Source organism: Peromyscus maniculatus, chromosome 3, assembly GCF_049852395.1.
Source record: "Peromyscus maniculatus bairdii isolate BWxNUB_F1_BW_parent chromosome 3, HU_Pman_BW_mat_3.1, whole genome shotgun sequence".
Lineage (NCBI taxonomy): Eukaryota > Metazoa > Chordata > Mammalia > Rodentia > Cricetidae > Peromyscus > Peromyscus maniculatus.
Genome location: NC_134854.1, coordinates 34,124,010 through 34,268,188, shown reverse-complemented (window position 1 = coordinate 34,268,188; position 144,179 = coordinate 34,124,010). Strand labels below are relative to the sequence as shown.

Sequence of the window (144,179 nt, the reverse complement as noted above, 5' to 3'; positions counted from 1 at the left end):
TGAGATTAAGCCCAATGAGAGGATATGAAATAATTTAAGAAAGAGTTATTGACAATAAACTAGAATATGAGTTTGTTGCATTCGTAATATATGTATTGGCCTTTTTGAGTGATGACTAATGAAATAAATATTAAGTGTAGCTGACAAAGGAAACTGTAAAAGGGAAGCCATAATTGGATATATTTTCAATGTGTTTCATTACAGGTATATACAATGCAACATACTGACATTAATACCCTTTTAACGAACAGCCAGGCCCCTGAGACTTCAGTCCCTCTGTCAGTGTGCTTTCCCCTACGTTAGCTTTGTGAGGATCCTCTTTCTTTGATACCCAGTTGCCCTTCCTATCTTGTCAAATCCTTCATCATTCGGACAGTGACTAAACACTTTAGCCCAAGTGCATCAAGAATCCTGTGTGGTTTGTTTAACGAAATTGCCCTTTCTCTTGATGTCTTCTCGTAGCAATTTCCATCCACTCAGCATCCCTCCCCTCGGCTATGAATTTCCACTGCCCATGCTATATTTGTACTTTTTCCCAATCTCTCTCCCCCACCACAAATCTAATTGCTGTAGTCTTCATATCTATTAGAATAGTCCTGAATAAAACTGTATTTTCTCTCTTTTGGTAATTTTTATTTAATATGTAACTACTAACAATCTGCATCACTATACACACTATTAGAAATATTAGAAAAGTATCTAATCACAGTAAGTGATTAAGACAGTTATAAAATAGAGGACTGCACAAGCATTATCTCTGTCTGGAATCCAGCCCGTCACTTCAGACATACCAATTGAACGGACTGGAGAAGAAGGGGTGGTAATACATTCTGCAGCGCCACCTGCTGCTCCATTGTGTTGTTGCATACTGCTTTTAGTAAATACTGAATTTAATAAAATGTTGATATTTCAAAACTTAATTTTGCTAAACACTTCATGCTAAGTTTAATAGAACTACAGTTAAATTAACACTGTCCAAAGAATATAAGTATTCTTTTTGTTTGTAAAAGCCCTTTTCAATCTCAAGCATTGTCGTCATTCTCCACATAACAACTCAAAGAAAGACAAGTCTAGTACTTAATTTTCAATATTCCTTTTGATAACAAATTTATTCAAAGCAAAAATCAGGTGAAATACCATTAAGTCAAAACTGGTTAAGCAAATTCTAGATTACCCTAGGAAGAGGCTTATAGCATCTAAGCAAGTGTGTGTCCCAACAAGGGAGAAACATGAGAGACCGCACATATCCGAGTATCTCGAGTTTCTTTGTCTTCAACTGGGGCATGTATATGCTGCACTATTGAAAGTGGGGTCTCTGAGATCTCTATGAGTGAACTGGGGGTGAAGGGTGGGCAATGGAGGGTAGGGGATGGGGTATGAGAACATAAGGGAATGGGATGGTCGAGCTGGAACAGGGATGGAGTGGGAGAGCAATGAAAGAGATACCGTGATAGAGGGAGACATCACAGGGATAGGGAGAAACTGAGTGCTAGGGAAGTTGCCAGGTATCCCCAAGGATGACCCCAGCTTGGACTACTAGAAATAGTGGAGAGAGTGCCTGAACTGGCTTACCCCAGTGACCAGACTGGTGAATACCCTAACTCATCACAGAGCTTTTCTCCAGTGACTGATGGAAGCAGATGCAGCCAAACACCGGGCAGAGCTCCAGGAGTCTAGTTGGAGAGAGAGAAGAGAGGTTCTATGAGCAAGGGCATCAGGATCATGATGGGGAAACATTCAGAGACACCAAACCAAATTAATGGGAACTCATGAAAGTTAGATCAGCGGCTGTGGAGCCCGCATGGAACTGGACTAGGCACTCTGCATGGGGAGACAGTTGTATAGCTTGATCTGCTTGGGGGGCCCCCTGGAGGTAGGATCAGAATCCATCCCTGGTGCATGAGCGGGCTTTGTGGAGCCCACGATGTATGATGTCTTTAGGCAGGGGAAAGGGCTTGGACTTGCCTCTACTGGATGTGCCTCCTCATGGGAAGCCCTTGCCTTCTTGTGGGCAAACCTGGGGGCATGGGAGGAGGGAAGAGGGGGTCTTTAATTGGTGTGTAAAATGAATGAAAAATTTTTCTTAATTAAAAAAAAAAGAAAGTGGGGTCTCTAGAAAGAGTGCACCTGGTTTCGTGGACTATTAATGGGATGAAAAATGAAGTTTAAGATCTGACTGAGTGCATCTGACAATGGTCCAAAGGGGAAAAGTGCAAGATGCTGTAAATTTAAGGATAGGATTGTTCCCGCATTTGGGATGTTTCCTGTGACAGTTGCCAAAATCACTTCACTTTCCCAAGCAGATTCTCACCTGTTCCTCCTTCTCCCCACCACAGACTTTACTTTTCACTGTGGTTTTTGTGGTGAATTTTGCCGTGTGTGTGAGGCACTGTGCGTGTGAGTGTGGCACCTCCCGCCTTCATGGTGTCTGAGCAGAAGAGTGAGGCTTACCAGGAATGAGCAGACCCGAATTTCAATCCTAGCTGAACACACATGGTCTGGATTTTCCTGAGCGTGAGTTCCTCGTGCGCAGAGGAGTTGTCATCCTCCCTCTGTACACGTCTGTCCCCTGACCCAGAGCCTCTGATCCGACCTGTCACCAAACGCTCCTGGGCCTCATCTTGGCCATGTTTTGTAACTAGTTTGTGCTCTGTATTCTGCATGGAAATTTCACTCCAAATTCCATAGCTTATCCTATGACAATCCTTTCTTCGTGCATACATTTTACTCTTACTTACATTCATGAATTTATGGTTAGAATGATGTTTGGTTGTCTTATAAGAGGTACAAATGTCATTTAAAATTCAAACTCTTTACCATAAAATGCTTTTCGTAATGCACAAATTTCACAGAGAACCTTCCTGTTACTTATTTTCCTTTTTTCTCTTTCTTACTTTTTTCCTTCCTTCCTTCCCTCTTTCCTTCCTTCCTTTTTTTGTTTTTGTTTGTTTGTTTGGTTGGTTGGTTGGTTGGTTTTGTTGTTGTTGATACTGGAGACTGAACTCCGAACCTCTTGCATGAGGCTAAGTAAGGCCTCTCTATCCCCAGTCCTGTTTTATTTCTAAATATGGTCTCTCTAAGTAGTCTAGGCTGTCTTGAACTCATTTTATAGCCCAGGTCATCTTGGAACTTAGGATTCTTTTGTTTCAACCACCAAAGGAGTTGGGATCACAGGCTTCTCCCCACAGGCCCAGACAACTCTCTGTGGTTTTTAGATCCTTCTCAAAATAGACACACATGTAGTCCCTCCTGCCTGCTTCATTTCTAACAAGTGAACCCATTTTACTTTAAATCTGGTCGCTAGTTACAGCCTTCCCTCCCACTCTCTAGCCATCCTTGACAAGCAGCAGACTCCTCTGGAGTTCCTCTTCTTAGGGGCACTTCCACTTCTGTTTACAAGTGTTACAGTCACTTCTTCGACATGGGCCAATGGCTTGGGTGTTCTAATAAGGAAGACGCCTTTCCATCTTTGACTTTCAAAATCTCCTAGCTTCTGTCTCTTCTCCTGTGATGTAGCTGATGTAGCTGGTCTTTCACATTCCTGTTTCTTATCCTATACTGCAAGTTTGAGAGATAAATTAAAATAATCATAATTGAATGTTTTACAAACTTCAGATATAAGAAATGCACAAATATTTTGACTGTTAAGCTTTTATTTTATGACTAGTTGTATTTTATTTTATTTTTTAATTTTATTTTATGACTAGTTTTAAAATTAATTCAATGAATTATTTTCTAGTAATTACCACATTTGAAGAATATTTAAACTCAAGAAATTTCCAAAAGAAACAAGTGTGGTTAAGATTCTTATTTTTAAAGTGATCTCAGACACTTGAAGAGATCTGCTTGGCTTCTGTATGAACCCTTTCTGCTGTAGACACCCAGCTAAGTACAAAAGGCTGTTCATATTTAAGCATGCCTTGCTGACACAGCACACCTAGAAAACTGGCCATCAGGTGCTGTAATGCCCTTCTTCTTTCTCTTCCCGACTGGTCAGAGCCATGTGTCTAACCTTCCAGGAAAGACAGTCTTGTCCTTTGGTGGCTGCCATTGTACTAGACGACAGTGTTCAATCCTCAGGACAAATTAATAAATAAATATAAATTCAGAAGCTAAAGGGAGGCCAATTTGCATACTATAGTGTTTCTTCTTCTTCTTCTTCTTCTTCTTCTTCTTCTTCTTCTTCTTCTTCTTCTTCTTCTTCTTCTTCTCCTTCTCCTTCTCCTTCTCCTTCTCCTTCTCCTTCTCCTTCTCCTTCTCCTTCTCCTTCTCCTTCTCCTTCTCCTTCTCCTTCTCCTTCTCCTTCTCCTTCTCCTTCTCCTTCTCCTCCTCCTCCTCCTCCTCCTCCTCCTCCTCCTCCTCCTCCTCCTTCTTCTTCTTTTTCTTCTTCTTCCTCTTCTTCTTCTTTGGTTTTTCAAGTTTTCAAGACAGGGTTTCTCTGTGTAGTTTTTATGACTGTCCTGGATCTCACTCTGTAAAACAGGCTGGCCTCAAACACACAGAGATACTTCTGGCTCTGCCTCCTGAGTGCTAGGATTAAAGGCATGCACCACTGCTGCCCAGCATATATGGTATTTCTTTTTATAGCAAAGGATTTTAGTTTTATGTGGTATGTGTTGTTTACCAAGCTTAGGAAGCAAATTAATTTAACTACTTAATTAAAATTATCTGTCATTTACTAATACATTATCACATTCTAATAAAATACACAATAATTTAACATTCTTTTAAAGGCCTCCAAAACCAACCATGGGATGTTTTGCTTCATTCTTGCAGAAGGCAGCTCACTCTGCTTTTGCCCACTTCACCCGTCTCTGCTTCTCTGGACTGTGAAATCTAACCCATGCTGACTCTCACCGATCTCAGCCCTGTCCCACTTCTGGCTAAGATGTCTCACCAGATGACATGGATTCCACCTCTCTGCAGTGTGACCCGGAGCACTAGACACAGACACTGGCAGTCAAAGGGCTGAACACCTGCCTCCATTTTTCAGGCATCACAATTCTGTGCTGCTCGTGAACCAAAGTGTCAGGCAGCAATTGTATTTTATCTCGTTCTGGTTTAATGTTTAAGACAGCTATAAAAAAAAAAAAAACAGTAGTCCTTACTACTCTTTTATGGACAGAAGTGAGTTGAGAATTAATTTCCCTATTGTTTGAAGTATGTAAGTCACTACTAATCATTTGAGAAATAACTTCACAATAGTTTGCATCTATGGAGGTACTAAAGTGAGCATGTACATCTTTCCACTTTGGAAATACTCAGGGGTTAAGCAATAGCAGATTGCAAAAAGGGTTGAGAAGAGAATGAAGTACATAAAATAAGATGCCAGATCCCAAGCTAGACATTATCATCACACATATAACTATTAACTGACTAAAACTATGAGTCAAAGACTGAGTTTGGTGGCACATGTCTGTCATCCCATCAGTAGTGAGAGTAAGAGATCAATGCCAGCCTAAGCTGCACATGACACACTGTCTCAAGAGTAATTAAGTGGAAGAAAATAGTAATAATTTGCTAGATTAGAAATTATGTTTTCATACAGTTGAAGGAAATTATTCAGGGCCTTGGAATGCTTCTGAGGCATGTCCTTAATCCAAGGAGTCAACGGTATCTCAAGAATAGGCCCTCTAGCCAGGCGGTGGTGGCACACACCTTTAATCCTAGCACTCTGGAGGCAGAACCAGGAGGATCTCTGTGAGTCTGAGGCCAGTCTAGTCCACAGAGCAAGATCCAGGACAGGGACCAAAACTACACAGAGAACCCCTGTCTCAAAAAAACCAAAAAAAAAAAAAAATAGGAAAAAAAAAAAGAATGGGCCCTATGAATCATTCAGTGCCTGCCACCTGAGGTCACCGACTAGGAACAGCCCATTGGGAACTGTGGACACTCTGCAGCAGACTTCAGAGTCCAGAGGCTGAGCCGTGGGTCCCTATGCTCTCAGGACAATGGAGATCTGTGAGCTGGTCCTCGAGGTTACAATGAAAAAGAATTAATTTAGAGATTGGGATAAAAGTAAAAGCAAAACTAGAAAAGCAGGCCTCTGGTTGAATCCAGTGGACTTCCAAAGCACTGACCATGTCAGGACCATGCTGCTCTTGCTCATGTCAGGAGGGGATGCTGCTCTTGCTCTGGAAGCCCGGCTGTGGTTTGTTATTCCCAAAATGAGCTTCGCATTGATTCAAGGCCTGCACTATTTGTGTTCTATGCAAACCGACTTCTTTCTATTTTCTCCCCAAATGTTTATTTCAGAAAAATAACCAGTGCAGACAGGCATGTAGACTTGCAGAACAGCAGGTTTTGATATTTAATTTTTAAGAGAAAATGATAATATTTAAATATTTTCAGATTTGTGCAATTTGACATTTCTTTATTTTTCTCTAGTATTATATAGGAAAAAACAATTGAAAAATAAGAATCACTTTAATCTTTATCTATTTTGTGCACAATAAAACTATACCATAAAAATCCCTAGGAAATACGTATATCATTCTTTTTTAAAACAGCAAAATATATTACCACAGGTAATTGAGCAGTCAACTGCCATTTTTTTCTGTAAAAAAAAAGTGAGTTTTGTTCCAAATAACATTTATAAAAAAATTAATTCTTTTACAGTGATTCTCCTAAACTATTACAGACTGGGCCACAGACATAGTATATATCCTGGGTGTAACATGTACTATAATTCACAACTATATATATGGCCAGCACTCAAGCCCAAGTAAAAGGGTAAAACCCCATCAAAACCTAAGAGAAAGGGCAAAGTCAGAGACACTTTCCATATATCACTGCAATATTAGATCCATCAGACACGAGTGCAGCCCACACTGCGTCCGAGTGGCATGCAGTCCAGCTCCCACCTCTAGGTTATCCGCATTTTCCTGGAAGCCCTGGGGTGTTCTGAACCAGGAAATGTCACTTCAGAGTTAGAGCAGTGTGTCTTTACTAAATCTGTGTTAGGATGTCATTAGTGACAGAGGCCCTGGCTTTTTCTTACTCTTGATCTTAGTAAACTCAGCATATAGAGTTGTCCTCCCCAAGTCAATGATCCGCACCTTTTCATTTAGAAGAAACATTTTGTCATCTTCGGGTTGCCAGAAGCAACACTTTTATGCCTCCGCATTGGGCATAGTATAATTTTCTTAAACAAAAGCACTATGATACCATGACAGACTGTTGCTGATAATGGAGAAATTGTAACTTACAGGCAGAAAGCATAAACTACAGGACCATGCTTGATGGAGAGATAGTTCCCATCAGGAACAAGACTACTGATCTCCCCAGAATACTCTGAATTGCACATGATTTGACTTATAGATTATTCCTAGAATACTATCCACCTACTGAGCTACTGGTCACACAGTTAAAACTGCAGAAAGTAAAGCCATGGATAAGAGAGAAAAGGCTACTATATGTTTAGAGATTCTTAGCTTCATTATGACAATGTAAATGAAACTAAAATAGTGAGACTCAATTTAAAGCTCATAATATAAAAAAGAATAGTACGTTAGACAGGAAAGATCTTATAAAAATACAATTTGTAGCTATAAAGTTTGGAAGTCTCTCTAGAGTATCATACTGAATGACTAAGTTAGTTCTATACTCCTTCCTACTGTAACACACTTCTGAAAAATGCATTCCCGAAAGAACTTGGTAGATATGTATTAAAGGAGATGTATAAAGATATTTGCTTCTGTGATTTTATATGTAAGCTATGGACAAGACAGCTGACTGCTCCCACAGGAATGCATGTGAAAGAATATCAAATAGCCATAACATCAGAAGTATTGATATGGATATGAGTAAAAAGTGGTTTCTGTGAGAATACCTTAGCAGCAGAGCAAGATTCATGGTATAATTTAATTTGTGGCAGTTAAAATATACATATAAAGCATCACAGTATATTTTTCTTTTTGTTTGATCGTTTCTTTTTAGCTTTTTATTGATTCTTTGTGGGTTTCACATCCTAATCCCATCCATCTCTCCATCCCTTCACATCTACACTCTGCTCCAGCAACCTCCTCCCCCAAATAAAACAAAACAAAACAAAATTTAAAAGAAAGAAAAAAAAGTACCATTGGGGAAGCCACAGTGTGACACAGTGAATTACACAGTATACCCTTTAGTCCATATATCTTCACTTACAAGTGTTCACTACAATGAGTCATTAGTCTGGTTCAACGCCTCTGGGTTTCTGCTGTGCTATTGATACTGGGTCCTCATTGGGACTCCTCTTGGATATCCTGTTTTTACACTGTGTCATGGAAATCCTGTAGCTTTGGCTCTGCAGGACTGGCCCCTTTACATGATTAGATCATAGATGGGGTGGGCCATAGCCCTGGTGGTTCTGAACCTGAGTGGTAGCTATGTTAGTCACCCCACCAGCTTTCCCCCATCTTTACCACCAGGGGAAGCTCTCCAGCACTGCCCAGCTAGCTCACCCTATGTAGCAAGCAGCAAGGACTGGGTCAGTTCTACTGTTCTCATATCCTTGGGCTGACTCAACCACAGGTACACCACCAGGACCAGCTCTACTATGTTGTCCAGAAAAGGTGCAGGAGCCATTTTCTCAAGTGCTGCAGCTGGCGAGGAGCAGAGCCAGCTCTCCACCTACCACAGGCAAGGGGCAAAGGAGGGGAGGACATCTTTCCCTCACCAATGCCACCTCCTGGCAAATGAAGAAGGATGAGTTCAGCTTTTCCACTCTCATGCCCTCAGGACCAGCTTATCTACATCCCCACCAGTAGGGTCAGTTCTACTGTGCTTTCCAGGCAAAGTGCAGTCCCTGGCCAGTGAGGGGCAGGGCCAGTTCTCCCCTTCTCATGACTTCAGGGCCAGCTTTCCTGCCTGCCACAAGTGGCAAGGGGTGAGGAGAAAATGGGGGGCATCACTTCCTTGACCATGTCACCATATGGCAGATGATGGGTGGAGCCAGGTCTCCCCCCTCATGTCCTTGGGCCAACTCACCTGGGCCTCCATCAACAGGGTCAGCTCTACTGTGCTCCCCTGTTGAGGTGAAGTGCTCACTCTCCAGAGTGCTGCAGTTGGTGGGGGGTGGGGGCAGCTCTCCCACTTGCTGTAGGTGGTGAGGGGCTGTTGTTTTTTATCTAAATCTCAATTGTTTGATTTTACAAATAAAGACTTGGGAACCAGATGCTGGGGTGAATGAAAACCTCCTATCTCAGTGAGGCAGATGATGTCCCAGAAAGAGATTATCTTTTACACAGTCTTAAACAATACTCAAATGGAATGTCCCTCCCTTCTACTTCCTGTGAGACTCTTTATCCATCCTCCTGACTCTCTCTTAATCACTATTTTTCCCTGCCAACTGGTTGCTTGCTCTGCCTCTTAACCTATGGTTGACTTTATTTAATCCTGTTTATAATTTTTAAGCAGAAAGCTCTTAGATTAAAGGTGTGTGCTTTGGCTGAGACACATCACAACCAGAAACAGGTTTTTCCAGTAAATAATGCAATCTCAAGGTTCACAGTGTGGTCAAATGTCCTGCAACAAGGGGCAAGGGGTCATTACATACTTTTCAATATAGAAAGCTATACCAAAGGCATTTCAGTAGGTCCCCATTGCAGGGAAAAGCATCATAGAAGGACACAGAAATGGGAAGAGGGCATCATATTATAAAACGAGAAAGTGGTCTAGTACAGAAGAATAATTATTGGCTTTTACATACTAAAGAGTGAGCTTAACTTGCAACTCTCCTCTTAGTTGAGAGACATCAAAATTTTCAATTCCCTCTAAAATCCCTGAGCATCCCATGCCTGCTGCAAGTTAATGGCTTCATCGTGTGAAACTCTGAAGTGCACATGCACAACACAGTGGAGGTGTGCTGGTGCACGCCTTTAATCCCAGCACTGGGAGGCAGAGGCTGGCAGATCTGTGAGTTTGAGGCCAGCCTGGTCTAGAGATCCACTTTCATGCCTGCCACCGAAAGACAGGAAGCTTGTGAAGATGTAATTGAATTGGCGGGGGGGGGGGGGGGGGGGGCATATTCTAACCCCAGTAAGCGGCAGAACTTGGCAGCTTCGGCCACATAGTTCTGGCTTTAGATTTAAGCATAGAAGAAAGGAGCTATGGAATTTGCCTCTGTGCCTAAAGAAAGCTGCTGAGGCCAGGCCTGTGTCAGGTGTCTCTGAGTGGAGGCCTAATAGAGAAGCCATTGTATGAAGCTGTGAAGTTGAAGCCTGGATTGCCTTGATGTTGGAGATGCTAGAGTTATGGGATATCTGCTGAGGAGAGCTGCTAACAGGAAGTGGCACCAGCCCAAGAGAGAGAAGTGTGCTGCAGTCAACAAACCAGTATTTCCTCCCTATGCCCCCTTCCCTGTGCTTTAATGGTAGTGTATATCCTGGGCCACTATTTGTTAGTTATGTGATCTGCTTTTTTATTTTGATTTTCACGGGTGATTACAACTAAGAGATTGCATGATCCTCAGAACAAACTCTGAACTTTGGACTTTAAAACATTGTTGAGACTGTGATAGACTATGGGGACATTTGAAGTTTGACTAAATAAATTTTGCATTGTGATATTGTTACAATTTGGGTGCTCAGGGAGTGGAATGTGGTAATTTGAATGTAATTGGTCCCCATAATCTCATAGTGAGTCACACTATTAGGAGGTATGACTTTGTTGGATTGGGTACGGCCTTCTTTGAGGAAGTGTGTTGCCGTGGAGATGGGCTTTGAGGTTTCCTATGCCCAGGAAAGGTTTAGGGCTCTCAGCTACTCCCCCATCACCACGTCTACATGCTGCCATGTTGCCTGCCATGATGATAGTAGACTGAACCTCTGAACTGTAAGTGAGCCACCTCAGTTAAATGTTCCATTCTTAAGAGCTGCTGTGGTGTCAGTTCACAACAATAAAAACGTTAACTATTACAACTATAACACACATGCAGAGGGCCTAGGTGAGTCCCATGCAGGCTCCCTAGTTGTCAGCTCAGTCTCTGTGAGCTCCTACGAGCCCAGATTCGTGGATTCTGTGGGTTTTCTTGTGATGTCCTTGACCCCTCTCTCTCTCTGACAATCCTTTCTCCTTCTCTTCTGCAGGATTCCCTGAGCTTGACCTGCCATTTGACTCTGCAGCTGTTCCCGCCAGTTGTTGCATGAAGCCCTTCTGATGATTGATTATTGGGCTGCGCACCAATCTGAGTATTACAGAATATCATTAAGCATCACTAAATTGGCATTTTTTTTTATTCAATAGTGTTTGTACCAGTGGCCATGTCAGGAGCAGCAGATGGCCATTGACTTCAGGGGATTAGCTGACCAGCATGCAAAGCACTGATGGGTGAATCTCTGATAGGCAAGGCCCTGAGGGCTTCGGCCCCAGTGTGTTCCTTACTGCTGTGCCTTCCCACGCAGGCCTCTACCATCCTTCTCTGGTGTCTGGCATGGTGTGAATCGGTGTAGGGAGATCCCCACTGCCTGTAACTTAGTGTGCTTATTTCATGGAAATATCCTGTCCTGCTGGGCATTCTTACCCGTGGATTATTATGAACATGATTTCCTTCTAAGTTGTACAATTTAACTGAAGCAACAATTTTATATAATAATAATGGTTGTTTAAATAGGATTTTGGTGATTGAGGGTTTTTAATCAATATAGTAAGGTATAATGATAGACCTTAGCTTAGTGGGAAAACTAATATAGGAAAAGCAAGATACTGTGTTGCCTCCACTCCTGGTAAAACAGGGGCTGCAGAGGACAGAAAATAAGAACAAGGAAATGTCACACAGCTGGTTTCTCCTGAGGAGCCGTCAAGACTGTGGCTTAGGTTAATGATTAAGAAAGACAATTGTGTTCCAGAAGTGAAGTTAGCTCAAGTTCTTTTAATATTAATGTTGAGAGATGTGTTCACAGGTTTTGGTGTGCATCATACCTGAGACAAAGCTTTAAAAATGAGTTAAGGTTAGATTAAGATGTTTTTGTTAATAGCTTTGAGGTGAAAAACTCACAGAAACAATCCACAGTTTAAGAAGGCACATAGTTGAGTGAGGGACTCATTGAGGTCAGGGAACAAGAACAAAGCAGCCTAGTTATGATTAGCCTAGCTGACATGCCTTTCTTGTTAGGACAGGTTGGTGATCAAAGATGATGATTAATTCCTTGTACCCATTTCTGCCCTCAGCTTCCTGATATATAAAAAAAACTGTTGATGAGGGGATATATACCCTGGGGACTTAAAGTAGAGAGGATTAATTGTTTTTCATATATAAAAGTTTAGATTTCTGATTCTTTTAAGACTTCTTATAAGATTATCTTTTGAGATAAATAATAAATAGTTGGTCATTTCTTTGTAACCACTGGCTGAGAAAAACACCTTGCTTGCTCACACTTTGTTAATCTATAACAAGTTGCTTGGACATGAATGTATGTGCATTCTTGGGTATAATTTGTTTTTCACCTGTAATACATAAAGTGTTTAGTTTAATCATGTAAGGAATATAAGGAACATTTTTTACTTGTATTCATTGTAATCATTCTCTTAAAAATAGAATGTAACCACATAGTAATTTTTGTGCTGCTTGAGAGATTTTTTTTTCTGGGGTATATAAGCTATAAAGGAAAAAAATAAAGACATGAGAGAAGGAAAAGACCAGGAAGGATGTAGAAGGAAAGATGTAGAAGGAAGACGTTGGTGAATAGTTAGAATGAAGTCATCAAGGGAGAGACAAAAGGGATACATCAGGATAGAGGTAAGAAAATAAGTAAAGAACAGAGAAAAGATGATAGAGAGGTCCTAAAAGAATGTGTGCGTGTGTTTCCCTTTTTTTTTCCCCAGAACCAGAAAATTAAGTCTTACTCCTTCAGAGAGAAAAGTCAAGTTGAGTGATTAGTTCACTGACTCCATGGCTCTCCTTCAATCCCTGAGCTGCTAGAGGCTGGTCCATATGGCATCAATATGTTTGGTTCTATCCTAGGTCTCTGGGCTATCCAGCCTCTGGTTCTTTTTGCTCCAAGCATTGTCAAAGGTGGGTCATTCTTGTGGCATGGGTCTCAGGCTGGACCCATCAATGGTTGGCCACTCCTAAAATCTCTATGTTACCCTTACCCCAGAACATCCCATAGGCCAGATAGACTCTAGGTCAAAGGTAATGGGGCTGGGTTGGTGTCCTAATCCCTCTACTGGTAGTCTTGCCTGGAAAGAAACTAGACATCAAAAAACCAAATAATCCAATTTTAAAAATAGGGTACAGATCTAAACAGAGAATTATCAACAGAAGAATCTCCAATGGCTGAGAAACACTTAAAGAAACATTCAACATCCTATGCCAACAGGGAAATACAACCCAAAACTCCATCTTATACCTGTCAGAATGACAAAGATCAAAAATACAAGTGACAGCTCATGCTGGAGAGGATGTGGAGCAAAGGAATACTCCTCCACTGCTGGTTGGAGTGCAAACTTGTGCACCCACTTTGGAAGTCAATTGGGCAGTTTCTCTAAAAATTTGGAATGGATCTACCTCAAGACCCAGTTATACTACTCTTCAGTATATACTCAAAGAATGCTCTGCCATACCACAAGGACACTTGTTCAGCTATGTTCATAGCTTCATTCATATTAGCCAGAACCTGGAAACAACCTAGATGTCCCTCAACTGAAGAATGTATAAAGAAAATGTAGTACATTTACACAATGGAATATTACTCATCCATTAAAAACAATGACACCAAAAAAAAATCAAAGGCAAATGGATGGAACTAGTAAAAAACATCCTGAGTGAGGTAACCCAGACCCAGAAATACAAACATGGTATGTATTCACTTATAAGTGGATAGTAACTGTAAAGTAAAGGATAACCATGCAACATTCCACAGATAAAGAGAGGCCAGGTAACAAGGAGGGCCCAAGGGGGACACTTGGATCTCCCTGGGAAGGGGAAATAGAAGAGATTTCATGGGTGCACTGGGGGGTGGATGGGAACATGAGAGATCAGGTGGGGGTAAGTTGGGGGAAGATTACTGAAAGAGATGACTGGAAAGAGGGTCATTTCAGGGACAGGTAGAAACCTGGTGCAACGGAAATTCCCAGGAACCTGCAAGGATGAGTCTAGCTACGACACCTAGCAAAAGGGGATATGGAACCTGAACTGGTATTATTAGTTTTTTAACCTTTGAACTGTCTCATGAAAACAGACTCTGTCATGGCTATATCCTAATCTTGAGCTTAATAGAAATTCTTTGTGTCTATCTTTTCAATTATTTTTATGCTAATGTGATAATTAGCTTCATTCACAGAACTTACAATAATTAAATTCTATTGTTGGAAGAAGATAATAGTGAATATCCTGTGAGTGGGATAGAAGTCACTGTAAATCAAATTCATTTCTGAAGGTTTGCTTGCCTGAAAAGAGACTCTTGAGAAATTCAAATACCAAAGGTGGGTTTATGAATAACAGCGGAGTTCCTCTAAAGGTGAATCTAAAATTAGGGAGAATATATTCTTTGGCTTTTACAGAAGTTGCCACTGTTCCAGATGAAATATTCTTTATCTATTTGTTTCTTGTTTCCATTTTTGTAAAATTCCTTCTTTGCTTGTATATCAAAAGAAAAACCCCAAAGTGGTGATCACTTTTGAATTAAAAAGGAAAATACTATAAAACATTAGTTTGAGCCCCTTGAAGATTCCTTTCAATGAAAAATTTTACCCTACAAAAAATCTATTTCAAAAGCTCTAAACAAATAATATATATCTTCTGCACAAAATTGAGAAAATAAAAACATATAAGCAAAAATATTTAGTCATTTTATTTTGATTATGATCTAGGGATGTATTTGATATTTACATTGACATTTTCATTTTACAGACATTAAATTATATTGTCAATGATATAACTCCGTATAATATTTATGTTCCATAAAATGTGGAGATTTTCACTGCCTTTAGATGGCAAGGAAGCATTCCCCGGACAAGTGTTATGCTACATGCTTAGGTTGTTTCCAATATTTTTACCATTATTCGTCAGTGATACTTTCATAGTTCGCTTTTGCAAATACTGAAAAATTCTACTCTATGGTTATTTGGATTCTTTAGCAAGCTGCTTTTCAGAAATAATATTTTATTACAACATGGAATATTGCTTATAATTTTGGTAAGAATGATTATATTGGCATAATTTTTAGTATGGGTGAACTAAAATATGCTTGTGTTTACTGAAATTTTAGAACATTTATGGTTTTGGTTATGGTTTTTAAACATCAAAATGACAAAACAGGACATGTATCTGTTTCTTGTGTTTAATGTTTTAAGTTATATTAGCTATGTATGATAAAAATGACTCATGTCATCCAAATCTGAAGAGGTGTTCTATGGTGTTTCATTAATGCTATCGTTTGTACATCCTGTTTGAGGTACAGAGAAGTGCTCTTCTACTTTGCTCCAGATGTAGAGTTCTCTGGTGCTGTTGTTTCAGCCTGCTACCGTAGGCAAGCATCACTTAAGTGTGCACTTCCTGCAGGCATAGCCAGACTGTGACTAGCTCCTGAGTCAGGGACTATAAAGGGTAACAGATCTCCAACTAGTTAAAGTGAATATTAAAAAATAAGATACTTTTTAAAAAGAATAACATACTTCTCACTATCAATTTATAAGTATCTCATCATTTCTTTAGTAACAGTTTTTAGTACTGTCTGGAAGAAGCAAAACCCAATTAGAAATAACTTTTCCCTCTGGCTTTACTTGAAAAGTGATTGTAAGATGTCTAAAGAAGACAAAACTATGGGGATTTAATTTGGAATATCCCCGTACCCTATGGATGGGAAATATAAAAAAAAAAATCACAAGAATAAACTAGTAATATGCATACTACAGGGGAGAATGTACAATCAGAACTTTATAAATCACCACATCTATTGGTATTGTCCTTGCTCAGCTCATGCTTAGGTAGTCATCTTGTAAGGTTTTATAGGTGTAGCTACTGACATTCTTAGGAGACACAGTCTCACAGTGAACTTCTTGAGCCCCTGGCTCTCATAATCCTTCACACCTGTGGGAGCCCGTTTTGGGGTTCCTTGTGGCTTTACCCAGCAGGTCCACATAGAGGATGATTAGGACCACAGGCTTGAATGCAGGTGTCTGAGATGGTCTGCACTTGGCTGTGCTGGGGGAGGAAGTCTTTTGCTGCACCCCTTGGCATCTCTATAAATATCCTGGGGCAGAGTCAATCGGGGCCCATTGGAAAAGGTTCCAGGCCCTCTCAAGGCTATCCTTTATTTTCTATCTGTTTATCCCTGCAATATTCTCTGCAATAAATCCTTCTATCTAATATTTCCTGCTGCTCACACTCAAGAAAACTCTGGGGAGCTGTGGGGTTGGTGGGTAAACGCCCCACAGTATGGCACCATGAACAGGGACTAAAGAAAAAAGAAAAAAGGGGGACTAAAGAAAAAAGGGGGGGACTAAAGACAAAGGAAAATAATAGTTTTATTACAGAGTTCTTGACGAAAGTGTTGGTCAGCCCTGCCAGTGGAAAGGCATGCCAGTGTTATGGAAAAACATATATATATTGAGGGGCAGGGTTTTATCCTCAAGAGAAAAGGAAATTGGACTGGAAGGATGTCCCATGCTGCAGGGCAAAATTCTCTTCTGTCAAAATTTTCTGTCTTCTATCTCTTTCTCAATTTCTATCTGTGAAAAATAAGTATAAGGTATAGGAGAATAATATAGTGTAGGAAAAACTTAGAAGTATAAGATCGTGTAGGAAAAAATAAGTAAGACAACTAGACAGAAAAACTCTTCAATTTTCTAACTGGGGGCTATGAATGCAAATTGGGGGGGGATCTTTCTTTGGGCTTTACAGGTAGTAAAAAAGCTCTTCTCTGAGCTTATGGGGAAGAAAAAGTTTGTTATGGAAGCTTTTGTCCTGGGGACAGCTGAAATGCTAAGTCCAAGCCACAGGAGAAGGTGTTTTCTCCCTGAGGCAAAAATGGGGGTGTAAGAAGCCAAAAAGTTTAAAGTTCAAACGTTTTGGGAAAAGTTGGTCTTTCTCTCGTAGGAAAAAAAAATCTTTCTCTTAAACTAAAAAGCTTTTCTTGGAAAATTGGGGGGGGGGGGAATTTCTTTAAAAAAACCTTAATCTTTCTCTCTTAAAAAACTTAAAAACTAAAGCCTCTAACTTTCTCTCTCAGAAGGATGAGATTAGAATCACCTGGAGATATTAGTGTGAGAATTACCTGTGAGTCACTTTAAGAAAAAACAAAGACCTCTTGATCAAAATGGGGCAGGAAAATAGTAAGCAAATCTTCGAAGAGTCACTTGTAGAAAGACTAAAAACCAAAGGCGTTAAGGTGGAACTACAACAAGTACAGAGGTTCTTACAGTTTGTAGAGGAACTGTGTCCCTGGTTTCCTGATTATGGGAAGCTGAATGAGAATTCCTGGGAGAGAATTGGAGTTGAAATACAAAAATACTATGAAAAACACAGGCCAGAAACTATTCCCGTTGAAGCCCTTGGCCTGTGGGCATTAATCTGGAATAATTTAGATCCTAACCCTGAAAAGCAGGAGGGATCGTTCCCTAAGGCAGATGAGGCAGAGATAAAACCCTCTGCTCCACCAGCAGAACCTGAAAACCCTGTACAGCACCACTTAAACAGGGTCCGGTTTCTCTTGGCCATGACGCTAAGTTTAAGGAACAAAAAATCTTGGAATAAGACAAGGGAAGAACTGAAAAACCTGAAAAGCCTAGTAACTTCTCTCACTCAAAAAATAGAAACTCTCCAAGTCTCTCCTCTTCCCTCTGTAGGGGTGGAACTAGGCTCACCTGGGGAGGCGTCTTTTAGAATGGAAAAGCCACCTGTAATTGCCATAGCACAGAGATCCTCTGAGGCAATGCACCCTCTCTGTCAAAGCTACATCTCCTCTTCAAGCCAGCCTCGGGGAAGCTGCTAGTAAGGGGGAAGAAATTCAAGACTTTCAAATGTTCCCTGTCCTGGAAGAGCGGGACCGCCAGGGTAATATCATAAGAGTGCATGTCCCCATTCCTTTCAAACAGCTTAAGGAGTTAAAAACACCATGTAGTCAATATGGCCCGACTGCTCCTTTCACAACAGCATTGTTAGAAAGCCTGGCTTTAGAAGTTTTGCCCCCGGGCAATTGGAAACAAATGGCTCGAGCATGTCTATCTGGAGGTGACTATCTGCTGTGGAAAAGTGAGTTCATGGAACAGTGTCAGGCCACAGCTGAAATAAATCGGGCACAACAGATTCCTATCACCTTTGATATGCTCACTGGGGAAGGCCCTTATAGAGAGACAGGTCAACAGTTAAACTTTGATATAGCGGTGTATGCTCAGGTTCAGGCTGCTGCCAAAAGGGCTTGGAATACACTTCCATCATCAGGAAGACAAACTGAGGATCTGTCTAAGATAAGGCAAGGGCCTGATGAGTTATTTCAAGATTTTGTTTCCAGATTAATGCAAAGGGCTAGCAGATTAATTAACAATTCAGAAGCTGGACTTTTACTTGTAAAACAACTTGCATATGAAAATGCCAATGCAGCATGTCAGGCCATGAGATGCCCTTTTAGAAAAAAGGGCAACATTTCTGACTATATCTGACTTTGTTCTGATATAGGACCATGATACAATCAAGGGATAGTCATGGCCACAGCATTACAAGGAAAAATGGTTAGGGATGTTCTGTACCAGCAAAGACACCCTAATTCCAGACAAGGGAAAGATATTGAACCTCCTGGAAGTTGTCTTGGGTGTGGACAGATGGGACATTATATTAGAAGTTGCCCTAGCAAGAGAAGGGGCTTCGGATCAAATAGAGAGCCTGGGTTATGCCCAAGATGTAAGAGAGGGAAACACCAGGCTAGTGAATGCACATCAAGGGCAAATACCCAAAAGAGTCCGTTTCAGGGAAACAGACAGAGGAGCCTGCCCCAGGGCCCGACAAAATAGACCTTTGGGGGTAATTCAACAGTCAATCCTCCGGCAAAGAAATATATTCAAGACCTCTATAGAGCAACACCAGGTAATGCTGGATTAGACCTCAATTCTTCCATCTATACAGTTTTGACCCCTAAAATGGGAATGCAAGCCCTCCCTACAGGTGTTTATGGACCTTTGCCACAGGGCTCTGTGGGGTTATTGTTGGGCAGAAGTAGTACTACCATGCAAGGAATTTTAGTTGCCCCTGGAGTGATTGATGCTGACTATATGGGAGAAATAAAGGTGATGACTCATTCACCCATGAGAATTTCAGTAATAAAGATCAGTCAGAGACTTGCACAGTTAATCTTACTTCCTCAAATACAAACAAAAAATCTAATCAAAAGAGATAAGAGAGGAGAGGCTGGATTCGGTTCGTCAGATGCCTATTGGCTACAAGCCATAGGACCACAACGTCCAGAACTTACATTAGTCATAAATGGGAAAAGTTTCTTGGGTCTTTTAGATACAGGCACAGATTTCTCTGTTATATCTGCTAGTCAATGGCCTGCTATGTGGCCAAAAATGGAGACTATTACACAGCTGCAAGGGATTGGTCAAACTCAGTGTCCCGAGCAGAGCAGCACTGAGCTCTCCTGGAGAGATGAGGAGGGTCATGAAGGGACTTTTCGGCCATACATTTTCCCTCACTTGCCGGTAAATTTGTGGGGTTGAGATGTTATGAGCTGTATGGGAGTATACTTATATAGTCCCAATACAACTGTCGATGAACAAGAAGTTCCTGACCAAAAGTTAATGGAAATGTCATCTTTAACTCATAGAAAAAACTAATAAGGACGTTATGGAGCATTTTTAGGAAGGGTCATTGAGCAGCCTATACTCCATGCAGATCCTATAACCTGGAAATCCGATCAGCCTGTGTGGATAGATCAATGGTCCCTAACAGAAGAAAAAATACAGGCTGTCCAGCAGTTAGTACAGGAGCAGCTGAATAGTGGTCATATTGAACCTTCTAATTCTCCCTGGAATTCTCCTATTTTCCTCATCAAAAAGAAGTTAGGGAAATGGAGATTATTACAGGATTTGAGAAGGATTAATGAAACCATACAACCTATGGGAGCTTTGCAGTCTGGATTGCCTATCCCTACTGCTATACCAGAAAACACGCATAAAATTATTTTGGATTTGAAGGATTGTTTTTATACCATTCCTTTAGCTCCCCAAAACTTTCAAAGATTTGCATTTAGTATTCCCTCAGTCAACTTTAAAGAACCCATGAAAAGATTCCCCTGGAAGGTTTTGCCCCAAGGAATGGTCAAGAGCCCAACACTGTCAGAAATTCATAGCTCAAGCTATCCAAAGAGTTAGCAAGTTCAACAAGCTTATATTATTCATTACATGGATGATATTTGCTTGCGCATAAAGATGAAGAAATTTTGCTTGACATTTTTGGATGGCTTCAGCACTGTCTTACCCATGCAGGTAATTATTATTATTAATTATCGCTCCAGAGAAAGTGTAAAGACACTCACCTTTTCAGTATTATGCATTATGCCCTAAGGTGATAAAGCCTCAAAAATTGGAAATAAGAAAGGATGAGTTAAAAACTTTAAATGATTTTCAAAAATTATTGGTGGAGATTCAATGGTTGCACCCTTATTTAAAAGTATTTACTGGTGATTTGAAACCTTTAAGTGATATTTTAAAAGGAGATAGTGACCCTAATTCACCCAGAGAGTTAACTGAAAAAGGTAGACAAGTTCTTCTGCAAGATTGAAAGGCTATTCAAAACCAGCAAGTACATTACATTAATTACGCCCTACCTTGGTATGCACGTTTTGCCCACTAGACATACTCCTATAGCAGTATTATGGCAAAACAAGCCTCTCTTATGGCCCGTTGGAAAAGGTTCCAGGCCCTCCCGAGGCTATCCTTTATTTTCTATCTGTTTATCTCCACAAGATTCTCCGCAATAAATCCTTCTATCTAATATTTCCTGCTGCTCACACTCAAGAAAACTCTGGGGAGCTGTGGGATTGGTGGGTAAACGCCCCCTTGACACCCTCTTCTTCAACGATCCCTGAGGCTCAGTTGCAGTGTTTTGTAGGTGTATCCATTGTGACTGACACTTTGTAGCTGGTTAGCTGTGGTTATCTGTAATAGTCTCTGTTGCAGTGAGAAGAGCTCTTTATTCCAGGTGAGGACTACACTTACATGTGGATATAATGACAAATATTTAGAATACAGTTAGGGTTTTATGCATGTTGGGGAAACATAAGGGGAGCCCAGGAGGCCTTAATGCAAAAAAGAAAACACACACACACACACACACACACACACACACACACACACACACACGCACACACGCACACCTACAGGCAGGTAAGGAGTGCTGAGAGAAGTAAAAATGCTCTGTCCTAAGGAAGAGCACACCAATTTGTTATCAATTACCAAATGGTCAGCCTTGAAACCTATGTACAAGTAACATACAGACTAAGCATGTTGTAATTATGTATTCAGGATGTATGTGTATGTGTACCATACTAGAACTGATGATAAAAGATGAATATTAAAAAGAGAAAGGGGAGCCGGGCGGTGGTGGCGCACGCCTTTAATCCCAGCACTCGGGAGGCAGAGCCAGGCGGATCTCTGTGAGTTCGAGGCCAGCCTGGGCTACCAAGTGAGCTCCAGGAAAGGCGCAAAGCTACACAGAGAAACCCTGTCTCGAAAAACCAAAAAAAAAAAAGAGAAAGGGGTATATGAGAGGCTTTGGATGAAAGAAAGGGAAGGAGAAAGTTATGTAGTCATAACCTCAGAAAATAAAAGAAATATATTTAAGTTTATACATGAAACATTGTCTGATGCCACTAGATGGCAGACATGCTCTGAGAATCTGATATTGAACAATGTTCTTGATTCATTCCATCTCAAAAATCACAAAATATTACTAATTAAAATAATGCACACAAATATATGTATAAATTCAAAACAAATATTTTCAAAAGAGAAAAAAATAAAATGGTAAAATCATTAATACCTGATCCTATCTACAACATTTTTTCTGGCATGTTCAGTGACTTCCCAGCATAGTGCTCAATAAACACACAGTAATAAATAAAAGATATACTGTTTCTCCAACATATCAAATGTGTTCCCTCAATAGCTTACATTTCTTCCTAATCGTTTCGTTGTTTTAAATATTAACAAAATTTAAATATTTTCTCAAAGATGGCAGATTAAGCTAAAATTATTTTTAAAGTGAAATAAAATAAAATAGTAATAATATAGATTATTTCTATATTGAGTTAAAATAATTAGGGTTCATTTCATTCATAAGTAATTTTCCATCCTCTCTTCTAATTTGGGCACATTTTAGGTATTTTTCTTATCTTATTTCTCTGGATAGCAATTCTAGTACTACATTAGGTAGAAGCAGTAAAAGCCAGTGACCTTGTTTTGCTCCAAATCTTAGAATAAAAGCTTTTGGATTTTAACCTTCAAATACACTACCTACACTCTTTATTATGCTGAGGTCAATTCCTTCTACATCTAGTTGTAAAGAACATTTTTTCAAGCAATAGATTACCATCTTTCTCTGCATGTTTTCAGATGAGTCTGCAATTTTCATCCTCAATTTTGTTGGTGTAATTCATTTTGTTAATTGATTTACAGATGTTGAACATTGCTTGAATCATGCTAAACTCCATTTTATTTTAATGTCCTTTTTATGTGTAGCTTATTTCTGTTTCCTATTATTTTTATTAAGGTTCTTAAAGATTTATTAAGTGTGTGTGTGTGTGTGTGTGTGTGTGTGTGTGTGTGTGTGTGTGTGTGTGTGTAAGTGGCACATGCATAATATATACAGGTGTTTGGATTTGGGGGGCAGAAGGGGCATTTGGTAGCCTCTTTTATCAGTCTCCCTCTACTCCTTTGAGCCTCCCTAAACATGGGGCTCAGATTTACTAGGTTAAACTGGAAACCAGTAAGCCCCAGCTATATTCCCTGTCTCTGTCTCCCTTAGAACTGGGGTTCCATGTGTATGAGGGATGCCAGGCTTGTTTGATGGGTGCTGGAATCTGAGCTCCAGTCCTCACGATTACACAGTAAGTGTTCCTAACCATTGGAACATGATTCTTGTCCCTACTGAGGATTTTTGCATGAAAGTTTTCATGGATCAGCCTGGGGTTTTCACAGCTCACAGTATCTTTGAGTGGCTTCAGAGTCAATGCAATGCTGCTCCCAGAACTCTGAAGAGGTTTACCTCATCAGTGTTTTGGGGGAGTCTGAAAGGGAATGGCATTAAATGTTTGGTAGAATTCAGCAGTAAGCCATTTGATCCTTGGCTCTTCTTTGATATGAAGTTGTTTTGTTTTGTTTTGTTTTGTTTTGTTTTGTTTTGTTTTGTTTTGTTTTTCCTCCGATCCCGTCTTTTACTTGATACTGAACAGCATAGGTTTTCTCTTTATGACTAAAATTCTTAGTAGATTTTATGTTTCTGGGAACTTACCCATTTCTTCTAAGTTACATAATTTGTGGTAACTGTTCATAGTTTCTTACGATGCTTTTGACTTTTATCAGTGATAATGTCTTCTCTTTCATTTTTGAGTTTACATGAACTTTCCAGTTTTCTTTATCAGACTAAAGTTTTGTCAATTTTGTTTATCCTTCAGAAAGACAAATGTTGGTTTTGTTTATTTATGTACTGATTTCAAATGACATGATCATTAAGAACAAGTCCTAAAGATAACAAGACTCCACAAAACTGTTGTTAAAAATAAATTCATTTAATAAAATTTTAGGGTAGAAAATTAACATAAAAAATCAGTTGCATTTCTGTACACACACAACTACCAAATAAGGAAATAAAGACACATTGCAACTAATGACAGCAATAGGAAGGATGAAAGCCTTCATTTACCATCTTTCCTTCTGATCTGATTACTATACTTTTTTCTTTATTACAGTATTTTTCAGGATAGGATTCTAGTTCAGTTACAGTAAAGAATGGAGTCTACCTCTAGGTGGAGACATGTCCTTGCTAGGCCTCAGATTAAGATGGTCTGACTGGTCAAGGACCTGGCTAAGATGCTATAACACAGGAAGGTGGGGCTACCCTTAGGAAGGTTAGTTCATCCTAGAGATAATGTACTTTTTCTCCTGAAGGTTCCTGCCCCTCCATGAGTGCTCCTGAGAGCGATCCTGAGAGTCAGCTGTGTCTGTCTACCTTCCTGAGTCCTGACTCATGAAGGTGTACCTAGTCTTCCTTTTCCTCTCCTTTCAGATGGCAGCTGAAGCCTGAGTATGTGTTCCCTAGTCTTTGGACTTTCTTGCTGAAACGTTTTTGCACTCTGATAAGTCTCTGCTGATGCATCAATCCAAATCAGATCAAATCAGACCGAATTAGAAAAGACCCGGTTTAATGGGTAAAGCATTCCAGGGTGATTCTCTGGCTCCTCAAAGAGGAGAAGGGGCGAGAGACAGAAAACCATGTGACTGGTTTCTGGGATGCAGCTTAAATACCCTGTGGGAGTGGTCTTGAGCATCTCTGGGGGAGGACTCTCTCAATAAGGAATACTAGCACTAATTCCTGTAGCAAGGAGGTGGTCTCATCCCCACTGAGAGCAAGAAGAAAGACAAAAGGAAGTAAGCCAGGGGCATGCATTTCTATGAGACTTGAGCTCTGGTCTCTAGCCTCTAAAAGCCAAGAAAAAAAAAAAACTGGCTCAGGATATGACTCTATGGGGTGTGGGGTTCCAGTAAAACTTCATTTCTCAGCTTTGACAAATTTCTTCTACTAAGGTCAAGACCTTACTTGGAAAGAAGTGAAACTTGGAATCAAGACATGTAGAAGAAGGCATTCAGCTTGAACATGGTCTTTTCTAAACTCCTTTGGCCCTATGGAAGTGGTCCATCTCACCCTACAACTGACTAGCCTTCTCCATTAACTGGAAGGCAGTGCTTTGAAACTTATTTTGCAGAAAAGTCACAACTGACTTTCACTTTCTGTCCTGGCTACCAAACTATTAACTAAGGTCAAGTCAACATATATCCTCAGGGGGTAAAGTTGATTTTGCCATGGAAGAAGAACTGTATTTCAGTTAAGTTGCAAAATGGATCGAGCACAGACTAGCAGGAGCTTCAAGGGGACACATGAGGTTAATTCCTGAGGATGCTGAGGATGTTTGACAGATACAGAGTCCTGTTACATAAAACTGATGAGAGAATTCATCAGTATGATAGTACAAATCACAAAGGACAACACATTATTAATAAATTTCCCTTTAAGGTAGAAAAATGAAAGGGCTACATGAAATAAAATAAAAATATTTTTTAAACAGAAAACAGTCAAAAAGAACACAATTATTCTTTAAAAAGTGATTATAAATAAGCAAAGTAAAAAAGACAAGTTACCTGCTGCCCATGTCCTGCAAGGGAGCCCCAAAATACTGCATTATTCAGTCAATCAGTAAGGGACTTCCTAATGAACAGTGTCCCCACTGAGAATCCCAGTGGGAGCTGTCTTCTTCAAGCCAAGGCTGGTAGCAGAAATTTGGCACAAGCATCACAGTTGGTATGAGAGCATACCAACAAGAAAGGAAGCATCCACTTAGAGAGTAAAGATCCAGAAACACCATGTGAGCAGGATGCAGACACTGACAGCTGAAGAGACTGTCCCAACACAGGATGAGCATTCTTACTAGGATAGGACACACTGTTCTACACAGAAGTTTGCGACTTAACCAGCTGGATATTTCTACAATGAAATAAATGTAAGACCTCTCAACTTGAAGTTTAAGGCAGATACTCCAGTAAGAAGTCATGCACTCAAGCCGAGGACCCAGGACTGAGGTAATTTGCTGAATTCATCAACTAGAAGAGCAGCTCAGATCTTATTATAAGGAAACATACTTCACTAATACCTTCCCATAGGCCTTTCTCCAGTGGAAAATCAGGTCAGTTTTTTCCCTAGATGTGATGATTTTAAATGAGGAATATCAGTCAGTCTAACTATCACTGGACACAGGGTTTAAGTTGACTTTAGTTCATAGAGTCTGTGGCATCACCCTACTTTAGAAATCTGATCCTGGAGGTCAGGTCAAATAAACAATCTCTGGCCAAGTCCAGCTTAGTTAAATCTAAGTCATTGGTGAGTTTCCCGGTTTATATTCTACTTGCTAAACATTTCTAGTGCTCAGACACATAATCACATATAATGTGAGGTAGCATAATACTGAACACAAAACAGTGTTAGTTTCTTAGCTTGCAACAAAGGCCAAATGCATGGCTTTGAAGTTACCTTCTCCATGGCAAAAACAGTATATTAAAGACATCACAATTTGGGGATAGATGAAGTTTGACCTTGGTTAGTTCTACTCAACATACATAAAGGGTAGTGTGGTTCCCATCATAAGACTTTCCACTCTGAGCAGCTCTGCCTTAGCTGCATATTATGAGAATGATGATTTCAACAGTGTTCTTTGTATCCGTCTGAGAAAAGGTTCTTGCTCAAAAATAGACAATGGTTGGGATCAGGACCTATCCCTTGTGCTCGAACTGGCTTTGGGGAACATATTTCCCTTGCTAGATTACTTTGCCCAGTCTTGATGCAGTGGGGAGGAGCTTGATCCTGCCTCAACTTAATGAGCCTTTTGTTGACTCCTACAGGAGGCCTGCCCCTTCCTGAACAGAGACTGGAGGAGGAGTGAATGGGGGTAGATGGAAGGCAGGGGGAGGGTACAGGAGGAGAGGAGGAAGGGGAAACTGTGGTCAGTATGTGAAATAAATGAAAACATTTAATTAATAAAAAAAAATTTTAAAGAAAAAACAGACAATAGTAAATGTTTGTGGTCTTATTTGGGTTTAATTAATCCTTACACTTCTGTCATAGTAAGTCCAAAGGAACCATGACTGTTGGGACATAGAGTCACATTGTTCTATTGTATCTGCAGTGTCACGCTGATCATGCAGATGTACAAGGTAAGGAAGTTACAGGGTTTGATAAGGTACATGCATAAAAGCTCGGGTGGAGTAAAACCCCCACACTTCTGAGAACAATTACCTTGGGTGCTTTCGGTTTGGTTCCCTTGCATTTTGGTATATTGTGATGCTACCTTGAAATGGCCAAGGAAAACTATTCTACTGTGTATTCCCTATTTACGAAGAAAATTAAAAAAAAAAAAAAAACAGCATCTTTAAACACTAGACTGACCTGTTTTCTAGATGCATGCATGGGGCTGAATTGCAAATCCAAGATGTCTTCAGCAGAGAGTTCTACAACATTAAAAGACAGAAAACAAAACAAAAATGCTATTACTAAAGGGCCAATAATAAAGTATCTGGATATGGAATTTATTAAGTGGTTATGTGGCCATATCATGTTGGTTCTAATAGATCAACCAAAGCAAAAACTGGGTGAGGCTAACAATAATGCAAGGCAAACCAAAAGTATAACTATGTCAAGATCAGCCATGTTAGTGTCAGAGGACCCAAGTTAGCTACACGCTTTGGTGACCCAGGCCTGTACACTACACACTAATATCTGTCTTCAGTTCCATGAGGCATCCCAGGTATAAGAAGAGAGAAAAGCTTAAGTCTGTTTATCAGCTGATCTTTCTTGGTATGTGGATGCCAGCAGAAAATTGACCATTGCTGGAGCAACTCATTGGAGAGCCAACTAGGTATTTCTCTTTCTTGCTATCCATTTTACATTATTTTTTCTGTGGCAGAGAAGTTCTGTTGCAACTTTTTGAAGTTCTATTCCCATCCCACAATTTTATCACTGTTTTCAATATTTATCCTCCAAGTACCAGTCAGTAAACAGCTGAATGTATGCTAAAGAATTGCAATTTCCCATCTACTGCAAGAGGAAGCATCTCTGATGATGGCTGAGCAAGGCACTGATCTGAGTATAGCAGAATGTTCTTGGGGGTCATTTTATTGCTACATCCCTTTTGAAGAATAATGGTATTTTATTTTCTCCTAGGCCTATGGGCTGTCCAGTCTAAGGTTCATGACACTTGAGCAATGTCAGGCATGGATTCCTATAAGTAGAATATATGTATGTGTGTTTGTTTGGTTTCTTGCTTCTTTTCTTAAAAATTCTGATTTGTTGATTTGTTTGCCTATTGCTTACGAGAAAGAAAGAGAGAAAAAATTGGGTGGATTGGGAGGTAGGAAAGATCTGGAAAGAATTATGTGTAGGGAAACCATAATCAGAAAATAATATTTGATTTTTTATTTTTAAATAAGGAAAATATAAAAGAAATTACATTTTCAGAGAATTTGACCTAGAATAATCCTATTTGACTTAAGTTGTACCTATTTACACAAAACCCAAGTAAGTGGAAATTGCTTTTTCTCTGCATTGCAACTGATAAAAAAAAAGGCACAAACTTTCAGAACTCCAAAGATTTGAAGTTTGCTAGCATGCAGGATTAACTAGGCCCCATGGACGAGTTCTGAAATAGGGGCTGAGAAGATGGCTGAACAGTTGAGGGTGCTTGCTGACCTTGTGGAGGACTCAGACTTCCTTCTCAGCACACAAATCAGGTGGCTTGCACCTGCCTATGTGCACACACAGACAAGTAGACAACACCCACACACATACATAAAAACAAATCAATCAGAAAAGAGCATTGTTGACAGGATACGAAATTATCACACATGTTTGACCTTGTCTTTCAAAAGTATAAATGTTTCTTAGTGGCCTAATGAAGAATTTAGTTTTATAACATTTATTTTATTTTCTAAATTACTTCACTTTTAAATACATTTAAAAGATATTGAGATGTAATCACAACCTGAGCACAATTTCAATCTATTTTTGACTGGTGATTTGGATGTCACAGTAGATTTCTTAACTGTACACAAGAAGGTCTTTATGGCATATAAACCTACATGCAGCAATAAAATCCAGGCCCATCAAAGCATGTGACAGCTTACACAAAAGCACCGGGCTACATTGAAAAGCCTGATGCTGTGAAAAAGCTGTGTTTTCAAAGACCTTTTCAAATAAAGCAAGTGACATGAAGATATAGTGACCTTTCTTCTGGTTAAAGTCAAAACATCTTCCATTAAAATCAGTTTCTTTTCTTAATAGTTCAACATCTTGACATCTCTGGCTGGCTGTTGAATAGATATTGCATTTCTGTCACTGATGAAAAGAAAAACGCCCGATTAAAAATCTCAGTAAAAATTTGATTAATATTAAATATTAAAATATAGCTTTATTAATAAAAATAATACCAATGAAATATTATACAATGTTAAGATTTTTATTATTGCTTCTATTGCCACACATGGTCCAAAACTTACTGATTTTAGTGAAAATAATAGTGCACCCCATTATATCAGGTTCACCAATAATTAACCAAATATTCTCAAGTGTATGTTCACTGGATTATGTATAATATATGCAGAAAGAATGAAGATGAGGGATTTAGATTAAGTTGAATTGCCTTACACCATCATAACGAGGCTATATTTGTTTCTTCTCACCCTGGCATCCTGCCAATGAAATCCTCCACTCTCTAGAAGCTGCATGCAGCCACTTGTGATCCTGAGGAAACCTTCCTCCACTGTCACTAACGTGTTGCTGACTCCATTTTTCTAGGCCCCAGGGAGTATTCTCATTGAGAGATTAACAATGAGAATTAACAACACAACATTCTGAAAATCTCTTGTACAGTCTAAGAGAACACAACCATTGCTAGAGCTCACAGCCGGACTTAATAATATACCTTGAAGTCACTTAAGATTTAAGACTGCCAGCCTACTGGGTACTCAAACTGTTTGCTTAACCTGCCTTTGAGAGAACATTGCAACAGCCAACTTTACTTGCTTTGAACAGCCCGTGTAATCAACTTTTAAAACCTAATCTAAGGTATAGCCCCAATCTTTAGTCATATAGTCTTCCATGCCCCAGAACCAGAGCACTACATGTTTATCATTTACTGAAAGCAGCAAATACAGAAGTTTTAAGCAACTTCCCAAAATCTACCATAAAAGTTGAGAGCAACCGTTTATTGCTGTTGGTTGATAAACAATGATATTTGTTATCTGGGTCAGTTGGGATCAGTTGGAGTGAGTAATTTAATCATTTGTAAGAAGCTGTTAAAGATTTCTGTAAAGTGTCCCATTCCTTATGCCATATGATGTTTCCTTTGCTGTTCAATAAATACAGAGTGAAGCTCTTTGTCAGGGATAGATAATCATGCCACTCACAGATAGACAGCACACACACACACACACACACTCACACAGCCTATACAACAGACAGACACACATAGAGATAGCCATACACAGACATAGGGACAAACAGATTTACATGACAGCCTTCAGCCAGACAGACTCAGACTCGGGTAACAGATAGACAGAGGACAAAAGACTCAGGGAGCATGAAAAAGAAGTAGGGCCAGGTGGTGGTGGCACACGCCTTTAATCCCAGCACTCGGGAGGCAGAAGCAGGAGGGTCTCTGTGAGTTCGAGGCCAGCCTGTTCTACAGAGGGAGTTCCAGGACAGCCAAGGCTACACAGAGAAAACCTGTCTCGAAACACCAAAAAAAAAAAAAAAAAAAAAAATAGGGAATTCAAATCTGACTTGACTCCAGGGGAATGTGCTTTATTTTTTTTTCCTTAATGTGACACAGCTGCATTATTGCCAACTTGGAGTTAATCATTAATGTATTATAAAAACCCACACAGAGAAGAAATCCTTAAGATAATGTCCACTGTACACATGGTAGGTACACACATATGCAAACCCAAATGGTATAAATCATTTAAAATAGTCTAACCCCAAGCCACTCATTAAACCAAAACACCCTGTTGAATATAGTTTGTGCAGGGTTTGAAGGTGGAAATGCAGATTCTGAAGCCAAACTACTCAGCTGTGAATCCTATTTCCATATTTGCCAGCTATGAATTTTATATAAGATTTTTAAGTGACTTTATTTATTATTTATTTTATGTGCATTGGTTTTGTCTGCATGTACATCTGTATGAGGGTGTCAGATTCCCTGGAGCTGGAGTTATAGACAGTTGTGAGCTGCCATGTGGATGCTGGGAATTGAATCCAGGTCCTCTGGAAGAGCAGCAGTGCTCTTAACCACTGAGCCATCTCTCCAGGCCCCTGTCTAAGTTTCTTGACTTTTCTCTGTATCAGAACTTCAAAGTAGAACAGGTAAAGCAGTACTCAGCTCCCAGGATGGCTATGAACCTTTAATGAGTTTATGCATGTGCGCCTTTTATAAAGGTTACTGAAAACTCTGGGGACTTTTATCACTCCTGACAGAAGGGTGGGAAGTTTTCCCTTATTGTCCTCTCTAATGATGAATTTAGGATATAGTATGGGAGATGCAGTTCTAGAATCAAAGATATTTATGTAGTTATCAAATAGGCACTCTATGAGGTTTGGGTTGAGGTGGCTCAGTTGACATGTGAAATGTTCTTTGGAATTGTACCTGAATGGTACATTTTGGTAGGAGACTCATTTGCCTAATGTTATTTCACTTCATCTCATCTTGTTCTCAAGATAAACATCATAATCATTTACAAAATCATGAAGCAATGGAAGGGAGACCTTGGTGAATAAATATGTATAAGTGAGCTATTTTCTACCCATGGAAAAGACAGTGTGTAGAACTGACCCTGACTAGTTCAGAACATTCAATACTGATTATAAAACAAACAAACAAAAACAAACTCGATGTAAACTTTGCAGTCATGCTTGCATGTGGAAACACATATGCATCACATTGACCTTTGATGGAGCAGTGGCACTCCACGTGGAATGCTTGGTGAAGAAGGCATTCTTGCAACACTTGTCCCAAGTTGCACAGAATGATAAGGAAGAGCTTTTGAAGGAAAATCTTTGATGGAAGAGGAAAGTAATGGCATGGAACTTGGATTCCATATAACAAACAATTTGAAACAAAATTAACCTGAGACATTTGCAAAACTGTATTATCTTTTAGTCAGCAGTGGGATCAGGGTCTATCCCTGGTACATGAGCTGGCTTTTTGGAGCCCATTACCTATGGTGGGACACCTTGCACAGACTTGATGCAGGGGGAAGGGCTTGGACCTGCCTCAACTGAATGTACCAGGCTTTGCTGACTCCCCAGGGAGGCCTTACCTTTTTGGAAGAGGGGATGGGAGAGGATTGGGGGGGAGGAGCAGGAGGAATGAGAGGGGGATCTATGGTTGGCATGTAATATAAATAAAAAATTTCTTAATAAAGAAAAAGAGGAAATTAACTTAAAAATTACTCTATTTCAGATAAGAAGCATATCAAATCATTCCTTAAATATAAAAACAAATAAAAAGCACAAAACAAATAATTTGATGTTGATAATAGCCATGTGCTGTGAGATATCTTTCTGTATGCTGTGAATATATGTTGCTCTGATTGGTTGATTAAATAAAACCATTTGGCCTATGGTGGGGCAGCTTAGAGACAGGCATGAAATCCAAACAGAGAAACAGGAAGAAGGCAGAGAGAGACACCAGCCTGCTGCCCAATGAACAGCATGCCAGCAGACCAGTAAGCTGTAGTGGTAACACCACAGAACATGTGGCAAAACATAGGTTAATAGAAATGGGTTAATTTAAGTTATAAGAGCTAGTTAGCAAGAAGCTTGCCCTACACCATGTAGTTTGAAATAATATAAGCCTCTGTGTGTTTATTTGGGACCAAGCGGTTGTGGGACACAGGTGGGAGAGATTCTCCAACAGGACCCAGGAAAACTTTGACTACATTTGGTGCTCACCATTTGGCATTAATCCATATAGACCTAAAAAAAAGCATGAAGATTCTGAACTCACAGAAACAGAGCCACACTAGGCTTCCTAGTCTCACAGTCTCATGCCAGTAGCAGCGGAGAGACTCATCTTCCAGCAGTTGCCTGTAACATGGAACTGGCTGCCAGTCACCATAAGCTAAGCAGCGTGGCAGATTCCTGCCACAGTACACAGTGGCATCTCTAAGCCACACATTGTACTGTGTGCTAGATTTAGCTTTTGCTAGTACATGGGGGAAAAAAAGCGGTTTATGGGATATGCACTGCTACATGGAAGCATGGACCCACTGGCTCTCAGAGAGAGCAGAGAGCATGGCTCCCAGAGCTGGTGAATTACCTCTGCCATGTTGAAAAGCTGAGGTGGGCAGAGTCAGCAGCCAAGGCAGCTGGTCCTAGCCATGCAGTTTAGCAGTTTAAAATCCTTTCTGGTCAGAGAAGGATTATAGATTCACAATAAGTCAGATTCAGATTGAATAAGCCTCTAAATGGTTTACAGTGTGTGTAAAAATGTACGTAATCTTGGAAGAGAGAGGAAAAGGAGGGTAGACATTTATATAGAGAAATAGTTTTAAAAAATAAAGTATTCTAAAGAGACAGTAAAAGTAATATAAAAAAGCCATGTAAAAATGGAAATCACACACAAAGTCTGGATTATATTGTCTTTGGAATTTTTAGCTGCAGAAATACATTTGATTACAAAGACTGTTGAGTTAAGCCAATATACATATTTTAAAGGTATCTTGACTTCAAAATTTGTGACTAAGGATTCATTGCTTTGGAAAAGAGGTTCTGCTTTTGTTTTCACATAAGGTGAGAACCTGTGGATTGCTTCTAGGCTCCTATGGTTTGATCAGCCAAGACTCCCTGAAAGGTCTCTGATAACACTATGGCCCAGATGATCCAATATCCAAAATCAGCTTCAAGGCGACTGGCTCAGACAATGCAGCCTCACAGACTATTACAGTCAGGACTTGACCATAATACTTAATTTTCTCAGGATCCCCATAAGATTGCCAGCACCACCATCCAGCAGAAAGTAGTATGAGAAGCTATACCCAAATTCCCAAAATATTGTTTATAAATGTTTATTTTTATTTAAAAGGGTTTGATTATAAATGCAATCTCTTTCTAAAAAAGAAAAGGGAATATTATAGACATGATAGGATAAAAGGGTAGATTTATAACTTTATTTGAAATGTTTTACATTGCTATGGATTTTAGTTTAGTGATACAAATGTAAAGTTAATTTTGTTATACTCTGTATATTTCTACTCTCATTTAAGGTATTATGCTTGTGCAGTTCATTTGAAATTGTAATGTATAATTAAGACATACAGATTAATAATTAACCATCTATGACAATCACACTCCATACTCATGTTAGTTAAGTTTTCTAGGTATACAAAGATATATTTCAATTAGGTAGGTAATCTTAAAACACTTAAAAGACCTACATAATATGGCATTTGAAATGTTTTAAGAATTTAGACTTTTCTGGACAGTGAGACACATCTGCTCCTGGCAGCACCAATTACTTCAAGGAAAATGATGTGCATTGAAGGAACTCATTATGGAATTTGCTTTCCTTATGGCAAAAGTTAGCCATTTGGGCAAGAAACTGTTCTTGCCTGGACTGCTTAACAAAATGTTGTATCAACTGTACATATAGGACCTATAGGAAGGTGACCACTGAACTTTGCAAGATGAGATAGTTCTTCGGGTTCCTGCTTTGCAGAGGAGACTGTCAGACATTCTACAGGACACAGAGAAGCAACCGAGAGACTATAGTACACATTTGAGTCATTTGAGGTGTAAACTATTTGCTGAAGATGGATGCCTCAACATTGCAGAGGAACTTTGGTTGGCCGTCCAGGCAGGCAGCTGTCTCTGTCATTTCCAGAATTTTGGAAGTTGCTTAAAATGCATTTCCTGTTTAATTAGGTAATGTTATATCCTTCTGAGGTCTTTGATGTAGTTGAAGACTAAATAGTTATAATTATGGTTTTCCTTGGTTATTATAAAAGATAAATTAGATATGAAACTTTAAACTCACAAATACAAGATAGATGATAGAATATTTTCTTTAATTTTGCAAAATACAAATAGACTAGATATTGTAACTGTAATTCTTGCTTGATAACTATTCTATTATATGTAATTCTACTATGTTAAAGTTAAAATCTTCCATTTTGATTAGACAGAAAAGGGGAAGTGCTGTGGGATGTCTTTCTGTATGCTGTGAATATGTGTTGCTGTGTTTGTTTACTAAAGCAAGTCAGGTTACAGCCAGGCAGGAAATCCAGGAGAGAGTCAGAAAGAGGAAGGACAGAGTCAGGAGTCACCAGCCAGACACAGAGGAAACAAGACAGAACTGAGAAAAGGTACCATGCCATGTGGCTAAACATAGGTAAGAATTATGGGTTAATTTAAGTGTAAGAGCTAGTCAGTAATAAGCCTGAGCTAATGGCCAAGCAGTTATAACTAATATAAGCTTGAGTGATTATTTTGTAAGTGGCTGAGTGGCTGTAGGCCTGGGTGGGACACAGGCAAACTTCCAGCTACAACCATGTACTCCTTCCTGGGGTCTCTCACCCTGTATCTGTAGAATAGTGGCTTCCAAAGATGCATGCACTTGATAATTCAATAGTCATAGGAAATTTGTTAGGATTATTTTTAACAATTTTAAAGTTTATATCTCATCTTATACTTTGATGTATAAGTTAAAATGGCATAGTAGTTCACACATAAAGACTCATGTACTGCAAACAGACATCAAATTTCTTCCTGTATATATTTCATAACAAAATGGGAAATGTGTGGAACATAACAAGAAAACAAATAAAATGCCGTGCTTGGATATCATTTATCCCTTTAGCAAAGTGTATTCATATGATATGCTTCATATCTTAGTTCTGGAAGTCTGACTGAGGTGATGTGGGAGTAAAGAAATGCCAGACCCACAGGCACACATACAGAAAAGCTGGGACCAGGTAGGCTGTGTGAGCTCTGTTGGAGTGACACCAACTATACATCAACCTGATACTCCAGCACATTTATTATGTACAGCACAGAGGAAAGGAGTTAGCTAGTCTCCATAGGGGCACAGTCTCAGGTTTCAGTCAACCGGCAGAAGGAAGCTGTGTGCTAGGTTTGGTACACACTGGCCATTGGCAAACCCTTGTATTTTGACCAAGGAAAGGCTTTGGAAGTCCTCAAACTTGACCCTATAAAGGCTTCGCAAATTCCCTTTGGTGTATAACACTGAGGTCCTTGTCAATAATATGCATTCACTTAAGACTTCATCTGTCCTTACATATTTATTCAGGGCTTCTTTCACTCATCACATATTTATCTAACCATAACAATGTATTATGATGGTAATTTATTAACTTGCAGGATAAAATCATGGTTGCTTCTGGAGACAGAGAGTAAAGATTATAATACACATTTGAGTCCTTTGAGGTGTAAACTGGTTGTTCCTGTATCATCCTTGTCAACCCAAACTTTTGTTTTGGGCACAAGTGTCAGTAACTCTTGACAATAATGACAGTTACAGAGTATGGATGAAGGAACAGACCAGGAATATGGAAATTATATATGGAATTTATGGAAATTAGGCAATGAAATTATGATTCCAAAATATTCCCTAACTCCAGTCTCTCTATACCTTCCACATCAAAATCAAACAATATGTATTGTTTACCTCACTATTTTACTATTTCAGTAAAATATCTCCATAGCTTATCACAGCACATATGAGACAGAGATACAAAGACACACAGAGATAGAGTCCAGATGCAAAGCCTTATACTATCTTAGACGAAGATAAGTTATCATGTGAAGTCCTCTCTGTTGTGTGACTGTCCTCTCTCCTCAATTCTGCTATTTAAAAAAAAGATGGAAAAATAGGTTATACCTGATTGCACATATTACTGTGATTAATCCCTTGAACTGTGATATTTACCTTCTTAAAGGTTCCGAATAATACCTTAAATAGAAAACTCCCTTTAATCAAACACAGTTTGAATGTCTAGTATTTATTTAGCATGAGGGATAATAGTTTAACTAGAATCCCATACTGTCTTCAAAGACATTTATAATAAGGTTAGGAGAGATCAGTGTTATTATATATGCTGGTAATTATTTTCTAAGCACAATAGAGATATGTACCCTCAGCAGAGTTTATCCAGAGGATGTGAATTCTACCCTCCTTGCAAATAGGGATGAGCAAGTTGAGAAAGAGTTAAATGGGTCAGAAGTGACCTACATATTGAAAACTACATAACCAGCATATATTTAAAAATGTCCTTTACCAAAGAACAAAGACCTGACACTTTGTGACAGAATTACGAACTGCAAAGGGCACTACAGTATCAGGAGGAATGGAATGTATCTTGGGCTCTCCATGTTTAAGTGAATATATTCTTATCTTTGTCATCTAGTGATTGGAAGTTTTGACAATATGATCTTTGCCTCAAAGCTTTATGTCCTGTAGGAAAAAACTGGAATACAATTATTTCTATCCTTATAAACTGACGGGGAATGAACATTAGAATGTTTTTTGCTCATGTAGGCTTGGACTTGGAACAGGTTCCTCCAGTGTTATTCAGAAGTGGCTGGGGTCATTATTCAATAGCAATGGATACAGTATTCGAACTGTTAAAAAATACAGAAAAGAAAAAGTAAGGCAAATTAGGGGTTAATTTCCTGGCCTGAAAAAATAATTAAGACTGTCAGGTAAAAATGGAGATTAAGGGGAGATAATAGAACAACTTGAAACTACTTAAATCAAGAATGAGGTCTGTGAATTTTTGGGATATGCATTTCAAGAAAGAATACCCCCAAAGTGTATGAATCATTGTGATCACAAAAAGGAAACAATGGCTATTTTAAGGGTATAATAACTTTTAATGTACATAGATATTTCAGCATAAATGAGCATCACAATTCCATTAGTCAGTATCTTTAACATAAGGAAAACTTAACAGTGTAGTATTAGTCACCCATAATGCTTCTCTTCAGTGTTATGTAGCTTTCCACGTTATAAAATCGGGAGCATTGATATGCTTCTTACCAGGATCCATTGTGTGTCCATCTTAAACTACTGATGGCTGGAAAAAATAAATTTACAATTATTTTATTCCAAATTTTTATCACTATATGCAGTTGTTGACATTATTAATTGCCTTATTAATATTAGTAAGAAAAATACTTTATAAATATGTTCTATTGTCCCAGAGTCCTTTATACTGGCAAGAGTACTTATCTTGTTTAATATTAGTAACCATTATAGAGTATTTATTATTACATTGATAAGGCTTCCTTACAGTTTCAAAGCAATTTACTGGTGATATTAAAACATCACTTAAGCCACCACTCACTATTACACAGTATCTTCAGGATTCCTAGAAGGAGCTTGTAGTGTTGCCTTCCTGTTGGATTTATAACAATAGGTTTAGGGAAATCAAAATTAGGCCAATTCTCTGCTAATTTGTGTGTCATAAGAACCTGGGTAAGGGGACTATAAATAGAATAGTAATTATATGAAGACCCCTTTTTGAGTTGAATAGATATTTAGAGGTTAGCTGTTGTATACAGCCAGTCAATCTCCTTACTAAAAGCTGGATGGTTTTTAAAAGGGTGAATGGAGTTGGGAGAAGTATCTTGAAAGAATAATAGTGAGAATTTGAGAAAAGCAAAGTAATAGTAACTTACAACCTCAGGCAATGCAATTTTAGTCAATAGAAACAGAGCAAAGAAATGTTTTCGATGAAAAGATCAGAGAGGGGCGTACTTAGCATAACAGGAACTGATGAACAGAGATATAGGATCAGGGACATGTCAGCACCTAGCAGATAGAATTGAAAGTTTCTGTGGTGGCTTTTTAAGAGCCCAGGAGAGCTTTTAAAAGATCCATTTGTTTATATTGCATGTGTGTGAATGCATGCATGCAAGTGTGTGCATGTGTATGCAGGTGTCCATAAAGACCAAGGCATCTGATTCTCTAGAGCCAGAGTTACAGGCAATTGTAAGCCAATAGTTGTAGGTATTGGGAACCAAACTTGGATCCTCTTCAAGAGCAGCAAATGCTGTAAACTACTGAGGCATCTCTCTAAGAACATCTGAGAGAGTTTTAAATCTAATCTTGTTTTTTCTTTGTAAAATGTGCAGAGTTATCACAGTTCAAAGTGAGAAGACAGAGATGTGTTAGAAATTAGGGAGAAATGGAAGACCTGTGAAGTATCATTATTCAAAGTGGGAAAGTTAATTTATTATGAATCTATAGTTAGTATGGATATGTTGAGCTGACATTTGAAAGCATTGTCATAATCTGTAGTGAGTCCAGAAGACAGAACTATGTTATTTTCCTAGGAAACACATTACAGCTTAATATTGCCATCCAATAGTTGGTATGCAGGTTGCATCAGGATTGGAGAGTTCCCCAAAATAAGTTTAAACAAGATGGTGAGAGGAAAAAGTGAAATGTTTGTGATGCTGTGATGTTAGACAGTGATTCCAAGAGAGATAGGAGCAGAGTGCAGTGTTAGGTGAGAAAGGAAGAAAGGAAGAAAGGAAGAAAGGAAGAAAGGAAGGAAGGAAGGAAGGAAGGAAGGAAGAAAGGAAGAAAGGAAGAAAGGAAGAAAGGAAGAAAGGAAGAAAGGAAGAAAGAAGGAAGAAAGGAAGAAAGGAAGAAAGGAAGAAAGGAAGAAAGAAAGAAAGAAAGAAAGAAGAAAGAAAGAAAGAAAGAAAGAAAGAAAGAAAGAAAGAAAGAAAGAAAGAAAGAAAGAAAGAAAGAAAGAGGGAGGGAGGGAGGGAGGGAGGGAGGGAGGGAGGGAGGGAGGAAGGAAGGAAGGAAGGAAGGAAGGAAGGAAGGAAGGAAGGAAGGAAGGGAAGGAAGGAAGAAAATGCACGAGGTTCTGGAGATGGCTCCATGGGTAAGGGCCTACTGTACACTTGTGAGGACCCACATTTGCGTCTCTAGTACCCACTAGTACCCAGTAAAATGCTGGTCATGGTCAAGCATGTCTATAATCCTCATCATGGGATTGGGAACATATAGCTCAAAAGAATCCCAGAGTTCATTAGCCAGCCAGTCTAGTCAATGAGTGAGTGCCAGTCTCCAAAAACAAGAAAAACTGTGACTCAGAAGATATCTAATGATGACCTCTGTCTTTCATATGCTTAGATGCACACACACACACACACACACACACACACACAAATACACAGGGGTGGAGTAGGGGAGAGGTAGACAGAGCGGAGGGAAGAGAGAAATGCACTGCATACAACAAAAGAAATTAAAAAGAAGCCTGATAATCAACATGAAGGAGATGGTATAAATTGATAAATAGCTGAATATTTTTAATCAAATTGGAAAATAACCAGGGGGACATATTTTCAATCTATAGTTTTGAAAGTGATAAAATCTTCATGACATCAAGAGGGTAGCCTTGGAAACCGTGTCTAGAATGAGGAGGACTGAAGACGGGGACAGGGGAGTTAAGGGACTGACTGGTCATGATACATGTTGGCCATTTTCAAGAAAGTTTAGTATTGCATGAAAGATGCCAGAAGACACACTGGGAAAGACCCCTTGGGTCAGAGAGCAAAGCGTCCAATTAGTTCAGTGGTAACTTGAACATGGACAGTGTTTGTAAAACATATCGTGGTACCTATGTCAAAATATAATAACTTGAAGGAGGAAAGAATGTGCACAGGAAGAGGAAAAAGGATTAAAAAGTAAGTTACTTATTGCCTCCACAATCTTTAAGATATTAGGAAGTGTGTGCAAATATAACTTCAGTGGTAGTGTTCCTCAAGTGAAAACAAACAACAACAAAAAAAAAAAAAACCTTGCATCAGTGAAGAAGGTAAAAGAAATCATGTTCTGGTAGATGCACATATGCCCATGCACACTACATGACAGAGCAGGGGTGAGGCATCTGTAGACTTCTGTGCATGTGTTTAACTTAGACTAGGAGGGAGAGTGAGAGACAGTGGCACCATAGCACTGTGAATATATCAGCAGAGTCGTAGATGGTGAGAAAGGCAAAAGAGAGGAATGCTGGTCCAAGTGGAAGGAAAGGTTGTGAAACATCTCAGAGTTTGTAAACCATGGTCAGTGCCAAGATAAACATGTATGATGTCTCTCCATTTCCCATCGATAAAACAATACAACTACTTTGTGTGACCATCCATGTTCATTCCTTTGCAGTTTTCCTAAGTATTCTACAGGAGCTTTGTAGATCTCTGAAATCCTCTGGAGCTTACTACATGAACTGCACATTTTGAGAATTTATCAAGTACCAGTACTATTCCTTGTAATATTTTACTTGTATTTCTCCAAGCTGAAATATGGCTTTATGAATAGTGAAATCCATGTTCAATACCTCCTTAAATACTTTCAAATACTACAAAATGGCCTTTATAGTTAGATATTGAATAACTATCAATTGAACTAACATTATTGATTAAACTTATATAAGTTCTAATTGCCTTGGTGTTGACTCAAAAATATTTTACTTGTTAAAGACACTGAGCCATGTGTAGTTTTAGACAAAATCTGTTTCTGTAGCATCATGATTTGAAATTACTGTTTTAATTGCACTCTGTATTGTAACTTCTCTTCCCAAGGAGAAGAGGGGTGGAAAGAGCCAGTGGATGACTACTACTAGACAGCGTTTATAGGACACAGCAGAACAACTTCACATATAAAGTAACAGTAACTGGGAAAGCACACACAAGACCTGCACAAGAGAAAGCCAGACCAAAGCCCAGCATGGACAGCGAAGGTGGTCAGACAGTCCCACCCCGGCTGAGGAACTACTGGCAATCAGGGGTTTCGAGGAGAGGGAAAGTCAGTTTTCTCAATGGACACAGCTCTTGTGGAGGCCACTTATGCTCCAGTAGATGACCCTGTCCCCATACACATCCTGGCAGCACTATGTAGGGTCAGGAAAAATCACCATACGTTGAGAAGAAATATTGATATTCCTGGGGGAAGGACCTAGAGGAAGATTTATATCAGGAGGAATGGGAGGGATGGGATTGATAAAATCACATTGCATGCAAGTATAAAATTCTTACTTACACAATAAAAAAGAACATACATTCAATGAATATCCAATAGAAACCCTCTCATGAGACAGTTTGACATGTGACAAGTATTCACTGAATAATTGAGTTGCATGAAGATGAATAGACATCACAGTTACCCTTAGCAATGACCCCACTAGATTATCTATGTAATTTAATTTCATCTGAAGAATGAACAAAGGAGACTTGAAAGCTATCTCAGCAATACCCACCATCAATTCGACCTCTACAAATATATCAGTACTGTCCGTGCCTCCTCATTGACATTATCAGCATCAAATAATTGAAAAGTGATAGGAACTTTACTTGCTTTAAGTCTTGCTTACACTTGAATTTAATTGAAAAAAATTCTCTATTCCTTTTTATGAGGTCTTATTCACCATCACTTACTTACAAGTACTTTTTTGTTGTCTAAATTCTATGAAATGGAATAAGCATTCTGGACTCTACAGCATGTTTTTTTTTTCTCCTTTGCCCTTACTTTATCATTTCCAGGCAGCAAGTTTGGTCTTGTGTTCAGTTTGGTGCCAGCACTCAGTGAATTTTCATACCTATCATAAAACATATTTGAAACATTTATTTTAATTCTTAGCCAAAATATGTATTTCAGTGTTAATATGAGAAAATAATGAATGATATAACAGTTTATGACTATAAATCAGTAGGTATACCTACCCTATATAGTTAGATAGTACTAAAAAGTAGCCTCTGACATTTTATAATGCATAACTGGTTATATTTCAAAGTTCAGATTGATAGTGTCTATTATTGGTATTTTCTATTATCTTATAGAAATAATGTGTTTTGATGCTATGCTAAGTAAAATTTCTAGAAAGTGATGTATTTCTTCTTATTCTTCTAACCTGTATGCCCCTTGTCATTAAATAAACAAAATGAGTTATAAAGTGTAATAATGTTACCAGTAGCAAAAATACCAGGCTAGATTATAATTCTCATTTCAAATCTGACTTTGCTCTCTGCTGTGATCCCAGACCTAGAAGTGTATTGTGTGGTCAAGAGACATTGATGAATAAGGCTACTTTAAAAATCGATGTAGAATTTAAAGGTAAGGGTTAACATTTCAAAGCACCACCTGCCATTATGTATGTCTAAATTTGAAATACATCCAATCACTTAGGACTCAAATGTACAGCCTCAAACTTCTTTTTCTAAAGTACTGGATTTGCTTTACCTCGGTCCCTGTGCAGCTTCCTTCACAGCGGGACTTGGTTGATTCTGTCGGTGACAGTGAGGAAACAGTCTTGAGCAGGCCAGAACACTGGAAGGAAGGAATCCAATACAGGGTGTGTCTGTGCAAGTGGGACTTAGTACTCACTTCCCTTTACTGCCCCTGCGCTTTCCTTCCCAGCTTTGAGTTCTCTTCTTCTTAGATCCCTTCATTCCACTTAGTCTTACTTGCATGTGTAAGAGTACAGGAAAATCTACTGGAACATGTGTAGCCTTTCAAGAGCTGCATCTGTGAAGAACTCAGCTCCCCCACCCCAGCCTCCAGCAGCAGTCAATTGCCCATAGCTTATCAGCTAGGAAAGGGAAGCCCCCCTCTATCCCTGCAGGGATTCTGGCTGGCTTGATCCTGAGCAGGTCTTGTGCGTGCAGTCTCACATGTGAGCTCATGTGTGCGTGGCCATGGCACGCCCATCAAATGACTCCACGGCCCTTTTAGCTGTCCCCCTTTTTCCTTTCTTTTTTCTATACTTCTTGTTAACCCTTCCTTTACCTTTGGATCATGTCACTTTGTCGCTCAGAGTCTATTCCATCGTCCAGGATAAGAGTCAAGGTTGGAAAGTATAATAGATTCATATGAACCCACTTCTATTGTTATGCTTATGAAAAGGAGAATAAATTGCCTTTGGTGTAAATAAAGTATTTTTAGCATCTTCCCTTTATTTCTGCTTCCATTTACTCTCCAAAGGACCACTGCAGTGGCACTTTCTCAGTTTCTCTGGCCAGACTCTCTGGACAAAACTAGAAGCCATAGAAAGATGCTTGCATTTCAGTCACCTCCTTATCATGATGCCCTGTGATCTAATTCCTTGTCTACTAAAGGATGTGTTCCTGCAGGTCACACACTGTCTGTTACTGTCCCTGTGTTCTGCTCACCTACCAATAGCCCAACTCTGAGAGATCACAAGGTAATTACTAGATTATTTCAGCCCTTCTCTGATTACTCTTCAGGCTCTTTAGTCTCTTACTTTGTGACTTCTGTCTATCCTTTGATAAGCAAAAATAATTAGAGATGCTGATCTTGATTATGCATATGGACACTTAAAATCTCATTTATGAACACTTAAAAAATGAATGGCTTTAAGTTAGAATCATTCAATCAAAACTTTTGCTAAAAGGTATTGGCTTGCAGGCCAGAAGGTTTTCCTTAATATTCAAAGTCCACATGTAAAACAGTCATCATGAAAAACAACGAAGAAATTTCCCCCAAAGTCTTTGTCTCCATTTCTGTCTCCATTTCCATCCTGTTTCTGATGGCACCCTAATAGATTTCATTATGAACAAATTCAAAGGGAAGCAACAACCGAAATCTTACTCTTTGAAGAGGCACCATGCAACTGCATACAGACACATCCCAAGGAGAGCCCCTGTTATAGTGAGGGCTGCAGGAAACCAGCTGTCAGGCCTCCAGTAGTATGAGATCTTCCTTAAGACAGAGGTAGTCATCTGAGAAAGTGCAATAAATACGTACTAAGCATTAGCAGTGCAATTGACAAAAAACATGAAATAAGAATATACTGGGAGGATGTTTTTATATTCATTTTCTTTATGATTATTCCCGCTAGGGAATAAACTCTTATTGAACTAAAATATATCTTATGTATCTTTGTAGATTCTGTGATGATCTTGGCAGGGGCAAATAATGAATGTTGGCTAAATGAAATAAAGAGTGACTCAGCAAGTATTATTTCAAAATGAACTACAGTATTATTTCCTTTTCTGTCTCCTGCCAAAAATCTCAGAACGTTTTCCCCCCAGCATATAAATCCCCATTACTATCTGAACTGTGACCATTAAGAAACTAGTAAGGAATACAAGGTTTTCAGTGGCTTTTGACTGTTGTCCTTACCTAAGGAACAGTGGCATCCAGCAGATGGCAGCATACGATAGGATAAGTCCGTAAGTACATGTTTAGGTGTGACATTTAAGGTAACATAATCTATAAAGCTAGTTTCACAGAGATGACATGGAAATAGGGAACATCGAAAATGGAGGTGAAGAGAGACCTTTGCAAAAAAAGAGCCTGTCAACAGGGGTGGTGGAAGAAATCTCATTGCTTATGCAATCCAGCAAAAGGAATCCCAGCCGGGTTAAGTGCGGGTAGTTGTTAAGATTAAGCATTATATGACTAACCACTCTGCTTTATAATACACAAGTGTGGGCATGTCTGAACAAAGGAAGATGGGGAAATCAGATTAAGCTTAAGAGAGGCCTGTTAAAGTGCTGTGATCTAATTTTCATGAATAAATAATGTTGTGCTGTATTTCTAAATAATAGATCAAAAGGTTAACAATTTGTTTGTCACTTAGACATACAGCTTTATTTTCAGATTAGTAAGAAATAGCTGGATGTGGTGGCACACCATAGGAGTTCCAGCTTCTCTGGACGCTGAGGCTGGAGAATTACTAGAGCCAAGGAGTTTGAGTTTGGAATAATAACACTCTCTCAAGTACATTCGCCACAATCTAAGGAAATGGATTCTAAACTGTGCTTATTTATCTGTCTTCCTCCTACTGCCATCTCTCCCTATCTTTCCTTCTACAAGTATTTATTGAGTGTTTGTTTTGTTCTGGGACTCAACATACATAATCTTGAATCCTAGGCACAGCATTTATTTACCATTCACTGTGGGCCATTATTCATCAAAGCACTTCAGTTAGTTTTTTCTCCTAATTCCCATCTCAAAGGAGAGAGTCACCAATGCCAATCTTTAAGGGAGAATCTGAGATAAATGGTAGAGGGCATCCTGTACAGTGCCAAGTCCAAGATGCCAGAAATGGAGTTCACACATATATCTGTGTGTCACCAAAGACCATGTTCCTTTCAGTGCCCTGTGCTACATACTCTCCAATTTAGAGTATTGTAACAATTTTAAGTTTAAAACATCCGATTTATAGCAAGACACCAAAACACAAAATCTCCAACAGCCATTGTAGCTCCCACAGACACACAACCACCTGCAGGAAGCTGACAGTGCTGGACACTCACCTGGTGTGTGTGCCCTTCACTTATTAGACAAGCAAAGATTTTTTAAGTGTTTTCTCTTTGGTTTTCTCATGTACTCACATAAAATTTACCTAATGCTTTTTGTTTGTAAAAAGTCATACTTAATTGGGAAATATGTCAGTCTTCTAAGTTAAGTCAGGATAATACTGAGATGTGGTATAAAAAGAGCAAAATCTTTCTACAGGTATTAATACAATGTTAATGGATTGCATTTACATAGCATGTTTATTACAAGACCTTTCATGTCCCTTGCTTCATTTGATACGTATAAAGCCTTTTGTACAGCACATAGAATTATTCTAATCCATCTAGTAATCCTTGTACACTGAGTAAATATTTAAATGTGTATTTTGTGTTGGCTGGACTCCCTTGCTACACACTTCCCACTGTGTGATTCAGACCAAACTTGAAAGGACTGAATGTGGGATTTTATATTCTCATTTGTCTCTCACAAGGCACAGTAAGCTATCAGTTTATGTTTAAATGTTTTCAAGTCTGTTGGTGACCCAGGGCACAGAAGTCACAACAGAGACCAGCGCTTGCCTGAACTTCGTGGTAGCACCCGCCTGTCTAACTTTCTTGCCTCTCATCTTTTTCCCCCTCTTTCTTTTTGCATTTTTCATTTTGCAGCTCTCCAAGCTTTGTCAATCTATGTAAAATCTACTTAATTTCTTCTCTCTCCCTGTATCAGGCCAGCCTCACTTTCTGTCTCAGGACACATTTGATCGTTCTCCTTTTATGAATAAACCATGTTCTCTCGCATCTACCTTTCTTCAACTGTGGCTGTTGCTTAATGTCTGCTCTGCACATTCTGTCCATCAAAACCCACCTAAAATTCCTCCAGCTCTTCTGGGACTTTCTCAGCTCCTTCAGGCCAGAATTTGATAGGATGTCTGCCCTACATTTGTTTATAGCACTTGTCAAAATGACTTGTCACTTAATTTACTGGAAATCAACCTCTGTACTCACTGGAACTTCTCAGACATTGTATGCTAAGGCCCCTTTCTTGTATTTTATACCTCAGCTACTATACTAGTCACATGATTCCTTAAACTTCAAGCCTTGCTGTCTCTTCAAGGTTTGCTTCTGATCTCCCTGGCCCTATCATGTAGTAAGTCTGTGACCTTTAGAAAACAATTTGACCTCGAGAAAAAAAATTAGGACTTCCAATATTTCGATTTTTAACTTTGTAAAAAGACAAAACCAAATCTTCGAATTTGATTAAATCATATCATTTATTAAATGTGAAAACTCAAACATGGATGTACATAGAAACATAAATCTCACTACTAGATAAGAAGTTTTGTTCAAATATTAGTTGCACAGTGTTATCTTATGGAAATTATTAAATTATAAAATCCAAAACTTCATAGAATTCATTTTAAATTGTACATTTGTTGTGCAAAGTGCATACTTTTTATATTTGCTTAGAAAGGTCGGGTGAGACATTTCGAATGCTCTCATGCTTGCCTAAGCAGACAACTCAAAGACACCCATGGACTCAGACCCTGGAGTGGCGTCTCCTCCTGGTGAAGAACACAGGAGTGAGGAAAGGAACTGCTCAGCACTGGCCGACTATGTGTCACCAAACATTTATCTCACCGTTGGGGAAATCACTGGTGAGAGCAGAAGAATCCCAGCTGTCACTCGGCCACGCTCTAAGCTTCTCACTGCTGCATGCAGCTGATTCATTTTGATTCATAACCTTAATTACTTAACTGGCTGTACTTTACAGAAAGGACAATAATAATAATCTTCCCTGTCATGGATCTTCTGCCAGTGTTCAGAATCAGAGTCATAGCAGATGTCCAAGGCTGCCTGTTGTACTGCCTTTCATATTATTCCATTTAACTCTCTCTGAATAAGACATTTTAGAAAAGATGTCAATAAGAAATTTGTCATTAAACTTTTATTCTCAAGTATTTTATTAAATACAGTCTAGATGGCTACTGAAAATGTCAAATAACTTTTAAAAGTAAAACTACTGATTTTAGCAGAAACAATGTTTTTTTCCACTTCCTTAGAAATTTACCACAAATAGTAAAAGTTATGAAATTAATATTAGAAAATTTTAGTATTATAAAGAAAACATGGAAACTTCTTTCCCTGAGTGGGAGCTGTAGATGAGAACTAAGTGGTTTGTGACCAATACTTCAAAATAAGAAACAATCTATTTCTATATGTTTTCAGTTAATAAAAAAAAAGTAAAGCACGCCATGTATTAATTACATCTTATGTTCTGGCCAGTGCACTACGAAGGGTTGATGAAATATCTGTTAGTAATCCCTATTGACAGACTGGAAACTGAGGCTCCACATGGTAAATAACTCAGCACAGGTTTACATAGTGACGGAGAGGAAAAGCTAAGACTCAAGCCAGAACCTGCCTCATTACTAAGGCTACCCTCTGCCGCTCCATTTGGACCTAAGATTGTTTACTGGGCAGTGTGAAACTGTTTTAGCAGAATCTACATGACCTGAGATCATTATAAATTCTTTCATTTCAAACTTTATTTTATTTTAGTATGGGGGCCTGGTCATATTATGAATGAATGACTATGCAGAACATTTTTAAGTGTAAAGTTAAAGGTGTTTGCCAGGAATTCTTATAATTAAAAGAGATCTGCCTAATGGATTCTGTGTTTTTAAATAATAATAGTCTTTAAGTTTCTTTTCTGTCCTTATATCTTGGGTCCTAATTTAATTAATGTATTACATTAAACAAAAATAACTTCTGGAAAGGAAGGAAATAAAGTATTTTAAAACAAAGACAGACACTTCTTCCAGATGTGGTGGTGCACACCTCTAATCCTTGCACTTGGAGACTAAAATGGATTCAAGGCAATCCACCTTACATAGAGAGTTTGTAGCCATTTAGAACACTTGTTCTCTTGCAAGACCTGGGTTCATTTCTCAGCATTCACATGATATCTCACAATCACCCTAAATCCAGTTCCAGGAGATCCAATGTCCTTCTCTGACCTCTGTGGGTACCAGGCATATATGTGTTCCATATATATACATGCAGCCAAAACACCCTGTCACACACAAGAACTAAATCTTAAAAAAAGGAATTTGAAGCAAGCCTGGACTACATAGAAAGACTATCTAAAATAAAACACAGAACAAAGGTTTAAAGCAATTCATCACCTGTATTCTTTTTCTACAATGAGGAAAAAAAGACAAGAAGATAATAAGAAGGACAATCAAAATGATGTAAAATGAATTAATTTCTTATATTTCCCTGGTCACTGATTTGTCTTACTTTGGTTGTTGTCTTAGTCTATTGCTGTGAAGAGACATGGCCAAGGCAATGCTTATAAAAGAAAATATTTATTTATTTATTTATTTTGGTTTGGTTTTTCAAGACAGGGTTTCTCTGTGCAGCTTTGTGCCTTTCCTGGCTCTCGCTCTGTAGACCAGGCTGGCCTCGAACTCACAAAGATCTGCCTGTCTCTGCCTCGCGAGTGCTGGGATTAAAGGCGTGCGCAGCTGCCACTGCCGCTGCCGCTGCCGCCACCGCCGCCGCCGCCGCCACCACCACCCAGCTTAATAGTTTCTTTTTATGTAATTCAAGAAATGATGCTTCTCACCTAAAATACTTCAATTTAAGCCGGGCGGTGGTGGCGCATGCCTTTAATCCCAGCACTCGCGAGGCAGAGACAGGCAGATCTTTGTGAGTTCGAGGCCAGCCTGGTCTACAGAGCGAGATCCAGGAAAGGCACAAAGCTGCACAGAGAAATCCTGTCTCGAAAAACAAAAAACAAAAAAAGGAAAGAAAATATTTAATCGGGGCTTGTTTACAGTTTCAGAGATTTAGTGGATTACCATCATGGAGAGGAGCAAGGTGGCAAGCATGGCAGACAGGGTGCTGGAGAAGTAGTTAGGAGCTGTATCCTGATCCAGAGGCAGCAGGAGAAAGAAAGAGGGATAAACACTGAAACAGAGATAAAGACAAAGACATGACAAAGAGAGAGAGGGAGAGAAAGAGGGAGAGAGAGAGGGGAAGAGAGGAAGGTAGGGAGAGAGAGAGGGGGGAAGGGAGGGAGGGAGGGAGGGAGAGAGAGAGAGAGACAGACAGACAGACAGACAGACAGACAGACAGACACTGGGCCTGTCATGGGCTTTTGAAACCTCAAAACCCATCTCCAGAGACACTTCAAAAGGCTACACCTACTCCAATGAGGCCACACCACCTAATCCTTCTCAAATACTGCCACTTTTTGATTACTAAGAATTCAAATATATGAGCCTGAGGAGGCCATTCTTATTTAAATCCCCACAGTTACTCACATAATCCTCACTGAAGATCATGTGACTTTTCTGTGTGCACTTTGTACAATATTAAACACTATTGAGTTCAGTAGATGTAACCATACACAATTTTACTAGGTGAGGAGACTATTTTTTAAAATTTTCTTCAATATATTATTTTTTATTATTCTTTTTGTTTTGAGATTATATTATTATTATATCATTTTCTCCTTTACTTTCTCACATACAACTCCTCCTATGTATCCCAACACCAATTTCTTTCAAATTCAAAACTATTCTCTAAAGCATATAAACCAACAAATAAGAGACTAATATAATGAAGTCTCTCTCTCTCTCTCTCTCTCTCTCTCTCTCTCTCTCTCTTTCTCTCTCTCCATTCTTCTTTCTTTCTTTCTTTCTTTTTTTTTTTTTTTTTGGCTAGGGAAGACTCTACTTTCCTTAAAAACCTAGCTGGATTTTTTTTTTTTTAATGAGAAGCCCAGTGAGGTTGAATTTGTACTTTTAGGCAAAGGAGTAATTGAGTACAATTTTTTTATAAGGAAATTATATATCTTGTCTAGATGTAGTCCACTTATCAAAAAATGGGGAGCTATATACCTGGTTGTTTTTCTTCAATGTTGCCATTGCTTTCCAAAGAGAACCTTGCGAACATCTTTTCCATGACTCTGTGTTTACTTCTTAAGAGAGTTGGATGAGCACTGGAAGCAGGAAAGGGCTGACAACGCACCACTTGTGCACACATCTTTTTGTCGTTTGTTTTTGTTTCTCAAGGTAGGGTTTCTCTTTGTAGCCCTCACTATCCTAGAACTCACTCTGTAGCCCAGGCTGGCCTCTTACTTGGAGATCCGCCTGCCTCTGCCTCCCAAATGCTGGGATTAAAGGCGTGCACCACCATTGCCCTTCTAGGCATCTTATTTTTTGAGGAATGCTTATTGTGGCATTACACACATAGAATTCAATGCTCAGACACTGGTCTAGCATCTAACTTCCCAACACACCAGAAAATGAAATGTTTTTAGGGTCACTAAGAGCCTTAATCACCAGGCACACCTGAGAAAAAAATGATGGCTTTCTCACAGTCCTCATGTCTGAAAGTTAAGAACAATACATGGACCCACACTGGAAGGTTCAAGCTATGTAGTAAACAGTTTCATCCCCTATATGTTCAAGGGACCTGTTATTATTAGTTTATGCAGAGAGGACACTACCATCATGTCCATTACACATGTGTCCTGCATCCTGAGTCAGTAAAAAGACACTATTCTCTTCAAAGTGCTTCTTCACAGGCTCTTGGATTTCTACCCAACATTGGAAGTTCTATAGTCATTGTTATCAGTTCACCGTTTCAACATTTAATTTCATAAGGAAGGGACATGTTTACAATTCTGCCTCTTTACTAAGAAATTAAAATTTTCCAAGCCTCTTGGTTTAGGCTTGTAGTCCCAGCTACTCAAAAATCTAGGCTGGAAGACCACAGGTTCATACCAGCCTTAGAAAGTTAGTGAGACCATGATACAAAATACATTGGAAAGGAAATCTAAGGGTGTTGCTTATTGGCAGAGCAATTGCCTGGCAGTTGTGATGCCAAAGGATCAATTTTCCATGCCACAAAAATACATTGTAATCCCATATATTTATTTTCATAAATATATTTTCATTTATCAATGCTTGGTGTTTAGAAGATGGTTCTTAAGTGTGCATGAACTAATGAAGTGTAAGAAAGGCAAAATTAGAAAAAAAAATCAAACAGACAAGGTCTCTGGAACAAGATATGAACTGGAGTTATGCCTGTCTTGGGTAAACCAGTCTCAGTTTAGGAAATGATACATATTAGTAAGGATGAAATAAAGAATATAAGTACTTTACATGAGTTTGTCACATTTCCTGAGCAATCAGTTTATGACCATTTATTACTATATTTCTTATGTTTATAGTTCAGCCTTCAAATTAGGAAAATAGAAAGAACAGGGAAAATTTAGTTCAAGAGGTAGAAATAGCCAGTGATCAAACACCTCAGAAAATACCACTTCCTAAGCTAAGGCAGGGTTAGGGTTAAGACACAGTTCACAGCGAGTCCTGCATTTCTCTTACCGCTGCTTTTGCTTTATAAAAGTAAAGATGAGATTTATCCTTGAGCACACATTTGTAACCCCAGTACTCCACCCTTGGAGGCAGGGACGAGTGTGCCAGCACCATTTAGTAAGACCCTGTTTAAAATAAAAACAAAAAGGCAGGATACAGTGGCACATGCCTGGTCTGTAATTCCAGCATTTATGAAGTAGAAACAGAAAGATGACAAGTGGAAGGCAAGATTCAGCTACATACAGAGGTCAAGGTCAGGAGAGTTACATGAGACTCTGTGTGAAAAATCAAACTAAACAAACCAAAAACCATAAAAGGAAAATGATTAGTTAGGTTACCAGTGGCTTCTATGCATATACTGTCCTTTCAAAATTGTCATTAGTGATGCATTATTATTTAAAAGAAGGACTAAGAGTGTAAAAAGTACAAGCTCTCATCTATTTTGGTGGCTTAATGGTACTTTACTTATGGAAGCACAAATCCCACTTGCTTTGAAATGTTTTCTATATTTTAATTCCCCAAAGAATAAGCCAGGCAGTGGTGGCTCACACTTTTAATCCCAGCACTTGGGAGGCAGAGGCAGGCAAAACTCTGTGAGTTCCAGGCTAGCCTTGTCTACAGAGCAAGTTCCCGGACAGCTAGGGCTACATGGAGAAACCCTATCTTGGAAACCAAACAAACAAACAAGAATACGATGGATGGGTCTGAGAGGATGCTGTTAGAACAACTTAAAAATGACAAAAGGAAGCAAAATCCTGGGGTGTGGCATCTGTCTGCTGCTGCTGCAGTATAAGCATCTGTGCTGTGATTAGTTTACTAACTTCAATATGTCAGAAACTTATCAGGAAAAGGACATTAATTAATTTATGAGGTCCATATTAATAAGAATTGCTTTTCAATTTCAAGAATTTAATTCAGTTCTTGGAAAAGTAGTATGTCAGTGAGCACAGTAGAGAAGCAAGAACAGAGCTGGATGTCAACAGTCACAGTATTCATTTTTAAAGTTCAGATTCAGGAAAGGCAAGAAAGAATTACAGTTTTTGTGACTTCGTACACTAATGTCTTTTCTCAGTTCTCTACTGATAGGATAAATGCCTTTTCATTATATTGATATGCACCAGGAAATATGGATGTGCTACCCAGAAGAACTGATGAAAGGCTGGACAGAGTTATTTACAGACATTCTCCTTCCCATGCTCTATGTTGAAATAAGAATAAAAACTATAGTTACAAATAAAGATGATTTAAAGTTTCTTCCATCATTTCTACTGTCAAAATAGACATTAGTCCTGGAATTTTTATTATGGTCTCAATTTGCTGCACACAGTCTCTGGAATTTTGATTCATGATTCCTCTGGGGAATTGTATTTGCAGGAAACAGTGTCTAGCCAGTTACCTCATTGTCTCTTTAGACAACATACATTTAAGTTGAAATATTTAATTCATTTCTTGAAAGATGACTTAGTGTCTCTCTTCTTCTCTACCTGCTCTGAGAAGGCTCTGATTGAGGAGGTACGGGGTGATCACCAGAGTCTTTACAACAGTTCTGTTTATTTTCATCAGTCCGTGGTTGGGCTGCTTTGTTACTAGCCTTTTAACTAAGCTGTTCTGTAGTTAAAGCAATCCCATCTTACTTCATTTCTTTCAGGAATTGTCTTCTTATTTTGATGTCTATCTTGCCAAGTGTCACCACATTTCAGGTGTATTTATAGTGTTCTCAGTGGCTTCTTTGTTCACTTTGTACAAGGGGCATAGATTTGTGTATGAAAACATTTTTTTCTTTTTACAAATTCAGAGGCAGGGATCTACTCCTGCTTTTAGTCATGGGTTTTTATTCTGGATTCCATGGGTGTTTTTTTTACAAGTCTCTGAAATGAAATATAAAATTGTGCACATGCATGCATTGTTCTGCATTAGAGGGAAGAGAGATTGCATCAGATCCTGAAACAGTTAACAAACCCCCACCTTTCTCAGCTAAAAAGTGTCACATACTTTCCCTATAACATATGGCAGTGGTCCTTTGACCATACTTGTACCATACTTGGCACTGTAAAATATGCAAAAGTCTGTGGAATGTCTTCAGGAGATTGTGATTTCTGAGATACCCTATATATTTTTACAAAAATTACAAGGAACTTTTGCTTCTCTCTCTCTCTCTCTCTCTCTCTCTCTCTCTCTCTCTCTCTCTCTCTCTGCATTTACAATGTTTCAGGCTAAATATGTACCCTATAGTATTTATAATATAATTGAATAAAATTTAATTGTTTTAAGCTTTTTATCATTAACTTCATTTCTCTAAAACTCCCAGGCAGACATTGTTAACAATTTGGTTTTAAGAATGTTCTATTTTTATAATGGGTTTTTGTAGTTGTGTTTTAGAAGCAGATAAAATTCTGGCAGTATACTTTGACCACTTAGAAATGTTTTTAAGTTTTCATATCTAATAACAAGTCCCTAAGTAGAAAGATCTGCTTCATAATAATAATAAGATATAGCTTATAACAATAAATGCTAAGTCCTAAAAGAAATTGTTTTCCCAATGATATATTATATTCATATTCTTTGACCTGTTTCTAGTAAATGCATGAAAAAATTATTTCATAAATATATTTCAGATATGGCAAAGCATTTCTACACAAAGGTCTTATCTTCCAGTCTCCTTTATCTAGATTTTTACTATAAGTGACTAATTGTAATTGTGGGCATTTCTTCCATAATCTGCCAATATTTATATAATATTGTGTGTGCCTTTATTAAAACTACCAAACATAGAAACATTGTATATAATATAAGTATCTTATCACTCCTCTGTAGACTATCCATAAAGGAAAAAAATGCCAATATTCCTTAGGTTGGCACATGTTTCAAAATGTTTCCTTAAGAGCCTGCTACAATTCTGAACACAACTTTCTATTATTGTAGTCATTTCTAGTCAAATCTTTATCTATTTTTCTTTAAATCATTCAATATTGTATGCTAACAGCCCGAAGTTTGCTTGAGTGAATAAACAGATAAAGATATGGGTGAATTTTTTCTAATAATTATATCATACCTTTAAATTAAATAGTAGCTACTCTATTTTTAAAAACTATTTTATAACATGAATTCTTTTGTATATATGCCTACTCACTCTGAAGCAAGCATATTGAAGTTATGTAACACAAATTGCTAAATGGTCTTTTAAATAAAAAACCTAGAGCCAGATACTGGAGTCAAAACCTTAGAGTTCAGAGGAATATGAAAAGCCACATCCAACGTCACCTTACCAGATGCCCTAGTCTCCGAAAAGACTTACTTCCTGTATACCCACTCTTATGTGCCTTTCTGTTCTGCCATCTCATTTCCTCTCTTCACCCAGCTACATCACTTCCTATCTGTACAGACTTCCAGACCTCTATGGTTAGTGCTGGAATTAAAGATGTGTGTCACCCTGGCTCTGTTCCCCAGTGTGGCTTTGAACTCACAGAGATCTAGATGGATCTCTGCCTCCCAAATGCTAGGATTAAAGGCATGTGCTACCATTGCTTGACTTCTATATTTAACATAGTCGCTGTCTTTTTCCTCTGATCCTCAGATAAGCCTTATTGGGGTACACAGATAAAATAGCACAACATTAATGAGATGGCAGAACAGAAAGACATATAGGAGTGGGTATACAGGAAGTAAGTCTTTTTGGACTGGTAGGGTGAAGTTGGCTGTGCCTTTTCCTATTCCTCTGATCTCTCAGGTATTAACTCCAATACCTGGCTCCAGGTTTTCCATTTATATGACCATTTAGCAATTCATGTTATATCTAGCAGCCCAACATTTGTGGCAAGAATTCACTAAAATGTCACTTGTCTGGGGCTCAGGCCTGAGCTGCACACAGCTGGATGAAAAGCCCCTTGTGGCCTTAAAGGCCCCCAGCTCAGGCTAGAGCTTCACGTGGCTGAATCTCCACATGACATGGGCCAGAGTCTCTTTGTTTTTTTTTTCTCTCCTGGTGGGTAGTAGGTTCTCTCTGGATTCCCATCTCAGACTGCTACCACACACTAGGTAGTTGAAACTCCCTCAAACTTCTACTGTTCCACTCGGTAGGCAGACTTGGTGAGTCAATTAAGATATCTTAAAGAGAGAAATGAGTTAAAATAGAATTTTTTTCCACACTAAAAAATGGTAAACATTTTTACAATGGAGAGAACTTGGTCTCTGTTTGATAAATATTAGGTGGTCTGAAAAAGGAACAATTAAATGAGAGGATAATTAATGTTGATGGGATTTACATAACATCAATTATGAATTTTAATTGTTTTATCATTTTTATTTTAGTATTAAAAAGTTTGGTCAATTTGAGTGCCAAGATAAAAGTTTTAGAAAAACTTGTTTAAACAAATTATACAGAAATTAAGACCCCCACAGAAGAATTTAAAGGTGAACTTATCTAAGCACTGAATTATACAGTTACAGAGACAGAGACACAGACTAAGGTTACCAGACAGCAAACATTAATCTACCTTGTAACCTTACAGGGACAGCCAAATGCTCAAGGCTGTGTAGGAGCTAACTGGACTCCTGTGGAAATGTTGGATTTGAGGAGACTTAAAGAAGCTATAGTATCATATGGTACGCATTCTCCATTTGTAAAGCAGATGTTAAACCCTTGGTCAAGTTGTAATAGAATTATCCTTCAGGACTGGAAAGATTTGGCTACAGTAGTCCTAGAGGCTGGGCCATAATTACAGTGGAGAACTGGGTTGAAAGAGGAGGCTAAAACTATAGAACAATGATGTAGGCCTAGAGGTGTGGAAATTTCCCAGGATCAAATTATTGGAGAAGGTAATTACACTGATATACAAAGACAATCTTTATATGATGACCACATTCTAATTCTATGCTGCACGGTAGCCATGAATGTGTGGGGCATAACTGAAGAAGCAGGGAAGAAAACAGTCATTTATGAAAGTTATACAGGGCCTACAAGGAACCTTCACAAATTTCTTGCAAAAGCTGTCTTCAGCAGTAAATAGAATGATACCAAGTTCAGAAGCCAGACAGATAATAATTGAATCTCTGGCTTTTGAGAATGCTAACTCATAATGCAAAAGGGTAATCAGAAAGTTAAAGGCAAGATCAGCACCCTTGGAGGAATGGATCCAGGATACAATTATTATTGAATCTCATGACCATGATGATATGTGAATAGGAAAGGTAATTTCAAGAGGATTGAAGAAAAATAATGTCAGATGCTTTAATTGTGGTAAACAAGGCACCTAAAGAGGGACTATAAACAGAGCATTCATAGAAACAATGTTTCTTCACGGAACATTGGCATCAGAGGCACCTTCCCTTCTGGATTATGCAGAAGGTGTGAGAAAGGCAAACATTGGACTAATGAATGTAGATCAACAAAAGACAAAATAATCCTTTGCCTTTGCCATCAGGAAACTCCCTGAGGGGCCTCTCGCAGGCCCTCATGGCAAATTCAGTTCAGTTCTTTCCTGCCATCATAGAAGCAACCCTTTCTCAGAGCAATTAAATAACCAAATGCCTATTGTCATAAACCATGCTGCTCAGGGTGATAGAACAGCTATAGCAAAGAGAACAGAAAATTCAGTAGAAACCATAAAGCACTTTTTGGCAAACTTCTATAAGTGAACAAGGGCCAAATTTAAAAATATCAATAAATGACATTCTCATAGAGGCTCTTGTAAATACAGGTGCAGACATCACAATAATTGCACCAAAATCTTGGCATCCAAACTGACCTCTTTAGGAGGTAAATGTTCAGCTGTTAGGGATTGGAACATTATCTCAGGTGAAACAAAGTTCCAAATGGGTCAAATTTATAGAGCCATAAGGACAAAGAAGAAAATTAAAGCCATATGTGGTTAATATAGCTATGAATTTATGGAACCATGATCTATTACAACAATGGAATACCCAGATTAACATTCCTCCAACATCAGAAATAAACCATAAACTAACATGTTTCTGAGAGAAATATTAGAAGATATTATAAAGAACAGTCATCAGCCACCCAGATTGTACAAGAACAGGGCACAAGAACTCCACCAACAGCTCTACTCTAAAATTGTTAATAGATAAGCCTGTATGGGTTCATTAATGGCCTTTAACAACAGAGAAATTCAAAGCTTTAGGAGAGTTGGTACAAGAACAGTTAAATGCTCAGCATATTGAAGAATCAACCAGCCCTACGAATTCTCCTGTATTTGTTACCAAAAAGAAATCTGATAAGTGGAGAATGGTAATAGACCTAAGAGCAATTGACAAGGCAATTCAGCCAATGGGCTCTCTACAATCTGAAATTCCTTTGCCTACTCTGTTACCTAAAGGATGGCCTCTTATAGCTGTCAGTTTAAAAGACTGTTTCTTTTCAATACCCTTACAAGAAAAAGACAGAGAAAGATTTGCCTTCATGGTGCCTACCATAAATAATTCTCAGCTGGTTAAGAGATATCAATGGAGGGTTCTTCCAGAGGGAATGTTAAATAGCCCATCCCTGTGCCAACATTTTGGATGACAGCCATTGGAAGAAATACATAAAAAAAATTTCCTGGATCTATAATTTATCATTGCATGGATGATATTTTACTAGCTGATTGAAATGCAAATACCTTAGAAAGAATGTTTGAAGAAGTAAAGAAAATTTTGCCTTGTTGGGGATTACAAATTGCTCCTGAAAAAATGCAAAGAGAATATTCTGTTAATTATTTAGGATATAAAATAGTTCTACAAAAAAATTAGACCCCAAAAAGTGCAAATTAGGAGAAATCGATTACAAACTCTTAATGATTTTCAAAGATTATTCGGAGACATTTCCCATATATGGATTATTGTTGGCGTAAAACTGAGTAATTTTTTCAAAACCTGAGAGGGTGACAAGGACTTAAATAGTCCAAGAGAATTATCAGTGGAAGCTAGAGAGAATTGGCTTTGGTGGAAAGAAAATACATGTCAATCGTGTGGATCCAAAGTTTGATTGCACTTTGGTTATTTTACCCTCTAAGCATTCTCCTACAGGAATTTCAGTGCAGAGGGAAGATATTATATTGGAATAGATATTTCTACCAAATAAACAGCAGAGGGAAGATATTATATTGGAATAGATATTTCTACCAAATAAACAGAGTAAAAAATTAAAAACTTAGGTGGAAAAGATGCCTGAGTTGATTGTAAAAGAATAATTGAGACTTTGTCAATTATCAGGAATAGACCCAACAGAAATTGTAGTACTTTTAAATAAGGATGACATTGACAAATTATGGGGAGAAAGTGAACCTTGGCAAAGAGCTTACAGTAATTTTTTTATGAGAGATTAACAGCAAATATCCCAAAAGCGATAGAATTCAACTTATAAAGAGAACTGATTGGATCCTGCCCTGCATTGTTTGGGGAACACTAATATCTGGAGCCTGTACATTTTATACAGATGCAAACAAACAAGGAAAGGCAAGCTACAAGTCAGAAAATTTAAGTAAAGTGGTTCAAAGTCCTTATAATTCAGTTCAAAAATCTGTATTATATGCTATCCTAAAGGTACTAATGGATTTTTTCAGAATCACTCAACATAATTACTGATTCTCAGTATGCTATAAGAGTGGTCTTATATAATGAAACTGCAGAATTTATCCCTGATGAGTCAGAATTAACTTTGTTATTTATTCAGTTACAAGATATAATCAGGAATAGGAATCATCCCTTATATATAACTCACATCCAATTTCATATGGGTCTGCCAGGACCTCTAGCACAAAGTAATGATGAGATCAATAAACTATTGATAGGAAATGTGCTGAAGGTCTCAGATTTTCAAAAAAAAAACCAAAAAACAAAAAAAACAAAACCCATCACGTTAACAGTGAAGGTTTAAAAAAGGATTTTTCCATAACCTGGCAACAAGCCAAGAAAATTATAAGGAAATGTCCTACTTGTTCTTTTAACAATCATACTCCACTACCAGCAGGATGTAACCCAAAGGGTACTCAGAGCAATGAAATCTGGCAGATGAATGTGTATCATTTTGCAGAATTTGGAAAATTGAAATATGTAAAACACACCATTAATATGTATTCAGGATTTCAGTGGACAACTGCTCTGAGTTCCAAAAAGGCTGATTCTGTAATCGTGTGTTTGCTAGAAGTTATGGCCATCGTGGGTATATCTGCACAAATTAAAACTGACAATGCTCCAGCATGTGTCTCTGGTAAAATGAAATAATTTTTTTGTTTTTTACAATATAAAGCATATTACAGGTATACCACACAATCCTATAGGCCAAGCAGTCATAGAAAGATCAAATCTAACTCTAAAGGATATGCTAAATAAAACAGAAAGGGGTAAGAAAAACCCCTAGAAATAGATTACATAATGTTGCATTAACTTTGAATTTTCTCAGTGCTAATAAGAAAGGAACAACAGCTGTGGCAAGATATTGGATAATAGAAAACACTACAGAATTAAAATGCCTATATACTTCAAAGATGTGCTGACCTCAGAATGGAAAACAGGATATATATTATAGTAAGGATGAGGTTTTACTTTTGTTTCTACAGGAGAAGAAAAGCTATGGGTACCATCAAAATTGATATGAACAAGAGAGACCTCTTAATGAGAAGAGATGATAGTTCATCAACGGGTATGACTATTCAATTTAAATTGATTTATACAACTAAAAAATGCTCTTCATTTGGTCAGATATAACTTGTCAAAGGGGCACCTCCCAAAAGTTAGGGTTGGGGAAGGGTTTTTGTTTTTGTCTTTTAGGAGAATGAAGGCTAAGGATCTAAAGAACACTGGACAAATGATACATCTGAAGAAAAAGAACAAATCATCTAGAAAAAAAAATGTCCCAAGAAAAAGAGTAAATTGGCCTACTGGTATATCACTTATAAAATTTCATATGTCTTCCTAAATGTTTGTTTCTGCTCTTCTCTACAGACACTTAACACAGATGGTCTTTATGTAGTCCCAGTTCAACTAAAAATTAAAGCTGGCTTTGAAGTTGGAAAATTGCTCTAAACTCAAGCAGGCTTGTTAAAAGAAAAAGCAAAATTTCTGTATCATGTCAGAAGAGCCATCTGATATGGGACAGAAGAAAACCAAATTTAAGGGATATTCTATTGCCACTAATCTCAATTCTTTGGTTCTATTTTGATTCTTTAAAATTTTACTTAAGGTATGAATTTTATATCAAAATTTATAAGATTTATATATATTTTAAACTTTTGTCATGATATTAATGGTCATATAGAGTACTAAATAATTCTAGAAAAAAAAAGGCTTCATCTACCTGCCTGTACATGTTTTTGTGTTTTAGTCTCTATCAGTTTTCTGCAGGGAATCATGACCATGCATAACAGCAAATTTGAAAAAATCAAAAAAGATGATTGGGCCCCACAACTGACGATTCCACATGGACAATGAAAATACCACTAAGCTTCCAAACACCACCCAAAGATCTGCTTTGGAATACAAACTGCTCAGGACAATTTCAAGATGGCTGGCTGAGATGATCCAGCCTCACAGACTACTCGAGCAAGGACCTGCACCTTTGCATTATGTAGAGGCTGGGCAACAAATGAAACAACTACCTCTCCCAGAACTTGACATTTAATTTAATTTTTTTCTTTTCTGGATCCCCTAAAGATGCGTTTGCCCCCAAACAGCAGGAAGTAATTTTCAGAACATGACACCAACATTCCCAAGAGGTGGGATGGGTTGTTTTTGGTTTTTTGATGGGTTTTGGATAATTGTCATTCTTTAGGATAGTTGGTTACAAGTTGTTATTGTAACAGGAAAAAGGCTAATCAAAGGAGATCAGATTTAAGGTTATTGTTTGAAAAAAAGAAAAAAGAAGATATAGATAAGAGGCAGATTATTGAAACTACTCTGGAAAAAAGATATAGAAATAATAGAATAAAGAGTAGATCATTGAATGTACTCTGAAAACAAAAAAGGGAGAATATGAATATGATAAGATGAAAAGGTAGATTATTGAATCTATTTTTAAAAGGCAACTACTAGTTTTAAATATTTTACATTGGATTGGATTTTTGTATATTGTATACAAATCATGTATATTGATACCAATTTGAGATTGATTTTATTAGAATATATTGTATGTATATTTTTTATCTTGTTCAAGGTATTGTGCCTATACAATTCATTTAAAATATAATGCAGTTTGCTAATCCTTGAAAGTTATTATTACCAACTAATTACAATATAAAGAAATAAGTTAGTAGTTAATCATTATAATCGAACTAATAGTCATATTAGGTATATTTTCAAGTTCAAGCAGAGATATATTTTAGCTATACAGGTCATCTTCAAATACTTCAGAGATCTGCAGAATATGGCATTTAAGATGTTTTAATAACATAGATTTTTTTTCTTTTTTTATGACTATGAGACAAGTCTGCTCCTGGCAGCACCAATCTACTTCAGAGAAAATGATGGATATTGAAGAAACTCCACATGGAGTTTACTTTCACTGTGGCAAAAGTTAGTCAGTCACTAGGCAAGAAAATGCCCTTGCATCAACTGCTGACAGTATGCTGTCTAAAATAGACAAGCAGGACACAAAACAAAGAACTGCCTATCCTTGCCAACACAAGGTAGGAAGGCTCTTTAGGAAGTCCTGCTTCACAGATTAGTCTGTCAGATATGGTAAGCCTGTAGGCTGAAGATGATGCCCCAACATTGCAGAGAAACCTCGGGTGACTGTCGAGGCAGTCAGCTGTTTTGGTCATTTCTCAAAATTTTTGGAAGTCATTTGTTTGCACTTCCTGTTTTACTAGGTAATATTATTCTCTTCTCAGGTCTCTGAGGGAGTTAAAGATTAGATAGTTATAGTTTTCCTTGTTAAGAAATTTAGAAAAGAAACTCACTAACGAAGTATAAAGTGTATAGGTTTGAAAGACATCAAAAGATAGTTTTTCGGTTGGTAATACAAGTTAGGATAAAGTGAATTAGGTGCATTTTGGACTCACCAAAATAGGATAGATAATGGAATATTTTCTCTGAATTTGTCAAATGCAAATGGAATAGACATTGGTGATGTATTTATTGTTTGTATATATTGTATATAGTTATTGTACTTATTGTATATAGTTTTTCTTATATTAATTATAACTTTTTATTTCAGACAAAAAGGAGAAATGTGGTGATATTTTATTTGTATACCCCAATAAGGCTTATCTGGAGATCAGACGGAAAAGCCAGCCACTATATTAAACATAGAAATCAGGCAATGGTAGCACATGCCTTAAACCTAGCATTCAGGAGGCAGAGATCCATCCAGATCTCTATAAGTTCAAGGCCACACCGGGAACAGAGCCAGGCATAGCAACACATGCCTTTAATCCCAGCACTAACCATAGAGGTCTGGATGTCTGTACAGACAGACAGGAAGTGAGAGAGAGGAAATGATATGGCAGAACAGTTGTGCAGAGAGAGGAAATGATATGGCAAAACAGAAAGGCATATAGGCATGGGTATACAGAAAGTAGATCTTTTTGGAGACTGGGGCATCTGGTAAGGTGACGTTGGCTATGGCTTTTCATATTCCCTCTCAGGTTTTAACCCCAATATCTGGTTCTGGGTTTTTTATTTACAATGCTATTCAGGAATTTATAAGTTTTATTGGGGTACACAGATAAAATATCACCAGAAAGAATTGTCTGAGTAGCATTTTTTTCTTCCTCTATAATAAACACGATGAACTACAGAGCTCGTAAGGTCATTTCTGGTTTGGTAACATTTTTTTCTGTAAAGAGAAGTACACATATCTCCCTGTGGAGTCTGTGTATTGTGTAAGTACACATACAAACATTAACACTGATATGGCTTGTAGGGAAAATCACTTACTTAGTGGAAATGACTCTGCAGGTCACAAGTTGGTAATCATTTCCAAACAGCTTTAATCGTCCTGGCTCGTTTAGAAAGCCTAATGTGCATTGCCAAGCAAAGTATATGGATTACAATACCACTTAGTTCTACTATAAATAAAAAAAAAATCCTTGTACATTTTGGTGCAGAACTTGTTTATTTTACCTATTACACTCTACTATAATGGCTTCTGCTTTGCTAGATTTTGCTTTCAGCCATTTGGAAGGCAGAAATTTGGGTGTAAGTTGTGAGGGATGTATTTACCTGCAATAACAATGTAGGCTAAAATAATCTCTCACAGAGGAGCAGGATCCATTAGAGGAGAAGAACTCAGAATGTACAAGTGAGGTTCACATTGACCCAGGAAGGAGAAACAATGCATCTTAACTCTTTGGAATGTGACTCTGACATCTGGCCACATTACCAACAAGATGGGTCTTTTGTATTGTTTGCCAGACAAAAGGGACTCCATAAATGTGAAAATCTATGAATATATACCCTGAGATGAGTAGAGAGGTTAAAAACTAATTGCTGATGACCAGAAGAATATTCATATTTGAAATCATAAATGATGGAGTTTGACCGAATCAAATGTATGACTAGAATCCCTGAAGCCGAAGACAAAGCAAGCAAAACCAGTTCATTTATGACGGTTGTATGGGAGGGAAAATTCAGGCTGTTAAACACTAATGCTTTAATAAAGCACATCACTTCATTAAACAATTGGGAGAAGTTCAGTACTGTAGCATCAAAATTCCATTTATTTTCTTTAGATTTAGAATATTAAAATTTGTATTATTATGTTTTTCTATATCTAAGGCAAAAACTTAACTATGAAGTCAAGAAATGGGATATTTTCTGTAACTTATTCAGCAAATGACTATTTTATTTCAAGTATGTCTCTTTGGATTAGCATTGTTACATAGAGAATAGAAAGCATCAAAGATATGTTAGTGAGGTCATAGATCTGCATAGGGACTTGGTTGCTTAAACTTGACTTAAGTCATACAAAAATCAGTTTTACTACACCATCATTTTTTCTTTGCTTGAATATTATTAAAATCTACCAAACACTCTGGATTTGTCCTGTTTGCTGTGAAATGATTTTAAATTCAGGTCTTTCCTAATTCCAGCCCGCTCAGTCTCAAGATAACCCATGTTCCAATAGTTTCCATATCTACTAAGTACAAACTTCTTCTTTCTTACAAAGCTATCCCTCCAACCCTTTTTGTCCTGAAAGAGAAAAGAGCTTGTACAATCACTTCCTTGTAGTTTACTATATTCTTCCTGTGATAACTGATACCGATTCCTTGAAAAGTTCTCTCTTCTCTACATGAACATATGAATAATTTTTCTTAAAAACTGCATTTTTATTTTCCTCTACAATGGAGGAAGACTTCACCTTATTTTCAGCCACAACTATTGAAAAAAGTGTACCATAATTTGACACTGTGTAGTAGTTATAAACTATACTAAACTTACTAAGTTAAATGTGTTAAGGAATGAATGCTTATGTTTCTTCAAAATGCATGTGTTCCAATCCTAACCAATAATGGTTCTTAAAATAGAAAGCAGCCAAATATGTTTTCTAAGTATAAAATAACATTTACATAATAAATTATTCCTGAGTATTAATTTAAAAAGAAGAAACACACTATGATAAGAATGAACAGAACTGGGGCTGGAGAGATAGCTCAGTGGTTAAGAGCACTGGGTGATCTTTCAAAAGGACAAGGGTTCAATTCCCAGCATCGACATGGCAGCTCACAACTCTCAGTGCCAGGGGATCTGAAACACTCATACAGACATACATGCAGGAAAACCCCCAATGTACACAAAATAAATAAATAAATCTTTTTTTAAAATGAACAGTTTTACTAGGAATTCTAAATAGCAAAGAAAACAAAAAATGATTATGGTTGATATGATTGTTTCACTTTGACACTGCTGGCTAGCAGCTATAATAGTTACCTCTTATTGTGCTGTTGAGAATTCAACTATATTAAAGTAACTTTCATTTAATGTCTTTCAGTGCCAAAACAATGGGGTAATTCCTGTGAGAGTTCTCAAGAACTTTCTATGAGTGTGACTAATTCAAACTCCTTCAGAATTACAGGTTATCATTGTTACTTACTGAAGTTGGAACTGTTTTTCTGGAAGAAGTTGGCTGTGTTGTGGTCCAGGGAAGCACATGAATTATGACTGTAGTAGTGGCCGTCAGCTGAGTGGCTGCATTCTCACCCAATTCATCAGTGACTTCAATAAGTAACTGGAACGTCACTACATCTTGAATTCCTTGAAATAGATCATACTGGAAATTCTGTCCAGTGGCCAGAAATGGAGACTCAGCACCTTCTCTCCAAAGTGTGAATTGATTATTTGAGTTTCCTAAGAAGGATGAGGTAATAAAATAATGGAAACTCTATTATGAATGCTTATTTCCATTTGCTTGCTTAAGTTTTTGTTTAAAATATATTTTGTGAAATGTTCCCAACAGTTACAAAGTATCTGACATGAGAATCTCATGGAACAGCATGGAAGTAACCAATTTGAATTCACATGCTTTACCTCCTATGATTGAATAGCTTAGATGATCCTGTGGAGAATCCTTGTCTAAGCAATTGAGGCGAGTGAAAGGGCCCCTAAAGGTGGCATAAATCCGAATTTCTAAATGTGGTGGTGTGCATACAGGAGGCTCATCATTCACATTCTACAACAAAAGAACATTTTCTTAGGTTAAACCATATTTAAAAAAATCTCACCATATACAGTTAGTCACTTTTTAAATTTTTTTTGCATATAGTGTTGGCCTAGATAATTTGCAGTAAACTATAGAAATACATCTCTCTCTCTCTCTCTCTCTCTCACACACACAGAGAGAGAGAGAGAGAGAGAGAGAGAGAGAGAGAGAGAAACAGAGACAGAGACAGAGAGAGACTTACAGTGACTCAGATTCTATGATTGCAGAATAATGATGGTCATTTAAATGCTCAAAGCTAATGTCCACAAGATTCCTCACTTCTGCAATTTTTCCCAATGTGTCTCTTCACAGAAACATTATTTCACCATTTTTTTCTACTGACTTATTCATTCACCTTTTTATTTTCCCTTGAATTACTAACTTGTGAAATAAAATAGATATAGTAGACAGCTGATGTTACCAATTGGAAACCATAGTTGCCCCCTTCATGTACAACACATAGGAAACAGTACTACTTAATTTTCAAGTGCCTCATGCCTAAAAGCCTAGAACTGTGCTGAGGAGCACTGCTGTCTTATTAAGGGGCTTACAATTTCACATTATGAACTGATAACCAGCATCATCCAAGTTACCAGGAGAAGAGTGAAGTGACAGGGACAAGAATCAATAAATTGATTTGAATTCACAAATTTGGAAGGATTGTGGTTATCTTTAAAAATTCATCTATGTACTTAACACAGTATAAAATAATTAACAGGTATAAAAAAGTAAACATGTCATTTTAAAACTTAAGAAAGAGCCAAGAAAATATTTTTCAGAAATAAATTATCTAAATGTTTTTACAATTGCTGTTATTTTCGTGTACAGTTCACATTCATTGGTGGACTCGGAGTGCATCTCTGAACAACCTCCCAAGATTGCAATTCTCCTCGACCATTTTGATATTCCCATTACATTTTGAAGCTCTGGGAACATTCTGGAAGAAGGAATTCTTAGTGCTCCAACATCATGGCCAGCTTTTAAGCTTGTTCTTAAATTAAGCAAAGGGGATCCTGCCAACCTTGAATCATCAGTTTCTTATTTTGAGGTGCTGTTTCTATGGCTTGGAATTTAATATATCATTCCAATCTTGCTTGCCAGAATTAATTTTGGCAAAAGACCATCATTTTCTTAAGTAACTGGATCTCCAATTACACTAGAACATAGCATATTCGTGTTACTAAGTTATTATTCTTTATGGAAATTTGACCAATACATAGTACACAAGAAAGCAAAACTATGGTTTTAGTTGTTCATACACCTTAAAATCACCATAATTCTGGAACAAACATACTCTGAAATGTTATTATATGTATTTATTAACTAAATTTCAATAAATAAAAACAAACAGCCAGTTCATTTGGTAAATTCTTTAAAACCTGTTCCCAATTAAAGGGAAATAAATTGAGTTGCAATTATCTTTGGGTAATCTGGAAAGGCATTTTCAATCCCTGTGTTGTTTTTATGATTACCTAAGGTGGTTATTAAATAAAACGTAGTATTTAAATTTTCTTAATTCCTAATAAATAAAATGTATTCCCAATACATCAATCTTAATTCAGCAATATTTATCATTTTTATTTCATTTGGACTAGAATAGATTGTCTTTACATACTGAAATTCATCAAGCTTTTAAGTGCAAGAGTTGGAGACATGGCTCAGCAGTTACGAGCATTCACTGTTTTTGTAGAGGACCCAGGTTCAGTTCCCAGTACCTATATGGCAGATCACCCCCATCTGTAACTGGATTTCCAGCAAATCAAGCACATTCTTCTGACCTACTGGGACACCAGGCATACATGTAGTGTGTATTCGTACAGGCAAACATGAATACACATACACTAGAAAAGGCAAATAAGTAAATCTGTTTTAAGTTTTTTAATACGAATATAGTACGTTTGGAGAACTTGATAAACTGTGGACCATTTATTTAATGTGATTTAGACTCTGATTTTAAAGTAAAATGGAAAGACTAAGTGGATAGTTATGAAGTTGTGTATCCTTGTGTTTGGTGCATAGATGTTTAGAATTTTGATGTTCCTTTTGTGGATTTTCCCTCAATGAGGATGTAACGTCCTTCCCTACCTCTTCTTGATTAGAGTTGGTTTGGGAGTCTATTTTGTCAGTCCCAGCACTGAAAGGGGAATTGGAGACAGGGTTTCATCCCTAACCAAGAAGCTATTTGCAACTGATAGCTGCTGGGAAAGGGGGAACCAATATTCTCCAATGGAGAGAACTAGGTATATGAACCATACCCCAAGATAGACCTCATGCCAGGCTCTCCCTCTCTCCCTCTCCCACTTCCTCTTCCACCTACCCCCCTACCCCCCCTCTGTGTGTGTGTGTGTGTGTGTGTGTGTGTGTGTGCGCTGTGCACTTTTTGTTTTGTTTTATTTTATTTTATTGTCTAATTGCTCTTTTTCTTGTTCACCTTAATTTTGATTTTAGTCTTTTTTGAGGATTTTTGAGAGAGAGAGATGGGGGGAGGACACCAAATAGGGTAGGTAAGGAATTAGGGAGGATCTAGGAGGAGTTGCGTTAAGGGAAAACATGATAAAAAAACACCACATGAAAAAACTCAAGAATAAAAACAATTTAAAAAGAGGAAGGGATAAATTACATGGTTGCAAATACACATCGTTGGTGCAGGTTTGGCACGTTGAAATAACTAGGCAGGAGACAGAAGCAGGCTGGGCTGCAAAGCAGAGATGATAAATAGAAGAAGAGAGAAGAGGGAGGAGGGAGAAAAGGCGAAGGATAGGATGGCACCAGAGGCCAGCCACCCAGCCCCACAACCAGCCATGAAGTAAGAAATAAAGAAAGGGATATAGAATAAAGAAAAGAAAAAGGCTAGAGGCAAAAGGTAGATTGGATAATTTAAGTTAAGAAAAGCTTGCTAGAAACAAATCAAGCTAAGGCTGGCCATTTATAAGTAAGAATAAGTCTTTATGTATTTATTTGGGAGCTGAGTGGTGGGCCCCTCAAGAGCAAAGAATAAAAAAATAAAAACAACTACACGGGGTAGAAGGAAAGACCCAACTCCTGCAAGCTGTCCTCTCAACTCCTCAGGAACTCACACAAATATGTCAAATAAATAAATAGATTTTAATTAAATTAAAAAGAAAAAAGAAATTATGTGAAACTGGGAAAAAAGAAAACAAAGAAATTATGTGGAATTCAATGTCCATTTATATTTAAAAGCTTTAATAATAAAAAAACTACATAGTTTGATTAAAATGCCAAAAGCTAAAGTATGTACTGATAGCATGCATAGTAAAGAGGCAAATGAAATGAACTCAAGCTTTATAGGCTTAAGTTGGTTAGGACAAGTTCTCAATCATGATGCTAACAATAATATTTATTAAGCTTTGTAATCATTACCCACAACTGTTTTTCATGTTTTGTGAAGGGAGAGGTAGAAACTTCTTTCACTGATTTCTCTTCCCTACCTGACATTCTTGAAGGCTTTAACATCGGAAAGTTCTAGAGTCAAACTACCAAGCAATACCCACAGCAAGAAGCCTTTTTAAAACCATTTGATTGGAGAGACTTTTCCCAGCCTTTTATTCTGAGGTAGTATCTATCTTTGAAACTGAGGTGTGTTTCTTGTATGCAGCAGAAAGATGGGTCCTGCTTTCATATCCATTCTGTAAGCCTGTGTATTTTAATAGGTGAATTAAATCCATTGATATTAAGGGATATTAATGACCAGTGATTGTTAGTTCCTGTTATCTTTTGGTGGTAGTGTGTGTGTACTTCTCTTCTTTGGGGTTTACTGCTGTGGAGTTATCTATTGCCTGTGTTTTCGTGGGTGTATCTGACTTCCTTAGTCATTTAAGTGATTATCCTGATAACTTATCAATCACCATCACAAAGCAATGAAGAAATGCAAGCTAAGTTTGGTTAGAACAAAATAGTGATAACACCAAATGATGAAGAAATGAAATTTAATTGCTTGCACTTCATGGATGGGTATAGAGTGATCACGTCACCTTGGAAAAATTGTTAAGAGTTTCCAGACACCCAAGAACACATTTCTGGGTGTGCCTATGAAGGTCTATGGAGAGATTAACAGATGAGTGCTAAGATTATGCAATGAGGAATACCCAGCCATGAGGGTGGATAGTTTTCAATCCACTGAAGAGTCAGACTAGAAAGACTCAACTTCTACTTCAGTTGAGCTTGAGAGCTCTAGGTTATTTCATTTTGATACGTTAAAACTGATTGGAATGTCCCATTCCCAATCTTGGTTCTCAGGCCTTTAGACTGGGACCAAATAGGACAGTGGTACTAATCAGGCTAGCTTCCCCTCCATGAGTTTTCAGGAATGGATTAAATATGCAGTACCCTTTCCTCAACGTTCTGTTAACTTCTGCTCAAGATAGCACAGTTCTTTTCTCTCTGAGTTCAGATTTGTCTTATTCTTATACTTTGGGAACCTCAATGAGAAATATAATATAAATTTTGATACACAACACATGATATTCACAAAGTGAAGGGGCAGAAATAAAACTAGATATACAGGCATAATCTTCTGATCCAGATAGTTATTTTTCCAGAATGATGAAGAAAACCTGAAAACGGTAAGTATACAAAATTGTATACAAATAGTCCTCTAAGAAATGATAGAATCATCAGAAAAGGACAAGAAAAACAAACATACTTGAACTGAATAAAGTAATATTTTAAATATTAAAACATGAATAATTCAAAATTTGATTAAAGTATAACTAGTTCATAAGTTGAAATTAAGAGTAAGAAATTTAAACTGCTTTTGTATGTGTTCATACTATTTGTAGTTTATGTTCAGATTCTTGATATCTGATCTTCTTTAATAATTATAAACTCTGGGGCCATGGAGATAGTTCAGTACTTGCCACCAAGCCTGAAAATCTGAGTTCAAACCCTAGAACTACATGGTAGAAGAGAACCAACTCCCACAAGTTATCCTCTGACCTCCACACAGAAACAATGGCATGGATTATGCTCAGGCATGCACACACAAAGTAAGCAAGCAAGCAAGCAAGCAAGCAAACAAACAAACAAATAAGTAGATAGATAGAAAATTAGTACCATAAGTGGATACTTCCCTAAATAGAAACAACACTCTTTGGTATCCCTATTGAGGCTATCTGCAAAAAAAGTAAATTTGCTACCATCTAAGAGCATTACTTGAAAAATAAAACAGAAATCTAAAATTTTATATAATACAAAAAAACCAATAATATATGTCTTAGCTCTTTCTCTGTCTCTATCATTCTCTCTTTTTTCCTCTGCCCCGTTTCTCTCCCTCTCTTTCTCTCTCTCCTCAAGGTTTTTTGTTTTGTTTTGTTTCTTTTCTTTCTTTCTTCTTCTTTCTTTTTTTTTTTTTTTGCAAGTAACAAGACAATGCAGGCAGTTGTGTAAGATTTGCAAAGAAAGTTAGAAAAGGTCCTTGAAATACTTGTCAGACCCCTCACTCCAATTGACTCATATTTTCTGGAAGTTAGGATAAAAGACTGGAATATATCCCTTAACTGGCACAGTGGGATTCAAAACTCATTCCTTTATTATGTTTTTCTTCTTAGTTTATGGGATCAGTTTTCCATATGGTATTCGTAGTACTTACCGGAAAGTTTGTGTGTTGGCTTTCTCCCGTGTAAAACATATGTTCTTAAGTTTTTGGACTCTGAGTGAACATCCTCAGTCTCAGAGGACACCCAGGGGCCATTTTCATGTTATCTCTGGGGTTTAAGCTCATACAGCCTCTAGTCTCAGTCTGGGCTTGCATTACTCAGGAAGGCCTTTCAGTTCTGGGTGGGCACAGACCTAATTTTCTCCTTGTCTTTTTTTTTTTTAACTCATTCTAACTATCCTTGAGCCAAATAACAAAAAAAAATGTATTAATATGCTTCCTACCCCTCCTTTTATTGTTGCTGTGGTTATTTGCTTGGTTGGAAAAATGACAAGCAGAGTAGTTTGTATTAAACAACAGCAACATTGAAAATGGAATCAAGCTCATATACAGTGTAAAAAAAAATAACAAAAATAAAAAGCAGCCCCCTTCAGGGTTTATTTCTGCATTTTCTTGTTTTGGCCAAAGAAGAAAGAGAAGACTCAGAAAGAAAAGTTCTCATGTGGGTAGACTATCCAAGGTTGTTTTCATCCCACTGTTGAGAATCTCCTGAGGAATCTTGGTTTCCATGGCAAGTGCAGTTATACGTCTGACACGCTGCTCTAATACAAGATGGTATGGATGTTGACAGACAGCAAACGGTACTGAAGCCAACACAAGAGTATCTGCTCATCAGAATCTGGAACTTGCCTTGTTATGGTCTGGCACACTCCCAAGGATCAAACTGGAGTAAAAATAGTAACACTACTGGGGATTCTTCAGCAGTCATTTGTCCCCATCTTTTCCAGGTCCCTTAGCTTTCAAAAAAAAGTTTTTTTTTTTTCTTCACTTTCAGAACATAGTATATAGGCCCGTCTACTTTAATGAAGTCATCCAGGGTTTTCAAGAATAAGTTCCTCAGATTTTAGCCCTAAAATAAAATTTCAGTAATATGTATCTATTACATCTTATCTAAATCATGATTTCTCAAGTAAGTCTTATCCACTCATCCTACTAAAGAGCATCCCACTTGCTTCTAAATTTGAGCAGTTATAAACAGAGATGCTATAGACATCCGAGGACCAGCTTTGGGGTGGAAAGTTAACTAAACTAAATGTTATTGAGCTTTACTTCCAGATGGTGTCATTGAGTATTTTTACTTTGTTAGAAAATGTTGAACTAGTCTAGAGTAGACCCACGGTTCTTTACTGCTGGTAGGGAACACAAGTGCCTGTTGACCCACAGCTTTCTCGGCATTTGATGGTGTCAGTGTTTTTATTTTTACCATTTAAATGCATTTCTATTAGTCTTTCATTATAGTTTTAATATTTCCCCTTTTGATCACACTGTTGGGCAGGTTTTAGTATGCTTGCTTCCACCTACAAATCTTTAGTAAAATATCTGCTCATTTTTTTGTTGCTATTGTCATTCACACCTTGCTAAACAATCTTTTCTTACTACTGATCTTTTTTTTTTTTTTTGCATTTTTGGAATACTTTGGACAATGGTCTTAAAGTAGGCACATCTCTTACAAGTATTTTCTCTCACACTGTAGCTTGTCTTTAAGTTTTTGGACATCATCTTTCAGAAATAAAAAATAATGAATTTTGGTGAAGCCCAGTTGGTCAGATCTTTCATGTGTCCTGTGTCCATTAAGATTGGTACTAAAAGTAGCGCAGAATTCTTCTATGTTTTCTAGGAGTTTTACAGTTTCCCTTTTATATTTAGATGTAAAACCACACTGAATAAAGTCTCCCAAGTGTGTGAGGTCTTTGCCCCATCCACCTCCAGCACCACTCACTGGAGACACTGTCTTTGATGACTGATTTGGCTTTGTTCTATTGATTTGTTTCTCTGTTCTTTCATTAGTATGACACCATCTTAATTGGTATGCATTTATACTTTTTTGAGCCAGCACTTTACACTGTAGCTCTGTACACCAAACCAGGCCCAAATTCATGGAAATTCGCCTCGCTGGGCCTCCCAGCCACTACAGCCTGCTCTATCGTCTTAAAGATTTTGTTCATAGTCTTCAATATTTCATTCATAGTATTTGACTCTTCCAAATTGCCTGACAATATCCATAAAGCGAATATGTGGAATTTTTATTGGATTGCAATTATTCTTTAGAGCAAGTTGTAAATAAGTGGTATGTTAACAATATTGAGTCTTCTCTCTGTGAACAGGAAATAGCTCTCCTGTAGTTCTTTTATTTCCTTCATTTGAATTTTACAGTTTTCTTCATATAGACATTGAACCTATTTTGTTATCTTTATACCTAATGTTTCATTTTCTTGACATTTTATGTGAATAATATTATACTTATGATTTCAAATTCCACTTGCTCATTGTGGATTATTAGAAAAAATAACCTTTAGAATATTATACTAATATCTGGTAAACTTTTAATAATATCTTCACAACTCCAGGATTCTTATTTATTCTTTTGTATATTCCAAATATAAAAATATCTCACACAAACAAAAACAATTTTGTTATTTCTTTGTTTCAAATAAATAAAACTCCTGTCATCTCTCCTTGCATCAAGTAGAATTTCTGCTATAATGTCCAAACAAAGATGAGAATGTACATCCTCATACCATTAAGTAGAATATTAGTTTGAATTTTTTGTTTTTTAGATGTATTCTATCAAGTCAAGAAATTCTCTATTCCTATTTTGTTTAGAATATGCATCATAAAATAGTGTTTGATTTTATCAAATGTTATTTACTGTCTGTCTTAGTTAGGGTTTCAATTGCTATGAAGAGACACCATGATCATGGTAACTATTATAAGAGAAAATATTTAACTGGGGCTGGCTTACAGTTTCAGAGGTTTAGTTCATTATCACCATGATGGAACATGACAATGTACAGGCAGACATGGTGCTGGAGAAGGAGCTGAGAGTTCTATTGATCCACAGGCAGCAGAAATGAAGACTGTCATGCTGGGTGTGGCTTGAGCATATATGAGACTGCAAAGCCTGCCTCCACAATGATATACTTTCTCCAACAAGGCCACACCTCCTAATAGTGCCACTGTCTATTGGCCAAACATTCAAACACAGGAGTTTATGGGGGCCATACTTATTCAAACCCCTACACTATCTATTGGTGTAATTGTACCAATTTTCTCTTTTAACCTGGTAGAATGCTGGATATATTAATAGATTATAAAAATATTCAATTATCTTTGCATACCAGGACTAATTATGTGATCATGATGTACTGGTATCTGTGTACATTTGAGATATGATTTGCTATATTTTATTAGAGATATTTGCATGTACATTCATGAGAAGCAGTGGTCTGTCATTTTCTTATGATATTTTCATCTGTATCCAGCATTTAATTTTGTTACCTTGATCAAAAAGGTCATTTTTTCATTTCCATAAATAGAACAAATAATTCCTATGAAGTGCTTCTGACACTGTTATACAAAAAGTAGACGAGCATGCTGATCATCTTTTCACTAACAAACAAGACAGGGGCCTTTATATGCCCTAAATGCAAGGAAAGCAATGGTTTTTTAAGGATAGACGGTATTTCTGTATATCACTTTTGGAATTGCAGGTTACAAAAAGGGTCAGAAACATCTTCTCTTTAGAAAAAGACATTTGGTTGAGAATATAATACTTTAAACATATGCTTTCAAGATTGAAAGATATTGATTTTTCACTTATAAGAGAAATCTGAATTATTTATCTCATCTCTAGGTTAATGCTCAGTTTCAAAATACTGTTTGATAAAGACAACAAAAATAAACAAAAACCATTTGAATGTTATTGTTTGGTTTATTTCTGTTTGCCCTTTTCTTTTTGTAGCCCTGAGCTCACTGTGTAGCTGTGGATGGTGGGTGTTGAGCTGATCTCAGAGCTCTGCCTACCTCATCTGGAGCTGCAGGCATGCTCTACTGCACCAAGCATCCCTCTCTCTCCCTTTTTAACTTTGCAAAATCTACAACATTCTTTCCTTTGTAAGATCTAAATATTAGTGATGGATAAACAAGACCTAGTCATCCTGGTTTATAGAATTATTTCTTTGATATCCCACCAAGTTCTAGAGATCATTGTTTAAATCCTTTTGATCTTCATTCTGGGTCCTCTTCAACATCTCATATTAACTTGAACACATTATCATTTTCTTTGGACATTGGTATTCATTTAGTTTTACAAGTTCTACAAACTTTGCCTTTTGAAAGTGTTCATAGACTTTTTTTTAATGTATCTGAGACCACAGTCATGTCTCTGGGTTTTATTTTAAACTCCCTCCTGATGCAGCAGTTCACTAAGATGGCATATGTCATATAGAGGCCAAATTCTGTCCCTCAGAAGACATTTCGTTTTGTGCATTTCAATAATTTAACGATGTCATGTCAGATTAATATAAGAACTTAGTCCAATATGTCCCTCCTGTTTAGAAGAAAATTTGTTGTTGTTTTTATTATATTTTTTCATGCATTTGGTTTTTGGTTCTTGGCTTTTTTTTTTTTTTTTTTTTTTAGAGAGAGGGAGTGATGGAGTGGGAAGAACATAAATTTGATGGGTAGATGGACCCAGGAAGAGTTGGGAAATGGAAAAATCATGCTCAAAATATATTGTATAAAAAAAACAGCACTGAGTTTTAATGTCTTTCAGTAGAAGTTAGAAGAAAATTTAGAAGAGAGTATTCCCTAAAACATTCTCAGGAAACACTGCTTGCTATCACCTTAATTTGAAATGTCTATCTCCTAATAATGCATTTCTGTTTTAATATACCTGGTTCCTGTCACTTTGTTTTTGAAGCCCTAGAAAACTAGTAAGTCATCAATTAATTTAGTGTCAGAGTTAATTAGTGCATAAACTCAATATAGCTATAAAAATGCCAAGGAATTATTACTGAATAGTTAATATAAAAATAAACTCAATGACTGAAGCTCACCATGTAATTGAAAGAATTAAAATTAGCATTTATAAAACTAGCATTCTATAAATTCTATTTAGAAAACAAATATCCAAGCTGATATTTTCAAACATTATATACGTTTACATTTTGTTGATTTTGCTGAAATTTAAATTTAATAAATAAATATTGGTGGTAGAACACATGCTCTTGGAAAGGAAAAGGTAGAGAAGAAAATGAGTTATATATGGAGAGGCTTAGTCAAATCAGGAAGCCACATGGAAACTCATCACTTAATAATCTAATTGAAAATTATAGAATTTAATAGAAAGACTGTAAACAGATACCCTGTGCATGAGTAGATAATGCTGACCTGAGAAGCCATGAGTTATTAGATGGAAAATCCTAGTGGGAAGTGTGACATGCCTCCCTAGAAGGAGTTGTCCAGGTAGGTGCAGAGACTCCCCAAAACTACAAATTATGGCCATTTCCATTTGTTTCCCATCAGAACTGGATGATAAGAGCCTACTGATGAAGACATCACATACTTTGGTTGCAAGAGAGAGAGAGAGAGAGAGAGAGAGAGAGAGAGAGAGAGAGAGAGAGAGAGAGAGGTCTTCCCCAGCTTTAGACATTCCATACTACAATATTAATTTGTTAAGCAAAAGATATTTACTAACACAATAGTCACATGACTGTTTTAGGAATAACAATTTCTGATTGGATGTTGAGCATTCTCTCTAGGAATATGTTTATATCTGTTACTGTGGACCTGGTTAAGGGCCCATGGTTAGAGACAACATAAAAACTAGAGGTGAACTAAATGTTTTTGTTTTGTTAAGTGGGCACGCACACACGCGCACGCGCGCACACACACAGACACACACACACACACACACACACACACACACACACACACACACACACACACTAGGGCTTTCCTGTGCCTTGATCAAAGAAACTTTCCTGTTGCTGGAGGGCTTCTCTCCAGGTTCCACTAAGCCCCGCAGTCCCACAATCCACATATAAAATAATCACTCAGACGCTTATATTTTTTATAAACTGTATGGCCATTGCAAGCTTCTTGCTAACTGTTCTTATATCTTAAATTAACCCATTTCTATAAATCTATACCTTGCCACGTGGCTGGTGGCTTACCGACATCTACATGCTACTTGTCCTGGTGGTGGCTGCAGTGTCTCTCTCCCCTTCTTCCTGTTTCCCCAATTCTCCTCTCTCCTTGTCCCGCCTCTACTTCCTGTCTGGTCACTGGCCATCAGTGTTTTATTTATATAGAATGATATCCACAGCACTTCCCCTTTTTTTCTTTTTTTAAAAAGGAAGGTTTTAACTTTAACTTGGTAAAATTACATATAACAAAACAATTATCGAGCAAGAATTGTAGTTACAATATTAAAGAAGATGTCCTATCTATCTTATATTTGTGAGTTTAAGGTTTTATATCTAACTTATCTTTTATCATAACTGAGGAAATTACAACTATCTAGTCTTCAACTACATCAAAGACCTGAGAAGGAACATAATGGTACCTGAGAAATGGTAGATGGATGCAAGCAACTTTCGGGAATCTTGCAAGAGTAGACCAAGACAGCTGGCAGCCTGGACAGTCACCTAATGTTTCTCAGCATTGTTGGTGCATTCAAATTGCAAAGGAAAGTATTTGCAGAGGATGTCAATAATGCAAAGGCTCATGGTTGTGCAGGGTACACAGAAGAAGTGAGCATTGTGTGCTCCATAGGAGACCCAAATAGCCCCCTCACAAGCTTAGGGAGCATCTTGGGAAAAGGCACAGAAAGCATGGAGACCAAAATGATTGAGAGTATAGCTGCAGATGTTGGTTTATGAGTATGATATGGCTGAACATGCAAAACTTACAATAGTGCAGTTGCTACAAACAGCGTTCATGAGACTGAGCCAGCAAACATTCAGTCATAGATAAAAGAGGGATTATAAGTCCCTGTCCTGTGCTGTGTTACTCAGGCCCCAGGGGGTACATTCATAGTCACACCTACATGAGCAGCCCTGGCTAAACCCAATGGATCACAAAGTAAGCAAGCAAACAAAACAAAACAAAATTAATCAAACAAACCAACTGACCAAATGACATTAAGATGGAAGGAAGAGAGCTCAGCAGATGGAAGAAATGAGTACAGAAAGGGAAAGAAACAATGGAGGCAGGCGTGTTATCCGAATTACCAAAGAGTAAGTTAATGAAGAGATCATTCACTTCTTTCTATAACATTCTATGGGGAATCGGGTTTGTGATTAGTTCTACCTCCATGTGCTGATGGAATAATTCTGGGCCGAATTTTAAATGTCAGCCAGAAAATATCATTTTATGTTCATCTTTTTATCATGGTTTTAAGTAATCAGCAAATTCTGTCTTACTTGATAGTCGTACAGGGATACAAATATATATGCATACATCTCCCCATACATATTTGTGCATTTGATTTTTATATGTAATCCATCATCTTATTATAATTATATATGATAAACCTGAGTTATCATAACTTGGAGAAGTCTTTCAGTAAAAATAAAAGATGAAAATCAGAAAGAATGTTCATCAGAGGCAGTTGTTTTCATATATCACTCATACTGGTGTAAAAATACCAACATGGAAATATTTTAGAACTACACAGATATTTCAGCAACATTTTTGTGACTTTCTAAGAACATTATTTTTTATTATTATTAAACCTGTGTTTTATTTGTTAAAATCATATTAAATGTTATTAGAAATATTCTCGATAGCTCTGTGTTGTATTACTCAGCAATACTGGAAAATTATCAAATAATTACAAAAATCACATTCTCTCACCACAAAAAGTTAGATGGTAAAAAAGGGGTAACAATAGTTTTTGTTTGTTTGTTTGTTTGTCTTAAATGAATATTTTCATTTTTATGTAAGCTATACAAATAAAGTGTGGCTGTTTTCCTGCTGAGCTACTCCTGGCCTGGGTCCAGAGAGTATCACCTAGCCCTATTCCATCCTTTGTTTAAACATGGACACCTTTCGTTTCTCTTATATCTCTTGCTTCTTTTATTGCCCTATGTGAATCTTGTCTGAGAGTCTCCCAAGGATCAAAAACTTAGTTCTAGAAACCCAGAAAACTGTCGTACCTGAGAAATCAAGGAATTTGCACTTGGCATTTTATCTTTGGGAGCTCCTTTTTGGTTGCTTTGAAGGTATGGAAATTAACTGGCTAAACTGTAAATAGGGAGAAAATAAAAATGCCCCAGGTGAAGGGAAAGGACTTCAGTCCTTTGAGGCTGGACCCCCCCCCACAGCCATGAAAGACTAGATTCATTCTTAAGATGCCTCTGTGTCTTCTTTCCATGGATCCACGTGAACCCACACACCCGTGCTGTGACAATCCATGGCAACAAAGGATGGCTGTTTACTCTCAAAGCAAGGGAATAGAAAGATAGGAATAAGTGTGCGAGAATTCTAACCATTTGGAGGAATACCATACCAAGAAAAGGTCTGCAGTATGTAAAATGGAGTAGACAATTTAATGTCACAAGTAAGCATGAAACATGCCTCACTGTACATGGAACATGCCTAATTTCGCCTGTGTCACAATCAGATATGTTAGGTATTTTTGGAGGCTGCTTTCCAAGTATTAACTTAGAGATCTGTGTTCTTTGTATCATAAATTTTCCTTCTTTACAGGCTTTGTTTCAGGAGTTGGGAAGGCAGTTGAGTGGCCGAAGTGCTTGCCTGTAAACTTGAAGAACGAGTTTGCTCTCCAAAGGGAAGGTTTGGTGGTTTCTGTTGCTCATCCCAGCACTGGGGATGTCGAGACAGCTAAGACTCTGGGGCAGGATGGCCAGGAGGTTTACCCTTACAGGGAGAATTCCAAGCCAGTGAGAGACTGTCATAACACACAAGGCAGGAAGTTCCATGAGTCAACACTCATGTTGACTGCTGGTCTTAACACAGAGGTGCACACATAATAAGGTTCACCAACACACACACACACACACACACACACACACACACACACACACACACACACACACCACACATGCTACACACAGTCTTTCAAAACTATTGTTAAAAGGCAAACTGGGCAAAGTTGTTTGTTGGTAATAGGTTTAGCAAAGTTCTTCATTGCATAACCTATTCACCCTAACCACATTCTTGCTTAAAAGTAGACAGGACATGTGAAAAGCTGTACATGTAGAAAATAAAATATCTTCTGAGCAGAAGACAGTATTATATGTCATTGCCTCTACATTATAATAAACACTCAGGAAACCATAAAAAAACATATTGGTTTTGAGTAGTGATGAGATGGGTCTTAGTTCCTATTATGTGAATGGTAGGATAAATATGTTTCCATTCAATTTTCTCTAGTTCTAACATTCTCCTTCTTTGTGATAGCATTTAGAACTCAGTGCTTTTTTTTCTACTCAGACTTTCTTGCCACACTTCCAAAATATACTATGCTAAGTAAATATTTAAGGAAATCCTTTGATTATGAGATAATGAGATAATAAGAAAAGATACATGAGGAAGAATTCTGTCTTCAAGGGCTTAGGAATATAATATACTAAAAGTATTATTTTATAATTTAGTTCAGAAAGATTTAAATGACAAAATGTAGATATGAAGAAACCTGGGCACACTGAAAAAAAATGATTAACATCCAACTTGGCACCTACCAAACTGTGTTTGGTATTTCTTTTGCCTCCTTCAGCTTGCATTCCTTTTTTCCTCCAAATGTGATCTTACACAACTTAAATAAAATCTGTAGTAGGTTAGCTCTTTATGCTATATTTTAAAATTCCCTAAACTCTGCCATACTTAGTGCATGAAAGAAACTGATTTACAGTTTTTACAGTTTAAGTTTCATATTAACATAAACAGTTCAAGGAACATTTTGCTTTAAAAAATATCCAAGATAGGGAGCATTTAGGCTCCAGCTTTAATTCCATAATCTATAAAAACAAGAACATTTTAAACGTGTTTATCAGTAGTAGTTAACTAGTGTCTAGCTTTTATTTTTGTGGAAGAAATGATGAAACCTTATCCTAATAAAGCAGAACAGCAATATCAATCGAGTTTTTCTCATTCTGTGCAGTAACCCTACTTTGAAAGATTTTTTTTTATGAAAGATGTATACAACATTCACTATGAGCCTCTGAGTGCTTTACATAGAGTTGAGTTTAAAATTCAGTTATACTGCAGGATTACATGGTGTGCCATCAGCATTTTGTGATGGAGAAACCATTTAAAATATCTCAATAACCTGTCCTGTTTTCATAATAGTATTGGGAAGGCATACAGTTCACACCATTCAGGTTCACAAGTTCTGGAGCTAACAGAGCCAACCTAAAGATCTTTGTACGTATTTTACTAGCAGGAAGGTACAATACATGTGCAAACCTTCACACTTCAGAGGGTCATTTCTGCTACAAAGAAAGTTACTAAAACTCCCTTTCTAAACAAGTAGTTCCCCCTAAAGCCAGACCAATTTCGTGTGGACATCGCATGCTTTCAGAAAAATGGTTTCTTTCAGGAATGAATTTTGAGACTGTGACTACTCTGAAAGGCACTTTCAAGGAAGGAAAGGCACTCATTTTTTAGCCATTATTCAATTATTATTTGCGATGTAAAGAGAATGGCAAATCTTTCCATGTTCCAGAAATGGAGCATGCATCTGGCATGTGAGAGCCGCCGTACTTGAGTCTAGAAACAAAGGGCATATGTTTGGTAACAATTCCTTCAAAAGGAATCACAAAAAAGACAGTGATGATTTAGAAACTGTCCTCTGAGGAAATTGATCATTCTCTTTGCAGGAGACAAAACAGCTTTCAGTTTTGTATGCAAATTCTTGTCAGCAAGTACGTTATGGGGTAATATACAATATATGATCATGCTATGAGATGATTTTTGCCTGGGGAATTTTTTCACTTTGTTTTGTTTTTATTTGAGTCAAAACATCGGCTTTGTTTTGCTTCAGACTCTGGCAGGCACACTATTGGTATAAAGATTGATTTGCTCACCTTGAGTGCTATGCACACGAAAGTTTTTTCTTTGGCTGGACAGGAGCACAATGCCTTGTAGTGATCTCTTTATTCATAAGACGGGCTCCTTCTCTGGTTGTCATTTTCCAAAATGAGTTATTGAGTTATTCTACCCATTAATGTACTAATTCATCATTTAACCTTCTACCATTTATCTATCCATATGTTTGCTATGGATATAGATTTAATATTGTATCTTTCAAATATTTTCTTCAAGCCTCCATGGGCTGCCATAACAAAACACAAAGTTTGCATGGGTGAAATAACAGAAGTTGACTTTTGTTCCAGTGAGTGGTTACTGCAGTCAGTTTTTCTCAGAATGTCTACACAGTGGGAAGAGGATACTCCCTGGAGAGTTTGCTTGTTATTCTCTGAGTATACTAATCCATTCAGACTAGGGCCCCACGTTCCAGTTCCACACATGCCAATAACTCCAAACAAATCACACTGGAGATAAAGACTCAACATAGAAACTTGGGTGTGTATGATCATTCAGTCCAAAAGAACACTAATTTTTCAGTTTATAAAAAGCATAGATTTTGTTAGTTCATTTGACAGATAAAGTATAAATGCATTCTTATGCTTCTGACTTAAGTAATAGAACACTACTACATGTCTCTTCATTATGGGTTTTAGTCTCTGTTAAAATAAGGTACTATTTTCAAAACCTATACTTTCTGAATAAAGCATTGGTAACCTTCAAACAAAGTTTTCTCTGAAGTATTTTTAGAGTAAAGGGTTTGCAATTCTAAGAAATGTAAAAACTTTGCCTGATTTCAAGATATCAAGTATTTTTTTCTCGATGGTATCTTTCTAATTCCAAAAAAGAAAGATATATGAATGCTTCATCAATGAAGAAGACAGCAAACTCTTCTCACTCTGCCTACTGGATCTTAGGCATTCCATGTAGAATGCAATGACAGTAATAGGTTCAGAAGTCTTCACACTTAGGCCCTCCCAGTAGAGAAACTGTTAATATGAGTGTGTTAAAGTATATTGCTGGAACCTTGCACATTCAGGAAGTTTCATTAACTTATGACATCCTGAGTCATGGTAAAAACAATGAAAGTTACTTTGTTAAATTTCTCTCTAAAAAGATTTCAGCCTGGTTTATTGCACTTTCCAGACATGACGAGGCTGTAGTGGGGGAATCACAGCACAAAGCCAGACACAGCACTGAGAGGTTAGCTCACCCCAGCACATATGAAAATCTTCACCTGAAGCATTATGCAAAGGCTCTGCTCAAGGTCTGCAGCTTTAAATCACCATTTGTTTAGAGATTACTGCCTTTTGTCTGGGATCCAGGGTTGAATATCTTACAGTTCTCAAAGCAGCAAAAAAGAAAAAATGAAAGAAAGAAAGAAAGAAAGAAAGAAAGAAAGAAAGAAAGAAAGAAAGAAAGAGAGAAAGAAAGAAAGAAAAGAAAGAAAGAAAAGAAAGAAAGAAGAAAGGAAGAAAGGAAGGAAGGAAAGAAAGAAAGAAAGAAAGAAAGAAAGAAAGAAAGAAAGAAAGAAAGAAAGAAAGAAAGAAAGAAAGAAAGGAAAAAGAAAAAAATGCAGTCACTTGATAAAGGGAGTTTGGTTCTATCTATAAAAAAGGAATTCATTTTTCTGCACATTTCCACCAATGAAAGTGATGCATTTGATTACATTGATGTAAAGCTCAAACAAGTCAGATCAAATGTACTCTTGCTTTGAATATTTAAAAGTCTTTGTGTCTACACTTCATGCTATGAACCTCTGACTGATACAATAGTCTTTACTACTTAAAATATGAAGGTATTGCCTCACTGAAAGTAAGATATGGAAAGAACATTAAGATGAACAAATACACAAATTAAAATGCATCAGAGTAGCCTGCAAAATCATTAATGTGTGTGTGATTGTTTACAAAAACATGCTTGGTTATTAGAATGCTATTTCTAATAAATTAAGTACAACTTGTGATACCAGGCTGTCTCATCATACAAATTCTGATTGTGTGATTCAAAAACCACAGAGTATTTTGCATGTACTGACAATTTTATCATTGTTCATTGAAGTTAAAAAGTAGTGAGACCACACATATCACTGTGACCTTAGGTCAATGCTGAAAGACTCTACTACCCCATTCCCAACTTCCCTTTATTTTCATTTTCTGAGAATATGCCTGTCTCTTAAGTGATAAAAATACCTCGAACATTGATGCATTCTTACCAGAACATGGATGGTCACCTGAGCGGTAGCACTTCTCTGTCTGAGAGGGTCAGGGAGAGCATCATTGGCCACATCTGTGATTCTCACAGCTATCTTGTACTGAGAAACTGCTTCTCTGTCCAGGGAATTCAACAGCTTTATCATTCCTAACACAAAACAGTGGAAAGTTATTGTCTTCAAACAGTCAATTGTCATATTATAATCTACAGAAATGAAGTCTTTGTTACAGTAGCAAATATAATTTACATGATATAATAAACTTTTGTTACATTTTTGTATCATTGTTTGTACAGTTAAATCATCCCAGATGCTAATTCATGCATCAGTCACCTACTGTACATTCTCAGGCATTTGGAAGAACATGTGTGCAAAGGCTTTCTGAACTTCAGTATATCAAAGATCAAAGCCTCACTGCTCCTCCTGTGGTTGCTAAGAATTATGGATGTAGCTAACAAAGCAAGGTGAATGCTATAGAGCTCAAGGGAAGGCTTCTGATGAAAAGTTTTCATTCCCATTGTTTCCAAAAATGCTACGTTCAAAATTAGATATTTATTTTTCATTTTAATTTTTGAGAATTTCATATATGAGTACACTGTGTTAGCATAATTTAACTATTCCCCCTCTAACTCCTTCCATATCCTTTTTGAGCTTATAACCTCTTCTTTTATACCTATCATTGTTGCACATAAATACATGCATATATATTATATTTATACAGACATATATATTATATACATAATGTACTGAATCCAATTAGGGTTACCTGCATGTATATGTTTTTAAAGTTGATCACTTAGGATTGGGAAACTGTAGCTGGAGTTTTCTCCAGTCCTGCCTGGCCGATGGTCAGGACAAATCTCTCTCACTCGCCAGTCCTGCAGCCACTTAGACCCAACCGAGTAAACACGCAGAGACTTATATTGTTTATAAACTGTATGGCCACAGCAGGCTTCTTGTTATCTAGTTCTTATATATTAAATTAACCCATATCTATTAGTCTATATGTTGTCACATGACTCATGGCTTACTGGTACCTTACATCTTGCTTTTCATGGTGGAAGTTGGCAGCATCTCCCTCACTCAGTCTTTTACTTTTCAGAATTCCCCTCTCTCCTTTTCCTGACCATACTTTCTGCCTGGCTACTGGCCAATCAGTCTTTTATTTATTAACCAATCAGAGCAACACATTTAACATACAGAATGTCCCACAGCAGGAAACCTATCAGGGGCTCAACCCTGGAGAAAGTCAATTCTCCCTTTTATTATTAACTAATATCAGTGCTTTTACATTACCTGTATCTGATTCAATGTAAAATGTGGGTGGTATTCCAAAGTTGCCTCCAACAAGGGCATATTGTACATTGTTAAATGGCCAGTCTCCATCTGTATACATAATTTTTCCAACTAGTGTATCAACTGGACTGTTTTCAAATATACTGAAGGTAAATGCCATCATAGTCCCAAGAGGATTAAATTCATTTATACGGATCACCCTTAATATGATTCTAATGATGGCTATGGAGAAATAAATTCATGAGTGTAGATAGAGCCATGATATGTCTTCTTCAACAATTCTTATTTTTTCCTTTATAACAATCACATTCTACATTTTATATGCATAGGCTTTATAAATATGTTTATGTTGATATTCTATTAGCAAATTATTTACTTCTGGTTATAGATTGCTCAAAACTAAGTTTAGCATAAAATGCTTTATTGACAAATTTTTAATATTATTCAATGTAGAATAAACTGGTTCCTTGTTCAACATTTTAAACATGAAAATATTATAGAAAGATTATATTCAACAGTTTTCAAGTGACTGCAAAGTTCTGTATTCCGTGTTTAAAAAGCATTATTTCAACTGATTTTTAGTTCTATGTTGGCTTTCAGTTTTTAAATAGTAATATATATGGGCTAAAAAGGTAATTTAATTATAACTATTTAATGCATTATTATAACTTATAATTGTAACTTTTTTTACTATAACAAAATCTAAGAATGAATGTTTAAAATACTGTGTGTCTTACTTAATTAAAACTATATTAAGATACTGAAGTTATGACTTCTTACTTGAGAGCACAGGAATTCCTTCATCAGAGACTCTTATAAACAATATATATTTAAAGTCCATTCCTGAAAAAATGGGATTATCATAATCTAGATGCATAGGTCCAATCTGTAAATGAAAAATAATACATCATTAGTTTTGTTTGAATTACATGCCAAGTTTATCAATTATGCGTCCAAAGTGAAGACAGTAAACCAGTAAATAAAATTGTTACTTTACAATACTACTGTCCAGTTGAATATCCTAAGAACCACAAGAACGAGTCATGTATGTAATTTTAGCTTACAAAGTAACGACACTAAAATTAAAAACATGTAATTAATTTTAATAAAATTATTTTTTTATTTTATTCAGGCAATACTTTATTTTAGACAAATACTTTATTCAGGCAAACATATTTTAAGTGATAGTATTTCAAAAAGTAACAAATGGAAAATACTGGAGGTGCATACATTTATTTGTTAATAAGAATCTCATTGAGGTCATCTCTTACTTCACAGTTGCAGTGCAACCCAGAAAAGTTGTATTGCAGGTTTCAAGGGTGTGCTTAGCCACTGGCTTCCACAGGACAGTTTGAACTCTTCCTGGCTAGCTACCTCTATGAACCAGCACAGTGGAGTGCACCCAGTCCTTCATCAGCCATAGCATCTTGAGAGAAAATGGCTACTTTTCTGCAGCACACCATGGTGATGCCGTATGATGATCCACAAGTTACAGAAAAATGGATTTGCAACTTATGAAATGTTCAGTTTAAGAATTGTCTAATTGAAGCCGGGCGGTGGTGGCGCACGCCTTTAATCCCAGCACTCGGGAGGCAGAGCCAGGCGGATCTCTGTGAGTTCGAGGCCAGCCTGGGCTAACAAGTGAGTTCCAGGAAAGGCGCAAAGCTACACAGAGAAACCCTGTCTCAAAAAACCAAAAAAAAAAAAAAAAAGAATTGTCTAATTGGAACATATTGATATTAAGTTGAGGGACATCTGAAATTACTGTTTTGTATTTAAGATATTTGCAATGACATTATAATAAACTTATTTCCCTTTTTACAAAACTGAATTAAATCTGGATTAGAATTAATGAGAGTAATCTCCCAAAAACAAAACTAAACTGCAAGCTTCAAAATCAGGCTACTATAAGATGTGAGGTCACCTGTACTAAGGGTCTAAGTGCCTCATACTTTAGTTTTACTCTCCTAGGATGGATGTATAGGGCAGACATGATGTCATCAGGATGTTTAATAGCATTAAATACACAAGTAAAGCAATCTAAGAGTCTTTTGTCCACATCTCTTGCATAATGATACAATCCTTACAGTGCTCACAGCCTAGATTTCATCTGAGACATTCCAAGAAATGTAAGGAAAGCACATGATTGCTGCTCGCTTCTCCAGCTTACCTGAGGTCTTTTCCATGCCATAGCTGTCTGTGTCCATGTTAGCTATTTTTCCTAAAAGTCAACATTCACTATTCAGGGAAATTATGTGTAACAATCAGATGATTAGTTAGCACAGAAATATGTTGCTTTTTAAAGATTCTATAATTTTTTCCAAGACTTACAGCAATGAAAGACCATGGACATTAACCAACTAGAGAGGTAGTTTCTTTAGGAATTAATAAAAATATTAGGTGGTTTCTGAACTTAGGCCACTGTTAAAATTCGATAGTCTGCCTTCTAAGTAGATAAAGAGAGGTGAAATAAATATTGGCAATGGCACTAACATCAATAACTCAGTTAGTTCATGATGGTAGTGCTCCACTAAAATTCCTGTCTATGCTAACCCTATTTGTGTTTGATCATATAAAAAGTAGAAATAAAAATGAATGTTGAAAGGAATTACAGATACTGTAAGAAAATAACCAAGGCTGGAACAAACATTATAGGAATTCTGTGCATGACAGCAATAGCGTTGAAGGCCATTGTAGAATTATGATTCTCAGATTCAAGGCTTGAGATTTTGATATTCTGAATGACAAGAAGTAAAATAGAAATTTTATTTTCCTCCAAAGTACAAAATCAATTTCTTTACATTTTGAACAATGTAAAATTGAAAGACCAATTGTTTCCTGTGCCAATGTGCCCAAGGCTCTTTCCCACTTTCTCTTCTATCAGGTTCAGTGTTTTATTTATAAATTTATTTATAAATTTATATTTATAAATCTATTCAGATTTATGTTGAGCTCTCTGATCCACCTGGATTTGAGTTTTGTGCAGGAGGATTGATATGGATCTATTTACATTCTTTACATGATGGCCTCCAGTTAGACCAGAACCATTTGTTGAAGATGCTTTCTTTTATTCCATTGTATAATTTTGGTTTCTTTGTTGAAAATCAGGTGTCCATAGATGTGTGGATTTATGTCTGGGTCTTTGATTTGATTCCATTGATCCACCTGTGTGTTTTTATACCAAGACCGTGTGGTTTTTATTTCTAAACAACTTTCTGAACAGGACACCAATAGTACAGGCACTAAAATCCACAATTAAAGAATGGGACATCATGAAACTAAAAGTTTCTGTAAAGCAAAGGACACCATCAATAGAACAAAATGGCAGCCTACCAAATGGGAAAAGATCTTCACCAACCTCACATTTGACAGAGGGCTGATTTCCAATATATAAAGAACTCAAGAAACCAGATATTAACAAACCAAATAATCCAATTAAAAATGGGGTACAGATCTAAACAGAGAATTTCCAAGAGAAGAATGTCAAATGACTGAGAACACTTAAGGAGATGTTCAACATCTTTAGCCCTCAAGGAAATGCAAAAATCAAAATGACTCTGAAATCTATCTTAGTCCAGTCTTAATGGCTAAGATCAAAAACACAAGCAACAACTCATGCTGGAGAGGATGTGGAGTAAGGGAAACACATTTCCATTACTGGTGGGAGAGCAAACTTGTATAGTTACTTTGTAAGTCACTGTGGCAGTTTCTCAGAAAACTGGTAATCAATCTACCACAAGACCCAGCTATTCCACTCTTGGGCATATACACAAAGAATGCTCAGTCATACCACAAAGACACATGATTATGTTCATAGAAGCTTCATTTATAATAGCCAGAACCTGGAAACAACCTGATGTCCCTCAACCAAGGAATGGACAAAGAAAATGTGAAACATTTACATAATGGAGTATTACTCAGCTGTTAAAAACATTGACACCAAGGAATTTGCAAGCAAATGGATGAAACTAGAAAAAAAAATCATCCTGTGTGAGGTAACCCAAACTAAAAAAGAAAAACATGATATGTACTCATTCATAAGTGGATATTAGCTATAAACTAAAAGATAACTGTGCTACAATCCACAGAGAGACTAGGTAACAAGGAGGGTTCATGGGCAGGGGAGCCCCTAGGAAGGAAAAATAGAAGAGATTTTGTGAGTGGACTGCAGGCAGGTGGGAATGGAAACATGAGTGATCAGGATGGAGGGAGGCTGGAGGGGGAGAGTATTGAAAGAGACTACTGGAAAGGAGGGGGCATTTGGGGGTCAGATAAAAACTTGGTACAAGGGGAACTCCCAGGAATCTACAAGGATGACCCCAGATAATATTCCTAGCAATAGCAGATACATAGCCTCTCCTGTGACCAGGCAAGACTTCCAGTGGAGGGATTGAGAAACCAACCCAGCCATAATCTTCGACCTACAGTCTGTCGTGCTGATGGGATGTGCTGGGGTAAGGGTGGCCTAAAGATTGAGGGAGTGGTCAACGAATAGTCTAGCCTAAAGCCTATGCTAGGCTGGTAAGCCCACCCCTGACACTGTATGGAGCACCAGGACCCACAGGCTGGATGACCCAGAGACATAGGATAGAACCAAACATGAAGAGAAGAAAAAAAAAATGTCAGTGTAATGATGCCTAGTGACATTTTGTTTTAAACATAGATTGGTGCCTAGCCCAGGTGTCATGGGAGAGGTTTTATCCAGCACCGGGTGGAAACAGATTCAGACCCACAGCCAAATATTAGGTGGAGCTCAGGGAATCCTGCCGAAGAGGGGAGAAAGGATCATAGGAGCTAAGGGGTCAAGGACACCACAGGAAACTCACAGAACCAACTAATCTGGGCTCACAGGGGCTTACGGAGACTGAACGGCAACCAGGGAGCCTGAGTGGACTGTCGCAGGCATCTGCACATATATTACAGTAGTGTAGCTTGCTCCTCTTGTGGGACTCCTACCAGCGGGAGCAGGAGCTGACTCGGACTCTTTTACAGGCTTTTGGCACGCCACTCCTCATACTGAGTCACCTTGCCCAGTCTTAATACATGGGGGGGGGGGTGCTTAGTCATTTTTTAAGGTCTTTTACTATTTGATATTTAATATGAGAAACTATCATTTTTAAGACTTATTTATTTATATATGTATATGATTACTCTATCTAAATGTAAGCTTTCATATCAGAAGATGAGGGCATCAAATATAACTGTGGATGGTTGTGAGCCACCGTGTGGGTGCTGGGAACTGAACCCAGGACCTCTGGAAGAGCAGCCAGTGATCTTAACTGCTGAGCCATCTCTCCAGCCCAAGGTGCTTAGTCTTACTGCAGCTTGATATGCCATGTTTTGTTGATAATCATGTGTAGCTGTAAGTTTTCCTGTGTCCCCCCTAGCCTGCGGTGGAGACAAATCTTTTCCACTCGCATCCCCCAAGTAAACACACAAAGGCTTATATTAATTAAAACATGTTCAGCTATTAGCTCGGGCTAATGACTGACTAGCTCTTACACTTAAAACTTAGACCATTTCTGTTAATCTATGTTGCCACGTGTTCCATGACTTTACCTGTGTACCATTACATGCTGCTCCCTGGACGGCAGGTAGGAGTCTCCTGACTCAGCCTTCCTCTTCTGAGAATTCTCCTTGTCTGCTTATCCCACCTATACTTCCTGCTTGGCTACTGGTCAATCAGTGTTTTATTAAACCAGTGTACAGAAGCATTATCCCACAACAAACATGGGAGATCTGCCCTTTCCTAAACAGAAATGGAGGAGTGGATTTGGGGGTGAGGACAGAGGGGTTGGGGTGGAGGACTGAGAGGAGAGGAGGGAGGGAAAACTATGGTTGGAATGTGAAACAAACAAACAAATAAATAAATAAATAGATAAATTTATTAAAAAGAAAGATCAATTGTTAAAATATTTATTTCAAATACAAAGGCTTATTTATAGCAAAGGTACCATCATTTAAGCAATGTGGCAACCTATAGACTGCGAATAAATCTTTACCAATTGTACATCTGAGAGAAGATTAGTATCTAGAATATATAAAGAATTTTTAAAACTGACCATCAAGAAAATAATTCAATTAAAAATGAGTTAGAGAACTAAACAGAGAGTTCTCAAAAGATGAAATACAAATGGCTGAGACAGATTTTTTAAATGTTCAACATTTTTAGCTATAATGGAAATGCAAATTAAAACTCCATTGTTATCTCATCTTCTCTCAGTCACAATGGCCAGAATCAATCAAACTAGTGACAGAACACACTGAGAAGTATGCAAGCATAGGGTAGCACTTAGTCATTGCTGTGGGAATGCAAAATTGTACAGGCACTATAGGAATCAGTGTAGAGGTTCTTCAAAATACTGTAAATAAATCCACCACTAGATCCTGCTGTACCACTCTTGGTCATATATTCAATGGACTGTGCATCCTCCTACAAAGACACTTGTTCATCCATACTCATTGCTGTTCTCTACATAATAGCCAGAAATTGCAAAGAGCCTAAATTTCCAATGACTGAAGGATAGATAATAAAAATGTTGTACATTTATACTATGGAATATTATTTACCTACTAAGAAAATTTAAATTATGAAATTTGAAGGTAAATACATAGAGCTAAAAACAGTCATTGTGACTGAGGTAACCAAGAAGACACTGAAAGCCAAATATTGAATGTTTCCCTTACCTGTGGATGTGGCTTTTAAGCTTTAGACATGTGTGTTTCCATCTAAATAACCAGAGTTTAGGTAGCAACTAAGGATCCAAACAAAATCTCAGCATCGAGAAGGGCAAGTAAACACAAAGTTCCATGCTAACCAACAAACTATTGCAATTAATATGTGCTGGGAAAGGGGAAAAAACAGTTTTCTCCTATGTGATGTCACTGGGTATATCAATTGCACTCCAGGGCAGGGCCTTGACAAAGGAGTCCTTGGCCTACACAAAACAGAATTCATGCTATGTTTCATTTGGTTTTGTTTATGTGGTGGGGAGAGGGGAGGTCAACTTTTTGTTTCTTTTTTTGTTTGTTTTGCATTTTCTTTAGTCTTATTGTCTCTTTGATACGATTTTTGTTGGTTTGTTTTTACTTTGTTTTGTTTGATTTTTGTTGAGAAAGACAAAGACCGTGAAATTGGGTAAGTGGGGAAGGGAAGGATATGGGAAGTTAGAAGAAAGGAAATAATTTGATCAAAATATAGTGTATGAATTTCTTTTCTTTTTCTTTATTCTTCTCTCATACAACACATCCTGACTGAAGTCTCCACTCCCTCCATTCCTCCCAGGCTCCCCTCCCCTCTTCCCCTTCAGAAAAGAGCAGTCCTCTCTGGTATATCAACTAAACACGGAATAACAAGATGCTATACGACAAGGCACAAACCCTCATATCAAGGCTGGACATGGCAACCTACTAGAGAAAAAGGATAGCAAGAGCCAACTCCCACTGTTAGGAGTCCCAGAAGAGCCCCAAGCCAAATAATCACAACATACATATGTAGAAGACTTAGGGCAGACCCATACAGGCTCCATGATTGCCGGGTCAGTCTCTGTGAGCCCCTAAGATCACTGCTTAGATGATTCTGTGGCTGTGTTTTCTTGGTGTCCTCAATCCCACTGGCTCCTACTAAAAACCTTTCTTATTATTTTAAGATGAATTTTTAATGATTTCTCTTAGTCTGAGTTTTGAATAACTGATAAAACTCTGTTTTCCATTTTCTGTAATATATATATATATATATATATATATATATATATATATATATATATACCCTTTTGTTTAACTAAGAGCTAATCCATTTTAGTTTTACATTTAAAAACTTTATATGTAAATTGTGATCTTGTAGTAAAGAGTTGAGTATTGTTTGAAATCATGTATATTTTCTCTCTATAGTTCCATAATATTATTAAATTCATTAAGTGTTAAATTTGTGTCATTTTATTGAACTGGCTTCTCTTCCCTGCCTTGGAAAATGATTATGGCATTTTAATAACCTTTCAAACCTAAATATCCTTTGAGGAAAGTACTATTGTTCTTATTCCAATCATATAGCAAATAGAAGAAAAAGAAAAAAGAATTGTGTAATTAATCAGTGTGTCTAGCTTGTTATATTTGGTTAAATCGTTTTGATCCTGTAAATTGTATGTGATTTTTTTTCCAGGAAATTAGTAAACATTAGAATAGGTTCAAAACAATAATTTTGTTGTTTGTTCATATATTTTGTATCCCATTAGAATTCCTTGAACAGAAATAATTCAAAGAATTGTAGACATTTCCACCATTTTCATATTTCCTACTTCAAGAATATTGATACTGTATTTTCTATCATTATCTAGATATTATTATAGATATTTAGATTGCCAAGATCTATTTTCATATTGTGATCACTTCAGTATTTCCAGGTATGAACATACCACATTGCAATTTTTGGAAGTAGTGAGTTGCTATACCCGACAAACACCTACAGTTTTCCCTTATTATCCATCATGAATTCAGTCAATAATCAATAGATATCTAACAAGCCCTAGACATGTTCCAGACATTCATTTGATATTGCAATGTTTTCTTTTACTTCCTAACTAGGGACATATGAAATGTTTAACTAGTGCTACAGAGGCACAGACAAGAAATGTTGAGAGAACCAAGGAGAAATGTGTGACATTGACACAAGATAAAGAAATGTCAGGAATGGATTCATATGAGAAATGTGTACAGAAACTTTTTACTATACAAAAGTACATAGGTAATGGAGGCATAAAAAATAAGGGGTGGATGTTCTAGTTTGATGTACAGTACACAAAACCGAAAGATATCTGATTTAGATCATGAATGTGATTCTCTACATTTCACTCACAGAACGTGAAGGAGCAAGGATAATAGAGGTTTGCATAAAATGTATCCTGGGTAGAAGTTTATCTACTTTTAAACTGTATGAATATAACTACATTTAGCATGACTTATATTTCAAAATGTATTGGAAATAAAACATATCTATATCTATTTGTCTGTCTGTCTATCTATCTACCTATCTACATACATACACACTTCTAACTGATCAAAATATTTGAGCTGCTGCATAATATAGGATACAATAATAAAGTATGCACGCTTATTTTATTTATAGTCTCTGTTAAAAACATGTTTAACATATTTGTCAAAGGAATGTCAACACATTTCCAATGAATTCACAATATTTTATCCTAAAACTATTGTTCTAAGAAATTCATAACCTTCTGAGTTCAGTCCTGATGATCAAAACTACATTCCAGCCTTCATGCTGAAGCAAGTGAGGCTTTCAGCAATTTAAGGTTCAGCTGGAAATCCAGGAACAAATTCTGCCATCAGCTATTTGAACTGCTGCAGTTCATTAACAGTTTTATACTAATAAAAACAATTTTTTTCTATCTCAGGTTAATGACAGGGCCACAGTCAGAGAGTGACTATGATACTTACTTTCAGTTCATTGTTGGTAAGAGTAAAGGTTTTATTTGAAAAGGTGTCTTTAATCAAATGATAAGTTATATTGTTGTTGGGAATAGTTCCATCCCGATCTGTACAACTTAGGGACACTAAAGGGGTGTCAACTGGGATGTTCTCAGGAAGTTCAATTCTGCAATGAGAAAAAAAGTGTTATGTATTGAACTTGATTTAGGCAGATGATTATAGTTAGTAGATTAGATCATTTGAAATGTTGTGTTCATAATTTAAATAGCCCTTTGACAATAAGTATTTTATAGTATCCATGAAAGATTGCCTAAGACATGACTTAGCATCCATGAGGAGACCAAAGGAAATGGATGGCATTGCTCTTATGCTAGATTTCTGGACAGCAAATTCAACAAGTCAAATATTACTGAACAAATGATAATTTGTCCCTCCTCAGGTTGGTAACTTTATATTTGCAGATCATATAGTTCTACCTGATCTCATGAAATGGCCATGCTTTTTCCTTTAAACTTGTACTATATCATTCTCCCAACCTTAAAAATAAAGAAACTGAGAACTATTGACTACTTAGATTTACTTAGGAGAGAGCTAGGACTGTTGATTTTGTATTAAATACTTTCCTATTTACTATGACGAAAAATACTTGATAAGAAGCAACTTAAGAGAGAGGGTTTATTTTGGCTTTGGATTAAATTCATGGGAATCTAGCCCATTATGACATAGAAGTCATGGGAACAGGAGTGTGATGCATCTGGTCCTATTTCATCTGGAGTGAGTCAGAGAGAGCCATGAGTGCTAGTGCCCAGCACATCTTCTCTTTTCTCTTCAGTCCAAAACCCCACTCTTTTACATTTTTTTAGAGGTAGAGTGAACAGATATGTCCATGTCAGTTATCCTATGGTAGAAATTCCTTGTCAGACATGCCCAGGGACTGTATCCAAGGTGATTCTAGATCCGGTAAAGCTGACAGTCAATATTAACTATTCCACTTACCAATTTTTGCATTTTCCTCTATATATCCCAGTTTCCCCACAGCCTCTGCATGTGGCTTGTAGGGGGTGTATTGGCAAATGAAATGGAAATTGATAGGTTAAATTACAGTTCCTAGTAAAATGATTAAGATGACTAGAATGTGAAATGTCATCTACATGTTTAGCTCTCTTCTCTCCTTGTGGTTAGAAGCAGAACATTAACAAGATGCCAGACACCTAAATATGCAGGAATCCCTGCATCAATGCATGGATCAGAATAGAGTCAACAGATTTTTACAGTACTTTTCATCAATGCAAAGAAAAGCTCAATGGGTTAAAATTACATTGTTGATGGTAATTCAGTGGTAAGTTGTCTGGCTAATGCAAACAGCTACAATGATGTTTCCCATGAGTTTTGGGAGGATGTTTCTAACTTAACATTAGATTACATTTTAGCATGAAACTCAAACTTGAGCTGAATGTGGATGACACCAGTAGACATGCCAAAGTTGATGAGGAGAAAGCCCCAACCCTACATAAAGAACTACAGGCAACTAAGGAACATGGAGAATGGGAGAAATAGTCTACCATAGGTAAGAGCACACCAATTAATTATGCTGGGTGGTCATCCACAAAAAACATAGATACACATAACCCGATACAGACCAAGCATATTGTACTTAGGAATATATATGTATGTATATATGTATGTATGTATGTATATATATATGTGTGTGTGTGTATACATATATATATATATATGCATATGATAACAATGAAAAGTAAGGCCATGAATTTAAAAAGGAGCAAGTAAGGGTGTATTGGAGGGAGGAAATGGAAGGGGGAAATATAGTAAGTACAATCCCTCAAATCAAAGAAAAGTAAAATAATCACTTTAGCATGAAAAATAATGAAATGAAGGATAAATTTTCTAATTTGCTAAGATAAAGAATATTCTAGAAAGTTGTGCTTTCATCGGGTTGAACACATCTGCTTTGGTAAACATTTATCATTTATTCAGGGTGAAGACTTTTAAGTTGCATTCTTTTAAGTTGTGGCAAGACACACTGCATCATGGTTATCTAGAGTCACTCGACTGTGCGTTAACTGTGCATTAGCACTTGGACTCTTTGTTTCTGTCATGCCACACTCCCAGGCCTCCAGCAACAATCAGTTATTCACATCTGTCAGATCACAAGCATTGGTTTCTAAAACTCAACAGAGTAGACCTATTTGTTTTATGTGGAGGCTGGCACTGTGTCCCTTAAGTGATCAAGGCATGCCAGTATTATTTATACAGAAGGTGTTCTTTTAAGGCAGCGACAAATTATTCAAGAGAAGACTACCCTAATCCCATTGCAAGGTGTGAAAACATTGTCTGTGCAATCAGACTGAAAATTTCCAGTAATCGGGAGTGTTCATTTTCCAGCCTGCAAGACCATTTGCACTTCACTGTAAGTAACTGGCATGATTCTCCTGTACTTGATGTTTGGATGCTGTGAATAGGATTTTGAACTTTCACTTGGGTTTTCTGCATACAAATGGAACATTCCTTGTCTGGAATTATGTTGGCTTTCTAAACATTCTAGATTTGGGGAAATTTCAATATTGATTTTTACCTTTTGTGACAAAGCAAGTCAACTTGTCCTGGGCAGTTGAAAGCAGAAGCTGTGCTGTGTAAGGATAAAGTAAGAGATGAAGGGAAAGGTCCCTGCCTGCTCAAGGATAATTGATGGCCACTCATTCATAGGTGCTGCTTTCTCTATACAAATATCTGAAGAGCCAACAATCGCTGACATAACTTACACATAAATTTCCTGGGAGCATTGAGGAGGGTTGTCATTGACGTCATGTAGAATCACTGTGAGTGTCCCCGTTGTTGAATGTGTTCGCTCATTGTCATAAACTCTAACGTATAATACCCAAGATTTTGGGGTTGTTTCATCTTCATAGTCTAAAGGATAGGCAACAGTGACATCTCCCAAGTCTAAAAGGCAAGCAGATTAAGAAGTGTTTGCATCCACAAGATAAAGAAGATGTGCATTTAAATCATGATATGAATAGAGTACTCCTAGGGATAAAATAAAGGTCAGCTGCTGACCTAATGAAGTCATCAACAATTCACAATTGTGACATATGAGAAATATGGGTTAAATGTGTGACAGAAGCCAGAAGCCGCCTGTATTACAGAGGTCCTCTCACGGGAAAGTCATGGCAGCTGTAGTGGGAAATGCACAGGGAAGCTTAAGCTGAGTGTGGGATGGTGAACACGGGGCAGGCAGGGGGAAACCTGGGATTCTGAAGAAGTGTGGTTTTGGGATAGCATGCAGCAAAAAACAACAAAAGGAAAAAGAATATTTCAAGTGGGAATTAACTTTCTAAGTATTTGTATTACGTCTGCACTTGCAGAGCATGCAAGCTTTAAAGGTATACACTGCTTTACAAACTATAGGTATGTAAATAACTGATGTATTTCATTATTATGCTGGTAAATCTCCAGCAGGATTGCTTCTCTATCCCTTACATCTCTCGTGCGTCTTTTCTCCTTCTCTGTGGAGTTATTATTTTCCCAGATGTAAACTTTGTTAAAAATGTATTTGTTTGTTTGTAATTATGTGAAGTTGTAGGGAAGGAGGTAGGGATGAAGTGCATATAAGGACAAGTGTCCAAGTAGGCCAGAAGAGGACATGAGTCCCCTGGAGCTGGAGTTATAGATGGCTGTTAGCCAGACAGTATGGCCGCTGGAGCGAAACTTGGATGCTCTGTAAGACCAGAAAATACTCTGAACTACTTTGTCATCTCTCCAGATACCACATATAAACTTTTGAATTCACATTTCTCTTTTCAATTTTCCTAAATATGTTACATTTTGATCTTACATAATAGGTGCTGGGGGAAAATCTGTTTATAATCTAATTAATACTCCCACAGTAAATACGATGTTTTACCAAGACCAACATAACTATATTTAAAAAAAAATTAACTTGTAATAGTTTACTAAAACGTCTGCACTGACTAAAACTGGAACCTTACCTTTAGAAAAGGCCTAACTTCTTATGTTTTATTGTAGGCCTATTTTCTTGAAGGAAATTTGAATATTAGTCATATTTGTGTTTCTTGTTGACTTCTTCAGGAATTTTGAGGTATTATCCAAGTACCTTCTCTGCATTTCTTTGATAGCCATTATCCCTCTCCTTCATGATTGTTGTTATGGTGACTGTTTTTTTTTTTTTTTTAAATAACCAGAAGTTTGTGGGAATGCTCTTTTTCTAACAGCAAGAGATTAAGTATATGACCTCATTATTTCCTTTCACTAGAATTTGCGTTTTCCAAACCGAGATATTCTCTAACACAGCTACAAAATAAGTCCTGAAGTGAACATCCCGATACCAAAAGTCTTTTTCAAATTGCACTGATTGGCTCCACGTTTTCATAAAAAAGACAGTTTAGAAGCACTCTTTGTCATGTCTCTTTAGTCTCCCTGGATTAAAAAAAAATCATTTATCCCTTGAGTTTCCTAAATACATGTATTAAAAACTTAGGTTCATTCTGACCCTATCACTTTTAGTTCATTGCTGTATGTTTCATCCAGATTTCCCACTTTCCACTTTTATGAGGCATATCTCAGGCAGAAGAGGCAGCCTTTGCACATCCTCCCTCTCTTTGCATAAGCTCTGCCCTGCCATGCTTGCGTCTCTTCTACAGGCCACCTGCCTTCTTATCTGTCCTACATTCTGTGCATGGTAATCTTTGCATTGAGATGATGGGAATGCTTGTTTAATCATACTCTATTCATGTGTTAATGGGTATGTTCCCTCCTAAAACAAGGAGAAATATTTCTTTCCTACATGTTCTAACTTTATGCCTAAATTGTCAGGGACACAGCCTCTTAACCGCTGAGCAGCTGAGATGCACTTAAAGCCAGAAGTGTGCTTCTCAAACAGGCTGAACTCAAGTTTATCCATGTCACAGAAATTCACTGAGTGTGTTTAGGCCCAGGAATTCAGTAGCTCAGGGATAGAGCAGCACTTACTTAGTACTTATAAGGCCCTTCCTCTGATACCCTCCATGGTGGTAAGAGAAGGAAACAAAACTCCTCCCCAGTACTACATTTCAGATGGAGACTGGTTCAGTAATAATTCAAACTGGCTTTTATGTATGTAATGTACTTACTAGAATGTTTGACATAAAATGAATATTCTGTTTATGATAACTAATGTTCTGGTTTCCATGGGAAAATTGATTTCTCAGAGAAAGGTAATAAAATAAGTTTCCAGTGCAAACTTACATATGTGAATTGTTGAAAAGTCTGCCAGAGCAGACGAACACAGAGCCCTCCATACTTCTAACAAGGAAGGAAGGATTAGTAGTTCCTTCATAAAAGTATGCTAAGTGCTCTCTTACATATTTTAAATATCATTCTATTCAGATATAATGACTTCAGAGCTTAGTTTAATGAATAAAATACTTTACAGTATGCTTTCTGAAATGGTTGACCAAAAAAATTATTATACCTTCATTTATAACAAACACTTTTTGTGTACCTATAAATTCATAATGTATGGCATCTTCTATATCTCTATCTGTTGCTGTGAACTTGGCCAACTTTGTTCCAACAGGCAGATTTTCATTAATATTTATAGGTGCATCTGGTTTGTATCTATAGGACAAAGGAGAAGTTTTTAGTACTCGGTGTAAACAAATGTCTCTTTCCATCTAAGTCACATAGAAAATATTTAAAATTTCATATGGTACATCTTTTGTGACAATTTATATCCTCTGAGTTCAAATAGCTTGAAAATTGCTGTATATACATTAGCTGTTATTGATGTATTTAATAGTGAACTTAATATTTTATCCATTCTCTTCCTTTAGGCTTTCACCTGATTGAGAAATTATAAACTATAACAGATAAGAAAATACTATAAACACTTTAGAAATAATTTTTCTTTATATACATATTTGGACAGATATCCATGTCAGAACTATTTACTGCCCCAGCTCTCCTAAGTGGCTGCACTGATCTCACAGTACGAATACATCAACGTTCATTTCTATACTACTTTTCTTATTAATCATAAATAGCAAAAACGTGGAATTCTGAATTCTATTTCATTAAGAAATGATCATTTTCTGTAGTTTCAATAGAAAAATATAAGTGGAGTGATTTTGTTTAGTGCACGTGAGAAAAGCAAAGCCCAACGCTATCAAGCTCATAGAAGTTTGCTTTCTAGATATTGTAAGAAATTTTGCAATGTAAAAAATAATAAAACAGTGATATTTATCCTGCAATAAAAACGTTCCAATGGTTAAATCAAGCATTTAAATATTTAGATTAAGCAATGCTTACATCAGAACAGGAATTTCATCATTAACATTTTGGATGTTTATAGTGATGGTGCCCACACATGACTCCAGAGACAGGCTGTCCCTATTCCTCACAGCGATTACTAACTGGAAAAACTAAGAGCAAAAGACAGAATGTTTTAGTTTTTTCACTTTGAATGCAGAGCACATACAATTTCCTTTTACGTTAAAAATAATGTTTTAAAAGTTAAATGGAAAAAAAGACTGGAAACAAAACTTTTACCATTCCTAATTATCTTAACATTTGTTGAAAGTATTATCTCCTATTTTTATATATGTATTTCTTCAATAAATGCTACCTTCCAATTGTCATAGATTTTAGGTTGCAATTTTAAACATCACTTTATTACATTGTAGAAAACATATCCGAGTTAAATTTATTGAAGTACTAAAATAAAATGGTAAATTAAATCTCATTGTTTAGAGAAAAATAATTTTTTATCAATTTCAAATATGTAAGATTTCTTTAAAATGTGATTTCTAGCCAACCAAACAATTGGGAAATAAAGTCTTACAAGATAATAATAAGTCTGATAAAGTCTGTTTTTAGTTTTTATTTATTAAAATTAATTATGTAATCAAGCAGATTAAATATATGTGCAAAAGTATTATCAAAATACACTAAATCCAATGAGAACATCCCTTATTGAAACTTCTACTTTAGGAATATTTCACATGAGCAAGCAGAAATTGGAGCTCATCCTATTAAATGCTCATCTGACTATTTCCCTTTTCTCTTTTGTAGCATTGTCTTTTATCTCCCCTTCCGTCAAAGACTGAATGGACTGAGGGATGGAGCGCAGAGTATAGGAGAGAACGTGAGGAAAGATAACCAGAACTAGGGGGCTTCTGCAACACTCTTAGGGAAGCCCCTATGGACTCTTCTACTGAGTGTGTTGGTACAAGTCTTTAATTCAATCACTAGAGAGGCAGAGGCAGGCAGATACCTTTGAGTTCCAGGCCAGCCTGGTCAACATAGTGGGTGCTAGGAGATCCAGGAATATATAGAGAGACTGTATATCAAAAGAACAGCAAAAAAGAAGTTTTGTAAAAATAAATCCATATATAAAAATAGTTTAAGTACCTTAACTAGACAGCATATGCTAAAAATAAAAAAAAAAAAACAACACCTCAGTATCAGGAATGGGTTACCTCTTTCTGAGTCAAGTAGGGTCCCATAGGTTTTCAAACATTATGGAATATTGTCATTTCAATTGTTTACCTGACAGAATTTAATACAGAACCCTATTGCTTAAGACATCACATACTTGAGTTATAAAACCTGTGTACATCAAGCAGGCACTGGTGTAGAACTGTTACCCTTACTGGCTGTTTTCATAGTGTTACAAGATGCTCTGAGGGGAAAAGTAATCACCACTCTCCCCAGTTGTGAAGCTTGTGAGCTACAGTAATGAAGTACATGCTTTTTTGTGTGCATGTGTGAGTGTGTATGCATGCATGCCCCCCCTCTGTGTGTGTGTGTGTGTGTGCGCGCACGCACATGTGTGTGTGTGTGTGTGTGTGTGTGTGTGTGTGTGTGTGAGAGAGAGAGAGAGAGAGAGAGAGAGAGAGAGAGAGAGAGAGAGAGAGAGAGAGAGAGAGAGAGAGAGAGAGAGAGCATGTGTGTGTATGCACACGCGGGCATGAGTCTCTGTGTGTGATTACAGAAGAAGGATTCATGAATTTGAGAGTGAACAGGTGAATAGGACATGGGAGAAGCTAGAGGAGAGAGGTGTAGGGATAGAGAAATGATGTAAATACATATTCACATACAAAAGTCTCAAAAATAAAAATAAATTAAAAATATAATAAAGTGTTTTTGTGATAAAGAAACCTATTGTTTCTTTATATTTCACATAGTAAGAAAGCATTTACTATGATAGACATCATATCCTAATGGGAAAGATGGTTATACAAAACAAAGAAAGATGAAATTTTATCAAGTGGTGGTTTGATTGTTAGATTACATATGGATACAGAGTAAAATAATGGAGAGGGGCAGGAGGGCAGGGGTTAAAGGCAGGGAAGAAGTCATGGTTACATCAAACATTCGGTCTGAGAAGCTGCCAAAGGTTCCTTTCAAGGCATGACTCATCAACATTGCCCAAGTAGATGTTGTAAATGACTATCCCTCCTAAAGATTAACTCCTAAAGATTATTTTAAGAAATAGACAAATGAGTATAGAAATCACCATGAACTTTGGCTTACCAACCATAACAAAAATAATTAGGCTTAAAATATGGAAATAAATTAAAACATTAGTAAATTTAATTTGGCAAGCTATATTGCAAATTGTCTCATATAGGGTTGGTTATCACTTGGAAAACAAAGATGGCATAATAACAGGAAAATTAAGTAACACAGACTATTAATAAATTAATAAATTAAGGAAAAGGAAAGCCATATAATTATCTGAACAGATGGAGGGGAAAATATCTATGTCAAATCAAATTCCAGTTAAAAAATCTTGGCAAACTGATCAGAACAGATATTATACTTGATCTTAACCAAAAGGCTAAGAAATTCACCCATAATGCCTCAGCAATCTGGCTGCCTAAACAAGACCTGAATAATGACACCACCAGTACACATGCTAACATGAAAGGGAAAATCTCACAGGGCCCTCCTCGTAGACCAGTGGTCCTCAGCATTCCTAATGCTACAGCCCTTTAATACAGTTCCTCGTGTTGTGTTGACCCCCACACATACAATTATTCTCATTGCTACTTCATAACTGCAATTTCACTAGAGGGCCTTAAGGATGGTAGAGAAAAACAGCAGCCATAGAAAGAAAGGAGAAGGAAAGACAAACGTCACTAGGGCAGACAAGCAACTCTCATCCCTCTAGCTGCACCTGTCCCCTTCACTTTCCTGGTGTCCACAGCTTTCCCATTCTTCTGTCACTTTCACTTCCTGTCCATTGGTCTTCTGTCTTTGTCCATCCTACGGAGTGCACTAGATGGTACCGCTAGATGACCACACCTCAGCCCAAGACCCCATAAAATGCATCAAATGTGCTTCTCAATATGTTTTTAAATGGATTTCTATTGAGCTAGATGATGTGGATGGCTTTTTATGCTTTGTTTCATTTTAAGTAAATTTCAAACATTTTGATTAAAGGGTAAATAAAGGCATTTGTTATTTTAAAATACTGGTTGCTCTCACCTTAGGATCTGTTTCATAATCCAAAAGAGGTTCCAAGGTTTTAGAAATGACACCACTATGTGAATCCAAAGCAAAGTAAGCAGTGGTGTTGGTTGAAGAATTTAATATCAAAAACTAGGAACAAAAACCACAAACATGGCTGACATATTATTGTAAGAGCATGAATTTTGAACTGACATTTTTTGATGCTATTATTTGGCAAAAACTACACTCAGCTTCATTTGTGAAGACGGTGCCTATAAATAAAATCTGAAATTGCTTTTGTATCCAGACTTCAAAAACAATGCAAACATTCCTTCACGTTTTCAGCTGTACTTTTTCCATATTTTGATTTGTACTTCAGAACTAGGGCATTTTTGGTAAGTAGCTGTCATTGGTTTCACAATTAGTTTACTTTCTAGTGTTACATTCACAGCTTTTTTTAATATAAAACTTCATTCCCTTTTGTACACTGAAGAAGTGTATCTAAAGAAGGTACACAAAACAGCATTTGGTCTCATCCCAGTATTGACTTTAGGCATGAAAAAAAAAGAAATAATACTTTAAACAAATAAACTGTTTTCATGAGTAAGGACATAGTATTCTCCACTGTTATTATAATACTTGCAATAGGGTAATGGGGTCCAGACTTTGGAAAAATACTACAGGATGCAAAAAAATTTATTAAGAGACTAAACTATACAAAGACAAAAAATTTACATCCTGATTTTGGTTCAAAAAAACAACAAAACCTGGGTGGTGCAATGATTAATGTGTCAAAAGAGACAAGACAGCCATATTTATGGACCCATTGAGTTACTTTGTTGATGGACACATGGAGGTACTGTCCTTGACTGTTTTTGAACAAATAAAGTTGGCTTGCTATAGATTAGAACCCACTAAACATTTTTATGGGTAAAAATTATTTATTTCTTCTATTATTATGATGATTTGGGGTTTGCTAAAAATAATTATGTACAAAATCTTTGGTTTTTCTTATTTTAATGACTCATAACACAAATATTACAATAACTTCATTTACAGAAAATAATACATGTTTATATATACACACATATATTAATACATACATAAATGGATATCCCACAGCTTCAAGCACACAAGACTATGTTCTTACATTCTTCCCTCCACCAACACAATATACTCTCACAAATGGGACTTGTGAGTCCAACAAGAAGGAATTATATTTTCCTGTGTGGTTTTCTTAGTCTAAATCTTGATAAAGAAAAAATGAGTAACTCTGAGAATACTAACCGATGCTTCATAATCAAATCAGAATTCAAAAAACTCCATAAAGTCTCCCAAGAGCTACCCTCTCAAGCTTTAGCTTTAGTCACATGCCCAAGTTTATTAGTTGTTAGCAGCATAAGCACATAGAAAACTCTTGCCCGTCCTATCAAGACATTGACTAAACCATTAAAATTAGAAAAGAATATTCCAATCTATTAATATGATTTATTACACTATCAAGAAACTAAATTTGCTTTTTAGAAACATAATTATGCTATGGTTATATTACACTATAAAATTTTTGAGAAAATACAATGATAAATTTCTTCCCCAACTAAGTTGTAACTATTTCATCATCTATTATTCATTAATTCTTATTTGCAAATTATTGCTGAAACCAAAATAGTATGAAGATCTAAAATATCATTTATGGAATTCTGAGTCTAATAAAGAAAATATAAATGAAAGGAAATAAACCAGAAAACATTCTAGAGTGAATCAGCATCATCAATGGTAATAACAGTATACTCTTCACTTACAGTCTTTTCAGATCCTTTTAGTTCTATGACTTCCATTTTCTGTCTTATCATTTTCATTTTGCTACTGTATTCAAAAGCTTAAAGTCACTCTCTCACTTCAGTAAACATCATAAGATACAAAGCCTAGTTTAATGCAAGCCTAAGGAAACAATTTTTGTTCACTGAAAGTTAAGCAATGCATTCTGGTTTTATTTTTGGGAAAAACATAAATGGCAATTAAAAACTTACTTCAACTTCTTGTCCCAGATCTGGATCTCTTGAAAGAATTGCATATATAAAAGCAGAGGGGGGGATATTTTCATCAACAGACACTGAAACACCTATACAATCACACAAGTAATCAACAATAATTAAATGGCACATGTGTCTGTCCTGCCTTGCTTCACGTGACTGATGTAAGTCATCAGGCTGTGTAAAAAGTCTATATTGAGTAATTCCTTAAGGATACTTTCTCTAGAAAACACTACAAATGTTTATTCATATGAACATCAATATTGATCTTGTTCTTCAACCTTATTTATGTCTTGGGGGTGGGGGTGTATGTGTGTTTACTGGTACTGGTACAATTGCCCACGCAGACACATGTGAAAGCAGGAGGTTGAGGTTTGTGTGTTATTCAGTCATAGTTTTTCCTTATTTTTGGAGACAAGTATCCTCACTTAACTGGAGCTCTCACTTTCAGTTGTACTCTCTGGCCTGTGAGCTGCTGGGAATTAATTTTATCTTACCAATAATGGGTTCATTGATGGGCATTGTTACACCCAACTTTTATATGCTAGAGAAATAAGCTCAGGTCTTCATGCTTGCAAGACCCAGCACTTAAGCACGGAGCCACCTTCCCCACCATATTTTACATAGAAGGACATGAAACCTCACTAAGCTTTCTAGTCTGGTCTCCATTGCATGAGTTGAGGCAATCCTCCTGCCTCAACTTCATGAGTACCTTGAATCTAACATGAGAACACCCAGCCCAGATAACTGCTTTTAAATTTTGATATTTAAAAGAGTCAACATAATTCAGGTTTTTGTTTTTAAATTTAAATATTTGGTTGATGTGAGGAATGAGATATAACTGCTCAAGTGTCTGAAACATTAATGTTTATAAGAATACTTCCACTTCCACTCACATATGCTAGAATATTGAAGTTTTTTCCCAGTAAAGCATAAAAATAGTTGCAGTGAAGTAAAGAAAAATGTGTTTTAATTTATGCTGCATTTTTATGTGTACAACAGAGATAAAGTACATTTTCAACCTTAGTGTGGTTCTGATAATTAAGTATAATATGTACATGTCTCACACATCTCAACAAATGCTGTTGTCTTCACTGCTCTTTATCTTGTTTCTGATGTAATCAAGTGTGATTGGGTCTCATCCCTAAATAAAATAAGAAAGATGCACACACGAGTATGTAAACCATTGGTAGTTTCTTCATATGATGAAAAACTGACCCATATTTAAAAGTGTGATACATACATGCATGCATGCATACACATAGTCACACCATATGCATAAACATGAACAGAAGGGACAAAAAGGAAACACACGGTGAGAAAAGAATGCAGAAACGAGTGAGAAGATATAATTGCTGACATCCAATTGATCAGTCAGAATGAAATGAATTAGTCTATGTTGCTGAGGGCTACTTATTGCAAGGCCTTAATACATTCAAATATTTTGTAGAATCCTCTACTTGAGAATTTGCTTACTGTGCACATCAGTTTAACACCAAGTCTGGTGGATTTTTGAAAGATATATTTCATGTTTATATGGAAGTACCTGAATATAGGTGTATGTGTCACATGTTTGCCTGGACCTGAGAATGCCAGAAAGAGAGCCAGATGCTCTGAAACAGAAGTTGAAGGTGGTTTTGAGCCACCATATGGGTTCTAGAAACCAAAATGCAACAGCAGCAGGTGCTCTTAACCACTGAGCAATCTCTCTGGTTCTGTGGCTATTATTTATAATCTATTTTAGTAGTCCCACAGAATCCTCATGTTTTTTGATATTTCTAGGGATATTAACAGAACATCTTTTGGATAAATTAGGACCAGTTCATTTTGAACCTTTGCTCTACACTGGATGTATGTGAACAGATGTTCTGATTTAGTGATTCACTCTGGGGAACTGTCACCTCTACGAAACTAGAAGCAGTAAGTGAATTGACTATACAGTATGTCAAATCCACAGCAGGAAAATTGTATTAATGTCTTTTTGGGTAAATTCACAGAATTTTACCCTTTATTTAATTCAAAGTGAGTTCTTCATGCTTTGCCTCAGTTGCAAGGATACCAGTGATCTGATGGGACAAAGTCTTCCAGATCTTAAGCGTGCCTTAGCAGTTCAGCCAAGTCTATGGTGGAAATCAGGTCATAATGACCTTGAGATTCATGTGCATCTTTTAAGAATTTACTATAATGTGGAAACACTAAAATGAAATTACCAAGAACATCAAATCGTTTCATAGTCATCCAAAAGATAATATCTTCATGAACACTAAACTAGAAAGCCAGTCTACACCAGGATCCATCTAAGATTTGCTTTGTGTTTTAACTATATTTTTTAAAAATTGAGATTATACTCTAATAGCATCATTTTCCTTCTTTTTTCCCCCTTCCAACTACTTCCATATATCTCTACCCCCTTGCTCTCTATCAATTTTATGGCCTCTTTTTTATTGATTGTGTGTGTGTGTGTGTGAGTGTGTGTGTGTGTGTTGCTAAATACATAAATACAAATTCACAGTCTATGTAATGTTACCTGTACATATATGTTTTCGGTGATGACCACATAGTATGGGCTAACCAATTTGTGTGCTTTCTCCTCAGGAAAGATTATCTCTCCTGCCCTCAGTATTTCTTAGGTGTCATGCACTCTTTGTCTAAGTTTGAGTGTGCCTATTGCCTAGGCTGACAGGCCAAGCTACTCCAGAGATCCACCTATCTCTGACTCACCAGCAATAACATTACAAACACAAGCACCAGCTGGTTTTTTGTTTGTTCATTGTTTTTCATGGGTTCTGGGGGCTTTAACACATGTCCTCATTCTTGCAAAACTCACAGTTTGCCCTATAACCCCAGACATATAAGTCATATCTTATTGTTTAGATATTTATGAGTGTGACAACTTGTGAGGGACATACTAACCCATATGTTACAAATTCATTTGGAATACTATTTCCATTACTATTCTCATTTGTGTACCATAAAAACTAATAACCATAATTGGAATTCAAACTACACAGATACTGTTTTATTTTTATTTTTTTACCTTTTAGACTAAATCTACATTTTTTCAGCTTTTTATTTCTTTTGAAACCATATTCCCTTTCCTCTTTTCAAACCCTGCTGTGTGCCTATCCTTGCTTACTTTTAAGTTCACAGCTTCTTTTTCCAATGATTCCTGTTAATAACGTTTTTCAAGCTTAGTAGCATACAGTGAGAGAGTGATGCATTCACACACAGGGAAAATGGCCTGGTAACACACACAGGGAGAATGACCTGGTAACACACTGGGAGAATGGTCTGGTAACACACAGGGAGAATGGCCTGGTAACACACACAGGGAACATGACCTGGTAACACACAGGGAGAATGACCTGGTAACACACTGGGAGAATGGTCTGGTAACACACACAAGGAGAATGGCCTGGTAACACATAGAGGGAGAATGACCTGGTAACACACAGGGAGAATGGCCTGGTAACACACACAGGGAAAATGACCTGGTAACACACAGGGAGAATGGCCTGGTAACACACACAGGGAAAATGACCTGGTAACACACAGGGAGAATGACCTGGTAACACACATAGGGAGAATGACCTGGTAACACACATAGGGAGAATGACCTGGTAACACACACAGGGAGAATGACCTGGTAGCACACACAGGGAGAATGACCTGGTAACACACATAGGGAGAATGACCTGGTAACACACACAGGGAGAATGACCTGGTAGCACACACAGGGAGAATGACCTGGTAACACACATGGAGAATGGTCTGGTAACACACACAGGGAGAATGACCTGGTAACACACAGGGAGAATGACCTGGTAACACACAGGGAGAATGACCTGGTAACACACAGAGGGAGAATGACCTGGTAACACACAGGGAGAATGACCTGGTAACACACACAGGGAGAATGACCTGGTAACACACACAGGGAGAATGACCTGGTAACACACACAGGGAGAATGACCTGGTAACACACAGGGAGAATGACCTGGTAACACACAGGAAGAATGGCCTGGTAACACACACAGAGAGAATGACCTGGTAACACACAGGGAAAATGGCCTGGTAACACACAGGGAGAATGGCCTGGTAGCACACACAGAGAGAATTACCTGGTAACACACAGGGAAAATGGCCTGGTAACACACAGGGAGAATGGCCTTGTAACACACAGGGAGAATGGCCTGGTAACACACACAGAGAGAATGACCTGGTAACACACAGGGAGAATGACCTGGTAACAAACAGGGAGAATGACACAAATTCAAGTCCAGCCTGAGTTATGAAGTGAGCCTTTGTTTCAAAAAACCTGAGAACTACAACTCTCGCTCAATGATGGAACATGCCACTACATACATCAGGCCACGTTCAATCCTTAGCACCCTTCACACTAAGTCAATTCAACAAGTAAACTCAGCTGTGTTGCTGTAATACTTCATATAGAACAGTGTTTCCTGAATCTGAAAAATGAAATTGACTCGTCATATACCTGCACCCGTTGAAAAATTTGGATCACAGGAGATTGGATCATCAACATTCTCCACAAAAACTGTGAACATATATGAGTTGGTGTTATTGCCATCATCCCTGGCCTCAATTTCTAACAAGTAGATTCTGGAGTTACTTGGGTTGTCAAGATTCAAAGACTGAAGAACAGTGATTATACCTGTGGCTAAGGAAGGAAATAAAATAAATAAAAACTATTAAACTCAAATATTTATTCCTGATAGTTTATACTGGTGATTTTTAAACTTATATAAAGATACAATTTTCATTTTTAAGAAAGGTGGCCGGGCGATGGTGGCGCACGCCTTTAATCCCAGCACTCGGGAGGCAGAGCCAGGTGGATCTCTGTGAGTTCGAGGCCAGCCTGGTCTCCAAAGCGAGTTCCAAGAAAGGCACAAAGCTACACAGAGAAACCCTGTCTCGAAAAACCAAAAAAAAAAAAAAAAAGAAAAAGAAAAAAAGAAAGGTGATATTTACCAAGTATATATCCATTGCTTATATTTAAAGCTTTTCATACCAGGCTTTTTCTTTTGGGGTCACCAACAAGCTCCCAAATCATGACACAAAGACTTCTTAGTAGTTAAGAATTCTCGGCTTAGCTCTTTTAACTTAAATTAACCTGTTTCTCTTTATCTACCTTTTGCTTCTGGGCTTTTTACCTTTCTTTCCTTCTGTCTGTCTTATTTACACTCTTTCTTGTGTCTGGCTCTCTGATGGCTGCCTGGCTTCCTGCTGGGGTGTGTCCCTCTCTTTTTCTAATGTTCTCTTCTCCATCTTCTCTTATTCTTCTTGAACCTAGATCTCTACCCTTAGTTATTCTCTCTGACTACCAGTCCTGTCTATCCCTTTCTCTGCCTATCTATTGGCTGTTCAACTTTTTATTATACCAATCAGGTATCTTAGACAGGCAAGGTGAAGCAAATGCTGCACATCTTTACATAATTAAACAAATGCAGCATAAACAAAGTAATACACCTTTAGACTGTTAAATTAATATTCCTCAGCATAAACAAGTGTAACATGTCTTCACATAGTTAAAATAATATTCTACAACAGCCTTTTTATTACTACATGTTTATTTTAAGTAATTATATGTTAAAATTATTTCATCATATTTCCTCTAAATATCTAAATTATCATGTATTTGTTTACCAAACACAGTAAGTAGCATTTCTACTCTAAATTGCTAAATTTTAGGGGTCACATTTGATATTGATTATAATAATATATTGTAGTAGCGAGTGTGAAAACTCATCCCTATCATTTATTACTTCTACTACTAAGCTTCAGCCATCTTGTTACACATAAAGATGGAAGGAGATCAAACTAAGGGAAGTTTGCTGAAATAAGGTAATGCTCAACCCTGGTGCCACCACCTGCTTTCCCTCTAAGACTTGCCTCTTTTTGCTCTAGAATGATTTACTTTGACCTTATTCTGAACATCTTCAGCACTTTCACAAGCTTTAGAATTCTACTAACATCTCTTTACATTCTTCAACCAATATCTGAATTTGAAGATTTGTGAACAAATTGAAAACTATGGATTCAAATAAATCTTCTCAAATAATAGCTGATCAGTACTATGGTTTTGTAATGTGCCAACTTGATTGGTCTATACTCATGGGCTTCTCATTTTGGTGGCCCCACAGGGAGATACTTGGTCAGTTTGGAGGCTGGAATGGGAATGGTAGCAGTAGGCTTTTACCTTATTTTGTGGAAGTTTAGCTTCTTATATAAATTTTGGCTGATCTACTGCATTGCTGCTGAAATGAACGGGCTACTACTGAATCTGTAACTACCTTATCTTCCCCTCAGCCTTTCCAATTTTTGCACATTGTTGCAACACACTGTATTCTATAAAGTTCATGTTAAAATTATGCAGTTGAGTTATATTAAAATTGAAACACACACACACACACACACACACACACACACACACACACACAGTCCCGTAATGTTTTAAGTAGGTTTATAATTTTGTTTTGTCATATTCATAGCTATACTCAGCCTCCGATTGGACATATCTGGGAGATCTTTCAGCTTCTCTGACTTCTAGAATAGGTGTGTGTACTAAATCTGAGATGGAAGGACCCAGCTTCTGTAGGACACTAACACCATCAAAGTCAGAGGCAAGAAGAACTCTCAGGCCAAGTCATGTTAATGGAATCCTCATCCTCTTGTGTTCTAATCTATCTTAAATTTCCCCACTTTATGTCCACCTTCCTTCCCTGACTCAAGTTCTAGAATTAGATAATGACTGCAGCCTATAGGAAACTACACAGTCAGCTTCTGCAATATGTTCTTGGTGCTTCTGGTTTGTTGTTAAGTTACTATATTTGATGATACCAGGTCTAACAAAACCCCACAAGAACAGTATTTCAGAGCAACTATGCTGTCCACGTAGACAAAAATCTATCCCCAATCAAATATTTAACATTAAATTACCTGGTTAAAGTCTCAATTTTTACAAATATGACCAAAGAGATAGCTATGTGTTCCACAGACACATTAATGCTAATTATCTCTGAAGGATAATGCTCATAGTAGAGGCAAAGTTTTAGCTAACACTCTATGTCATGAAGCTCTCTTTTAACAAGTAGGAAAGTCATAAGTATAATGTCACATGTTTCTGCTGTTTCCTACTCAGTGTTTAATTTTAGAAGAGCAATTTTACCAGCCCAAGCTCTAAAGGGAGTGTAGAGGTAAGTGTATGTTTAGCTAAAGTAGTCTAAAAGTATTTATCTAAAACTTACAAGGATCTAAAGCAAACATTTCCTGGTGAGTTTTAAAGGAATACATGATGCTGCTGTCTTGATCACGGTCTGTTGCTTTGACTCTTGCTACAAAATCTCCAATGGGTTTCTTTTCAGTCACATTAATTGAATCCATAGGAAATGGCCTAGGAATAAAATTGTAAAGAAAAATTTTGGGAACAACTCTTACAATGTAATTACTGAATTATAACTAAAGAAACTTCTGGATTTATGAAACCATTACCTTTTGTCAAATATTTAAGAGCTCCAAGCCAGGCAGTGGTGGCATAGCATTTAATACCAGAACTCGGGAGGCAGAGGCAGGTGGATCTCTGTGAGTTCAAGGCCAGCCTGGTCTATAAAGCTAGTTCCAGGAAAGGCACAACCCTGTCTCGAAAAACCAAAAAAAAAAAAAAAAAAACCAAAAAAAACCATAATAATAATCAAACAAACAAAAACCCAAGAATTTAAGAGCTCCTAATGTATTCAAATTTTGAGAAAATTTGTTTGTGGAGCAAAGTTACACAGATTTTTTTAAACATGATTTCCTTTGATATAATTTCTGCTATTAAGCCAGTTTGTCAAGAACACCATGGAATAAGAGAGATGGAAAATGAAAAACAGCATGGAATAATACATCTCCATTGTTCCAGATAGTCAATGCATGGAATAGTTGACAAATGAACATAAGGTACTGAATGCATCCATTTATCTTATAATCTCTAGGATGAGGGGCTGGCCAAAGCTATAACTTAGAGCAAGGTATTAAGTAAATTTCTGTAACATTAATCTCACACAATGGCTCTGATCATCTCCAGAATATTTCTGAAATGTAAGTCTCTTTATCTGGCATATTTTAAAGAATCATATCTAGCTGATAACTTGTGTGTCATGTGAGGTCCAAGAACAAGAGGGTTGAGTGTATTATGCTGTGCCTCCAAGCAACATTCTGATTACATCTCACTTGGCTCCTCTTTCATATCCAATATAATAAACATAATGTCCCTATAGTAATTATATTCTGGAACACTTTAAGTCCCTTCCTTTTCTGTTTCCCTATTCCTTAGTATTCTGTGTCTCTTCAGATATGAAAAAAATATTTAGAAACTATATAATAATTTGGTCATGGCTCATGTGTGCTTAGTAATAAATTCTGTTAAATGGGTAATAAATTCATGTTTATTAAATGGGGAAAAATAGTGATGGTGCTTTTACTAAATACAGGTAGACCTGAAGAATGATTATTTTCAAAAATAAGAGATTACTGAGCCTCTAAATTTGCTTCAGTTTCTCAGATACTGTAGCCAGGTGAATTCGGGAACTCAATAAAATCCTTCTTATAGTTATCTATTTGTTGAGACACAACTTAGTAACAAAAGGAAAGTGACCATAACACAATTACATTTTTCTCTTTACTAATCTAAGAAATATTTAGTTACTTTCCTATTATAATAGACTATTTAATTACTACATTTTAAACTTTGAAAGCTATGTATTGACAATCTGCAAATATTTCCTGTTACATTGTACTTGGGAATATAAAAATGAAATACTTAAATATTTAAAATTTTTTAAAGTTAGTGTAATTATTAAAAATTGGCATAATAGCATAGAAAATCTTGAGAATGAAAACAAAAACACAACCAAATCTTTCCATTTCATTGCAGGTTGATCACTTTTAAACTTGTTTTGAGTATTTTCTCATACACATTGCTCTTTGTATCCATGCATGCATGAGTTGTGGGTATGTGCTACTCAGTTTTTGACAGACCATGGTATCATTTTTTCCATTATCACAGACTATTTATTGCCATTTGTAAAATATACAAAAGGTTTTCTTTAACCATTCCCCTCTGCTAACACTTTGAAATGAATGTGCTTACTCAAATTGAGGCGTCTCATCATTTATGTTTCGAATATTGATAATTATTGTCCCTTGACAGAACAAACCCGCAGAATCTGTTGCTCTCACTGAAAGCTGGAAAGTCTGGAAGAGAGGTTTTTGAAAAATTATAATATATCATTTGATAACTGGTATACCTATATAGTTTATACATTTCCTGTAATGTATACAACACAAATGAGTGTATATGAAGAAAAATACTATTCTGAGTTACTATTCAGAATAAGCATAATTACTTCCTTAACTACACTTGCAATAAATTTCAAAAAGCTTCATTTTATATCCCATAAAGTTTCACTCAGAGGTCTTTGTAGCTTGGTTGCTGGCCTAAATATAGAGGCAATTGAAACAAAAGCATGAATGAAATCTATATTTAACTATAAACACAAAATATAGTGAACTGAAGCTCTTAACTGTTTGGGGCTGATCCTGAGACACAGGACTTCAAGCTATTCTTCAGGATAAGAACAATGTGCAGTTTCTGAAAGGCTGAGGTTGTCATCCGACTTGAGTATGCTCCTAGTCAAGCCTGTCCCTCCTCTCACTGCTTAGATGTCATGCATTCCTATTATCAAGTGTCACTTTCAGAACACAAACCAAGCACTACACACAGAGTAAAAGGTCTTTAAGAAACTTTGAACAAACATTCATACCTACATCGTACAAGCTTCCATGCTGAATAAAAGACAGTGATTTGTGTGGGTGACTATATGTGTAATCTCATAAATTAGTTGATGAAGTGTATAGTGGGGATAAAGAAGAAAGAATTGTAGAAGTCTGAATGTGTTGGGTTGAGTGTATGAGTAAAGACAAGAGAGGCAGGGGAGCACCAGAATGTTAGGTCTGAACTGGTTACATGCACATCGAAGTATACCTAACTTCCACCTCTTTCCCATCTAACTTTAATCTCATACAGTGCTCATAAAATCTGTCATTGCCTACTCTACTATTCTGCAACACTCAACATTTCCAAACTGAAGTTTAAGTAAGATTCATTTGCATTACTCATCCTTTTATTTTTTTCTTCAGATTATAAAGTTGAAGTCATCTTCACCTTCTAAATCTACTTCCTAAAAGTCACCAGCAACTTCTTTATTTTTGTTCTAGAGCAGGTATTCTCAACCTGTGGCTCTTGACCCCTGATGGCACATATCAGATATTTATAGTATGATTCATGACTGTAGCAAAATTACAGCAATGAAGTAGCAAGGAAACAATTTTATGGTTGGGGGTCCCCACAACACAATAAACTGCATTAAATGGTCGCAGCATTAGGAAGATTGAGAGCCACTGTTCTAGAGTCTTGCATTTTCTTACTCAGTCTTTTTTCAACTGCATCATGAGTTAACATATTTGGAATCATCTCTAGAACAGGAGCAGTTTTGCAATGGTAGTACTAACAGTAATAACTTACAATTATCTACCCTTCACACTCAGTTATTCCAATGGTCGTTTGCCTGGGATAACTGTGGTCATTTGGTCTTAAATGTCTTTAGAAATTTTTATGTAGTTAAAGTACAAACCCTACACTTTGGTAATTGTAAGGGTTTGGTCTAGACATTTAGTTAACTACACAAATCCTTGCAAATGAATCTTGTAAAATATTACCCTTTCTGTAATGTTACATTGTCTCCAATTTTTCATGAGGAGTTCAAAACTCTTTTAAAATTCTTTTCCATTCTTCATAGAGAAATAAGTAAAATTAAATTACATGATATCCAGCATCAAAGTCCAAGGCATCTTCACCTCTTAAGCTAACAACACCATTTACAGGATCTACTCCAAAAGTGTGTGCTCCCCTCTCTGGTCCAGATAACTCTGTCTCGATGCTGAACTGGGAAATAAAATGTATATTATTCACTCCAAAATGAATCAAAAGGTACAGAAAAGTTATTAATGTACAACAATGGGACAAACATACAGAAAGTTCCTTATTTTTTCATAATCACTCTTATGGGCTAGCTGCTCTAAAATCACTGGGATGTTGTCATTTGCAGTAGAAGAAAATCAGCTCACTTGCTTACAATATTCTACACTTCCTTTGCTAATTTTTAATGGAGTTACACAGCCATATTTTCCTACAAGAATTTGAAAATGCCTAATTCTGATTCTACAAATGATTTTATATGTGAAAGGATATACATACAGAATAAATTTATTGCCACTTTTTAAATTCCAAAAAGAAATCAACATTTACACACACATGTTAAAATTTCAAATATTAATACAGCTAGCTGGATATGCAGGTTTTAAAACTTTACTGAAAGTTCTCCAGTAATTTGAGGAGAGGTTAAATTAGATAAATCTGTTCTCAAAAGTGTCTGGCAATAAAGTAAAAGAAGTTAATAATTTGCTAGGGGAAGCTCCAGTTACCGTTATGAACTTATTTTTAAACTGATATGAATCCTATACTCTAGCAATATAACTAATTCTCAAAACACGATATTTTGAAACTATCACCCACTGGTCCCTCTCATGTTCCTACAAATGGCAAACTGGCAATACTATTTTCAGCTGTACCATAGGTTAGTTTTCTTTAATCTACAGAAAAGACATTATCTAATGGGGAAATATCTCAGATTTCTTAACAATTTCATATTGGCTTGTCTACAACAATATAATCTTGACTATTCTATAAGGAATTTTACTACTTTGACAACAATATCAATGAGTGGTAGGGAAAGAAATAAATATCTTCTAATTGTGCAAAGCACAGGCAGGAGAGTTTATATGACTGTCCCAACATCACGACACTGGTCTGGGATAAAGCGAGAGCAGCCCAGGTAAGCTGACAGCCCAGCAGCCATTGCTGCTCCATTAGCTCACAGTGAGAGTCACTGAATTAGTAGTAAGAGATGTCAGTATGTGTTCAAAAGGAACAGCTGTTAGGATAGCATGCTGACTCTCAGAGTTTAAATGCCAGCACACTCCCTGGATAGAACTTTAGAAGGTTTCCTTCCTTGCCAAGTCTATGAGAAACTGTCTAACCATGAATCAATTATTAGAAAACAAATCTCTATAGGTTAGATACTTATGAGTCACAGAGACACAGACACAGAAACACACACACACACACACACACACACACACACACACACACACACAAACACAAACATACATATATATAGACTGGTTTACAGTAGGGTTTGTATACATATATGCACATTTTATTATATAATCACATTAAAAATAATCTTCTAAAATGTTTTTTCAACTTTAACACAAATATTGCACTGAATAATTAACTTTATTCATTCATTAAATTATGTTGTCTATTCTTCTAAACAGCCTCAGATACTTTGCCCTGTGTACCAGCTTCAGAAATATACGCATCTCCCGCAATATTGGCCACCTACTGTTAGCCTGTCACCATGTGCAATGTCCTCATCTGTAACAGTCACTTTATAGATGGATTGAAAGAGTGGATAGTCCTCAGCAATTTCAAATGTAGCTGTGAAGCAAAAATCAAGAACATTATATCAAAATATTTGTTATGTTAATGTGGATTTTGGATTATTGTGGGACTGGGCTAACAATTTAAGACAGCTAGTCTTCCTTTTCTCCTTTTAGTCTTTCCCTCTTTGGCTTCTTATCATCTTTCCTGGCTCACAGAGTGCTTTTCCTTACTCCGTAGCATTATTGTCAGCAACTATAGCTTAGTAAGAAAGAACATGACATGAGGATCCAGTAAGGTGCCACAAAGTATTTCTACATCTGCTAGGGTCTGTTTCACATACTTTATAACATCTCTTTAAAACACAGGTTTTTTTAAAAATGCATAAACTTATATAAAATATGGCATGGATGAATTGTGTGGGCTCAGGAAAAAATTTGTTAAATAAATTGTTTTCTTTATTTCTGAAATGAGTGTCTGCATGTGTATGTGTGCATGTGTGTGTGTGTGTGTGTGTGTGTGTGTGTGTGTGATTTATGAAGGTGTGTACATCTGTGTGTGTATGTGCATGTGTTGTGTGCATTATGAGGGTGTGTGTGCCTGTGCATTGCTCCATTAGACCTTATTGAAACTTGAACTCATGATCAGTGACAAGGCATTTTTAAATTTCCTATTTCTTATATAAGTAGACTAAATTCAACTTATAATAAAACCAAACTTTCCCAAATTTCTCAACTAAATTAAAATTTTTGTAACATTTAATGTAAGAGATTTTGGCATAGTGGAGGGTAATGCTGGTACTCAGGAACATGTCTCCCATATTTTCTTTAGAAATAATACAAGAAGAAAGAGGAGAAAGAAGAGAATAATTACCAACACACACAAATCCACTTTAGCATGGTTTGAATACATATCATCATCCAATTTCAAAGAAACTTAGGTGAATTAATAATATGAAGAATAAAATCTTATTAAACTTAGGAATTGATGTCTTAAGCTTTCATTTCACTCTGATGCCATGTGTCAAACAAAAAAAAAATCACACAGAAAAACTGTCAGTAAGAGAAAAAATGCAAATACCAGGTCTAATTATGCTGTGAAACTCTTACCAGAAAAATCAAATCTATTGAAAGTACAAAACCAGAAAATTCTGTTCAAAGCCTCATGGGTGTACAGTAGTGCAGGAAGGGACAGAAATGCTTAAAAACACACCTGAAAACTTGTTTTTTTCATTAAAGTCAAATAAATGATAACAAAATTGAGGTGGGTAGCATTTCCAGCTTTGATCTGGAAGTTTTCTAATAGCAATCTCTGAAGTCTCCAGAAGGAAAATGGGGCCCCAACAACAGCAACTCTTCCCAATCCAGAATGATGCCGTGGTAATCATCATCATACTTCACTTCTTGCCAAATTTCAGACAATCTTAGCCATTGCTCCAGAATCTACAGTTAGTCTAACTGAGATTTAACTATCTGAGCTTTCTTACAGTACCCAACAAAGATACTATCACCCCCTAAACAGCAGGAAGCAATTCTAAGAAAATGACGCCCCTTCTATCTAAGGTTTCATATTTCTCAGGGTTATGGATGATGGTTATAGGGTTGGGGGTGAAAGAAAATATTAGACTGAGTACTCTCCTTAAGAAAAGAAAAAGTGTCTCAAAAAAAGGAAAAGAAGAAATGGAATGGATAGGTATAAGATATTATGGTAGATTATTGTATATACTAGTAAAGGAATTTAGTAAAATAGCAACCTTAGATAATTTGCACTGTTATGGATTCTTATATGTTGATACAAATGTAAACTATTTGTATATTTCTGTTTAAGATAATTTGTATATTGATACAAATACAGAACTATATTTGTTATAATGTACATATATTTCTACTCTTATTTCAAATATTTATATATTGATACAAATGTAAATTTATATCTGTCATACAGTATGTATGTTCTACTTCTGTTTAGGATATTCTGTATATTGATATACATTTAAGATTATTGTCATATTGCATATTGCACTATACATTCCTACCTCTGTTATAAATATCCTGTGTATTGTCACAATTTTGAAGACATCGTCCTTTACCGTATATTTGCTTATAGACTGTTTACCATGTTCATGGGAAGCCTTAGTCCTTAGATGATTTAGGTAGATAAGACTTATAGATTTATAGTCACCTATGCTTGTCATCTCTATAGTTATATTAGTTAGGTTATCCAGATTCACAGATAACATAAGTCGATGGACAGGTAGTCTTCAAACACTTCATGGACCTAGAGAATATGGCATTTAAATAACTTAGAATTCTGTTGACGTGGGACACAATTGCTCCTGGCAGCACCAATTTGATCCCGAGAGAATGTTGGGCTTCTAAGACATTCCCATTTGGAAGTCTGTCTTCTTGGCACAAAATGACCTATTGGGCAAAGAAATGCCCTTGCCTCAACTGCTGACAGTATGAATGCTATTCTTCTGGACAAGCAGGACACAAGGAAAAGTGACCTCTGAACTCTGCCAAGATAGGGTAAGATGGTCTTTCAGAATTCCTGCTTCTGAAAATGGTCTGTCAGATACTCTAGGCCTGTAGCCAATTTGAATGCTCCCACATACTGAGAAACATTAGGTGACTGTCCAGGCTGCCAGCTGTCTCTGTCTACTCTTGCAAGATTCCCAAAAGTTGCTTGCAACCATCTTCCATTTCTCAGGTACCATTATATTCCTTCTCAGGTCTTTGATGGGATTGAAGACTAGCAGTTATAGGTACAACTTAGTATATATATATTGTTTTCTTTATTTCTGAAATGAGTGTCTGCATGTGTACGTGTGCATCTGTGTGTGTGTGTGTGTGTGTGTGTGATTTATGAAGGTGTGTACATCTGTGTGTGTCTGTGTGTATGTGCATGTGTTGTGTGCATTATGAGGGTGTGTGTGCTAGATAGAACATATTAAGTATTAGATTCAGGTTCTTTAGGATAGGACACCTTTTGGAATGATCTTTGTAACATGCATTTACCTACGCTCTGACATCTCTGGATTTTTGTATGTGTTTCTTGCTTGATATTGTTTGCATTGGTAGTAGTTCATCTTATCTAGGTCATTATCCCTCATTACTCCTGAACAATATTTATAGCCATTCCTTTGTATATAATCTTGTATCAGGTTAGAACCTTCTTATTTAGACAAAAGAGGGACATGTAGTGGGTAGCCATTTCAGCTTTGATCTGGAAGTTCCAACCCCCATTGAGGCTTCGGTAACTGTCATGACTACAAGGCAGGGCCAAGAGAGGACCCTGAAGACCTGAGATCCGGATGTGCCGGCCCTCTTGGTTCCTGGACCCTGGACGCTAGAGGTAGACTGAATAGAATTCTCCAGAGAACATCACCGGACTGCGCTACACCTTTCGCAGACCCTGCAACCTATCCCTTCACTTGTAAGTTCCCCACAAAATAAACCTCCCTTTTAATTATGTGGAGTGGCCTTAATAATTTCACCAATACAAAATTACTCTAAGATAATAATCGAAATTTAAAATAGATGAAGTAAAGCATAACTAGACAGATGCAGGCATCTAAACTTCAGCTTGAATCAAATGATCAGAACACTGGACTTAATGTCCTTTTGAATTGTCCAAATGTTGGCCAACTGTCAGGTTTTTCTGAGTCTTTATTAGCTCAAGCTTTTATCTACAAAGAGAATTATTAAAGGTTTAACTGTACTGAACCCTCAAAGCTCTGAAGCAATTCTTCATTAGTGCACTCTTTTAACTTTCTATGTTCCTCAATCTTTGTTTTTCCCCCCCAAAAGCCTTCACCCCTTCTCATCTATTTTGAAGTCCAGGGTGGAGCTATCAACCTATCACAAAGTAAACAACCGCTTAGGCTAGTAAGAGCTGAACTTTTCCCAGGGGCTCTGCACCACCACTCATAACTGCGTGTTCTGTCCTTGTATTGGTGAAATGGAAGCATTTCTCCACAAGGGGCAAACCTGCTCACTGTCTGGCACCTCCCTTGATCTTCCCTTGCTCTGACTGGGTTATCCCTCATTTTCAGTCACTCTTTCACTTCTGCCTACTACTCTTTAGCGTATAAACACACTCATTTCTGTAAAACACTGATTACCTCTGGCCCCAACTCTTTGCTACCCTTCATTGTCAGGGTTTATATTATCTTTTCACCTCTTACTCAATCTTAAATCCATTCTACAGCAGAAACAGTTTCACAAAACTTATTTGTACATCCATGCTTGCCTAACAAATGGACCAAACTTAGTGTTTATGTTATTGATTTCCCATCAACATTTATACAAGTGATACTTCTTTCATCACTTGGCAGACAAAAGAGCACCACTAAGAAGGAGTTGATCTAAAACTTCCAGCATCTATGGAAAAAAAAAAATCTCCTGTTGGCAATCTCCTGAATAGCTATTAAGTTCTTTGATATGGCAAAATGCTGGTACAGAATTTCAGATCATGTCCAACAGTGTCTTAGCAATCCCAGGTGTCCAGTAACTATCTCCCTTATTCTGTCCTCATTGAGCACACATTTATTATCCCCTCATAGGCAAGAAGGAATTCAAAGCAAGAAGAAGGTAGTCATCACACTCAAGAGTCATAGGAGTTTGAGATCCAGATAGGGTACAAGAACTCAGGGGTGGGGGGGGATCAGGAGGGATAATCTGATACCTCACTTCTTTACTACGATAGGAAGGGGAAATAAAACATGACAAGAACACAGTTATTTAGTTAAATATACAGCCAATACCATTGAAAGTGTGTGTGCACGTGCTTGTTCCTATTGAAAACAAAACAAACTGCACATGATTGTTAGAGAATATTTTTCACAATAGTAAAAAGAAGTAAAAGACTACTTTTGTATTGAGTTTATGGAATATACATTACATTTCTAAATGCAACCAAGATTTTGAAAGAAGTAAAGGCAGTAGTTGAAGAAAATATAAAAGATATTTTCATATACAAAAATTCTAATTTATTTTAATGATCATTTAAAAAATTAATATGGCTAATTTAGTAAATTGAACACTTGATTTTGCTTTGTACATTTTAAACTTTAAGATGGTGTATTAAAAATTACTTTATGTTTTCAAAAGAAATTTATAGTTCAAATTCATCATCTTCAAAATTGAGGTAAATTATATTTTCATAGAACTACATTTTAATTACAGTGATAAAAATGTCTTTCAAGTAGATACTCAAGCTGACACACTTGGGTCACTAGTATGTTCTCAGAATGTAGAATACAAGCATAATTTGAAAGAAAAAATATAAAATTTCAAGGCATCTTTTAATTTGATAAACAGAAAATAAATTAAAACGATAAATAAAGACATATAACTGTTCAAAAGGGAGATACAAACAGTGATAGAGGCTTCATTAATCACAGCTGTGCATTTTATCCCATCCATTTGTCCTTCCCTCCTCGTGTGCTCAACCTCCCATTCAAATGAATCCTCTCTGCTTGTTTCTGAAATTACCCCAATGTCTTCTTTTAAAAAGAAATGAACCAGACAGGAGTCTTGCAATCCCAGACAACCCAGCCTCTGCCTTCTCTTCAGTTTCATATTGAGATATTTAAAGATATGTTTTCTTTTCTCAGACTCACTAGCCAAACCAACCTGCTACACTCTGGCTTCCACACCACGACATGGTAAACTAGCTCCTAGACTTGTTGGTTATATTTCCTTATATTGTCTGGGGGAAGCAACGTGCGTTGTAATTCGCCAATTCAGTTCATTGTAGAAGGCAGTTCTACTCAGCAAGCACCTGGCGTTCTCCTGGAATGTTCTTTTCCCTGTCGTTTATGGAATAGCTCCTCCTTTGTCTACCACCGCTTTGAGTCCTCTCTTTCCTTGGCAGGCTAGCTTTCTTCCCCATGTCATTAAATGTTGTTCTTCAAGGTTTGGCCCTCTGCCTTCCTTTCCTCTAATTCCCGACTGTGATTTAGTAATTTCATCCAAATCCATGGTTTCAATTACAAAACATTCATAGCCCTATGCAAGCCCTCTGAGCTCAACTGCTAACTAAAATCCCTGCTTTGATACATGTACCAAAGGCATGTCAAATATGATATGTTGTTCTGGGGGTGCCATTTATGGAAGATTGCTTGCCTGTTTTGCTTGGAGTCCTTATTTATTGCCTAATCCCCAAACAAACAATCAAATAACATGTTCAAACAGCTCAGAATTCTCTTCAAATGATGTCTATTCCTCAGTTTCCCTTTTATGCTTGAGGATCTCTGCCTCAGTTTTGCAAATCAGAAACCTGAGTGCTTTCCTTCTTCCTTTTTAGTTTGTTTGTCATTGGATTCACTTAGCACTTAAGCATAACAAGACAAGTCTTCCCATTAATTTCTACCACATCCCTACCTAAAATGCACCCTGGATTACTGAAAAATAAACTGCTGTCTGGCCTTCCTCTATCTGTTCTCAATATCTTTAAACTTATTCAAATAAGTTACATCTGTAATTGTGTTGGTGTTTCTATGATCTAAACTAAAACAAAGTTAAAAGTTTATATAAAATAAAATTATTTAAATATACAAAAACAGATATTCTGTGACAGAAAAAAGCTGTATGAAACTGATGTTTCAGTATTCATGATGCCAGCAATGCACCTGCTTGCTGTCAGTTATGCACTGCTGCATTTCTGCTACAGGAGCAGAGTTGAGTGATAGTGAACTCATCATTCAAATCATGAATCCCGGGTACTCAGTTCTCAATAACTTACTATTTTTAATTCCCACATCTCTTCCTTACAATCAGAAGATGAGAAGGTAGAATGTCTGACACACCTTTAAGGAATGCGAACTATTTTGTTGTTGAAATTTTTGAATAAAAAGGTATTTATTAGACAATAGCTCTTTAGTTAAAAAAATCCGACGCATGACAGAGAACACAGACTAAGCTCTGATCACTTAACGTTTGGAAAATTGTTATCAGAAAAAGTAGAATGCTTTAGATGAAACATTTCATGATCTCAGATTTTATTCATAAAAAGAAAAAATAATATAACCAAAGCAGGATTCTGAAAATTCACTTGTTAGCCAAGAAAAGAGTAATTCACTAATACATTTACTTATATCTCCCTCCTGCCTTCCTATCTTACTTCTTTTTTTCTTTAGAAAATTTTTCCATTCATTTTACACACCAATCAAAGATCCCCCTGTTCCCTCTTCTCACTGCCCCCAGACACCTCCTCCCAACCCATCCCCACTCCTCCCCACAAGAAGGGAAGGCCTCCCATGTGGAGGCACATCCAGTAGAGGCAAATTCAAGCCCTTCCCTCTGCCTCAAAGATGCACAAGGTGTCCCAAAATCCTGCTCATGCACCAGGGATAGATTCTGATCCTACTGGAAAAAGAAAGCATCTTCAATAAATGGCGCTGGCATAACTTGATGTCAACATATAGAAGATTGCAAATAGATCCATATCTATCACCATGCACAAAACTCAAGTCCAACTGGATCAAAGACCTCAATATAAAACCAGTAACACTGAACCTGATAGAAAAGAAAGTAGGAAGCAGTCTTGAACTCATTAGCACAAAAGACCACTTACTAAATATAACATCAGTAGCACAGACACTGAGAGCAACAATTAATAAATGCGACCTCTTGAAACTGAGAAGCTTCTATAAAGCAAAGAACAAAATAAATAAGACAAAACAACAGCCTACAGAATGGGGAAGGATCTTCACCAACCCCACATCTGACAGAGGGCTGATCTCCAGAATATATAAAGGACTCAAGAAACTAGACATCAAAATAACAACAATCCAATTTAAAAATGGGCTACAGAGCTAAACAGAGAATTCTCAAAGGAAGAATCTCAAGTGGCCAAAAGACATTTAAGAAATAGTTCAACATTCTTAGTCATCAGGGAAATGCAAATCAAAATGACTCTGAGATACCTGTTAGAATGGCTAAGATTTAAAAAAAAAAAAAAAATCCTCTGAAGACAGCTTATACTTGAGAGGATGTGGAGCAAGGGGAACATTCCTCCATTGTTGGTGGGAGTGCAAACTTGTACAGCCACTTTGGAACTTAGTATGGCAGTTTCTCAGAAAATTGGGAATCAATCTTCCTTAAGACCCAGCTATACCACTCTTGGGCATATATCCAAGGAACGCTCAATCATATCTTACTTTTTTTATAAATGTCCTTAAGAATTATTTTTCTAATTTCAATGTGTTTGCTTTCTGACCTCCCAATATATAAGTGAAATTTTCTACCCCTAGCAAATGTACATTCAGTCTATTCTATTGAGAATTGGTTTGTTTTCTTATACATATGTATAATGGGGTATAGTTTTTTATATTTGTATATACTACATACTTTGTCTAATAATACCACCAAATAGTTCCATATTAAACAGTATGTCTCATCTCTTTCACTGTATATTTCTATTGAAACTAAACAACAGGAAAAAATAAGAATCATACCTGAACCCGAAGAAAAGAGGGGGTCAGCAGTACAGTCTGGAGGTTCTGGAACATCTATTATATTAATGGTCAAAACATGTCTCATGACCCCTCCAGTATCAACTATAAGTAGAAACCTGGTTGGATCAGTTTCATAATTAAAGATTTTTGTAGCTGTGATGACACCAGAATCTAACAAAGAGACAATTAAAATCATAAATACCTAAGTATCTTTCTATCTACAAAAATATACCTTAAATGTCTAGAAATGTGCTAGTATTAGAAATTATAATTGATATGCAAATGAATTAAATTGGAAATGACATGATCTATCCAAAGTAGCACAATTATCTGTCATTCTATGAATCTTTTATGATTCATAGGAAAGAAAAGAAAATAGGTATGAAAACAAATTATTTACAAAGAAAAAATACAGGCAAGTAGATATAAGTAATTCACACATTTTGATCTAGTAAACTGTGTTTTCCTTAAAACATTTTCATTGAAAATCATTTCTGAAATCACAGAGACTATTAGTGACAGAGATTTCATTGTCCTCATGCTCACTTGATATAAACAAGGAAAAAGTTTATTTATATCAAGCTTCACTAGTTATAATAAGTTGACTCTAAAATCATGATATAAAGTCTTTATGTGTTTGATAATATGGGTATGGGGCAGTGGTATATACATGTTTGTTGGCGGTATGCTACATGAGGTTGATGTTGATGTTGTCCTAGATCATTTATTGCCTTGTATAGAATTCTCATCATTTGAGTTAACTGACTGGATTCACTGGTTGACCAGAAAGCATCATGGATCTCTCTGTCACTACCCCTTCCCACCTGCACTGGTTTACAGATGACCATTGCTATGCCCAGCTTTTACTTGGGTGCTAAGAATCTGATCTCAAAATATTTACATTTATATATCAAGTACTTTATCAACAGAGCCAACTCTCCAGCCCCTGGGGTCTGGGTTTTGCAGACTTTTGACCTGAAACTGAGATAAAATTTGTTACCAAGAATTCTATGTTGTGGAAGGAGATATGTTGCTCCTGCTAGAGTAGTCTAATTTTCAGCATTAAAATAATCAGTTAAATCGAGGAAAGAAGAGCTAGTATAGATGAAATGAAGAAAAAATATAGACAGTTCAAACATGTTTTTATTATTAGGCATATCAGTTTTATTAAGTCTGGATATTTTGAAAGAAACTAGAAACATGTTTCAACAAATAAGTTACTTGAAACTAAATATAATACTATCTTAGGAAGAAATCTACTGAATAGAGGGAAAAACTACAATACATTCTGAGAAATTGGCTATTATCAATAGACTATCTTTTATAATCATTTAAAACATATGCACTTACTGGTACTAGCTTATGAATTTAAAAATGGCAAATGGTAAGTTTGCTGAAACAAACTTCCTATAAGTTCTTAGAGATTTCCCTTTTAATTTTATGGAATTTTATGTGCCAGATAAACTGAGGTCATAGCAGGAGATACACATAACCCTACTTGAACATCACTCAAATTGAAATGGAGTTTATGTATTATTCCTAAGTAATTAAGAAATAATTTCAAAGTGTGGTGCTAGATCCAACCTTGAGAGACTATCAGTAACATCATTGATAGGATTTATTTACTATGGTGTCTCTTAATGGGTCTTATCTTACTAGACTGAACCAACTTGACGAAATTGGGTCTTCTATGGGTCTTCTTCTAACTCCTTATAAAGATTTTGGTGCTAAGGATATAACGCAAAATTGCCTGTATCTGTGCAGATAACATATAAAATCTAGCTATATCTGGAGTTTAAAGATCCAACTACCAAAAGAAGTAGATTTATAATAGCTCATACTTTGGTACTAGCATAGTCCCAGATGTTTGTTGATGAGTCACCAGTAGTAGAGATTTAGCATCTCATTTACTTTGAATCTAGAATGTTCTGTACAGTTTCATGTTTTCATGGCTAAGTTCCATCTTGGTGATATTGTGAGGTGGTGAATTCTTCAAAAGTTGGGAACTAGTGGCAGATCTTCATGTTATTAGAGAGTGTCCTAGAACGGAATTGTGTGAGCCCAGCCTTTCTTTTCTTCTTTCCTCTCTTCTCTCTCTACCTTTCTTTTTCTCTCTCTGTTCATGAAGGGGGCTGCTTTTTCTTGCCATGCATCCCTACCATGTCTTAGAGGTAGCAACCATCTGCAACTCTAGTTCTAGAGGATTCAACACCTTCTGGATTCTAGAAGCAACACACACATGTGGTGCATAGACATACGTGTAGGCAAAGTACCCATACACATAAAATAAAAATAAATGCAACTTAAAAAAAGATAAGTGTGTTTTAAAAAGCAAAGGGTAATTTTTACTTACAACAACAAAAATAAGATTATATGAGGCAAGGACCAAACTATATCCTTGAATCTATCATTAAAGTAGAATGATATGTCTTGGTGAAATCACAGTTCATCCTGAACTTTACACAAGAATATATGACAGAGGCAAGAATTAAAAACAACACTGAAGAGAATTCTTTACAGACACTGACCAATTAAATGAGAAGTGAGATGTTTTGTGGTGACACATGAGTTTTACTAAGATAAGAATGGCTTAAATGATGGCTGAACATTGCCAAAGTGAAGATGAAGAAAATATAAGAAATGTTTAATAATTAACTAGTTTAGCATGATCACTGAGAGGGAATAAAAATACAAGAGGAATTCATAGTAATTTGAAAGGGCTGGGAATAGGTAAAAGAAAGCACATCTCTTGTGGCAAGAGGGTAGAAAGGCAAAGTAACTGTCTATAAGGAACCCAAAGAAGTCTACTGATGATTTATAGTCATTTCCCAATATGTGATGTGATTTCAGTTGACAATAAAGAAGATTTTAGGTGTATCAGAGGTTTGAAATACTGAGAAATAAACACGTTAGCCAATGAAAATAGATCTGACTACAGCCACTTTAAGGGTGACTCAAACACCCTTTGAGCTAAGGATAAATTAGGATTGATATGATGGTTCATGTGATTTTTCCCAAATATTCCTTGGCCCAGGAATAGCAGAACAACAACAATTGGGCAGTCAAATGAATGAGTTCTCTCAAGTAAAATGTCCAAGAACCATATAGCAAACTCCCTGACCATATTATCAGGGAGGGATGGATAGAGGAACTTCAATGACTGCAGAAAGTATAGAGGTAATTTACAAAAAGAAAGAAAACAAAACAATGGACCTTGACATTTGTGATTAGTAATTTTGTTTAAAGAGTTTAAAAAATAAACTCTATGTTTGAGATTCTGAAATTAAGAGGAAAATAAAAGGGACTGGGAGATTTTTCAGTGGTTAAAGAACCTGTTCAATTTCAAGGATCAGAGTTCAGACCCCCAGAAACCACATAAAATCTAGGTAGACATAGCCAACCTATGTTCCCAGCCTTGGAAGGTAAATACAAGGGATTCCTGGCAGACCCTGGTTAGCTAGATAAGCAAGACTGGTTAGCTATGAGTTCAAGTGAAAGACCCTGCCTCAATATATAGGTCAAAAGCAGGGAAGGAAGACACTCAGTGTCAACTCTGGCCCCCCACCAGCACTGGCACATGAGTGTCTGTGGTGATGTTGTGTTCCCCAATACATCATGCACCCTAATAAACTTATCTGGGATCAGAGGACAGAGCAGCCACTAGATAGACATAGAGGCCAGAAAATGGTGGCACATGCTACTTTAATCCTATCACTTGGGAGGCAGAGATCCATCTGGATCTCTGTGAGTTTAAGCCACACTGGAAACAGCCAGGCATGGAGACTCACGCTTTTAATCCCAGGAGGTGAGCCTTTAATCCCAGGAAGTGACGGCAGAAAGCAGAAAGGTATATAAGACCCGAGGACCAGGAACTAGAGCTGGTTAAGCTTTTAGGCTTTGAGCAGCACAGTTCAGCTGAGATCCATTTGGATGAGGACTCAGAAGCTTCCAGTCTGAGGAAACAGGATCAGCTGAGGAATTGGCAAGGTGAGATGGCTATGGCTTATTCTGCTTCTCTGATCTTCCAGCATTCACCTCAATACCTGGCTTCAGGTTTGATTTTATTAATAAGATCTTCTAAGATTCGTGCTGCAAGTGTCTGTACATATACACACAGCTATAAATTTGTGAGCACATATATACTCAGAAACAAAACTGTACTGGGTGTTGATAAAGCTCTGGCTACAACCACAGGGATATATGAATGACAATTTATTTTAAAGTTATAGAGATTTGAGTACAAAGTTTTACACTGGCTCACAAAAGGGATGGAGCATTTGGGACACTGACTATGATATAGTGTGAGGATCATAAAAACAGAAGAAACACTGTGGCAGAACATGAAGTAGGAAGAAACAGTATGAGTGACATAATCAAGCCCCCAGAGAAATGACTACTAGGGTGTGGGAAGAAGCAAAATATCTGGAGCTGAAAATAAGCAGGGGAAATTCCAAAGAGGACCATAACCACACTCAAGAATCAGTTTTACAGATGGAGAAGCTTGCTGACTCCCCACTTCCTGACCCAGAGATATGAGATGTGTGGGAGTGTGAGTAATATCGACAGGAGACATGCTACAATTGTTCCTGAAGATGAAAATTGTTGGTTAAGCCAAGAGATAGAAAAATGTCACAAGATAGGTTAAGAAAAGAATTGTTTTTAAAAAATGATTTTTTCATAAATCATATTGGGAGCATATTGGGGACAGGATGGAAAGATCTGGGTACACAAGACTATGTGGGATTATCTTAGGGACGAAGCTGAGTAGGATGCTGATGAGCACAGAGGAGAGGATAATACTTGTTTGCAAAAGCTTCCATCTTAGGCAATTGCAAGGGCCACAGGAAATGAGAGATTAGGTGTGCATATGTTTTCCATAATTAGATTCAGATATACTCGTATTATAAAGAAATGGTGAGGAAGTAATATGGAGTACTTATCTCATCAGGGATGAAAGCCAAGATTTACACTGTAGCTTCAGCAGAGGTCAAATAGGAAAAAAGAATGTCTTTGGTCAGATGTCAGAGGTCAAATAAAAAAAGAGTAGCAGACAGTTGAGACTTAGGAGAGGGTCTGACTAGGAAAAGTTAAAGACCATCTGGGAAAATGGTTCAGCAGACAGAGTGCTTCCTGCACAAGCCTGAGGATCTGGATTAAGATCAGCATAAAAGACGAGCACAGCTTTACATCCTCTAATCCCAGAGAAGGAAAGGCAGACAGGAGGATTCCTGGAGTTTTCTGGCCAGCGACCTAGCCAAATTGATGGGCTCCAGACTTAGTGAACGAGCCTGTCTCAAGAAATAAGGCCAGAGCAGTTGAAAAGGACCCCTGCTGTCAATCTCTGATTTACATACACTTACAAACACCACACACAGATAATAAATAAGTAAATAAAAAATCAGAGGCACTATTGCCACAGAAAGATTTCTAGTATCACTCTATAGTCAGGATAAATTAATTGCAAATTTGAGGTTTAATGTAGATTCTCAGAGACTGAGTGGAAAGAGAGGGTCTGATGATCAGAAGCTGGAAATGACTTCTGTGGAAATGGGGCTGTTGTAGAATGTAGAGCATGCTCTGCTCTCAATAGAGCATTCTAAAGAAGATACATGCCCGGCAGCTGAGACACAAAGCCATTTCTATTTTTAAAACCTATTTTCTTACATTTATCATCATTATACCAGTCAGTGCTTTGACACATTTGAGTATAATATGCAAATAAATGTGCACATGCATTTTAACAGGTGTCTGAAATATAAAAAGGAGCCATGCTAGGGCACAACTCAGTTTACAGTTAACACTACCTTAGCTTCATATGTGATTGTAAAATTATAAAGTTATGAAAAAATCACACTTTGAACAAAGAACATATGGATAAAAACAAGCTGATGATCTTTCACTAGCATCACCTGTATTTTCAAGTGGGCCTGGATTGCATGCTAATTGAGGGAAAGAGTGAATTTGGTCTGCTTCTTCAATGATTTACCTGAGAACCTCTTCCTACTTTTTATCAAGTTACCAAACACATAAACTACCTGGCTGGGCACTGCCAGAAGTGTGCTCCCTGCCTTAACTGATGCTTTGCTAATCCTCATGGATACACTTTCAATTTATTGATCAAAACAATTTCAAAATGGTTTTCCTTGAAATGGTCTCAATATATATATCCCAAATCATCTTTTACTCAAGGGCTACTTTTTGCTTGGAAAAGGAAGAAGCAGAAACAATTCTCAAGCTAATTATTGGACAGAACTTAATTTACTCAGGAAAGAACACTTGCAGCAATATGAGGCTTATTCTGAAAGACGAGCAAGACAGAAAGGAAACTTCAGAAAATGAAATTATCTGAAGCAAAGTTTGAGCAAATATTCTAATGTACCATTGGAGTGTAACTACATCATTATCTTCAGAGTCTCACTTTAATGTAACAATTACAAAATAAATAAAAATATATAAATGCTAAAATTAATTTACTTGCATCGATGACAAAATCTTTTGTTTTATTCAAAAAGTGGTAGGCATTTGGTTTTCCAGCCACATCTTTGTCATAAGCACGGCTTAGCTCTGTTCCAGGAAGCTTATTTTCAGGCAAATTCACAGGGTTGATTAAGATCTGAATTTCTGCCACAATATTGGAAAACACTAGAGCTGTAACACAGAAAGACTTAAGTAAAACCAAGAGCAATGAAATGATCATTCTGTAGGCTTGTGCTCATTAGTGACTGTAGCTGATGAAAAGGCTTCATGTAAAACAAAACTAGCACTGGTTTTCTCTTTAAATGAGATTTTAATACATGTTTTCTGTTGGGCCTTACATATGAATTTTGACTAAAGAACAAGTTGAGATCCAATCATTATTCTATCTTTATTTCTTCATTCAGTCTGGCTGTTGAACTATTACCAAGTACAATGACTATGCCTGTTCAAAGGAAATTTCCCTAATTTCCTCCTTGTCATTGACCATTCAATCAAGGAATTATGTGTGTTCATTTACACTACATTTTAATTAGAAAGTTTACCACATTTTTATTTGAAACACCACTTCAAAACATCAGTGCATTGTCTTTTCTGATTTTATTTGCTTTTTTATTTTCATTATTTTCCACCATCATGAAAAAAGACTCTGCTTTGCTTTATAATGTGACTCATTATAGATTCATAAGTCCACATCTCCTCAGCAAAAAGCAGAAATAAAATATTGTGAAACTCTCTCCCAGACTGTGAAATACAACAAAAGGATAATATGTGAGCATATACAGTATCCAAAGAAATAGCCTAGTGTGAAAATTAGCCATAAATTTCAGAAATGCATCATATGATAATATGTAGTAGACAAGAGTTAAAAGCAAATAGCGCTACAAAAAGAGGATTTTGGAAATATCAAGTGGAGTACTGCTTGAAATAACCTAAGGGCATATTAAGTTTTTCTCCTTATTCACACACACCTACATGTACACAAGAATAAGCAAGAAGTGGAGGAATATTAACTGAAACTAAAAGGATCCCAGCACAGATCCAATTTTTCAATACCCATAGTCTTCTAAAGGCAAACAATTTGCAAACTTAAACTCACCTCCGCATGTTAACAAAATCTTGAAAATATTCATACTCAGGCTGGCTTCTCCAATGTCCCCACCAAGGCCCCTAACAAATGCACAACTGTGGATACTTATATAAATTCAGTCTTCATACAAGTTAAGCCAGCAGGTCAGTCAGCTGTTACTCAACTATGATGACAGTAGATTTACTCTGTTTATCCGAGTGATTATGTGCACAGGTCGTATTTCAGCTCCTGTGTTTGTTCCCACACAAATCTGGTAAGATTATCTGCAAAGCCAGCATCACTATGTGCCACCCATTTAATTCACACTTTTCCAGTTGATGGGTGGTTTCCTATGGAGAATTTTTGGCGAGAAGCCAGGTGATCTCTTCTTTAATTCTCCTTGATCTAGAAACCCCATGCATTCTTTCAAACCCTGCCTGAGACACTGCAGCTGACACTGGCTGTGTGATCACCTCTGTACCTATGGCTGCTTAGTATTGCAAGGAGCAACAAGACCCACACCTAGGCAGCTCAAAACCTAGCAAGCATAAAGAATAGATAAAAGTAACTGTACCTCCCAGAGGAGAAGCAGGAGTCAACAAAAAGCATGAAAGTTCAGATCAGAAAGAAACACTTTTAAAAAGAGAAAAAATACTCAGAGAGGTGGCATTACTTTATAGCAACAATTTCCTGACATCCTGTTAGAAAAAGGATTGCTTATTCTTCCCAGTATTTATGCATTTACATATTTTTAATTATTCATATGCAATTTGGCATAACTTAGAATTATTCACACAAGCTAGAATAAATATAAAAGAATGATCAAGCCAACGGTACCAATTAAATGTGTAACAATGTTCATAAATACATTGAAAATGATGTAAACATGGCACACTAAAATGTTTTCTGTCTCTCAGCTATTGTAAATGATGTATTTTATAATATGAATTATTATTATTTTGTAATAATAGTGAGATGAAGAGTGAAGTAAATAAAAATCAAATAATATTTCTGAGAAACTAATTTCTATTTTACCCATTAACTGTTTAAAGCGGAATTTACTTACTAAACATTTTATATGGTACATGTATTTATGTCATATAGAATACAGAGATAATACAGCTCATTATATGCCTTAAAATGCTTATATTGAAAAATTAATAAACATTCCAATTAAAGTATGATTTATATGTTTAGCATAATATATTTAACAATGTAATACATGTAAACAATTTACTTTGAATATATGAACACTGAATCTCTACTTCTGACTGGTTTACCCAAAACAAATCTTGTATATCCCCTTTCCCTCATGGCCTCTAATTTTTTCATTTCTCACTGAATTCAATTAATGCTGCCTGTTGGAATGTTGATTGGTCTCATTAGCTTGATCTTGTGCAGGTAACAATAGCTGCAAGGTCATGAGTGCAGTGACCATGTGCAGAAGACAACAAATTGTGGCTATCTTCCACATCATCCAGTGCTTAATGTCTCAGTTCTTCCATGATTCTCTCTGAGCCTTGTGTTAGGGAGGGGATGATGATATCAATGATCATTTGGGGCTGAATGCACAATAGCCACTTATTCTCTGCATAAGTGACTGTTATTTTAATTATTTAATGGTTTTATATATTCATATCTGAGGTCAAAGTCCATATAATGGAGCTAGAGAGATGGCTTGGTGGTTAAGACTGCTTCAGGGCATCCAGCTGAAGAGAGGGAAGAGGGATTCTATGAGCAAGGGGCATCAAGATCATGACGGGGAAATCTACAGAGACAACAGAACCAAGCTGATGGGAACTCACACACTTTAGACCAACAGCTGTGGAGCCTCCATGGGGCTGGACTAGATCTTTTGAATGTCAGAGACAATTGTGTAGCTTGGTTTGTTTGAGGAGCCCCTGGAAGTGGGATCAGGATCCATCCCTGGTGCATGAGCTGGCTTTTTTGAGCCCATTACCTATGATGGGGCACAGCCTGGATTGGGTGCGGGGAAGGTTTGGACCTGCCTCAACTGAATGTACCAGGCTTTGCTGGCTCCCTATGGGAGGCCTTACCTTTTCGGGGGATGCGGGGGTGGATTCAGGGAAGATAGCTGCGGTGGGAGGGACCAGGACGAGGGATGAGAGGGGGATCTGTGGTTGGTATGAAAAATGAATAAAAATTTCTTAATGAAGAAAGAGAATCAGCAACCTCAAAAAAAGAATACTCGCTGTGCAGTAATGAGTACTACAGCTTGGATCCCTATGCACATGGCAAGCCAGATGTGCGCACACTGATGTCTTCAACTCCAAGCAGAGGACAGACACTGTATGATCACTGGAGTTTTCAGGCTTTCCGCCTAGCCTAGAAAAGGAGAGCCCTGGGTTCAGGCAGAGACCTTATTTCAAAGACTAGGCAGGGAGTCATAAAGGAGCCATGCAATGCTTTCTTCTGGCCTCCGTTGGCAAACACAGACATAACCACATGTGCACACACATGTACACTCACACAGATACTAATTAATATTTAAAAATTCAGATTATGTATATACTTGGAGGTTACTACTGTTGGAAAGAGTGCCAAACATGTCTCAGAAATATGGGCATAATAGAAGAAGTGTGATGTCTGACACATAACAAATACTCAGAAGCACTGAGTATCAAAAGTTGTGATATCCACAGTGATGAGGTTTAAAACTTACTGACATGCTTCATTCAAAATCCCCTTCCCTGGTGTGCTATGAGAGCTTGTTTAGAGTTCAGATTTCCTGTGATGAATGAGGGAAGGTAGACTCAAAGTCCTACAACAACTGAGAAGCTTTCTGTGATTAATACCTGATGGAGAAAGGAAATCACTGGGTAGTCACCTCCACTACAGGGCAGACTCTGTGACCAGGAAGTAGTTGGCCAACACAAAACGAATCCATGATTTTCTTGTCACCTTTTGTATCTTTTGACTAGTTGCTTTTGTTTCTTTTGGCCATTTTTTGTTATAAGTTTGTTGTTTGAAGGAGGGGGAGAAAGGTGAGAACATGAACTTGGGTGGGTAGGGAGGTGGGGAGCACCTGGGAAGACTTGGGGGAGGGAAGGAATATGGCCAAAATACATTGTATGTAAAACATTTAATCCCAGCACTCAGGAGGTAGAGCCAGGCAGATCTCTGTGAGTTCGAGGCCAGTCTGTTCTACAGAGTGAGTTCCAGGACAGGCACCAAAACTACACAGAGAAGCCCTGTCTCGAAAAACAAAACAAACAAACAAAAAAATTAAAAATAGAATGGTTATATATGTCTTTTTCAAAAAATGCCTTTCTGTCATGTGAGTTTCCTTATAACAAAAGCAGTTGCCTTTGCTGTGTTTTTAAATGGTGGGAAGGAGTCACGCCATACAACAGAGCCCACATGCGAGGTTTATTGAGGGGAGGGGAGAGAAGGGGCAGAGACCGGAAAGAGACAGGAGGTGGGCAAGGAAAGAGGGGCGCTCTTAGTGGCTGCAGCTGAGGATGTATCCTGTCAGGACCATAACAGAAGGCCAGTACAGATGCCTAAGTGCTAGCGACTCTCTTATTCCTCCTGAAATGACACATTTATCTTTAAAGGACTGATATAGTACAGTTTCTTATAATCACACACAAGATGCTTGCATATTATGGAAAATAATAAAATATAATTTAAATTCATATTTAAGCATAGTGGTTAATAATAAATCAATACAAGACTTGACATTGTATGGGCATTGAAGAATTAGCTGTTTATTCTATTATTTCTCTGTGGCTGTTGGTGTGTTGTTTATGTGTGTTTCTGTCTTACTTGGCACAAATGCTAAGCAGGAGGCTAATTTTCTCTGAGCTTTTGCTCCCTTTGCTTTAGCACTGGTTCTGGGTTCAGATTTGCTGGGTGTCTTCTGGAGGTGCAGTATCACTGTTTCAGAACTAGAGGGCAATCCTAGTTCAAGTTTCTCTGGTCTGCACTATTGGTGCTTATTCCAGCAAGAACCAGGAAAGTGCCTACAGAGGATGTTCTGTTCTTACAAGCCTCACCTTGAGGAGTGAGTAACCCGGATGCCTCATGCATTTCCTGGCCTGTGTTCACAGTGTAAGTTTCTGCCTTCCTTTAGACAGTGATAAACTAACCCCAGGCTCCAGCATCATGACTGTGGTTACTAGTGTCCCTGTGCTGTGTCTTACTTTGGGCCAACAACCTATAAAGAACATGGCACTGGAGTCATACTAAAACCTTCCCGCTGAAATGGACTTTTCTCCAATACTACTGAACCCAAGCACAATGTAGCTGGCTGGGGTAGAAATTCCATCAGCGGAAGCTGTATGCCTTCCACAGGCCCCTGAGCTGTGCTAGAGGCCCTGAGCTCAGCCTACCCCACAGGGGTCACTGTCAGGATCTGCGTACAGTAAGGTTTATTTACTGCATGAGCACTACATTCCAGCTTGAAGTCTTGTGTTTAGAAATGTGTCCTACCCTCTGTGAATGGGTCCTAGTATGCTACTATGCTGCCAGAGGTTTGGGTAGTGTTGATTCAGACTGTCCGTTGCCACACCCACTTTTGTTATCCTGAATCTTACAAGCAAAAAAGGCCCGCATGTTTTCAGTGGTATGCAAAACCCACACAGTAACTCAAGTGGCGGGCCCAAACGTAAATCCATCCGACTGGGGCACTGATCTCTCTGCCTTTTGCCGGCCAGTTTTAGAACTCTAGGTACATTCACTGTTAGGATGGCAGCTGTGCTGCTCAAGGGTGGATAAGAAGAAATAGAAACAGCCTCGCGGCGACTGTAGCAAACCCTCAGCTAGATGGTGCATGATTCTCAGAGTCTCTGGGAACTGCCCATTCTTGAAGGGGGATAGATATGTTACAAGCCTACTCCAAAGAAAAAACTGATTCAGGCTACAACTGAAATCAGTTTTTATCAATGTACAGGTTTCCAAGTGAAGTTGTAGCACCTCCAAAAAGCCCCATTGGTGAGCTCTGGCGTAAGTAAGAAGGATTTGTTTTTTTCTATTGAGTATTGGATTTTTTCATGACAGCCTTGATTAGGAGTCTACACCCTGTTCCCTATCAAGGGGATATTTCCTCCTGCTCTGTCACTCCAAACTGAAGCTTCATCTAAGGTTATCAACACTGAGTTGAAATAATTTCTTGATTTCCTGGGTAATTTAATAAAGATGGTATTCCCATTCAAGACCCTTAGAACTTCAGAATGAACAGAAAGGTTCTTTGATACTTTAAATAATTTGCTGATTCAGTCAGTCTTCCATTGAGACTAAGAAGGATATAGATGACTCAGTGTGGTGATATTCTATTCCCCAAAATATTGTGCACCCTAATAAACTTATCTGGGGTCAGAAAACAGAACAGCCACTAGATATAGAGGCCAGAAAACGGTGGCACTCACACCTTTAATCCTAGCATTCCAGAGGCAGAGATCATCTGGATCTCTGTGAGTTCAAAGCCACACTGGAACAAGCCAGGCGTGGTAACAAGAGACTTTAATCCCAGGAAGTGATGGCAGGAAGCAGAAAGGTATATAAGGCGTGAAAACCAGGAACTAGAGCTGGTTAAACTTTTAGGCTTTTGTGTAGCAGTTCAGCTGAGATTCATTATGGATGAGGATTCAGAGGCTTCCAGTCTGAGGAAACAGGATCAGCTGAGGAACTGGCAAGGTGAGGTGGCTGTGGCTTGTGCTGCTTCTCTGATCCTTCATCATTCACCCCAGTATCTGGCCCGGGTTTGATTTTATTAATAAGAACTTTTAAGATTCGTGCTAGAACTCTGCTTGTCACACTGTTAGAAATACTTTGGAAAACAGTCATACTTTGACCAGGATATAAAAATTTCTGATAAAATAAAATATTAATTAATACATGTAACAAAATCATGAAAGAATAAAGCCAACAAACCTACATATGGCACTGGCAATTAGCTGAAGCTTGGCTTTTGACTAGCTATCCAAGAGTAGTTCCCAAAAATGTTTGTATAAGAAGTCTTCTGTGGGACTTGGGGTGCATAATATTAGGTCAGTTAAGTAAGTTTCTAGGCCCATTATTCTATACAGATTCACTTTGAGTGAGATGCTGGAAGGCAGTCTTTCATAGACTTCTATTATCTCTACTAATCTTGTTAACTTAGTACCTGACCACACTGGATGTTAGTTCTCTTTGAAAACAGTCTTGTAGGACAGTCTTAAAAGATGCAGTGTTATCCCCTGGACGGGCTGGGGTGGGAGGTGGGGTTGTTCATCAGCCAGAATAAGAAAGGCTCCAACATATGTTATAGTCAGTCACACTTGGGTCCTTTGTAAAAGTTCAGGTTCCCAAAGGCTGAGGGGCCCCCAGCTGGATCAGGCCCTCTGAATAGGTGAGACAGTTGATTGGCTTGATCAGTTTGGGAGGCAACTAGGCAGTGGGACCAAGTCCTGTGCTCATTGCATGAGTTGGCTGTTTGAAACCTGGAGCTTATGCAGGGACACTTGGCTCAGTCTGGGAGGAAGGGACTGGACCTGCCTGGACTGAGTCTACCAGGTTGATCACAGTCCTCGCGGGAGGATTTGCCCTGGAGGAGGTGGGAATGGGAGGTAGACTGGGGGGAAGGGGAGGGGGTGGGAGGGGGGAGAATAGGGGAACCCGTGGCTAATATGTAGAACTGAATGGTATTGTAAAATAAAATAAAATAAATTAAAAAAAAAAAGTTCAGGTTCCTAATACTCACCCCACAGCATGTGTGTGCATCACTTGGCCTTCTTTGTCTTATTTTCAAGGATATGGGGCTAAACATGGAAATCAACATAAATTCTGATATTATCACTTCTGAAGTTTCCATAATAAACAATGTCCTTTGTGCATGACTTAAGAGTCTCCTAATAACTAAGGAAATTCAAGTTCTGAGCTGGAAAACAGGACAAAATATCACACCCTTTGTGGATTTCACTATGAAGATACCAATGTATGTTTCTAGCCATGAGAACCTTTTATCTCAGTACATAATACAAATAATAATACACAAAATATTAGTAATAATAGTAATACACATAATAAACACACATAATCCAGGCCAAAACTTGTAGAAATATTTACAATGTAGTTAGGGATTATGCTAGTTTAGTAACGTGAGATCCATGATTTCAATAGTCATGGGTAGTTGGCTGGATTTACAGTACCAGGCACAATTTCCTTCTTGTTTAACAGTCTGTAATTGCAGTTAGAGAGCTGGTGGTGAATGCCATTTGATTATTCAATACAAGGGCCAACCCTGAAAACAAACATAAAAGTAACATTATACAGAATGATCAGGTTGTGCATATGTATTTAGGAATATGTATGTGTTTATGTATGTAGGTAGGTAGGTAAGTAGGTAGGTAGGTAACCACAATTAATGGAAAAAATCCACAAATTTGAAAGACAGAAAGGTATGTAGGGGGGAATTTGGAGGGAGGAAAGAGAAGAGGAAAGGAAGAAATTATATTATAACCTCAAAAACAAAAGAAAAACAATTAAATGTAGAAAGGAAAATATCAGATGTGTGCCATGCCTTCATGGTGAAATACTATAAACACCAGTATGTGCCCAATTTTCATAGAAGTAGCATAGCATCACATATGCAAT

The 144,179-nt window shown here is 37.2% G+C and overlaps 1 protein-coding gene and 1 pseudogene across 3 annotated transcripts; both read right to left on the bottom strand.

Annotated features, from left to right (window-relative positions):
* Nucleotides 1-37,610: 37,610 nt before the first annotated feature.
* LOC121828194 (cadherin-related family member 4-like) lies at nucleotides 37,611-136,680 on the bottom strand. 3 transcript variants are annotated; one of them, XM_076566037.1, is made up of 23 exons: nucleotides 136,614-136,676; nucleotides 135,515-135,688; nucleotides 129,041-129,211; nucleotides 120,542-120,636; nucleotides 118,897-119,019; nucleotides 117,166-117,269; nucleotides 115,283-115,428; nucleotides 112,513-112,695; nucleotides 108,012-108,103; nucleotides 106,018-106,131; nucleotides 102,835-102,947; nucleotides 101,999-102,144; nucleotides 99,291-99,471; nucleotides 96,520-96,676; nucleotides 87,850-87,955; nucleotides 87,070-87,291; nucleotides 85,777-85,922; nucleotides 66,880-67,021; nucleotides 66,446-66,699; nucleotides 44,376-44,506; nucleotides 43,008-43,094; nucleotides 42,297-42,366; nucleotides 37,611-37,830 (listed from the first exon to the last, which is right to left on the bottom strand). In XM_076566037.1, the coding sequence occupies exons 1-23, from the start codon at nucleotides 136,645-136,647 to the stop codon at nucleotides 37,816-37,818; spliced, it is 3,006 nt and encodes a 1,001-aa protein (XP_076422152.1). In that variant the 5' UTR covers nucleotides 136,648-136,676; the 3' UTR covers nucleotides 37,611-37,815. The 3 variants fall into 3 exon arrangements, with proteins under 3 accessions (XP_076422152.1, XP_076422154.1, XP_076422153.1); XM_076566039.1 differs by lacking the exon at nucleotides 87,070-87,291 and having other exon boundaries at nucleotides 136,614-136,680; XM_076566038.1 differs by lacking the exon at nucleotides 112,513-112,695 and having other exon boundaries at nucleotides 136,614-136,678.
* Nucleotides 105,268-105,376, bottom strand: LOC121828455 (U2 spliceosomal RNA; annotated as a pseudogene).
* Nucleotides 136,681-144,179: the final 7,499 nt, after the last annotated feature.

Coding starts and splice junctions, on each gene's coding strand:
- LOC121828194 (XM_076566037.1), bottom strand. CDS start 136,647: ATGAATATTTTCAAGATTTTGTTAACATGCGGAG. Junction 135,689..136,613: donor GATTTTGTTAACATGCGGAG/GTGAGTTTAAGT, acceptor TCTGTGTTACAG/CTCTAGTGTTTTCCAATATT. Junction 102,145..102,834: donor GATGAAATTCCTGTTCTGAT/GTAAGCATTGCT, acceptor TTTGTCCTATAG/ATACAAACCAGATGCACCTA.